The sequence below is a fragment of the Trichomycterus rosablanca genome, chromosome 7, assembly GCF_030014385.1.
Source record: "Trichomycterus rosablanca isolate fTriRos1 chromosome 7, fTriRos1.hap1, whole genome shotgun sequence".
In the NCBI taxonomy this organism is placed as follows: Eukaryota; Metazoa; Chordata; class Actinopteri; order Siluriformes; family Trichomycteridae; genus Trichomycterus; species Trichomycterus rosablanca.
The window spans coordinates 35,068,835-35,213,013 of record NC_085994.1 but is presented as its reverse complement, the minus strand read 5'-3'; the positions used below and the strand labels follow the sequence as shown (position 1 = coordinate 35,213,013).

General features: G+C 40.0%; 3 protein-coding genes across 7 annotated transcripts; all 3 read left to right on the top strand.

The window, feature by feature from the left end:
- The first annotated feature begins 64,496 nt into the window (after positions 1-64,496).
- On the top strand, positions 64,497-92,007 carry adrb3a (adrenoceptor beta 3a). Its single transcript, XM_062998635.1, has 3 exons — positions 64,497-65,768; positions 82,595-82,678; positions 91,240-92,007. The coding sequence occupies exons 1-2, from the start codon at positions 64,519-64,521 to the stop codon at positions 82,623-82,625; spliced, it is 1,281 nt and encodes a 426-aa protein (XP_062854705.1). The 5' UTR covers positions 64,497-64,518; the 3' UTR covers positions 82,626-82,678; positions 91,240-92,007.
- Positions 92,008-106,837: 14,830 nt separating this feature from the next.
- npm2a (nucleophosmin/nucleoplasmin, 2a) lies at positions 106,838-110,805 on the top strand. Of its 4 annotated transcripts, none has more exons than XM_062998631.1 (6): positions 106,838-106,917; positions 108,054-108,172; positions 108,278-108,360; positions 110,297-110,407; positions 110,508-110,601; positions 110,683-110,805. In XM_062998631.1, exons 2-6 carry the CDS (start codon positions 108,073-108,075, stop codon positions 110,748-110,750), a joined length of 456 nt encoding a protein of 151 aa, XP_062854701.1. In that variant the 5' UTR covers positions 106,838-106,917; positions 108,054-108,072; the 3' UTR covers positions 110,751-110,805. The 4 variants fall into 4 exon arrangements, with proteins under 4 accessions (XP_062854701.1, XP_062854703.1, XP_062854702.1 ...); XM_062998633.1 differs by having other exon boundaries at positions 106,850-106,869; XM_062998632.1 differs by having other exon boundaries at positions 106,860-106,932.
- Positions 110,806-114,684: 3,879 nt separating this feature from the next.
- got1l1 (glutamic-oxaloacetic transaminase 1 like 1) lies at positions 114,685-130,967 on the top strand. 2 transcript variants are annotated; one of them, XM_062998629.1, is made up of 9 exons: positions 114,685-114,891; positions 116,171-116,341; positions 117,031-117,212; positions 121,794-121,917; positions 122,534-122,751; positions 123,804-123,954; positions 124,895-125,060; positions 126,326-126,468; positions 129,712-130,967. In XM_062998629.1, the coding sequence occupies exons 3-9, from the start codon at positions 117,060-117,062 to the stop codon at positions 129,849-129,851; spliced, it is 1,095 nt and encodes a 364-aa protein (XP_062854699.1). In that variant the 5' UTR covers positions 114,685-114,891; positions 116,171-116,341; positions 117,031-117,059; the 3' UTR covers positions 129,852-130,967. The 2 variants fall into 2 exon arrangements, with proteins under 2 accessions (XP_062854699.1, XP_062854700.1); XM_062998630.1 differs by lacking the exon at positions 114,685-114,891 and adding an exon at positions 115,004-115,072.
- The last annotated feature ends 13,212 nt before the right edge of the window (positions 130,968-144,179 follow it).

Here is a 144,179-nt window from a genome sequence, read left to right as displayed (position 1 = left end):
CACAGCACTTCATTGGCTGATAAGTCACACTGAATAACTTTCGGTGATAAATCATGTTGGCATAATGAAACCCAGATCGCTGTGCGTCCACCGCGCCGACTTTCCTTATTCCTTCCTTCTCGGCTTCGTCCTCCTCTTTCCCATTGTCTTCTCCAGTAAAAACAAGCTGTCCCATCGCCCTGGCTACTGATAACTTAGCCGGACAAAATGCAGCCTTGTTTGTTCAGCCATTAGGAGAAAATATTTTTGAAGAAAAGCGCTCTCTAGGACATGATCTCAGCCCCATGCTTACTGGGTCTTTATGAGAAGGAGCGTAGAGTACATTGGAAAAAAAGACTGGCAGGCGACAATCTCATATCGTATTAATTAATCACTGAAGCCATTATTGTAGAGCGCTAGAAGGGAATTACGCATTCTGGCTGGCCTGGTGACATAACCATGTGGTGCCACTTACAGAAGGTCAGATGAGGGCCTGATCTCAAGGGTGTTGCTGTCATCTAGGACATCCAGGAAAATTACTGATCAAGTAGTAAGTCGGGCCCATATACATTAACCTCTTCACCTTTCTCAGAGAATTTACTCCTCGACGTAGTCATACCTCTAAATCAAGAATGGAATCTCTCTCTCGTGAGACATTTTTGGAAAGATATGACTGGCATCTGGCATGTCATGGATGAACCAGGATCAAATATTACCCTGAGAGAACGTCCAGTCCAGTCCAGTCCAGTCACACGCGTGTACACACAAACAGATACACAGATACACGCGTAGACACAACTGTGCATTGCTGTGCCTCAGTCACTGTCGCCTGGCTAGCATCTGATACTTGTCACTCCGACCACATCAAACCCCCGCGGCAACATCTGCGACTAAATAAAGCGCTGCACTTGTACATTTCCTATCAATATTTAGCCAAGCCATGGGAAACCACATACCTCTGGTGTCCAGTGTTATGTAACCGAGTGCAGGTAAATCCCGCTAATGGGAAACAGCACTGTCATGTGCGAGCCCGGGTGAACTCAGGTCCTATAAAAAGGACCATTAATTAACATTCATACAGATTGAACAGTAAAACCAGTATTAAAGCACTATACTGACACCTACACTATATATACCTATATATTGACACGACACATTGTTTTGAGTACCCATATACACATTTACATTTTCAGCATTTAGCAGACGCTTTTATCCAAAGTGACTTACACAATGAGCAATTGAGGGTTAAGGGCCTTGCTCAGGGACCCAACAGTGGCAACTTGGTGGTGGTGGGGCTTGAACCGGCAATCTTCTGTTTACTAGTCCAGTACCTTAACCACTGAGCTATCACTGCCCTTTTGTCATTTTTCAATGCCACTGGAGCCGAGAGGATTAACTGCATTACTCAAGGGCTCAGACGAGCCAGGAATCAAAGGGTATCAAGTAAAGTCGGCATGTTTTAGAAGCACAGGAAACAGCAGGTTTAGCTAATGAGTGAGCAATCTGTTCTTCTAGGGCAGGGGTGTCAAACTCATTTTCACCGAGGGCCACATCGGCATTATTGTGGCCCTCAAAGGGCCGATTGTAACGTATTCTGCTGTGATTCCAGTCTGTTGTTTTTCTTGGAGGCTAAATTCTGCATTTATATTGTCCTCCTTTACCACAGACACGGCCTCATAACACAAGAGACGCACCGTTTTCTCTTCCTGAAGCACAAACTTGTTTTCATTTTCATTAAATCCTTCTGCTTAATTTTCTTACTTATCTTCTTGTACATTTTGGGATTATGTGTAAATATTTCTTAACATCATCTACTGGCGGGATGTGTCACTTTGCAGGTCACAAAATCAGCATGCATTTTGAGAGATGCAGTTAATGTAGGATTTTACAGTGTATTTTAAGACAATTGTTCTGCCCTCACTAATAGTTTATCCCCCTTGCTCAGCTAGACAGACAGACAGCTCTCTTCAGAATACAGTCGGTTTATTTGCTTCCCAGCTGTGTGATACACTGTGTGCACCAGAATGAAGTAAAAATACAAACAATAAAGAACTTAATACAGTACAAGCACACAGCTGTAGTCAAGTGTTGCATCTGGTACAATATGAGATTTAACCAAACGTAAAATAGCGCTAACGAGTTAGCATTTTGTGTAAAGATACTAATTGCTATAGTAACGGTAACAATTGTATTTAATTACGGTAAATTTGTAACTAAAACGCTGTGATATACTCACTAAACATTTACAAACAACTGAGAATATAAACGCCACTACTTACAGACGATGCTTTGGTATTATACTGCAAGATAATTATTTATATTTATTATTATTGTTTACATTACTACCCGCGTTCTTTTGCCGTAAAAGTCACATGGCTTCTCAGCGAAGGTCAAAGTTAGTTGCCATGACTACGATGTCACCGGTTGCCGTTTACAGGTGCAGGACTCCCATTAAATTATAAGTGCGTCTCTGTAACGACTCAAACCATCACAACTATCGTACAGTCGTTTAAGCTCTCGCGGGCCACATGAAATGACGTGCCGGGCCGGATCTGGGCCGCGGGCCGTGAGTTTGACACCCCTGTTCTAGGGTGACTTAACCCATTGTCACATGATCTGAATACAGCTGATATCATATATCTTTTTATGGACAATTCATACTTACAGCTATAACTGAACACAATTTTGAGCAATTGAGGGTTAATGGGCTTGCTCAGTGGCCCAACAGTGGCAACTTGGCGATGGTGGGGCTTGAACCGGCAATCTTCTGATTACTAGTCCAGTACCTTAACCACTGAGCTATCACTGCCTGTATCTAAAATAACAGTTCCAAGCCTTTTTGGATAGGTCTCTACAAGCTCTGCACACCTGGAACTGCCATCTTCAGGTCTCTCCACAGATGTTTGATTGGCTTTACATACGGACTTTGGCTGGATCACTCAAGGACATTCAATGACTTGCTACTTAGCTGCTCTAGTGTTGTCTTGGCTGTATGCTTCGGGCCACTGTCACACTAAAAAGTGAACTTAAGCCTTAGTGTAAGTTTGTGTGTGCCCTTCCAGCATGTTCCTGTATTCATCCATCACTTAATTCTTCTTCTGAAAAGCACTCCAAAGCATGATGCTACCACCACTATATTTCCTCTATGTATGGCATTAGAAAACCCTTTATCTAAAACACTAGACACTGTAGAGCAGGGTTTTTCAGACTCTTTTTCAAGTGACCCACATTTTGTCCATGATTTTTACCTGACCCAGGCACCACAAACAATGCATTGAAATGAAACAAAATAAAATATAATTAATAAATAAAAATTGTGGCAATCTGGTCCCACTGTGGTTTACAAGGTGTAACGTAAAGCCTCCACAAAGGGGCGTTTGTATACAAGTTTATTTCCTGTTTATGTGCCATTTCTAGTCGTGTCCAATTACCCTGATTGCATCCTCCACTGATTCAACCCTCCACTGCTGACTGAGGACGCTTCTCAACTGACACCCCCCCCCTCTGACACATGCTCAGTACAGACTGCGAGTTCATATATACCGATCAGCACTGTGCACGGAGAGCCACACCCTAATCAACATTATTTCTCAGCCCTGTGCAAGCACCATCAATCAGCCGGGGTCGTAATTGCACCAGTTATGAGGACCCACGATCCGGCTTGCCCCTAACCCTATAAACAACAGCCAATCGTTCATGCAGCCGCCCAGCGCAGCCGGGTGGCAGAGCTGAGTTTCGATACAATGTTTTCGAAAACCCAGCTCTGGTGTGCTAGCATATTTTACCGCTGTACCACCTGAGTGGCATTAAAATTTCTTTCTTTAATGATTATTATTTTACTCTGTGACTTATTTTTTGGCTCGTGAATCACCCAAGGGTTCCGATGCTGCTGTAGAGGATACATTCCTAAAAGCAATATGGGGACTGAATTAAATGCAGGTATGTCCTTCAAGTTAAATCCCTCCAACTAGAGGAATATACAGTGTATCACAAAAGTGAGTACACCCCTCACATTTCTGCAGATATTTAAGTATATCTTTTCATGGGACAACACTGACAGAATGACACTTTGACACAATGAAAAGTAGTCTGTGTGCAGCTTATATAAAAGTGTAAATTTATTCTTCCCTCAAAATAACTCAATATACAGCCATTAATGTCTAAACCACCGGCAACAAAAGTGAGTACACCCCTAAGAGACTACATCCCTAAATGTCCAAATTGAGCACTGCTTGTCATTTTCCCTCCAAAATGTCATGTGATTTGTTAGTGTTACTAGGTCTCAGGTGTGCATAGGGAGCAGGTGTGTTCAATTTAGTAGTACAGCTCTCACACTCTCTCATACTGGTCACTGAAAGTTCCAACATGGCACCTCATGGCAAAGAACTCTCTGAGGATCTTAAAAGACGAATTGTTGCGCTACATGAAGATGGCCAAGGCTACAAGAAGATTGCCAACACCCTGAAACTGAGCTGCAGCACAGTGGCCAAGATCATCCAGCGTTTTAAAAGAGCAGGGTCCACTCAGAACAGACCTCGCGTTGGTCGTCCAAAGAAGCTGAGTGCACGTGCTCAGCGTCACATCCAGCTGCTGTCTTTAAAAGATAGGCGCAGGAGTGCTGTCAGCATTGCTGCAGAGATTGAAAAGGTGGGGGGTCAGCCTGTCAGTGCTCAGACCATACGCCGCACACTACATCAAATTGGTCTGCATTGCTGTCACCCCAGAAGGAAGCCTCTTCTGAAGTCTCTACACAAGAAAGCCCGCAAACAGTTTGCTGAAGACATGTCAACAAAGGACATGGATTACTGGAACCATGTCCTATGGTCTGATGAGACCAAGATTAATTTGTTTGGTTCAGATGGTCTCAAGCATGTGTGGCGGCAATCAGGTGAGGAGTACAAAGATAAGTGTGTCATGCCTACAGTCAAGCATGGTGGTGGGAATGCCATGGTCTGGGGCTGCATGGGTGCAGCAGGTGTTGGGGAGTTACATTTCATTGAGGGACACATGAACTCCAATATGTACTGTGAAATACTGAAGCAGAGCATGATCCCCTCCCTCCGGAAACTGGGTCGCAGGGCAGTGTTCCAGCATGATAATGACCCCAAACACACCTCTAAGACAACCACTGCTTTATTGAAGAGGCTGAGGGTAAAGGTGATGGACTGGCCAAGCATGTCTCCAGACCTAAACCCAATAGAACATCTTTGGGGCATCCTCAAGCGGAAGGTGGAGGAGCGCAAAGTCTCGAATATCCGCCAGCTCCGTGATGTCGTCATGGAGGAGTGGAAAAGCATTCCAGTGGCAACATATGAAGCTCTGGTAAACTCCATGCCCAGGAGAGTTAAGGCAGTTCTGGGAAATAATGGTGGCCACACAAAATATTGACACTTCAGGAACTTTCACTAAGGGGTGTACTCACTTTTGTTGCCGGTGGTTTAGACATTAATGGCTGTATATTGAGTTATTTTGAGGGAAGAATAAATTTACACTGTTATATAAGCTGCACACAGACTACTTTTCATTGTGTCAAAGTGTCATTTTGTCAGTGTTGTCCCATGAAAAGATATACTTCAATATCTGCAGAAATGTGAGGGGTGTACTCACTTTTGTGATACACTGTATATACTGTATATATACACTTACGTCAATAAATATAAATAAATAACCCCACAGGCAGCAATGTAAATTCATTTCTGTGCCGCTGTTTTATACAATCTTTACCCTTTCATAACAAATTAGTGGAACTCATGGTCTCAGTCAGCTGTGATCTGGAAGTTCTCACTCACACAGCGTTGGTGAGCAGGATTTGATCTGCCAGTTTCAGCAATGGCATCAAGACCAGGAAAGTTTCTGTACAGGAGCAGTGGAAGGTTAAGTTCAGTGGGTCTAAAGGCGATTTGATGACCATCAATGTTGCAGAGATGAGAACAAGATGTGCAGGCATGGTGCTAAAAAAACACATTAAACTACATTACATACATCAGATTAGATCTTAAAGTGTTTTATAGATTCATGTCCATTCAGGCTCTACCAAAACACGGCATAAATATCTCCCTCTCTGCTGCAGAAAATAATTTACTGATGCCGCAGTACTTTGTTTCTGATTTGTTCATTTGTAGGAAATTTATGTAGGAAATAAAAATTTATTTAATATTTTCTATTATTTTCTGTCCTCAGCTTCACTAGGGCACTTTGAAAAGTCTAATCTTCAAATATGAAGACTTTTTTCAAATATGTAGGTTTTTTAACACTGCATTTTAACATTTCTGATATAACATCATGGCTTTCTGGATATGCATTGCATTTTTAATCAAACATCATTGGAATTAAGGACACATCATATACCAAACAAACCTGATCACATATTACATTTGTGTATGAATAAATACACAAAAATGCAGAACTTAATAAATTTACACACTTGCACTCGTCAACGTGAAACCTGACTTTAGACTGAGAGAGGAAGGGTTGGACTGGGAGTCACTTTCCTCCTGCTGCAACAGCGACTCCTGGTTTCTGATGACACGAGTGGTGGAGGAATACATTATGTGTAGTGTGGTCCTATGTACATGTTTGGACATGTTTGTATGGGGAAATTAAGACAATGCTTATGTGGTCTTAGTTTATTTGTGCTTATAAGGAATTGGCCGCTCCATTTATACCCAGTTATAACTGCATCACCTTTTTGATAATAACATTTTACAGCAATCCCAGTTGTCCCAACAATCCCCGTTGTCCCAATGTCCCAATCCCAGTGTTACAATGCCCATGTTCCCACTTTTTGAGAATTTGTTGCAAGCATCAGTTACATAAGATTATAAATTTACAACAAAGGTTTAAGGTTAGTAAGTAAAACAGTATTTGTTTTTGCTTAAGATCATTTAAATACAGATGTAAGTGCATTAACCAACCCCTTTTTTCTTTTATTTTAAAATCCTGTCCCAACTTTTCTAAAATTGAAATTCAAAGTAATTTAAAATGGATTATGAAACACTATACCTAATCTACAGATGGACAAGTTAAAATCATGCCAGTTTGAGAAAGTCGGAGGGTAAAATTTTCACAGATCTATCTTTGGTTACACATTTGCATTGTTTGTTTGAGTTTGTGAACAAAAATAGCACACATTCCTGTACCACACATCTAACGACACCGTACATGAATCACCGTCAATCATCAACCTGAAAAAACTACATTTAAAAAATGTCCAAGTCACCAGACAGGTCCAGTCAAGGTGGTGGCTGATGGGTGCCTGATGTGTGTCTGTGTGAAGGTTAAGCAACCCCAGCTGAGTTATAACATCACTTCAGGAACAGAGCAGTTTGGTTTTACCTCTCAGAGACAGAACATCATTCATCAAAGACATTTTTAGCATCTGTAGGACAGAGGAGATGGACTGGTGTATTTTAGGAGGAGGGAGTAGCAGGTAGACACGTTCTTACTGGTTCTAAGGAATGCGTATAAGTTACAGGAGGGGATGGACAGGCTTTTAGTGACTTCCATATACTAAATACTGAAAGTACTTTATATGGCCTAAAAATGGACATGTTTTTAAAGGTTTCCATTCAGTACATGCTGAAAGTACACTATATAGCCAAAAGTATGAGGACATGTGACACATCCACTTTTGTATTTTAGTTAATGTGAGTTAATGTGTTGGACCAGTAATATGTTTACTAATCCATTTACCAATTTGCCAATTTCATGACACCTAATGCTCTTCTATTAGATTAGTTCCAACCAAACTTTTGTATTTGGGGTTAATGTGTTGGACCAGTAATATGTCTACTTATTTATTTTATAATTTGCTAATTTTATGAAACCTAATGCTCTTTCCATTAAATTAGTTCCATTCAAAGTGAATGTCCCAGTATTATTTGCACTTTAGCAGCAATATCTCATGATTTTCCCCAACTGCATACTTAACCGTCAAGGATTGTCTTTTTGAGATGAAACGCTTAACCTTTTTATTTTTTTCCAAAACGACATGAGCTGACTTAATGCCAAAGAGTTATAATTTCATCCGACTAATTATTTAATTTTTTCATTTTTCTGGATGCTTATGTGCAAATTTTAGACATGCATCTTGAGTTGGAGTTGGAGCTTGAGGTGTAGAAATAGAACTTAATGTGGCTGTCTGGGGAAGATTAATGGTTCCATTAACTTTCCACTTGCAGAAAAACTGTAATACGAAAGCAAATAATACATTTGACTAAAGAATGGTATTTTTACTGTACTGCAGTGGTACAGCTGATCGAGTGCCTGTCAGGACCCAGGTCAGGATGAATGAATTGATAGTTGATGTTGAATAATGAATAGTTGTTCTCATTTTAAAAATAACTTTGACAAACTTAAAAAATATACATAAAAATAGTAACAGAAGTTTCAATTGTCATTGTCAATGATCACATCCTTTGGTCAATATCACCATCACAAAGGCTTTTGACAGCTTTAAGTCTTTTTTGACTCGTTTTATGAAATTCCACCCACATTTCATTTTAAACACTACTAGTTCTGAGAAATTCTTGAACCGTCTTGCATGCGCGGCATACTTAAGATCTACCGAGAGATTTGTAGTGATGTTCAGGTTAAGAGACATTCCAAACACTTTAGTTTATCTTGAAAGAGGTAATGGTGGAATTTGAGAAATATTTTGGATTATTGTTGGACTACTGTTGTAGAAGGAAGACCCACACCTGCAGATACGAGGGTTCTTCAAAAAGTTTCCGCACTTTTTTAAACTCTATGTATTAAGAATTTTTTTAAAAATGACATAATTTCTCTACATAATCACCATCACCAGCATCGTACCATTTTAATGCCATCATCAAAAATGTTTTGGGTTGAGCGTGTAGCCACTGATGCATTGCTGCTTTCACATCATCATCACATGAAAATCTTCTTCCCATTAAAGCTTCTTTGAGCGTCTAAGAAGGTGGAAATCAGATGCCGCTAAATCCAGACTATAAGCATCTTTCATTCTCTCAGACATGGCCAACTACTACTCCTCCCACCCTCACCGTTTCCAACCAAAATATAAAAGTGCGGAAACTTTTTGAAGATTCCTTGTATTTACTCCATTATTGTATCTACTCTGGCAATGTTTCCTGTGCCACTGGCTGCCACACAAGCCCAAAGCATAATAGATTCACTACCCTCTTAACAGCTGGCAAGGTTATACTTTTATTATTCATGTTTGTGCAAGCATATACAATGTGCGATATAGCACGTCCTGATATTGCAGAGTGAGATGTGGCCCTGGGTCAACAGGGGAGGTGCTTAAATTGAAATTGTTCAACCAATCACAGACTAGCTGCTATGACATCATGGTGCCAGGAACATCATCTATGTGGTTCCCGGAACATCATCTATGTGGTCTCATCTATGTGGTCCCAGGAACATCATCTATGTGGTCCCAGGACCATCATCTATGTGGTCCCAGGAACATCATCTATGTGGTCTCATCTATGTGGTCCCAGGAACATAATCTATGTGGTCTCATCTACAGTATGTGGTCTTAGGAACATCATCTATGTGGTCCCAGGAACATCATCTATGTGGTCTCATCTATGTGGTCCCAGGAACATCATCTATGTGGTCCCAGGAACATCATCTATGTGGTCTTATCTATGTGGTCCTAGGAACATCATCTATGTGGTTCCAGGAACATCATCTATGTGGTCCCAAAAACATCATCTATGTGGTCCTAGGAACATCATCTATGTGGTCCCAGGAACATCATCTATGTGGTCCCAGGAACATCATCTATGTGGTCTCATCTATGTGGTCCCAAGAACATAATCTATGTGGTTCCAGGAACATCATCTATGTGGTCCCAGGAACATCATCTATGTGCTCCCAGGAACATCATCTATGTGGTTCTAGGAACATCATCTATGTGGTCCCAGGAACATCATTTATGTGGTCCCAGGAACATCATCTATGTGGTCTCATCTATGTGGTCCCAGGAACATCATCTATGTGGTCCCAGGAACATCATCTATGTGGTCCCCGGAACATCAACTATGTGGTCTCATCTATGTTGTCCCAGGAACATCATCTATGTGGTTCCAGGAACATCATCTATGTGGTCCCAGGAACATCATCTATGTGGTCCCAGGAACATCATCTACGTGGTCTCATCTATGTGGTCCCAGGAACATCATTTATGTGGTCCCAGGAACATCATCTATGTGGTCCCAGGAACATCATCTATGTGGTCCCAGGAACATCATCTATGTGGTCTCATCTATGTGGTCCCAGGAACATCATCTATGTGGTTCCAGGAACATCATCTATGTGGTGATGATGTTCCTTGGACCACATAGATGAGACCACATAGATGATGTTCCTGGGACCACATAGATGAGACCACATAGATGATGTTCCTGGGACCACATAGATGAGACCACATAAATGATATTTCTGGGACCACATAGATGAGACCACATAGATGATGTTCCTGGGACTGCATAATATGCTAATATAGCTTCTGTGTCATTAAAGCTAAACTGTCAGTTCCAGAACTTTGCTGCTAAGTTAATATAAAATGGACTGCTTCTGGGTTAACACAGCGATCCTATATGATGTCTTTAAGTAAATTTTAGGCATGATTTTCCTAAAACTGCATAGGTCGGCTATCTATGCTAGCTATCTAGCTAGGTAATGGGTATGCAAGCTAAAAGATCCAGCAACTGTGTTACTTTCAGTATTTAAAAGACTGTTGGAAATCATTGTTCCAAGCAACATTTTAACAGTGTGAAAGCATTAAATAGATTTCTCTGATTTACCATTATGTTAGCCAGCTAGCTTAACTAGCTAGCATAGCAAAAGCTATGAGAGATTAGCCAAGCCAAGGCTACAATATCTAAAATATTATTCTGTGTAAGCAAAACCAGTACTACTACATGTTAAAAGCATGTATAACAAGGAACTTCTAAAAGAAATATCTTACCTTCTGCAGGGGATTCAGTGCGTGGCACGGAGCTTCTCTGGTTGAGGTTAAAAAAAAAAAAATAGAAAGGCCCGGCAAATGTGGTGATGTCATAGGAGCTAGTTTGAAAGGCCGGCAGGCAAATGTGGTGATGTCATAGCAGCTAGTTTGTGATTGGTTGAACAATTTCAATTTAAGCACCTCCCCTGTTGACCCAGGGCCACATCTCACTCTGCAATATCAGGACGTGCATAAGATATACAAGGGTTCCACCTTATTTTTCTGGCTCGCATATGAGCAGTAAATAGTCTGATATTAAATAGATTTTTTGCTCTTAGTTTATCTGTGATTATAAGTAACTGTCCTTTCCTGGATGATCCGTTTATACCCAATTATAACTGCATCACCTTTTTGAGAATTACATTTTACTACAATCCCAGTTGCACCGTAATGGACTGGTGACCTGTCCAGGGTGTATCCTAGCTTTCGCCCAGTGAATTGCACCCACCGCAACCCTAACCGGGAAAAAGTGATAGTAAAACAGACAATAAATGAATGAACAATGCCAATGTTACAATGGTCATGTTCCCTCCCACTGTTAGGGATTGTGTTGCAAGCGTCAGTTCCAGAAGATCATAAATTTACAACAAAGGTTTAAGGTTGGTAAGGAAAATATCTTCTTTCTAAGAGCTTTTCTGGTCTCGTAATATTGCCTTGACTTCCACAGGTTCGCCTAACCACATTTGCATCAATGTTTTTGAATCAGTACCCTTCATTTAACATCCTTAGATGCTTACTGAAGCACATAGTTATTGAGTATTAGCACAAGGTTTAGAGAATCTGCTTTATAGGCAATAATGCTTCACAATTTATTATTAATTAACCATTCCCAGTGACTATTTTAGACTTAACTGGGGGTGTCCCAATGATTACATAACAATTACCATGTTATTTAGTTTTTAAATATATTACCAAATGATGTTACTTGTCCAGGTGAGTCCAAACATTTTAATACACCTGTAGGTCTCCAATTGGCTGATGGCTGATGTTTTGTCTGGCTGGATTTACTGTCCTCCCATCATAATAAATGAATGCACAGCCGTCAGCCAATGAGAAACAAGAATTTCCGAGGGGCCATGGTATAAGTATATAGTATACTGCATTAAAGAAAATAATATACTTCAGAAACAATACATAAACTGATGCTGGGGGGTATTACTGGAATGTCCTAATCTAAAATCGTATCAGTTGATGTTTACATGTTCTTTTGCGATTTACCTTTAAACATACTACCCAGTTATTCTGTTTTTATCTTCAAACATAGCAGGCAAGTCCCGGCAGGTTCTCAAGAGACATCCGACTCACAAAAAACACCTCCTCCTGAGTGAATTACAGCATGAGACAGAAGACAGGAATAGGAAATGACCAGCAATGTAAACATAAATTAGTGATGGAACACGCACCAAAAACATAGTGTACTTTAAAAAAACAAAACAAAGGCCAGTTTTATCAAGGGTACTTAAATTTAGACTGGATCTGTAAGATATACAGAAGATGGATGAAAGGGCAGAAAGGGCAAAAGCAATCTGCCTTGTTAGGCAAAAAAGGGGGGGCGATCAGTCATCAACACAGTGTATCACAGTGTATCAACAATCATATTATTCCTTCAGAGATTAACCTACATGTGACAAATTAAAGGAAAATATAAAACATAAAGCTTTCTGTTAATGTACAGTGTATCACAAAAGTGAGTACACCCCTCACATTTCTGCAAATATTTTATTATATCTTTTCATGGGACAACACTATAGACATGAAACTTGGATATAACTTAGAGTAGTCAGTGTACAGCTTGTATAGCAGTGTAGATTTACTGTCTTCTGAAAATAACTCAACACACAGCCATTAATGTCTAAATAGCTGGCAACATAAGTGAGTACACCCCACAGTGAACATGTCCAAATTGTGCCCAAATGTGTCGTTGTCCCTCCCTGGTGTCATGTGTCAAGTTCCCAGGTGTAAATGGGGAGCAGGGCTGTTAAATTTGGTGTTTTGGGTACAATTCTCTCATACTGGCCACTGGATATTCAACATGGCACCTCATGGCAAAGAACTCTCTGAGGATGTGAGAAATAGAATTGTTGCTCTCCACAAAGATGGCCTGGGCTATAAGAAGATTGCTAACACCCTGAAACTGAGCTACAGCATGGTGGCCAAGGTCATACAGCGGTTTTCCAGGACAGGTTCCACTCGGAACAGGCTTCGCCAGGGTCGACCAAAGAAGTTGAGTCCACGTGTTCGGCGTCATATCCAGAGGTTGGCTTTAAAAAATAGACACATGAGTGCTGCCAGCATTGCTGCAGAGGTTGAAGACGTGGGAGGTCAGCCTGTCAGTGCTCAGACCATACGCCGCACACTGCATCAACTCGGTCTGCATGGTCGTCATCCCAGAAGGAAGCTGACGCACAAGAAAGCCAGCAAACAGTTTGCTGAAGACAAGCAGTCCAAGAACATGGATTACTGGAATGCCCTGTGGTCTGACGAGACCAAGATAAACTTGTTTGGCTCAGATGGTGTCCAGCATGTGTGGCGGCGCCCTGGTGAGAAGTACCAAGACAACTGTATCTTGCCTACAGTCAAGCATGGTGGTGGTAGCATCATGGTCTTGGGCTGCATGAGTGTTGCTGGCACTGGGGAGCTGCAGTTCATTGAGGGAAACATGAATTCCAACATGTACTGTGACATTCTGAAACAGAGCATGATCCCCTCCCTTCGAAAACTGGGCCTCATGGCAGTTTTCCAACAGGATAACGACCCCAAACACAACCTCCAAGATGACAACTGCCTTGCTGAGGAAGCTGAAGGTAAAGGTGATGGACTAAACCCAATTGAGCACCTGTGGCGCATCCTCAAGTGGAAGGTGGAGGAGTTCAAGGTGTCTAACATCCACCAGCTCCGTGATGTCATCATGGAGGAGTGGAAGAGGATTCCAGTAGCACCTGTGCAGCTCTGGTGAATTCCATGCCCAGGAGGGTTAAGGAAGTGCTGGATAATAATGGTGGTCACACAAAATATTGACACTTTGGGCACAATTTGGACATGTTCACTGTGGGGTGTACTCACTTATGTTGCCAGCCATTTAGACATTAATGGCTGTGTGTTGAGTTATTTTCAGAAGACAGTAAATCTACACTGCTATACAAGTTGTACACTGACTACTCTAAGTTACATCCAAGTTTCATGTCTATAGTGTTGTCCCATGAAAAGATATAATAAAATATTTGCAGAAATGTGAGGGGTGTACTCACTTTTGTGATACACTGTAGCTGCCAGAACAGCTATAGTATGTCCTCCAGCTTGTGAAGGAAGGATGGAGACGCATCCCCCCATAATTGGTGTTTTGACTATGGTGGTGGAGAGTCAAAGAATGTCACTTTGTTAGGAGGCCTTTCAACCCCCCTCCTTCTCTTTTAATGTAATGTGTTGCACACATTTAAAGCCAGGTCTATACTGTAGGATTTTAGTGATCATTACTTATTAGACATGATTCAAGAATATAGTACCTGCTATTATATGACAGTGTCAGATTAGACAATAAGATTTTTTAATGACAGACCTGTGAATGCACACATAATGGACATAATGGTGGAAATTTGATGCCATAAAAAATATTGATACAAAAGACAAAGATGTTTGGAGCCGTCCATGATTAGCTCCAAATTTTAAAACCACCGTTTCTTACTTACGACCAAAGAAAATAACTGGCATCCTACAGTCCCGTCCCAAATATATTTTTGTTATTGTATCACTGTGAATTGGAGACACTGAATTGCCCTATAAGTGAACAGGGGTGTGTGTGTCTGCCCTGCGATGGACTTACTGGACTCCAGCACCCCCTCCCCCGCAACCCTAATTGGATAAGCAGATAAGAAAATAAATGAATGTTTCCTTGCTCACTCACATATAACTGTATCTGTAAAGTGCTTGGCCAGACTGCTGGAAGAAACCATTTTTAGCCTGTTTTAACACAGTGGAAACTGCTTTATATTAAGCTTTATATTTAAAATATGGATGAAAAATAGAAAAAGAAAGAAAACGTTCAGGGTCTGAATACTTTTTCAAGACAGAATGCCTTTTAGATCTGAGCTTTACTGAAATATGTGGCATGGAAGCACAGAACACATATCATATTTTCCATTACTGTGAAACTCTAGCTTTGTTCCTGCCACATCGTTACTTCACCCTGTACCCTCTGCTGACGGGCGCCCTCATAAAGTGAGGTGAATGCCCTCGAGCGATTTAAACAGGCGGGGACGCACGTAGTCAACGAAAAGACCTAAGTCAATTAGTGTCTCACTGATAAAGGCTCAATTAGCCGGAGTGATAAACGTCTCACTAACACTTAATCTCATTGTGAGCCTGTAGCTCTAGGTGTCCCACTCTTTAATGAATGCTGACTAATCCAAGTACCGCCATTATCGGCGGCCAATTCTTAGACCGAGTGCATCAGTGGTGGTTACATCACTCACGTCCCACAAGATGCGGGTAGAAGAATGACTTTGGTGAGATTGTATCGTCTTGTTTTAATACAGCAATGAAACAAAAATGAGGAAAAACATGAGATGAAATGTAGCGATAAAGGGATCATGGGAATCTGTCACACTAATTATGATGCTTGGATGTGGCCATTACTGAAACCAACTTGCAACTTGAAACCAAAAGGTTACAAAAGCTAGTAATCCATAGTCGTCCAAGGAAATGTGCGTATATGGATGGGTGGGTGAATTCTTTTGGCATAATGGGCATAACTGCCACACTCTCTACAATCTTCTGGTCATGAACTATAGATATTCTCCAGATTTTATTTAGATCTGGGACAAGGTAAATCCTAGGTTATCCCAGAAACAATGTGTACAATGACTGAGAGAAGACTTCATTCCATCCAACTCAAAGAAATCTATGTGAACACAAAATAAAGGACCAAAAATAAATAAGGCTTATGATTAAAGCTCAGACCCTTGAGCTGTGTGGCACCACCTGCTGTGGCAGTGACATTGAGGGTATTTTTAGTGTTTGTGAATGGGCAATTCGTTCATTATAACTGGTAACTGCTTTAAACTGTTCATAAGCATGGTCCAAAAAACAAGAGTCCAAAAATATTGAACATAAGGCTGGTACATATTTTCTTATATGAGTTGTTGCTAAACATCATACACTGATCAGCCATAACATTAAAACCACCTCCTTGTTTCTACACTCACTGTCCATTTTATCAGTCCACTTACCATATAGAAGCACTTTGTAGTTCTACAATTACTTTTTTAACCTGCTTTCACCCTGTTCTTCAATGGTCAGGACCCCCACAGGACCACTACAAAGCAGGTATTATTTAGGTGGTGGATTTTCTCAGCACTGCAGTGACACTGACATGGTGGTGGTGTGTTAGTGTGTGTTGTGCTGGTATGAGTGGATCAGACACAGCAGCGCTGCTGGTGTTTTTAAATACCGTGTCCACTCACTGTTCACTCTATTAGACACTCCTACCTAGTTGGTCCACCTTGTAGATGTAAAGTCAGAGACGATCGCTCATTTATTGCTGCTGTTTGAGTTGGTCATCTTCTAAATCTTCATTAGTGGTCACATGATGCTGCCCACGGGGCACTGTTGGCTGGATATTTTTGGTTGGTGGACTATTCTCAGTCCAGCAGTGACAGTGAGCTGGACAGCGCTGCTGTGTCTGATCCACTCATACCAGCACAACACACACTAACACACCACCACCATGTCAGTGTCACTGCAGTGCTGAGAATAATCCACCACCCAAATAATACCTGCTCTGTGGTGGTCCTGTGGGGGTCCTGATCATTGAGGAACAGCATGAAAGGGGGCTAACAAAGCATGCAGAGAAACAGATGGACTACAGTCAGTAATTGTAGATCTACAAAGTGCTTCTATATGGTAAGTGGAGCTGATAAAATGGACAATGTGTGTAGAAACCAGGAGGTGGTTTTAATGTTATGGCTGATTGGTGTATGTAGAACGGTGGTTTACTTTAATGGTGTAAAGGAGACATAAAGCATTAAGTTGTCCCAGATATTTTTATTTATTTATTTATTTATTCATTTTATATTTTGCTGTCCTTAAATTATGACAGTGTTCTTGAGCAAACTTTAAGGACTTCTTGGTCCTAATGGTGAAGTTCAAGACAAGTGAGATTTCTATTCTCTAGTACTGAGTGATATAAAATGTTCAATTTGCAAATCAGGAAAAATGAAGGACCTGCTTGATTAAAAAACCTAAAGGGCTTGTTTTTCTATTCACAAATGCAACACATTAAGGCAAAATATTTGTATGTAGTTTCATTAGTCTAATATGTCCTGTTTACAACATGAAATCAGTACGACAAATATGCAGCGAACAAGGCCTATCGGTAATGAAAACGAAATCAGTCCCGAGGAAACGGCGACACACAAGCAGCCACATTCATTCCACCGATGTTATCGTACCCTCCACTGGCCTGTTCATTCTAGCTTGTTTTCGTTTTTAGAAAACACTTTTACGTTCCTGTTTGCAGTTGTGCAGAGGCGTGCTGGCGCCAATGTCATAATGGTTCACTGAAACGAGACTGAGTTTATGCTGCAGCAAGATGCATGAGTAAGACCTCATTTACTCCCTGCAGGTAGGTGAATCAAGGGTTCTTAAATTGTCCTCATGACATTTCAATACTTTAAGCTTATTATTGATGTGCATTAATGCACTGGTGCAGGCCCTGAGCCCCTGGCTCATCTGTCAATAAAGTTGTCACTTATTTAGATTATTACTTATACTGGAGTAACTCTATTCACCTCAGAGTGGAAGCATATATGGCTAAAGTCAAAAGTTATAAACAAGTTATAAAACAACATGTACACCGTCCAGCCATAACATTAAAACCACCTCCTTGTTTCTACACTCACTGTCCATTTTATCAGCTTCACTTATCATATAGAAGCACTTTGTAGTTTTACAATTACTGACTGTAGTCCATCTGTTCCTCTGCATGCTTTGTTAGCCCCCTTTCATGCTGTTCCTCAATGGTCAGGACCCCCACAGGGCCACCACAGAGTAGGTATTATTTGGGTGGTGGATCATTTTCAGCACTGCAGTGACACTGACATGGTGGTGGTGTGTTAGTGTGTATTTTGCTGGTATGAGTGGATAAGACACAGCAGTGCTGATAAAGTTTTTTAAAAACACCTCACTGTCACTGCTGGACTGAGAATAGTCCCCCAACCAAAAACATCCAGCCAACAGCGCCCCGTGGGCAGCGTCCTGTGAGCACTGATGAAGGTCTAGAGGATGACCATCTCAAACAGCAGCAATAGATGAGCGATCGTCTCTGACTTTACATCTACAAGGTGAACCAACTAGGTAGGAGTGTCTAATAGAGTGGACAGTGAGTGGACACGGTATTTAAAAACTCCAGCAGTGCTGCTGTGTCTGATCCACTCATACCTGCACAACACACACTAACACACCACCACCATGTCAGTGTGACTGCAGTGCTGAGAATTACCCACCACCCAAGTAATACCTGCTCTGTGGTGGTCCTGGAAGAGTCCTGACCATTGAAAAACAGGGTGAAGGGAGCTAACAAGCATGCAGAGAAACAGATGGACTACAGTCAGTAATTGTAAAACTACAAAGTGCTTCTATATGGTAAAATGGACAGTGAGTGTAGAAAGAAGGAGGTGGTTTTAATGTTATGGCTGATCAGTGTATATATATAACATAATGCATATATACACAATAGCACTGAGGCCTAACAGTAGCTAGTTGGCATTGGTGGGACTTAACCTACTGTTCATCAGATTGTTCAGTACGTTAAACACTAAGCCACAACACCCTGACTTATTCAGTTTTATATGGGCTTCTTTCTGTTTGGAGTCTGCATGTTCTCCTTCTGTCCACGTGGGTTTCCTCTGGGCACTCTGATTTCCTCCCACAAGTCCAAAGACACACACTCATGTTAATTGGAACTACTAAAATGCTCTAAATTAGAATGTGTGTGTTTGTGTGTATGTGTTTGTGTGAGCCCTGTGATGGACTGGCGACTGGACTGTCTGGGATGTTTCCTGCCTTTCGCCCAATTAATCAGACCCACCGCGACCCTGATCAGGATAAAGCAGTGGTAAAACAGACAATGAATGAACAATTTACAGCATGAAAAACAAAATATATGTGGAGTTCATATTCAGTAGTTGAATAAATAATAAAATCCAGGGCGGCTGATGCACTTTAGCTTAGCGTGGCTTATTACCACCAATTTAAAATGTAACCAGGGCTTTTGATAAAAAAAATACATTTATTTGGCAGCCTGACGCAGAATGTAATTTTGACATAACTGTTCGAAATTACATCTGAAATTGCCTTTTCCTCTTTTACTGTCCATAAAAAATTGAAACCCTTTCCTAATGTTGTCAAACTTATTATATTTAGTCTGTTTACACATACATCATGTAAGAGAGTGAAACAGACTGCTATTCTATTTTAAAAATCTGAGTTATAACACAAGTAAACAGGTCCTTGCTTGCCAGGTTGTCTTAGCCTTTTATCTAACATGCAGTCATTGGTCCATAACAAACAGCCAGATGAGATGCTATCAGAATATACCCTCTCTATTTTTTTATTTTGTCCCTTATTTATACCTACTTTCTCTTGAAACCGCTGTGCTAGGCTTGATCGGTTCGGCTTTTCTGACGGTGCAGATGCTTACACCCTTTACTCTTTTTTTAGCTATTTTATTCATGCATTGTCTCTTTTTTTCTCCCAATTAAGTGTAGTCTTCCCTGCTGGGGACCCCAGTTGCGTCTGAGGAGGGCATATTTTTCTGATGTGTGTGCGCCACTTTGGTGGATTTGAGTGTGAGGCCAGTCTCACACATGGAGAGTCAACATTCCTCCACTTCTGTACAGGCACCTCTGGCTACTAACCAAAGTCCTTACACAGTGTCAAACACCCACCCCTTTTTAGTCTGCTCTTTTCCCACCCAGCAGACTAGTGGCCAATTTTGTCTCCTGCAGGCCCCGCCCAGCCAACCGGTAGCAGAGCTGAGAATTCTTTACTCTTTTACCTGGAACCCAGACAAGACTGTAGTGCTTTTCTGCCATCACATAGAACCAACCTGGATGAGCAAGTCGCCCCAGAGGTAGTGTGACAGCCCCACGTTTGCACCCCCACATTGAACATGGACTAATTATCACATCTATCTGTCTGTCTGTCTGTCTGTCTGTCTGTCTGTCTGTCTGTCTGTCTGTCTGTCTCAGCTTTCATAGGTCATAGATTACATCTGAAGTCAAAAGTTTACATGTCGTACATGTCGCTTTTACACGTGTATGTAAACGTTTGACTTCAAATCAGCAGTGGCAGTCAGATGCTGCAGCTTATTGCGTGAGAAGCCAAAGCAAAACTGAAGGGAAGGAATGCTCTTATCAGATCACTGCATGGTACGATGTGAACCAACCAACCACAGTCCTCAGCTAGGACAGTCACAGAGAAACATCTAATGAGTCGCTGCAGACTCGTGAACAATAGGAGCCAATAGTTACTGTAGCTAACATGTGAAACGACAATTTATATTGTACTGTAGTCAAAATATCCAGCCTGCATGTATGAGTTCTGTACAAGTCAGATAAACTACATGTAGGTGCGAATTCCAGAAGAAAATAGTTTCACATCAGCAACATTAAAATAATAATAAAAAAATGATTCAGAAAATGTGATCTGATACATGTCCAAAATTATGTATAAAATAAATTTTTCTTTTAATGCAGAATTTTGTTTAGAACTTAATTTCTTTTTATATTTTATTTATGCATTTTCTCCCCCTTTTCTCCCTTTTAGCGCGTCTAATTGCCCGATTGCGTCATGCTTCTTCTCCACCAATGCCGATCACTGCTCTGATTGAGGAGAACGAAGTTAAACCACGCCCCCTCCAACACGTGGGCAGCATGCCGTATGCATCTTATCACCTACACTTTGACGAGTGCAGTGCAGCTCAGCACTGTGTATGGAGAGACACACCCTGAGAGCACTCTTTTCTCATCTCTGTGAAGGCGCCATCAATCAGCAGAGGTTGTAATTGCATTAGTTATAAGAGAGTCCTTATCTGGCTTAATCCCACCCATATCTGAACAACGGGCCAATCGTTGTTCATGTGGGAGATGTATACGAGATCCCAGCTCTGATTCCAGCATGTGTTTTTACCACTGCGCCACCTGAGCAGCCCAGAACTTAATTTCTTGTCGAGATCTTTTTAAATAAACCAGCTTTAAGAGTTTTTTTTTATATGCATTCCTCTCCAGCATTTAAATAAATCATTTAAGTATCAGTATGACCTTAAAATCTTTTATCCTAAATATTAAAATATCTCTTACTTACTCACTTTCTTAACCACTTATCCAATCAGGGTCATGTGTGTGTCTGTGTGTGTGTGTGTGGGGGGGGTCTCCACACAGAAAGGACCCAGACTGCCCCACCTGAGGATTGAACCCAGGACCTTCTCGCTGTGAGGCGACAGTGCTGCCCACCGAGCCACTTTTTTTGTTTTATCCTAAATAAAAAATGTATTGTTATTGTTTTACTTGTTTCATTCATTCAGTCTTTTTTTACCACCTTTTTTATCCTGGTTACGGTTGTGGTGGGTCCAATTCATTGGACTTGTGGAAAGAAAGCCACATGAACACAGGAAGAACATGCAAATTCCACACATATAGAACCCCACCCGCCTGGCAGGGGAACCAAACCCAGGACCTTCTTGCTGTGAAAGGAAAATGCTTTCTTTCCTTTCCTTCCTTTCTTCTTTCTTCTGAGCATCCTTCTTTTTTTCCTTGACTCAGTTCTTCCTCCCTCTCTCCTCTAACTTTTTCCTAAACAGTTAATAGTATTAATTAATAAAACCATAATTGAAGTTTTTTGTTTAGAATGCTGTGTTAAGAAATCCTTAAATAACCAAAGATCTTATGATCAGTTAGATCAATAGATTAAGTAGTTTATTTAAAAAGGCTTTAGTAACTCATGTGAGAACTATAATGTTCTAACACACACTCTCACACAGATAAGCCCAGCTGAGTGTAAATGACTGTTGGCTCTTCTCTTCCAGGTCATTATCACAGTCAAACCACTGCTGCTGTTGTAGCTCACAGGGTTCAAACACCCAACTAATCACCCCACACACGGTCAGAGATAAAAGCCCAAACCTTCAGTTCATCAGGGCAGAAAACCACCAACAACCAGTTTAACAATCAACAGACACATCTAACCCAGTTTATACTGGATGTTTTGTACTGTGAGCTTTTTAAATCTACATGAATTGCTTTAATAAATACTGGTTATTAAATAGCATATCAAGCTTTGAATGAAAATAATTCCATTTATTTAAAACCATTTATGGGGTCTTTATGAACTGTGCATATTTAGTCAAAAGAACATATCTGATGATTTTCAGATGTCAGACTTATACTGGAAGAGAACTTGGCTCACAACTTTATTTATTCCTGACAGCACTGCTGCGACTCCAGTTTGGAAGCTCAAACATAGCTCTACAGTGGTAAGCTAGTATATTAGAATGTTGTGTCCTCCTAGCTTCGCTGTCTTTAGGAATTTTTAAGCATCATTCATGTCTTTTAGTTTTGCTGGGGTATAAAATGAGGTGACTAAAAATATATACATCAGGCACCCTCACCAATAAATAATAAAAAAATATATAATTTTTGAAATTATAATTATTTGTATTTATACATCTTTGTCACTTATTGATGTGTTTTATTATTTTATTAATTTACTTGTATTGATTGGTTCTTTAATAATAATAATAAATATTAATAATAATTTATTTTAGTAATAAAACTAATACATATTTATTTTATTTACTAAATTAAAAATAATAAAAAAAACATTTTAAATTATATTGATTTGCATTGATACGTTTATCTTTACCACTTATTGATGCGTTTCATTATTCTATGCCTTTTATTGATTGTTTCTTACTATTTCACTAGTAGTTACAACAATAATAAAAACAACAACAACAATAAGAAGAACCACAACAATAAAAATGAGAACAACAACAACAATAATAACAAGAACAACAACAATTATAATAATAATAATAACAATTATAATAACAATAACAACAACAATAATAACAAGAACAACAATTATAATAAGACCAATTATAATAACAATAACAACAACAATAATAACATGAACAACAACAACAATAATAAAAACAACAATTATAACAAGAACAACAACAATTATAATAAGAACAACAATTATAATAACAATAACAACAACAATTATAACAAGAACAACAACAATTATAATAAGAACAACAACAATTATAATAACAATAACAACAACAATAATAACAAGAACAACAATTATAATAAGAACAACAACAATTATAATAACAATAACAACAACAATAATAACAAGAACAACAATTATAATAAGAACAACAACAATTATAATAAGAATAACAACAACAATAATAACAAGAACAACAACAATAATAATAAAAACAACAACAATAATAATAAAAATAACAATAATAATGAAAACAACAATTATAACAACAACAATAAGCAGAACAACAATAATAATGAAAACAACAAAAACAATACTAATAACAACAATTATAACAACAACAATAATAATAACAACAACAACAATAAGAAGAACAACAATATAATGAGAACAACAACAACAGTTATAATAACAATAACACAACAATAATAATGAGAACAACAACAGTTATAATAATAATAATAAATACAACAACAATAATAATAATAATAATAATAATAATGAGAAAAACAACAACGATAATAACTACAACAACAACAATAATGATAATAATAATAATAATAATAATAATAATAATGAGAAAAACAACAACAATAATAACTACAACAACAACAACAATAATAACAATAATAATAATAATAATAATAATAATAATAATAATAATAATAATAATAATTAATTAATTAATTAATTCTTAAGGTTTTTGGAATGGGAGGTCCAACATGTATCTAAAGTGACTGTACATACTGGTGATCAACTCACATCACATGTTAACTTCACCGCTCTGTCTGTATATTTCTGTCCCTCAGTGACTAACAGCATCAGTCCATGCTTTATCTAACATCATCTCTCTGTGCTCGAGCTGCACTGAACTGTACAAGCTATTTGTAATTCATGCCAGTCTCATGGCGCCCTGTAAATGGTACAATTAATAATCAGCTACCAGTAAATTACCTCAACATCCCAATCTTTAGATCTGGATAGATCAGTGATACGTTTAAAAGAGAAAAAACATTCAAAGTAAATGAAGTGTAAAGATGTTGGTGTGAGTGCTGCTGTGTGTGTGTGTGTGTGTGTGTGTGTGTGGTTTTGCTACATGAAGTGTTAACTTCTCTGAATAAAAGGTAATTTACCTCAGTAGCAGCTTGTTACATTTACCAGCACACAGTTCACTCAGTTACTCAGTCCACCCAAAACAAACCTCACATCATCACGTATCAACAGTGCACATGGTTCATTCTGCCCTTGCCAGTCAAGGAGGCTTTTGTTAAACTATATAAAGACATGTTCTGTCTCCCTAACACAACAAACACTCTAAAAGCACTTTATCAATTACTTTGTGGACATGAGTATATGCACACTTGTCCACAAGCTTGTTGGGCAGCTCATTTCAAATCTTTATCCATTACTACAGAGTTTCTCTTTACTTTTCTAAGAAGGTTTTTGGAGTGTTACTGTGGACTTTTTTGACCATTCAGCCAAAAGAGGATCTGTGTGGTGGGAGAGTTTATTTGTCTTATACATAGTCATACACAGTACAACTGGCAGTAAAACGCTTTTGTGACTGCTTGGCTACATTAGTAATTATACAAAATTGGACAAAAATATGTATATTAAAAATAAAATTGTTTGGGTGCCCAGGTGGCGCAGCTTGATAATCCTCTAGCGCACCAGTGCCAAGATTCTGCGCTCCCAGGTTCAAATCTCGGCTCTGCTCCCTGTTGGCTGGGCGGTCTCTAGCGAACTAGGAGGTGGGGTTGCCCGGGGTGCCCATACAGAAATTGGGGGAGTGCAGAGATCGGAGCATGGCTCTCCTTACGCGAAGCCGACCTCACGCTCAAATCCACTGAAGTATGGGTGAATAAGAAGGGATTGGTAGGACTGTGCACACATCGGAGGGAGTGTATGTCAGGCAAATATACACCCTCCTTAGGCGCCGTCAGGGTCCCCAGCAGCGGATTGGCTACGCTAAATTGGGAGAAAAAGGGGGAAAAATGCATTAAAAAATTATAAAATAATAATAATATAATAAATAATAATAATATAATAAACAATAATAATAATAATAATAATATATAAACAATAATACCAATAATAATAATAATAAATAATAATAATAACAACAACAACAACAAAACACAATAAAAAAATATAATAATAATAAAACAATAATAATAATAATAATAATTAATAATAAAAACAGTAATAAAATAGTTTTTAAAATGTAAAAAGTGTGGAAAATTTAAAAATGAAAAATTAAAATAGAAACTTACATTATAATTAAAAACTAGAAGCTCACGGAAAATGGAACATTTATTTGTTACTCTTCTTTGTGGTGGGCCTCCACTAGGTTTACTTACACCAACACAATATTTACAAAATGTTATTCATAAATTATTATATTTTTACTGCAGAATTATCCTCAAGCCAGAGTGCATTTTGCCTGACCGTTACAGCCTTAGCAATATGTACTGTACTTTTTTACCTTTGTACATCTTGTCCTCAGGTCTTGTAGCTAAAATGAAATTAAAATGTGTTCCAGTGTGCCACACATGACTGGCAGGTCTGCTCAGGGCGCCAAGTTTACCTTTTCTGGGGTCGAGATTTTGACAGTAGATTGGAAAGCAAACAGCCCTTCCTCCTCCCTCCATCCATCCATCCCCACCGCTCTCTCTCGTTCCTTCGTTCTGAAAGGCCGTAATTACTGCGCTAGGTCATGTCTACAAACTGGAATATTAAACATGTTTGAAACAAAATGTACAGGCACAAGCTATTTGGTGAGGCCTGCAGAAAAACTTTCAGCATCGTTCCTGACAAGTCAGACTGTGAATAAACTTTTCGGGTGTTTATTTATGGGGGCAACGTCCAGTCAAATTGGCTTTTAGTTGATGGCAGATTTTACCACTGTTAAACAAGTAAATAATTATAAGAGGTTGAGCAAGGATACACTCACTCGCTAGCTCGCTGACCACTCACTCACTCACTCTCTAAGCCACTTAAGCTAAACAGGGTCGCGGGGGGTGCTGGAGCCTATCCCACCTCTCAATGGGTGCAAGACACACAAACACTCTGGACAGGGCGCCAGTCCATCGCAGGGAAGACACACAAACACATTCACACCTTAACACACACATATATATATATGTAATATATATACAGTGTATCACAAAAGTGAGTACACCCCTCACATTTCTGCAGATATTTAAGTATATATTTTCATGGGACAACACTGACAAAATGACACTTTGACACAATGAAAAGTAGTCTGTGTGCAGCTTATATAACAGTGTAAATTTATTCTTCCCTCAAAATAACTCAATATACAGCCATTAATGTCTAAACCACCGGCAACAAAAGTGAGTACACCCCTAAGAGACTACACCCCTAAATGTCCAAATTGAGCACTGCTTGTCATTTTCCCTCCAAAATGTCATGTGATTTGTTAGTGTTACTAGGTCTCAGGTGTGCATAGGGAGCAGGTGTGTTTAATTTAGTAGTACAGCTCTCACACTCTCTCATACTGGTCACTGAAAGTTCCAACATGGCACCTCATGGCAAAGAACTCTCTGAGGATCTTAAAAGACGAATTGTTGCGCTACATGAAGATGGCCAAGGCTACAAGAAGATTGCCAACACCCTGAAACTGAGCTGCAGCACAGTGGCCAAGATCATTCAGCGTTTTAAAAGAGCAGGGTCCACTCAGAACAGACCTCGCGTTGGTCGTCCAAAGAAGCTGAGTGCACGTGCTCAGCGTCACATCCAACTGCTGTCTTTGAAAGATAGGTGCAGGAGTGCTGTCAGCATTGCTGCAGAGATTGAAAAGGTGGGGGGTCAGCCTGTCAGTGCTCAGACCATACGCCGCACACTACATCAAATTGGTCTGCATGGCTGTCACCCCAGAAGGAAGCCTCTTCTGAAGTCTCTACACAAGAAAGCCCGCAAACAGTTTGCTGAAGACATGTCAACAAAGGACATGGATTACTGGAACCATGTCCTATGGTCTGATGAGACCAAGATTAATTTGTTTGGTTCAGATGGTCTCAAGCATGTGTGGCGGCAATCAGTTGAGGAGTACAAAGATAAGTGTGTCATGCCTACAGTCAAGCATGGTGGTGGGAATGCCATGGTCTGGGGCTGCATGAGTGCAGCAGGTGTTGGGGAGTTACATTTCATTGAGGGACACATGAACTCCAATATGTACTGTGAAATACTGAAGCAGAGCATGATCCCCTCCCTCCGGAAACTGGGTCGCAGGGCAGTGTTCCAGCATGATAATGACCCCAAACACACCTCTAAGACGACCACTGCTTTATTGAAGAGGCTGAGGGTAAAGGTGATGGACTGGCCAAGCATGTCTCCAGACCTAAACCCAATAGAACATCTTTGGGGCATCCTCAAGCGGAAGGTGGAGGAGCGCAAAGTCTCGAATATCCGCCAGCTCCGTGATGTCATCATGGAGGAGTGGAAAAGCATTCCAGTGGCAACCTGTGAAGCTCTGGTAAACTCCATGCCCAGGAGAGTTAAGGCAGTTCTGGGAAATAATGGTGGCCACACAAAATATTGACACTTCAGGAACTTTCACTAAGGGGTGTACTCACTTTTGTTGCCGGTTGTTTAGACATTAATGGCTGTACAGTGTATCACAAAAGTGAGTACACCCCTCACATTTCTGCAAATATTTCATTATATCTTTTCATGGGACAACACTATAGAAATAAAACTTGGATATAACTTAGAGTAGTCAGTGTACAGCTTGTATAGCAGTGTAGATTTACTGTCTTCTGAAAATAACTCAACACACAGCCATTAATGTCTAAATGGCTGGCAACATAAGTGAGTACACCCCACAGTGAACATGTCCAAATTGTGCCCAAAGTGTCAATATTTTGTGTGACCACCATTATTGTCCAGCACTGCCTTAACCCTCCTGGGCATGGAGTTCACCAGAGCTGCACAGGTTGCTACTGGAATCCTCTTCCACTCCTCCATGATGACATCACGGAGCTGGTGGATGTTAGACACCTTGAATTTCTCCACCTTCCACTTGAGGATGCGCCACAGGTGCTCAATTGGGTTTAGTCCATCACCTTTACCTTCAGCTTCCTCAGCAAGGCAGTTGTCATCTTGGAGGTTGTGTTTGGGGTCGTTATCCTGTTGGAAAACTGCCATGAGGCCCAGTTTTCGAAGGGAGGGGATCATGCTCTGTTTCAGAATGTCACAGTACATGTTGGAATTCATGTTTCCCTCAATGAACTGCAGCTCCCCAGTGCCAGCAACACTCATGCAGCCCAAGACCATGATGCTACCACCACCATGCTTGACTGTAGGCAAGATACAGTTGTCTTGGTACTTCTCACCAGGGCGCCGCCACACATGCTGGACACCATCTGAGCCAAACAAGTTTATCTTGCTCTCGTCAGACCACAGGGCATTCCAGTAATCCATGTTCTTGGACTGCTTGTCTTCAGCAAACTGTTTGCGGGCTTTCTTGTGCGTCAGCTTCCTTCTGGGATGACGACCATGCAGACTGAGTTGATGCAGTGTGCGGCGTATGGTCTGAGCACTGACAGGCTGACCTCCCACGTCTTCAACCTCTGCAGCAATGCTGGCAGCACTCATGTGTCTATTTTTTAAAGCCAACCTCTGGATATGACGCCGAACACGTGGACTCAACTTCTTTGGTCGACCCTGGCGAAGCCTGTTCCGAGTGGAACCTGTCCTGGAAAACCGCTGTATGACCTTGGCCACCGTGCTGTAGCTCAGTTTCAGGGTGTTAGCAATCTTCTTATAGCCCAGGCCATCTTTGTGGAGAGCAACAATTCTATTTCTCACATCCTCAGAGAGTTCTTTGCCATGAGGTGCCATGTTGAATATCCAGTGGCCAGTATGAGAGAATTGTACCCAAAACACCAAATTTAACAGCCCTGCTCCCCATTTACACCTGGGAGCTTGACACATGACACCAGGGAGGGACAACGACACATTTGGGCACAATTTGGACATGTTCACTGTGGGGTGTACTCACTTATGTTGCCAGCTATTTAGACATTAATGGCTGTGTGTTGAGTTATTTTCAGAAGACAGTAAATCTACACTGCTATACAAGCTGTACACTGACTACTCTAAGTTATATCCAAGTTTCATGTCTATAGTGTTGTCCCATGAAAAGATATAATGAAATATTTGCAGAAATGTGAGGGGTGTACTTACTTTTGTGATACACTGTATATTGAGTTATTTTGAGGGAAGAATAAATTTACACTGTTATATAAGCTGCACACAGACTACTTTTCATTGTGTCAAAGTGTCATTTTGTCAGTGTTGTCCCATGAAAAGATATACTTAAATATCTGCAGAAATGTGAGGGGTGTACTCACTTTTGTGATACACTGTATATTGCACAATTTTGTCCAAAATAAAATTGTAGTGTGGTGTTTTTTCCCCACACTGTTGCAAAAGTTCCACAAGACTGTTACGAAATGTGCTGCACTTGTCCAGTTTATTCCAAAACAGCTAGATGGGGTTTAGGTCTGGAGACTGTACTGGCCATTCAATGACTTGACATCTGTGAATAGTCTGAGAATTTTTCCACCAACCAAAAATATCCAGCCAACAGCACCCTGTGACCACTGATGAAGGTCTAGAAGATGACCAACTCAAACAGCAGCAATAGATGAGTGATTGTCTCTGACTTTACATCCACAAGGTGGACCAACTAGGTAGGAGTGTCTAATAGAGTGAACAGAGTGTGGACACGGTATTTAAAAAAACTCCAGCAGCGCTGCTGTGTCTGATCCACTCATACCATTGAAAAAGCAGGCTTAAAAGGTACTGTAGAGAAATCGACTACAGTCAGTAATTGTTGATCTATAAAGTGCTTCTATATGGTAAGTGGAGCTGATAAAATGGACAATGTGTGTAGAAACAAGGAGGTGGTTTTAATGTTATGGCTGATCGGTGTAGATTTACGTGTATATATATATATATATATATATATATATATATATAGTCCTGGTTGCTATTTTGGTTGAGGGTTGAATAGCTTACGGGACAAAACTCTTGGCCTTCAAGGAGTAAAAACGCTTCCCAGGACACAACAAAGAAAATAGTTTATTATTGGGATGAATGAATCTCCTGCAATCAATCAGCATCATGTCCTGACCCCAATCACTGAGAAATGCCCTTGTTAATATTAAGCCATATATCATATCATTATATGAAAAATAATGCATATCATTAGCAATATATGATTTTTTTTTTGTGGGGGGTTGTATTATCTGGCATGCACAGCGGGTTTCTATAGATCATAAACGTCACTAACAGGATGCTTGTTGCTGACTGACATTTTACAGCTGTTTTTTATGACGCTCTGTCTGCAATTGTGCTGTTTCCTGCACACTAACGTTTCTTCTCTCCAGGTGTTTTTTTACGTCCTGCTTCTAACAACCGTGATTTAGAAAATGGGATTCTGTACTGCAGCAAAAATAGGAACAGTTTTAGTTATTCAAATTCGGCAGGAATGCACCCGCTTTCATCTTTCAGGAAGATGCCAGTGGAGGGGAAGATTTCATGCAGTGAGTAGATCTCAGGAACTTAATTATCAAATGACACTTGAATGGAATAAAAAACCATAAAAACATCAAACAATGCTTGTGGCTGAACCACCTAAACTTAATTAATGTACACCGATTAGACATAACATTATGACCACCTTCCTAATATTGTGTTGGTCCAGCCCTGCAACTGCGATGCACTGTGTATTCTGAGACCTTTCTATCAGAACCAGCATTAACTTCCTCAGCAATTTGAGCTACAGTAGCTCATCTGTTGGATCGGACCACACGTGCATCAATGAGCCTTGGCCGCCCATGACCCTGTCGCCGGTTTACCACTGTTCCTTCCTTGGACCAACTTTTGATAGATACTGACCACTGCAGACCGGGAACACCGCACAAGAGCTGCAGTTTTGGAGATGCTCTGACCCAGTCGTCTAGCCATCACAATTTGGCTCTTGTCAAACTCGCTCAAATCCTCACGCTTGCCCATTTTTCCTGCTTCTAACACGTCAACTTTGAGGATAAAATGTTTACTTGCTGCCTAATATATCCCACCCACTAACAGGTGCCATGATGAAAAGATAATCAGTGTTATTGTTCACCTGTCAGTGGTCATAATGTTATGCTTGGTCGGTGTATGTCCACTACATGTACATGGCCTTATACATTTTACTGTAATATTTTCTTTCTACATATATTATTTAGACTAATCAGACTGATTTTTGTTTGCTCTCAGGACTCTGTCTCACTGACTTTTGGGAACTCTTAATGTTCATCAATAATATCTCTCAAATTTACCAATAAAAGTCTTGTTACCACTAATGTTTTCCATTTTTACTCCTCAGACTTAACATCCTAAGTCCAGTCTCCCCTGTTGACCCCTGACTAGGCAACACTGACATTATTATGCTTATGACGGAGTGTTATTAATCTCCTTACCTTGACTCAGACTGGCCGGCTGTAGGTCAGTGAGCTAATAAGAGAAGAATTGCTTTTACTGTGATGAATGTCTCCATCATGTCACCTTCTCAGCCCCCTTCACATTTCACTTCATTTTTTCTTTACAGTTACTGTTTCACTATATTTGTTCCTGCACAATTAAACCTTCTCTCATAATTTAGAGAGAGTTTTATTTAGACTTTATTTAATCAGGTTGGGATGGGACTGATTTAAAGCTGATCTGACCAAGATTTCAGGAAGATACACTGATCAGCCATAACATTAAAACCACCTCCTTGTTTCTACACTCATTGTCCATTTTACTAGCTTCACTTACCATATAGAAGCACTTTGTAGTTCTACAATTACTGACTGTAGTCCATCTAGTTCTCTGCTTGCTTTGTTAGCACTCTTTCATGCTGAGAATGATCCACCACCTAAATAATACCTGCTCTGTGGTGGTCCTGTGAGGGTCCTGAGCATTGAAGAACAGCATGAAAGGGGGCTAACAAAGCATGCAGAGAAACAGTAATTGTAGAACTACAAAGTGATTCTATATGGTAAGTGAAACTGGTAAAATGGACAATGAGTGTAGAAACAAGAAGGTGGTTTTAATGTTATGGCTGATCAGTGTATTCAGGTTAAGAAAAAAAAAGTTAATATTTCTTATGAAGAGGAGAATCTAATCCTTGAGTTCCAGTGGGCCAATCATCTCCAGAGCATTCATATGTTACATTTTTAGCATTTAGCAGATGTTTTTATCCAAAGTGACTCAAAATTGTGACCAAATACATTCCAAGCAATTGAAGGATTAAGGGCTTTGCTCAAAGGCCCATTCAGTGCAGACCTGGCTGTAGCAGGGTGTGAACCAGCAATCTTCTGATTACTAATACAGTACTTTAAGCACTGAGCGATTACAAGTCAATATAACACTGTATAAAAGCGCAACACTTGATCCAAAAAGTTCAAAATTCTTTGAATTTTATTCTCACTTTTGTTGACTTGTTTGATTAGTTCAGTCTGACACAATGACAGTCCACATTCTTTAAACTCTTTCTTTCCTGAGTGGACAGTTGTTAGCGACTGTTTAGACGAAGCACAGGAGGGGCATCACCTCCCCTGAGACATTATCCCACCCATAATGCCCTGGTGCAGTCTCAGTGCAGGATCTTGTCACGCAGATAAACGTACAGGTCATATTTTCACTTTTATGTTGGTACACAGTCTGCTTTCTTTTACTCTCAGTCATAGCCTAAAGCAAGTAAAAACAAACCCGACACTGTCAATACTCACAAAAACGTTCTGTTCCCCGGTTTCTGCTTTGCTGGGATTTAAACACGACCCTGATCTTTCAGCTGGTGGCTCAGTCAACGTACACTGGCCAGAAGGATGTTTACACCCCTATAAAATCACTTATATTAAATAACTAATAGGCCTTAAAATGTTTGAAAAAAGGCTCTTTATTTGTTAGAGTATGACTGTGCTTCTGTGCCAGGCAAGCAAGGTTCATAAAGACCTGGTTAATGAGTTTGTGAAGGAACTACAGTGGCCTGCACAAGCTCATATAATACTTTTGGGATAGCCAAACCCTTTCTTTCAACATTAGCGTATGACCTCACCAATGGGACTGCTTACCTAGAAGAGAGGAGCCTGTTGAACCCGCAAGTAGAGGTCTCTATATTAATAATTCTCATAGTTTTTGGATAGTCTTTATTTCTTTATTGTGTTCTGAGCAGCATACTGGTACAGCTGGTACAATGGGTGCTGGACAGCAACATATGTCCTGGGTTCAAGCATATTCTACTCTTGTTCTATAACCTTTTATCCTCCAGTGGGTCCAATACCCTTGGAAACACTGGGCACAGGGCCGAAATACAACCTTGACAGAGTGATTAGGCATCAGAGAAGATCACACACTCACCTATTCACTTAAACTGGCACCTAAGAGCAGGTTAAGGTGTCTAATAGAGTGGACAGTGAGTGGACACGGTATTTAAAAACTCCAGCAGCGCTGCTGTGTCTGATTCACTCATACCAGCACAACACACACTAACACACCACCACCATGTCAGTGTCACTGCAGGGCTGAGAATGATCCACCACCTAAATAATACCCGCTCTCTGGTCCTGTGGGGGGTCCTGACCATTGAAGAACAGGGTGAAAGCAGGTTAAAAAAGCATGTGGGTCCAATAAATACTGGGCACAGGGCAGAAATACAACCTTGACAAGGTGATTAGCCATCAGAGAAGATCACACACTCACCTATTCACTCAAGCTGGCACCAAAGGGCAGTTTAAAGCTTCCTCGGAAACGCCGGGCATAATGGAGTACCACATTGTGGCCATCCTATTATTAAATGGTGCAGTTTTTAGGCCCGGATGCCCTTCCTGATGCAACCCTCCTATTGTTATCCAGGCTTAAGACCCCCCCAACTGCTGGGTTTTTTGGCCAACCCTCTTTCAAATGAACTAACCATGGATCTCAGCGGTTGTGTTCTAGCCTACTTTACCACTGCACCCAACGCCCAACAGCATTCTAAATACTATTAATGTATTTTTTATTTGCAAACCACATTATCCTTGCCAGTGATGGTCAAAACAGTGACCACAAGGCAGAAATACACTCTGAAAGTGTGGGCATCCATTGCAGAGTGATGATACTTCTAGCTACAGGAATATAAACCATTTCTCACAGACATTGACCAGATGTGAGGATCAAACCCAGATCACAGGACCCATGCTGCTGTGCAACAGCTGCACCACCATGCTACCACTATTTTTTATTCCATTACTGCCTGACCCTGAAAGAATAATGATACACAATAATGGAGAAATTGTGTAAAGGTCATTTCAGACCAAGGAACTCTATCAATCCTTCCTCTGTGATGGACACTGAATGCCCAGTCTGGGCTAATAAACATTTCTAATAGACAGAGTGTATTTAAATAAACTTGTTTTATTATCTTGTTCTGCTTCAGGATCTTTAAGCACAATGGGAATGTAATAAATCTTAAGATGCTTCAAATCTCAAAAGATCCTCCACAGAAATACAGCTTGCTTTTATTATTTGTTCTGTTTCCTTCTTAGTCCCTGCAGACATTAACAAGATTTGGCTTTTTATGTTTTCTGTCCTGCTTGGCAAAGATCTAAAAGAAAAGCTTGGGAGGAAAATGTTTGTACAAATTTTTTAACAACCGAAAGAGCCGATGAAGGGGATGCACGAATATGACATATATAACATTAAAACCACCTCCCTGTTTCTACACACACTGTCTATTTTATCAGCTCCACTTACCATATACTGTAGTCCATCTGTTTCTCTAAATACCTTTTTAGCCTGCTTTCACCCTGTTCTTCAATTATCAGGACTCACAGGACCACCACAGAGCAGGTATTATTTAGGTGCTGGATCATTCTCAGCACTGCAGTGACACTGTGTCCACTCACTGTCCACTCTATTAGACACTTCTACCTAGTTGGTCCACTTTGTAGATGTAAAGTCAGAGACGATCGCTCATCCATTGCTGCTGTTTGAGTTGGTCATCTTCTAGACCTTCATCAGTGGTCACAGGACGCTGCCCACAGGGCGCTGTTGGATGGATATATTTTTGGTTGATGGACTATTTTCAGTCCAGCAATCTCAGTGAATTGTTTAAAAACTCCAGCAGCATTGCTGTGTCATCCACTCATACCAGCACAACACACACTAACACACCACCACCATGTCAGTGTCACTGCAGTGCTGAGAATGATCCACCACCCAAATAATACCTTCTCTGTAGTGGTCCTGTGGGGGTCCTGACCATTGAAGAACAGCATGAAAGGGGGCTAACAAAGCATGCAGAGAAACAGATGGACTACAGTCAGTAATTGTAGATTCACCTCTACTGCTACAACCATTTACTGCTGACTGAGGAACTTCGCAAATGACACACACCCCCTCCGATACGTGTGTAGTACCGACTGCATTTTTTCACCTGCATGAGGCGAGTTCATATGCGGATCAGCCTTGTGCATGGAGAGCCACACCCTGATCAGCATTATTCATCAACCAGCCAGCAGAGGTCGTAATTGCACCAGTTATGAGGAACCCTGGTCCGGCTCATCCCACCCTGTGAACAGCAGCCAATCGTTGTTCATGTAGCCGCCCGGCCCAGCCGGATGGCAGAGCTGAGATTCGACACGATGTATTCGAAATTCCAGCTCTGATGCACTAGCGTATTTTACCACTGCGCCACCTGAGCAGCAAAAGTGTTTATTTAAACATATTTCATACTTTGCACCTTTTATTTTCTCATCAATAATGACCACATTGGCAGTTCATGCTGCTGAACAAGACTCTTTACCATGATGTTACCGCCACCATATTTCACAGTGGGTATAGACTTCTAGACATTTTGCTTCATTTTGTGGACACTGTACCATATTACTACACCTTTTAAAAAGATGGGACATTTTTCTATATGAAGTTATAAACATGGGCCACATAGGCCTGGGTTTAAATGTTGCCTTTTTTACCAAGGTACTTAAATTTCCCCCTAAAATCATGAATAGGTTTAATTAGCTACTCTTAAATGTCTCCAGCATGAGTAAGAAAACGGGTATGTGTTGCCCTGCAGTAGACTGGCACCTTGAGTATTTTAGCCAAAATATTACTGGCTGTTAGTTGTTAGTGTAGCTGTGGTTTAATATTTTATGATTTTGACTGATTATAAAAGCTCCCTTTGGCATCAATTCATTCTTTGGACACTCTGTACCCTATTACTACACCTCTCAAGAAGATGATCTATTTTTCCTTATGAAGTGATAAAGCAAATCTGATCCATTTATTTCCTGCACAAGTAATGACTATCATTATTTCTAAATCAGAAATGACTTGGCTAGCAAGGTGATGCGCATGATAATAAATAAAAGTAGTTCTACAATTACTAGTTGAGGATTGACTAACAAACAGAATAATCAGGACAAGTCACAAGCAAATCTTGTGGTCAAGGAACAAAAGCAATAGTAAGCAAAGGCTCTAGGCAAAAAAAATGCTTGGCACAGGTTGTGGATACACACTGACACCTCACATTAATGCCAACACAAAAGGGCTTAAATACACAGCAAACAGGCAGCGTTAACACAAAACAGGTACCTGGAATCGGAGTAATCACAAGGACTGAAAACAGGTGTGAATAACAAGACTGAATCATCAAGGGCAGAAAATAAGTGGGAAACAAAATCAGGTACAAATGCTTAGTTTTTTAAATGTGAGTGTGTTTTTTAAAGTGGTTTTGGCCTTTGTGTACCCTGCTGAAAGTTCAATATACACCGATCAGCCATAACATTAAAACCACCTTCTTGTCTCTACCTTCACTGTCCATTTTATCAGCTCCACTTACCATATAGAAGCACTTTGTAGTTCTACAATTACTGACTGTAGTCCTTCTGTTTCTCTGCATGCTTTGTTAGCCCCCTTTCACCCTGTTCTTCAATGGTCAGGACCCCCACATGGCCACCACAGAGCAGGTATTATTTAGGTAGTGGATCATTCTCAGCACTGCAGTGAAACTGACATGGTGGTGGTGTGTTAGTGTGTATTGTGTTGGTATGAGTGGATCAGACACAGTAGCACTGCTGGCGTTTTTAAAAACAGTGTCCACTCACTGTCCACTCTATCAGACACTCTTACCTAGCTGGTCCACCTTGTAGATGTAAGGTCAGAGACGATCGCTCATCTATTGCTGCTGTTTGAGTTGGTCATCTTCTAGACCTTCATCAGTGGTCACAGGAGGCTGCCCATGGGGCGCTTGCTGTTGGCTGGATGTTTTTGGTTGGTGGACTATTCTCAGTCCAGCAGTGACAGTGAGGTGTTTAGAAACTCCATCAGTGCTGCTGTGTCTGATCCACGCATACCAGCACAACACACACTAACACACCACCACCACCATGTCAGTATCACTACAATGCTGAAAATGACCCACCACCCAAATAATACCTGCTCTGTGGTGGTCCTGGGTGAGTCCTGACCATTGAGGAACAGCATGAAAGGGGGCTAACAAAGCATGCAGAGAAACAGATGGACTACAGTCAGTAATTGTAGAACTACAAAGTGCTTCTATATGGTAAGTGGAGCTGATAAAATGAAGAGTGCGTGTAAAAACAAGGAGGTGGTTGTGGCTGATCATATATATATATATTTAGTATCTAAAATGTAAAATTTAATATGGAAAAATTAATTAAAAATAAATAAATACAAATTAAATCCCCATCATACACAAACAGTCAGATGCCAATCATATCTCCAGGCTGATCATGGTCTTGGCTCTTGGCTCCAGAGGAAACGTGTTATCTGCGACTAATGCAACACAAGATACTTTCGATACCAGGCGTCTCCGCCACACTGTGGGTGACTCACGACCGAAAGTTGTCGAGCAACTGTTGCATAATTCATTCTGTCTCCTTCTGGACACACTACTTTCTGAAAATACACACACGGGAGGCCACGTTGTGGGCGCACACATACTTTTTTCCACTTAAAGCCCTGAATGGGCGCATTTAAATCCTCCACTTAGAAAAAGTCCTAGTTCCATTTCCGTAAGTCCCTTGATAAGACTCAGGTGTTCGGCAGAGCCTTAACACCACTTCACGCCTGTTTAACATGCAGGCAGGAACCATCTGCAACTGTTTAAGCATTTAGCATTGCCAGTCTGATAATATTCGTTAATAATGTTGCCTTCTGACTTGGCATGCTCCCTTTTCCACATGGGACGTGGATATAATTTGTACGGGGTAGCAATAGACAACCTAGGTTTACATCAGTACACCTTTCCACTGGATGAAACACCATGTGGTTCCACTTCAGAAAATTACCGTGATTTCCTCATGCCCATTGCGCTTCAATACTGCCCTGTTTGGGTTAAATGTAGTGATCTCATGCCCTCTCTGACTAAAGCGTATTTAATTTTCCCCAGACGTGTTTGATCCACTGGTCTTCTGGTCATCTTTCAGGCTCCAGAGCTTCTAAAAGGTCCGTCGTGGCCTGAGATTAATGTAACTAATATTTAATCGTTCATTCTTCCCATCACAAGACATGCGAAGTTAGAATATATATGCAACAAGTGTGCCATCAAAGCATGGCCAGGGGGGAGTAAACAACAACGGAAGGGGTTTTTAATATCCCGTGGAGACTGTGGTCTTCCCAGTGGCTCGTGGTCTTCTCATGCCCTGCTGGAAGACATATGGAGCGACAGTGCCAGGATTAGACTTTCTGCCTTCCTTTAGTTCCTTCACATGGCTGGATTACTGACCGGGCCAGTGGGGCCAGCGCCCAGGGGCTCTTGGACCAAAACATTTTGCGATGCCTATCAACATTTATGATACAATGTATTTTTATTTCCGAGGGCCCTCCATGCTTTTGGGGCCCCTAGCCATGCTTTTGGGGGCCCTAGCCATGCTTTTGGGCCCTAGCCATGCTTTTGGGCCCCTTATGAAAATGGATGAGGCGTTGTGGCACTGCTCTGACTTCGACTTCTGGCTATTAGGGGTCCTAGGAAAGAGGGGGGCATATTTTTAGAGGGCCCTGGTTATGAGAGCCCCTACCAGGGGGCCCTAGAGAAGAGCAGGGCATACCATTAGAGGGCCCTTGATCACGAGGGCCCCTGCTATGGGGCCCTTGACTTCCATAGAAGTCGTTTACCATGGCTCCTTGACTTTCTAGGGACCTACAAATTGCCAGGCAAGCTACCATATTTCATAACAGACGTTTTGTTGCAAATATGCGATTCAGGCCCTTACTTAATGTTTCTGAATTTGTATTGTTTCAAAATTATTATGTTCAATTTCTCTTAAGCGCAGAGACACAAATTAGTTTAGCGGCCCAGACTATCCTTAATCCGTCCTTGTTCCTTCAGTCTGTTGTTTTCTGACTTTCAGGGAAAAAAACAAGCTGCATGAAGCTAGCTTTCTCAAATTCATCCATCATGCCAGTTTCTTCATGCTAGCTTTTGGTTGTGTCAGCAAATTCACCTTAAATGAACAACGGTTTCCTACCATGTGTTGATTCATGTATACACTAAGTATCGGTGTTATGAACTGGAGATTTTAAGGGCGTAGTAGCCCAACCAATCAGACTGGAAGTTGTCGCTTGTACTGTATTAAAACAGGTTGTTTCCAGTTACAACTCCCTCTAACAAGTACTAGATCACCTTCAGAAGAACTACAACTGTTGGTTGGAAACATCATGAATTGGATTTCAATGCAGAACAGCTTTACACTAATGTAAGATTATTACGCGCATTCCAAGCATTGATCGTAGTGGTGTAAAGCACACATACACTGATCAGCCATAACATTAAAACCATATAGAAGCACTTTGTAGTTCTACAATTACTGACTGTAGTCCATCTGTTTCTTTACATACTTTTTAACCTCCTTTTACTCTGGTCTTCAATAGTCAGGACCCCCACAGGACCAGTATTATTTAGGTGGTGGATCATTCTCAGCACTGCAGTGACACTGACATGGTGGTGGTGTGTTAGTGTGTGTTGTGCTGGTATGAGTGGATAAGACACATTACTGCTGATGGAGTTTTTAAGCACCTTACTGTCACTGCTGGACTGAGAATAGTCCACCAACCAAAGCGCTGCTGTGTCTGATTCACTCATACCAGCACAACACACACTAACACACCACCACCATGTCAGGGTCACTGCAGTGCTGAGAATGATCCACTACCTAAATAATACCTGCTCTGTGGTGGTCCTGTAGGGGTTCTGACCATTAAAGAACAGGGTAAAAGCAGGCTGAAAAAGTATGTAGAGAAACAGATGGACTACAGTCAGTAATTGTAGAACTACAAAGTGCTTATATATGGTAAGTGGAGCTAATAAAATGGACAGTAAGTGTAGAAACAAGGAGGTGGTTTTAATTTTATGGCTGATCGATGTACGTATGTATATCTGACAAATAAAGGCATTCTATTGTAATCTAATAATAATAACAGTGCTCTTCTGACTAAATGGAATTCAATCCCTGTATCCATGATCTAAAGTCTGGGGAACAGTCACTAAGACACCAGCTCCACATTATTACTCATGATGTAATGTTAGCCAAGTACATGTGGATGTGATTTAGGTGTCCACATTTGAAATCCACATTTCCTTTAATTTTAACCAACTGCTTTCTCCTGCTCAGGGTTCCAACACAGGGCAACACACGCTCATGTTCAGCCCAATCACATGTCACAATTATTCAAATAAACCAGTCATTCAAGAGTTCCTGTTTCACCGGGGTATAAATATGAGCAGCCAGGGCACCTGAAAATGCAATGCCCATATTCACTGTTATTTCAATTAAGTGTTAAAACAACTGGTCGGTAATGGACATGTCTGGATGAGGACACCCATGTGTTTAGCCTTCATGCTCGGCGAGGAGGACAAACATTTCTACTACGGATGTGAAACTTCGGTAATGTTTTGTGGCTGTTTTTGCTCCGGAGGCCTTCAGGAACCTTGATATGATGTATGACATCATGAAATAAAGTGCCAGGAGAGTTTAAATTAAATTAGCAGCATGATGCAAAACACATGTACTCATCCGCATTAAACTGGGTTATTAACTGCAGGATCAAGCTTTTGCCGTGACCCTTTGAGTCTCTTACTTAAATCTTATTAAATACCTGTGTGATGAGCTAAAAAAAGTCTAAATCAGGGGTCAGATTGTGTATAAGGTATCCTCAAGACTCAAAGCTGGTGAGCTAGCAAAAAGGCAGCCAACAGTCTACAAAATGCAGGTATGCTAATCATTGAGACGTGTGATTTTTAAAAAAAGAATTATTTTCATTATTATTATTAATCATTTGCTGTTTCGGTTGTTGCTAAATGCATGTATTTCTCTCATATATTAAGACCTGGAAGGGCATCCTTCCAGGTGTCATGGAGGGAATCTACCTCCCCTCCATGCACTCTCTCAACTGGTGTACCCCAGGGCTCTCTACTTGGCCCTCTTCTATTCTCTACTCCCACACTCTTGGTAGGGTCATATCCTCCAATGGCTTTTTTACCACTCCTATGCAGATGCTACTCAGCTCATTCTTTCCTCCTTCAGACACACAAGTGTCAGCTCGCATCTCAGCATGTCTCCGAGATCTCGCTATGGATGTCGGATCATCACCTAAAACTTAACCTCAGCAAGACAGAGCTGATACTTATTTCTGGAGATCAATCTCCAACCCAAGACCTAGTCATCTCTCTTGATGACTTTCAGATCAAACCATGTGACAAGGCATGAAACCTTGGTAACCAGCTGTCCTTCTTCCCTCATGTAGCCAACATGACAAGATTGTGCTGGTTCTTCCTCTACAACATCAAGAAAATTCTGCCATTTCTCTCCATGGAAGCCACTCAGATTCTTGTTCAGTCACTTGTAATCTCACGGTTGGACCACTGCAACTCACTTCCCATGTTCACTATTAAACCCTAACCTAAACCCCAACCTAAACACTGCCACATCACCCCACTGCTGCATTCTTTTCACTGGCATCCTGTAGCTGCCCGTATTAAAAAGGACCCGCCCCAAGCTACCTCAGAGAACTCATCACATCGGGCTCTGTACTGCGCAACCTCCGAGCCACTAGTCTTGCTTGACTGGATCCTACAGCCAGAATTTAGGGAAGACATCAAGGCTCTTCTCTGTACTTGCACCCAAGTGGTGGAACAAACTTCCTTTGTCTGTCCGAACATCTCTCACCATCTTCAAAAGACAATTTAAGACCCACCTCTTTACTAAGCACTTAAGCTGAGAACTAACATGTACTTACTAACGCTCTTATACATTTCTTATTTAAAAAAAATGTTCTAACAGGGTTTCAGCAGATTCGTGTTCTTGGACTGTTGTCTACTTAAACTAGAGTAGGGAAATGTTTACTGTGGAAGCTTTTCTGTAAGTCGCTCTGGATAAGAGAATCTGTGAGAGAATCTCACACATATTCAGTGTGTTAAGTATTCTGTACATTTGTCTTCCTTGACAAATACAGTGATTGGCACTAAACTTTCCCTTCTCCTGATTCTAAACCGATTCCCCAAATATCTGACATTTGGGCTTGAGTTGGTCTCAGAACAATTACAGCATGTACACGCCATTATCACAGTGATCACTTACTTACTTGCTTTGGCTCTAGAAAGTACATTAGGCTAAGGAGGGACAGGCTCAGCGCTCTGTGCTAAGTTTGGCATAGTGCCAAGCTTCAGTGGTCAGTTTTCCCTCAAGACATGACCAGAAGATCTTAATCTCAGCAGTACAGAAGAAAAAACATCTAACCACTAGACACTGTAGCTTCTAATTTACATTAAACCTCCAGCTACAAAACAGCGTGCAGTGCTGTAAAAAAAGCTAGTAAAATTGTGGATGCTGAAAAGGGTCAAAAGTGGTAAAAGGTTTAAGCAGTGCCAGTCAGTTTGTGTGTGTGTGTTTTTTTTTTTCTTAGGAGGGTAATTTTTGGCAGGGGTATTTATTAGACTGAAGGGCATCTTCAGGTGACCTCTGGGTAAATATAAATTCAACAAGCTTAAAATAATCGTTTAATTAATTAATTAAAGCTATTATGTAAACATTGTGCCTGTGCTTTACAGGCTTTGAAAATGACATATCTACAAAGCTAGACTAAGGAATACTTTGAGTCTAGTGGGAGGGGAAGAGTGTTCTTCTCTGACCATTTCCTATTTCCTTCCAGCACTCTTGATCAACCCCCTTATGCTAATGGACAATTTCCGGTGTTCAGAAAGAGCGCCACAAACAAACCCAGGCTAAATTACACATAAACAGCCCTGTCACGACAACCCTGCTGTAGAGACAGAAAGAAACATGAAAATACTGTTCATTCATTCATCGTCTGTTTTATTAACAATTTATCCTATTCAGGGTCACGGTGGGTACGATTCACTGGGCGAAAGGTAGGAAACACCCTGGACAGGTTGCCAGTCCATCACAGGATAACCACAAATACACAAATTCACACACTCACTTATACCTAGGGGGAGTTTAGTATCTGCAAATAACCTGCCTACATGTCTGGACTGTGGGAGGTTTCCTCTGGGGAGCACCTAGAGGAAACCCACACTAACATGGGGAGAACATGCAAACTCCACACAGAAAGGACCCACCAAGCCACAGTGCCACTCCACTGTACAGCATGTACATACACTGATCAGCCATAAGATTAAAACCACCTACTTGTTTCTACACACATTGTCCATTATATCAGCTTCACTTCCCATATAGGAGCACTTTGTAGTTCTACAATTACTGACTGTAGTCCATCTGTTTCTCTGCATGCTCTGTTAGCCCCCTTTCATGCTGTTCTTCAATAGTCAGGACCACTACAGAGTAGGTATTATTTGGGTGGTAGATCATTCTCAGCACTGCAGTGATACTGACATGGTGGTGGTGTGTTAGTGCGTGTTGTGCTGGTATAAGTGGATAAGACACAGCAGTGTTGCTGGAGTTTTTAAACACCTCACTGAGACTGCTGTACTGAGAATAGTCCACCAACCAAAAATATCCAGCCAACAGCGCCCTGTGGGCAGCGTCCTGTGACCACTGATGATGGTCTAGAAGATGACCAACTAAAACAGCAGCAATAGATGAGCGATCGTCTCTGACTTTACATCTACAAGGTGGACCAACTAGGTAGGAGTGTCTAATTTGAGTTGACAGTGAGTGGACACGATATTTAAAAACTCCAGCAGCGCTGCTGTGTCTGATCCACTCATACCAGCACAACACACAGTAACACACCACCACCATGTCATTGTCACTGCAGTGCTGAGATGATACTTAAATAATACCTGCTCTGTCGTGGTCCTGTGCGGGTCCTGATCACTGAAGAACAGGGTGAAAGCAGGTTAAAAACGTATATAGAGAAACAGATGGATTACAGTCAGTAATTGTGGATCTACAAAGTGCTCCTAGATGATAAGTGGAGCTGATAAAATGGACAGTGTGTGTAGAAACCAGGATGTGGTTTTAATGTTATGGCTGATCAGTGTAATTCCAAAGCCAAACAGCATCTAGCTAATTCCATCCAATTCAAGAAACCTACTGTGTACAATCGAGTTTCCTTCTTTGAAAGGACGGATGGACAGGCTTCTAAACATCTTGCCGTTTTAAAGATTTACCAAAAGCAGCATTGCGACTGGATCCCATTTGGAAACAACTCAGTGTGAGAAAAAAAAACACTGTTTATGAGACAGTGAGACAATGCAGTCTGACACCTCTGCTGAGGAGTTTTTCCATCAGGGTTGTTTAGCCGGTGTGAATTCACTGAAACGATGTTTCCCATCCGAGCCGACTCGTCAACACACCATCACATTGTGCATTAGGGGTGTTAATAATTCATTAAACTAAAGAGACACATCAGCTGTGTTTTATCAGAGAGTGATCTGTAAAAGAACCGGCCTGTGTTAATTGTTTATGCACTTCACAAATGGGTGCAAATGACAGTAACAGGACTCGCATCTGTAATTCTGATCAGTCAGGGAAATATTAAACTGCAAATCGAATGCAACAAGGCTGTCACTTCTTATTGCACAAATGTGATGATTATCATTTTAGTTCACAAAAGGGTCCCAGTGGGACCAGAACATGCGCAAGAAGCTCAGTACTTAGCCAAATGATTACTAAATACTTACGACTCTTGGGTGGTGAAAGCAGATGTGTTACTTGAATGGTTTGACACTTTTTACATATCCAGCTTAGCTTAGTTTAAAACATAGTTTACATAAAATAGATGACCAATCCCAGATGGCAAAAAGTATGTAGACACCCCTTTAAACTGTTGTATTTAGATACAGTGGAAGAGGCTTGGGAAAGTAATCAGCCCCTCTAAAGAAATTTTTTTACATAAATATTTTGCTGTCACAAATTCCAGATTACTTTATTGTAGCAACAAATGTTCTGGTAATTATAGAAACAGTGGCATTGTGGTAAATCAAACCGTCGAATGTAATGTAAAAAGTAAGACTAACTTACTGTATCAAAACAAAAAAAATTAGACACTTGTGTAAAGAATAAGAGTTGCTCTCTCTGTAAGGTCTATCAGCATGGTAGAGACTGTCCAAAGAAAAAATAAAGTCAAAGAACATAAGAAGCAGGTCAGGTGTCCACTCAAAAAGCCATCCTAAAGGCACTAAACATACATCAGTGCCCAATATGGTACAAGTTAAAAAATATACTGTAAAATCACAACCACACTGCATAGGTAAGTCTACCCTTCACAACTTGGTCAATGAACTTGGTCAATGAACTCTCAAAAAGAGCTCTTCCACTAATTGAGTTGTAAACATCAGTGCCCACATCTGAAGATGAAGGTTACTGTAGTTGGGTAACAACATCCCATTTACGATATTTAGGAGACACCTTTACCCAAAGTGGCTTACAATCTAAGCAGTTGGAGGTTAATGAGCCTTGCTCGAGGGCCCAACAATGGATTCTGGCTGGATTGGGCCTTGAACCAGCAACCTTGTGATTACTAATCCAGTACTCTAATCATTGAGATACACTTTACATCTCACTGTAAAATATGGCAGTATGACAGTAACAGATGTGTTACTCGAATAGTTTAACACTTTTTACATATCCATCTTAGCTTAGTTTAAAACATAGTTTAAATAAAATAGATCCCTTTTTCCCAAAGTGACTTACAATCTAAGTAGTTGAAGGTTAAAGGGCCTTGCTCAAGGGCCCAACAATGAGAACTGGCTGGGGTGGGGCATGAACCAGCAACCTTGTCTAATACTCAAATCATTAAGCTATACCGTCCATCCAACTGTAAAATATGGTGCTATTATTTTGAGCAGCAGGGGTACTGTTCCAGTCAGCAACACCTCAGCGGATTTAAATGAGTTTTTGTGCTCCATCATATAGTGCAGAATTAATTAAGACTGTTGGTGGTTCATGAAACATGAAACAAGGGGGTAAAAATGTAAGAATTTTCTGGTAGACGTCACTTAACCCTTTAATGGTCTGCTTAACAATTTGGTTGAGCTTACTTTGGGTCTAAATATTTGGGTAAAAGCTGTATTAAAGCTCTATTTAAATAATCAAAAATATTAGTATATGGTTTTAATAAAGCAGACTTTCTATATGTCAACTTGAAGCTAGCAGCAGAAAAATCATCCATGAAAGTTGCAGCAATAAATAAATATTAATTGTTTGTTGTTGGTACAGTCCTAAGAAAATAGGAAATGGAAAGAAACATTTTTAAACCTATTTTCTTGGTAAGACCATTAAAGGGTTAAGATCAAGAAAATGGGTGCTCAAAAAATCCAGTCCCACTTATACAAGATGCAGGTTGAGCCAATTTGTTATTTTAAAAATAAAAGCTGGTAGATAAAAACAATGTATGTTGCTGCAATTTTTTAAAGTTTAAATGTTTTTGCTTGTCTCTTGTTCTGGAACTGATGAACTCCACTGAAATAAAGCTCAGCCAACTGTTACGAACCTTAATAAAAGCCTTATGTTATTAAATGACCATTATATTTCATGACATTTTATTTTCATTTCATTCATCCAAGACTTTTCATCATAAAAAACAATTCTTCATGGTCACATGGTTCTCCAGAGTCACTGTCAGCAATTGTCATTGTTCCATATTTATTAGTGTTAAATATTACCTTAGACCTCTGAGCTTAAAAACCTAGAGGCTCTATTGCTGGAGGACACAACATGTCATGAAGTAAAGCTTGTAGCTAAATGCTTGAATTCTTCTGAGGTTACTTGGATGAAAAAGTTCTTTCTGTTATGCATTTTTAACTTTTCTGGAAGCCCAAAGCCACAAAACTAGAACCAAAGATCAATACACATTAAATGTGTTTTGTTAGTTTAAACCAATATTTAAATGAATACCAGCTTCACTCATTGTTAAATTAAAAAAAAAATCTTAAATCTAGAGTTTTTTCCCCATAAACTCTTTAAACACCATATGACCAAAAGTGAAGAGACAGCTGATGATTTGAAATCCGGAAATTCGTCCCAGAAAAATAAAGGCTATTATTAAAGCCACAAGGTGTGAGGAGAGACTTATATTAATGCCAATGGTTTGGTAATAGGATGTCCAACAGGCTTAGGATTAGTCAGGACTTCTAGCCATTTATTGTAGCTCATGAGTGAATTGTCAAGACATCATAGTTGAAGACTAGTTGAAAAGTAGTTGAGTGGTTTTAGGTGTGTCCTGGTCCACAAGACTTAAAAAATTGGTTTAAGACCAATTCACTTTCCATAAAGCACTTCAAAATTAGTGGAACATTTGGCTCCCTAACTTACCCTTTCATTAATAGGTTTGGAACGTTTCTCTTGGTGCTCTGATTTTGAAAAGGTAGCATCAAATAACAACACAGTATTCAATCTCAAAGCTCTCTGGTTTGACCAATTCTACTGCCAATATTTGTCTATGTTTACTGCATAGCTGTATGCTTGACCTGTTAACAATAGGCGTGGCTTAAGGGCTGAGCAATGACAAAATCTGATATAAAATAGACCAGCCAATAATATAAGGGAGTGTCAGTAATCAATCCACCCACTGTCATGCTCATCCTCCTCCAATGTGTTATTTAGTTATTTACTGAGCCATACACAATGCTGAAAATATTCACCAGCCGTTCCATGTGAAGCTCAGGTGGGAGGAATTAGATATCAAAAAGTAACATAAACCAGATGATCTATAAATTCTATTCAGCGTTTGTTTACTTTAGTATCAGGGCAACTTATTTTGTTAGTAATTAAAATAACCCATTAACAATAATATTATCATTAGAATTAATCTGAATATTATTTACTAAATTAATACTTACCGTTTCTTTAAAATGTTTTTTTGTTTGTTTTTTAACATATTCAACCATATTTCTGTTCTTTAAGCTCCTGTCCTCCAGAATGCCATCCAGAGTGGCGATTTCTACAAAAGAAATCTTCCTTCTGATCCCTTTTCCGTGTGGATTTACTATATGATGAAAGACACTCAACCTTAAGCTTTTTGGACTTATCATTCCAAAACCCTTTCCAGTGATTAGAGAGACATTGGCATTTATGTATAATAGCATTTTAAACAAAACCAGGTCACATGCTGCATTATAAATGTGGGGTTCACATACACTTGTAGATATACAGTATGTCATGGCATGTTCTCCAACTAAATAATTACAACTCAAACAAGTATTGCTGGTTTTCCTAAAAATATATACACAGCATTGTAAAACAATATATAGATAGATAGACAGAGATGGACGGATGGATAGACAGATAGACAGATAGATAGATAGCTAGATAGACAGACAGACAGACAGACAGACAGACAGACAGACAGACAGACAGATAGATAGATAGATAGATAGATAGATGGATGGATGGATGGATGGATGGATGGATGGATGGATGGATGGACGGACGGATGGACGGATAGACGGACAGACGGACAGACAGGCAGACAGACAGACAGACAGACAGATAGACAGATAGATAGATAGATAGATAGATAGATAGATAGATAGATAGATAGATAGATAGATAGATAGACAGGGATGGACGAACGGATAGACAGACAGATAGAAAAATAGACAGCGAGACATAAATAGATAGATAGATATACAGATATATAGACAGACCAATAAACAGAGACAGACAGGTAGACAGACAGACAGACAAATATACAGATAGACAGACAGATAGCTAGATAGACAGACAAACATATAAATAAACAGACAAAGACAGCTAGGTAGACAGACAGATATATAAATAAATAGACAGGCAGACAGACAGATCACTGGATTAATCCCAAAGGGAAAATGAGGTATTACAGCTTAAGGTACACTATAATAAAAATGTATGTAAAGGGAATAGAATTACAGTATATTAGTATGCAGGTGTATAAATAGAATATTTGTAATAATTACTACTATGTTATATGTACTACATACTATACTATAAGTAGTATACTTTACTTTAAAGTACTATAATTTACTGAAAGTGTCATGTAGGCTACATAAACAACAGAGTGACAGATCATGCTCAATGAGTCCATCCTGTTAGTCCTGATTGTGGCTCAGTGTGCCATGATGTCCCGACACAGTGAAGAAGTGTTGTACAGTTCAATCACTGATGGTATAAACAATCTCCTGTACTGTTCTTTGTTACAGTGGAGCTGGATGATTCTGTTACTGAAAGTGCTTCACTGTTTGACCAACAAGTGTGTGTGATGTGTTGTTCAAGATAGAAGGGAAATTGTTAAGGGACCTTCCTTCAATCACTGAAACTGTCTAGTGTGGAGCCCAAGACCGAGCCAGTCTTCTAGATTTCTATAATGAAGGAATCTAAGTATGTGGTAAGTTGTGGTATTTTTGTGAGTGGAAGTAAACCATTGTTGTTACATTTCTCATGTTGAATTGGACATTCTCAAACTCTCAATTCTTTTAAATCAGGAAAATAAAACAAACTCCATTAGCTAATTGTGTCAGTATATATACAGGGATAAAGACCATCTTGTACGCATTGCTGAAATTAATTCTGGAGTTGTGTTACACGTGCAGGGCTTTGGATTTGATACTGTAAACACAAGTCATATTCAGCTGAGCTGAATTTATCACATAGGAATCTTTTGTAGAAGAGTCTGTGACTTCACTTGAATCATTTTAGGTTTCGCCATAGCATCGCTATCAGATTTAAATCAGAATTTTAACTACACCAAACTTTTTTTTCTGATCAGGGTCACACTGGTCTGAAGCCAACCTCACACTGGGTAGTGTGGCTGCTAATACGAGCACCCTGATTTTTATCAGCACCTTTGACCAATGTCAAAAATAGAAATGTCGACACTATGTGACTAAGCCCCTGTGTGTAAGTGTCTAAGTACATGTGTATGTGTTAGTCTGGAAGGATTGGCGCCCTGCTCAGGATTAATTTTTACCCTGTGTGGTATTTTGGGTGGCAGCAGATCTACTATAATGAAGTGGTTATGGAAAATAAATCCATAAATAAGTGAATTAATAATTTACTCAAACCTGGGGTCATTTAATAGCAGGTATTTAATGTACTATGACTGTTGAGGGTAGATGAAAACCAGAGTATTAAAAGGTGGAGTATTAAAAGGTGGACTAAAAACTGAACCAACACAGTCCAACAATTATAAATTCTTTATTTTATATTTTTTTAGGAGTTAGGCAACTTTTAATACAGTTTACCCAACCTTTTATCTATCCAGATGATTTTGATTACTCTACCTGGTCTCTTTCCAGTGTTCCTGCACCGTTGTCACTCCTCGGCTTCCAGTCACATCAGTGAAGCCGTGATTAGGGCTTTAAAGAGGGCGAAACCACATTCTACATTACAGCCCGGCTTGAGCGATGAAGACTTGAGCCTAATTCAATGCCAGACCCATTCTCCTTTTTCACTCCTCAAGAGTGACCTTCACTGGCAAGCTACCCACCCCTTTTTTCCCATGTGAAAACAGGGGGGTCGCTCTGTGAACCCGGCCTGGGAAAAAGAGGCTCAGTTGGGAATGAAATGAAAGCTTGTTAATTCACTCACCCCCAAAAAATGTCCTCGGCTCATCAACACCTCCCAGTGTGCCAGTGTTCTCGTATCCTCTGGACTGGCATGAAAGCTATGCCACCTTCTCACGCACGTCAACAAATAACCACCTGCCTATCCTGTCAACTCCTAATGGATGTACAGGCAGCAATGATACAGGCCTGGCACAGAAGAAAATAAACAAACCTGCACAAACACATTAGACATTTAGATGGTACATTGAAAAAAAGCCATACGGTCAAAAGAATGTGGACGACTGTCCATATGTCTATCTGTGCTTTAGTATTAAGGCCCTACCTAATTCACAGCCATAAAAATTGCATCATGGATAATGTAATATTCAGTTCGCTGTTTAAGTGCCTCACGTTTACTGGTTGATTTGCACTATGAGGCAGTCCTAGCGATCCTACGGCAATTCAGTTAGCAATCGCTTCATCAAAATGTCCAGGATGTCGAAGTTTAAAGCAGTTTAAAACACGACTCAGGTGACCAATTTTGTGGACGCAAAGAGGGGTGTGTTAAAACACAGAGGAGAGCCGCTCAGGTGGCGCAGCGGTAAAAACACACGCTGGAACCAGAGCTGGGATCTCGAATACATCATATCATATCATATTCCAGCTCTGCCTGCCGGCTAGGCTGAGCAGCCACATGAACAACAATTGGCCTGTTGTTCAGATATGGGTGGGATTAAGCCGGCTAGGGTCCCTCTCTCATAACTAATGCAATTACGACCTCTGCTGGCTGATTGATGGCGCTGCTGGCTGATAGATGAAAAGAGAGTGCTCTCAGGGTGTGTCTCTTCGTACACAGTGCTGAGCTGCACCGCAATCGTCAAAGTGTAGGTGATAAGATGCATACGGCTGCTGCCCACGTGTCGGAGGGGGCGTGGGTTAGCTTCGTTCTCCTCAATCAGAGCAGTGATGGGCATTGGTGGAGAGGAAGCGTGACGCAATCGGGCAATTGGACGAGCTAAAAAAGGGAGAAAAAAGGGGAGAAAATGCATTTTCGTATTTGAGACGAAGCCTTGCACCATTGCTGGATGTTCTAGGTTTATATTCAACCATTAAGGTAGCTGTACTGTGTATTGTAGCTTGTTCTATCATTTAATTTATGAGTGTTATTTAATGACTGCTGTGAAATCTGGCACTTTTCTTTAAAAATCGGTGAAATTGTGAGTTCAACTGTGTAGTTAGAGGAGCATTTGTGAGGTCAAGTATTCATGCTGGCTTGCGGTTGACATTCCAATGTATCCTGTTAGTGTTCAGTGGTGATGAGTTTAGGGCTTCGTGCAGACCTCTGATATTCCTCCACACTCAGCTAGCACAAACAAACTTCCCAAACTGTTGCCAAAATAAGTGTGGCTGAAAAAACCGAGCATAATAATTACACGGGGTGTTTACATTGTTTTGGATATACATTATTCATTACATGGTGAGCAGTTCAACACTGACAGCCTTACCAAAACGTTTTACACACTTTGGTTACATTCATGACAGGACAGGTTATTACCGATTACACAAGATTCATCAGTTCAAGTTTAATATCAAACACAGTCATGGACAATTTTGTATCTCCAGTTCACCTCACTTGGGAGGAAACCAGAACTCCTGGAGAAAACCCACACAGACATGGGAAGAACATGCAAACTCCACACAGAAAGGACCCAGATGGCTCCACCCAGGACCTTTTTGCTGCGAGACGACAGTGCTACCCACCGATCCACCACACCGCCCGAAAGGAAAAACATGGAATTCATAGCACTGAAAAACCATTATCTGTAGTCACTGATACTTTAGTTGAGGATGCTTTAGAAATTTGATATATTACCTGAGGCCAAGATTAAAAATGCCAAGCAGGCATTAAGATGTTGCACTACCAGAATTGTTTAATCTCGTATCATGTTGCTTATGCAGTCTGCTACAAGCCAATTCCAAAGCAGCAATTAGTTTTACACTGGACATTGACTCCACCCACAATATCCAGAAACTCACTTTATACCACTACTGACTGGAAGGACGAATAACAAAGTATTGTTGCGTTCGTTATGCTTCTAATTTCTAATAAGTTTTTATTTTGCATATATTGTCCTTGTAGCCTAGGCGCCTACTACTGCTGAGATCTGGCGATCCAGGGTTGGCCGAAACAGCCTAGCCATTGGGAGGTGCTCTCAGTGCTGGTCCCAAGCCCGAATAGAAATAGTCGGGTTGCATCAAGGCAGGTCCGAAGAAGTAAGGAGCTTAAAAGGTACAACAAATGAGTAGAGTGGATTATAAGCTGGTCACCCAGAACTCCATAATGTACTGTATTTCACTGGTAGTCAATGGCACCTGACCAGTCTTTGCTTTTGACGAGTCTTTTACTTTTGTATCAGTATGGAGTAGTGGTCTGTGCTCAAGGACCTTGGTTGCTTAAGCTTCAGCATCTATTTCTCTACAAACTTTTTTTAGCCTGTTTTCACCCTAATCTTTAATGGTCAGGACCACCACAGAGCAGGTATTATTTGGGTGGTGGATCATTCTCAGCACTGCAGTGACACTGACATGGCGGTGGTGTGTTAGTGTGTGTTGTGCTGGTATGAGTGATAAGACATTTATAATCCTTAGAAAGAAAGAAAATCGGAATTGGCCACAATTGGAATGAGCCAATTATATTGGACCCTGATCAGCACTATGATTTAGCTCATAGCAAAGTCCAACCTTTAAACACAATTTATTTTCAGCTTGTGAACCATATAATCACAAACACCACTGATCCTCATCATTAGGCTAAAAACCTACCATTAATAATTAAAGTCCTGAAGCTTGGATTAATCCCATAAACCCTCTGTGATCGCACGTTCAGATCCTGTCATTTTTATGGATTACAGCATGGAGTACAGCAAGCCTGCAATGAACGTACCGCCGTACCTACACTGCCATTAATTCTGTAATGAAGGCAATTAAACATGAATTCAGCAGGTGTGAAATTGTCATCGGCCCTCCTTAAAACAATTATGAGGATGATAACAGATTATAGTTGACTGAGAAACTGATTTGGACCAGATTTCACCCCAAGAATGGAATTATACAGGAATGCTTTATTGTTTTATATGCAATCCATTTTTTGCCATCCCAGCTTGTTTGAAAGCTGGGGTTAGAGCACAGGGTTAAACGTTATACAGAACCCCTGGACCCAGCAGTGGCTGCTTGGTAGAGCCAGGATTCAAACCCATAATTTTCAGTCCAGAGTTCTAACCTGAGTTTTTATAGCCTTGATGAAGCTGGCACAGAAGAACAAAAGATGGTCAATTAAAAAGGTTTGGATACATCACCACTGGAGGGCCCTTGGCCAGCTCCCGCTGGAGCTTAAACAGCCAAGGTCTATGAGCACAGACCACTACTCTATACTGGTACCATACAAAGGTAAAAGACTCACCTGTACTGGGCAGTGATAGCTCAGTGGTTAAGGTACTGGACTAGTAAACAGAAGGTTGCCGGTTCAAGCCCCACCACCACCAAGTTGCCACTGTTGGGTCCCTGAGCAAGGCCCTTAACCCTCGATTGCTCATCGTGTTCAGCTCATTGTGTAAGTCGCTTTGGATAAAAGCGTCTGCTAAATGCTGAAAATGTAAATGTACTAGTCAGATGGCCAGTAAAATACAAAATAGAGTTCAGGGTCTCTACTTTGTCTTTGTTGTACCTTTTGAGCTCCTTACTTCTTCTGACTTGCCTTTATGCAACCCTACTATTTCTATCTGAGCTTAGGACCAGCACTGAGAGTGCACTGACAAGTGTGCCTTCCAATGGCTAGGCTGTTTTGGCCAACCCACATTGGAAATTCGCCAACAGTGACCCTGGATCCCCAGATCTCAGCAGTGGTAGGCTACCGTAACTTACCATTGTGCCACCAGAGCGCCTAAATAAATGTACATTTCTGTCATTTAGCAGATGCTTTTATCCAAAGACACTTACAGTTGTGACAGTATATTGTATAAGCAATTGAGGGTTAAGGGCCTAGCTCAAGGTTTCAACACTGGCAGTGGTGCGGATTAAACCAGTGACCTTCGGATTACTAATCCAGTACCTTAACCAGTAGTAGTATAAGTGAGTTTCTGGATATTGTGGGTGCAGTCACTGCAGATGTACATGGCGCAGTCCGGAATGGCTTTGGCTTTGATGACATGGCGGCCTCAAACCCACAGGATTCTGCCTCAGGTAGGTGGTATTTAACATGTGAGGAGCATCTCAGGGGTAAGAAAAACTCCAGAAGATTAAATTATATCTATATAAATATGAAAACAATGCCTAATTATAACAGCATAACTGAAAGGGAGAACCTAAAGGTACCAGCCTGGAGACCTGCACATCTGTATGACCTTCAAACTCAAGAAATGCACCTTTCCTAAAACAGGGGTGGACAATTTCAGCCTCAGAGGGCCAAAACTTGTCCGAAATTGTCAGAAGGCTTAACATTGTGAATTAGTACCAGGCAAACCAGTGGGACATATTAGCATTATATTACTCAGCATTATTGCTGTATTAGGCCACAGACCCACCAGAACCACATGGTCATATCTAGTTACTTCAAAGCCTGAGCCTAAAAAAAGCCTAAATAAATGTTTTTGTTCTGGATTTAAGATTGAATCTGTGGCCTTTGCTTGAAAGGTGGTCTATAAATAAAGACTGAATTGAAACTACATGGATAAACTACATTAAAACATCAAGCATTTATGAGACTTTATCAAATTACGAACAAAATCCTTATAAATCCATGAACTAGCCTGAAGTACTGCATGAAAGCACATAAATCAAACACATTTATAGTTTTTTGTCCCACAAAATCATGTGCATTTGCAGACCGTAACGTTTTCGGCTTGTAATGTGTCCCTGGATGTGCACTTTTCCTCAAAGGTCCAAGCTTAGCACATAAGAAAGAGATGATGTCATGTAGTCAATGATGCAAAATGTGCTTCTATGACCCGGGTGCTACAATAAAACCTCAGTGCTCTTAATCTGATTGATTTCATGCCTACTTTAAAAACAAATTATTTGCTTCTCAGAGCTGTCAGTTTTTCATTTATTTTCCACAAGACCATGACGACTTCATCCACAGCTAGCAAACACGCCAACAAGGACGATAAAATCAAATGCTCACAAGATTTAACCTCCAAAACTTTTTTTTTCCCTATCTATCTTCTGAAAACATGCCAGTAGGTATTCCCTTCCAGAAGACTGGAACACTGGCACTGATGAGCTTCACGTAGCAACCAGGCTTTCTGGTATAGACTATAAATCCACCAAAGGTTTGACCAGTATAAAGCGGTTACTAAAAGCAGACAGTTTTTGCACTAATTAAACATATTTATGCTTCACTACCACTTTATTCTGGTCAGTGTCATGATGGGTCCAGATTCCCTAGAATCACTGGGCTCATTGCGGTAACACATCATGGATAGGACTCCACTTCATCACAGGACCTTGGGCCATCCCTCTCCCTCAGACATAGCCAATTATTCTGTATGTCTGTTTGTAGATTCCCAACTGGCTGACAGCACCTCTGGGGATTCAAACCCTAGATGATATTCAATGATATTCAACTAGCATCATTTAAAGCTGGTGCTCGCAATTACAATTTTTAATCTAGAGTTTTGTTTAATGAATGCATTTCTTGGCACAGATGGTAGTGTGGGTGCCACTCTGTAATGTAAGTCCTGGGAGCCTTGGTTTGGTCACTGTTTCCCTCCAAAAATATGCAGAATATTGTCATATGCAAATTGTCCCTGTGCATAAGAGTAATTAGATGAATGTGTAGTGCCTTGCTATAATTTCGCCCCTGTCTAGGGTGAATTGCTGTCTTGTCGAAATGGTTAATGAAAATAAATGAATGTAAGTGTTGCAGGGCATCTTGTAGTGTAAGTCCTGGGGGGCGAGGACTCCAATTACTCTGATCAGCCATAACATTAAAACCATCTCCTTGTTTCTACATTCACTGTTCATTTTATCAGCTCCACTTACCATACAGGAGCCCTTTGTAGTTTTACGATTACTGACTGTAGTCCATCTGTTTCTCTGCATGCTTTGTTATCCCCTTTCATGCTGTTCTTCAATGGTCAGGAACCCCACAGCACCACTACAGAAGAGATATTATTTAGGTGGTGGATCATTCTCAGCACTGCAGTGACACTGACATGGTGGTGGTGTGTCACCTCACTGTCACTGCTGGACTGAGAGTAGTCCACCAACCAAAAACATCCAGCCAACAGCGCCCCGTGGGCAGCGTCCTTTGACCACTGATGAAGGTCTAGAACAGTGGTTCTCAAACTTTTTAGACCAAGTACCACCCATTATCAAACCAAAACTTCCAAGTACCACCTATGTTTCTCATCTCAGAACCACATATGGCACACATTAATTAGGTGTGTGTGTGTATATATTAGTGATGGGAATTATGGCTTCTTGAAGGGAGTCGGATCTTTTGGCTCGGTTCCTTTTAAAGAGCCGTTCAAAAAAATGGCTCTTCGTTCTTCGGGAGGCGCTACTGGGTAAACTATAAGACACCCCCGATATTAATATAAAATTGAGCTACTTTGCCTTAAATGTAGGCATAATTCAAATAACACTTACATGAGAAAAAAAGATTTATTTTAAAAGGAATAAAACTACAGAGAAGAGACAGACTGTGGTTACATTGCATTAAGTTTCAGAAAAATCCTCTCTTGTATTTAACACAATTAAACAAGTTTATAGTTTATTTCTCAATTATTTGTCATTATACTACTAGCTCTCTTTGTGTGTGTGTGTGTCTCGCTTGCTCTCCGCGATACTGAAAGTGATTTCGGATTAGAATTTCGACAATAAACAGCTCTTATTACGAGTTATGATTAATTCCCTCTACTGATGCGAAGCAGAATGGGTGGATTACAGTCGATAAGAACTGCTCAGAAATAAAAGACTCGGTTCCTTTCGTTCATTTCAAAGATCCGTTCAATAGAATCGGATCGTTCGCGAACGACTCATCACTAGTATATATGCAGTTACCACTGACCATTTCAGTGAGTGCGCCTGTTTAGCGGAGTAGCCTTGTGATGTCAGGAACGAGATCAGTGAGCTTCAAATGCAGATCTGTCTCTGATAAAAGTGAGAGACCTACTGATAACTTTACTGATAACGTTTCGGAAATTCCGAGATGGAAACCGCGAACGTGAAGTATAGACGTAATGAAGTACGGTGGCTGCGTAGCCCAGAATATTTTTAAAAACACATTAGTTTTAATACAATTTGTTTTCATTAAACTGATTTTATTAAAACAGAATTATAAAAACTTTGAAACAGATTTTATTAGTAATTTACACAATTTGTTTCATATGACTTTTTTTTATTCATAATTATTAGATTATTTATTTTTTCGGTGCATGTAATTACTTTTCCGAGATTATCTGGCGTACCACCTCGTGCTGCTTCACGTACCACCAGTGGTACGCGTACCACAGTTTGAGAACCACTGGTCTAGAAGATGACCAACTCAAACAGCAGCAATAGATGAGCGATCGTCTCTGACTATACACCTACAAGGTGAACCAACTAGGTAGGAGTGTCTAATGGACAGTGAATGGACACGGTATTTAAAAACCACACCAACAGTGACCTTAAATTGGATGAAATGGTCGAATCAACAAAAAGCATTTATGTCTTCATAAGATTAGAAATGCTAGTCAGTTTTACCGATGTCTGGATTGACACCCTTTCACATGCTAATCATGCCTGAAGAGTGAAGTCTGTGTTTTCTGCTTGAATGATTCCAGCTGTTTGGTCTTGGCAGGAACTCCTTAACTGTATTTTGGGCAGAGTAACAGGATTAGAGCCTGACACAGCTGGCATGAGTGTTCATAAATGTCAAATACGGTAGATCATTAGATTAGTTTCATTTTACTCAGCAAGAACTGTAACTTATTACAAACAAAAATACGAGTTACAGAACAAACTTGTTTAGTGACAAAACACCTGATTAAAAATACTAATGTGGAATATTTCATCAAAACAGAAGTACAGTTCTAGTCACATGCACTGAACAGACTACACCATGTTTCTGCTGTTTATTTGTATATGGGTGGGTTGGTTTAAAAGGAAGGAACTACTTCAGGCTTTCTTTCAGACACCGCTCAACTACATGCCAACCATTTGCCTTGATTGGCCTTCCTGGTTGTGGCTTAGTTGGCGTGAGCTGCGGGTCAGATAAGTATCTATTATTTTTAGTGCCGAGAGTGAGGGGCAGGGAAGTGGCTGGCATTGTGTTGCAATACTAGTAAGAGAGGAATGTCATGTTATAGAACCTTCACATCAGGGCTACCACCATAATCCTGTATCAGAATTGGCATAGACAAAGCTAAGTATAGCAATAAATGAGCTCCAACAGGCAAAACATTTTATTACTTGAACGTCTGGGATGATTTGAACATTTTTTTCGTCTGAACTTGCGTACGTAAACAAACGTAGAGGCTTTTAGTTAGACAGGAAATAAAGCAGAAGAAAGTCAGTAATGGAATGTTCTAGAGAACACTGTAATTGCAATGAAAAAAATCAAGGACCTTGAAAATAATAATTAAAATCTGGACATCTGGGTGTGGTGTGATAGACTGGCACTCTGTCCAGGGTAGTCTTTTTTATTTATTTTCTATTTATTTATGCATTTTCTCCCAATTTTCTCCTGATTTAGCGTAGTCAGTTTGTCTTCCACTGCTGGGGATCCCTGATTGCATTCGAGGAGGGTATATTGCTGCTCACGCCTCCTCCGACCTGTGCACAGTCCATAGCGGACCCCTTCTTCTGCTCATGCATTCTGCACAGGTGCCTCTATCTGCTAATCAGGGTCCTTGCACAGCATTTGAAGACCCCACCCACATAGTCACAGTGGACAATTAGTGTCTGCTGCAGGCACTGGCAATTATGCTCGTAGATGGCGCCAATTCGACCGGTGGCAATGCCACGTTTCGAACTGAGGAGTTCAGAATCTCGATGCTGGTATGCTAGTGGAATTTCCTGCTGTACAGGGTAGTGCTTCTTTGCACCCAGTGTTTCTTGATGGAACTGCACCTGCCGCAACACTGACCAGGATTAAAGAAGTTGATGAAAATGAATAAATTGAATTAATTAAATTAAAAATATATACATATATACAAACACCAATCAGGCATAACATTATGACCACCTTCCTAATATTGTGTTGGTCCCCCTTTTGCTGCCAAAACAGCCCTGACCCGTCGAGGCATGAAGTCTGACACCTTTCTATCAGAACCAGCATTAACTTTTTCATCAATTTGAGCTACAGTAGCTCGTCTGTTGGATCGGACCACAAGGCCAGCTTTCGCCCCCCATGTGGATCAATGAGCCTTGGCTGCCCATGACCCTGTTGCCGGTTTATCCCTGTTCCTTCCTTGGACCACTTTTGATAGATACTGACCACTGCAGACCGTTTTGGAAATGCTCTGACCCAGCTCTAACCAGTCGTCTAGCCATCACAATTTGGTCCTTGTCAAACTCACTCAAATCCTTATGCTTGCCCATTTTTCCTGCTTCTAACACATCAACTTTGAGGATAAAATGTTCACTTGCTGCCTGTTATGTCCCACCCACTAACAGGTGCCATGATGAAGAGATAATCAGTGTTATTCACTTCACCTGTCAGTGGTCATAATGTTATGCCTGGTCGATGTATGTATATATGTTTGTATTTATTTGAGATTTATTTATTGGCTATTGGTTTCAGAGTGTAATGAATTACATACTACTCGTAATCCTAAAAGTCAGCTAATCTAATATCCAAACAGATATTAGTAGCGACAGTAAAAGAATGATCATTTTGATAATTGATCAACCTTTTAATTATTTCTTCAGTTAATCGATTAGTTTATTTTTCTTTTTATGTTATATAATAAATAAAAAAACATGATTTTAAAAACACTTTAAAATGTAAGCATTTCATTTTTAAGTAAAGTGTCTTCCCAGCTGAAACATATAACTACTAATCAGCAGTGTCACATGACCATCTAATCCATCTGATCTTTGGTAATCCAAGATCCAGTTTGCCCAGTTTCCCTAGAGCAAGTTATTAAAGCGCATCTTGCTTTGATTTTTGGAAGTTACATGACATGATGTCTAGCTTTGCTCAGGGCACCTGACTGGCTCAGTCTGGCCCCGCCCATAGTGAATAGCAAAGAAGAGACATTCTTAAGCTTTAGAACTGATTCTTTAGGCTTAAATTTATTTATAAATAGTTCTAACAAAATCATCATTATTGTAAAATAAATTAAACACATTTGGACAGTTGAAGTTACTATGAAGAGCTGTCTCAGGCAATATTCAAATAGACGAAGAAAACAAAACAGAAACAGACTTAAATGTTTCCTCAGAAAAGAAAGACTGAAATAAATACAGCATCATGTGACTGGAGTACATTTTAGGATCATTTGAACAGCTGCTGTGGGTAGAGTGATGTTTATATTCCAGCTGTTCACTGAATATCTGCTTTTTACCATATAGAACCATTTCCAATAAAATAAAAATGCAGCGAGATATTTCATGTTTTGTCTGCTCAAATTCAACACTTAATCGCTTGGTATCCTTGATGCCAAAAGTGTGGTGAAAAGGAATGGCAACATTACAAAGGGGTAAATGCTTTACTGTCCCAACTTTTTTTGGAAAATGTGTTGCAGGCCTGAAATGCAGGAATGGATGTTTATTAATAAATGAGGTTCATACTGTCTGCAATAAAGTAAAAGTCAAATTAAACGTAAGAAACTCATTTACATTTTCAGTTTGCATAAAAGGAGAGGACGGTAAACCACTGTAAGTGTAGAAAACAACAAGTATGTTTTTTTAAGTAGCTACTTAAAACACTTGAGTATTTTTTTACCTGAGTATAGTATTTATTTACTTAAGTATAGTATTTATTTTTTTTGAAAATATAATTAAAATATATACTTTCTACTGACTATATTTTTAGAAATCGTATTTATTTATGGTACTTTTTTTTTTATTAAGGAATGTCGTTGATTAATATTTGGTTAACCACTTTTGGTTTGGTTAGTAGGTCAAAGAATAGATTTAAGGATTCCAGTTATTGAGAACTAAGTCGACGTTAAGGCTGGAGAACAGTGAGTTATTGTACAGTCAGTGCAGGAGCGTTTCTCTGTTTCTCTACCAGTGATTGTTAGCAGAGACTGATTGTTGTTATTCTGGAAAGCTGAGACCAGTAGAAACCAGTGGAAAATGAACTCTGTACTTTGTGTAAGACTCGCTAAGTGAAAAGAAAATATTTGTTAGTTCTTTTGCATTTGTGTCATATAAATAGTTTCTAACAATTTATTGTAATTAAAATGCTCAATACAAGGTTTTCCACAGATATAGATTACAGAAGGTGCTCAGGTGGCGCAGCGGTTAATCAAGCTGGGGATTTAGGGTTTTAATCCCTAGTGGTGCTTTTGGCTGGTTGGGCTTCTACAAACAGTCATGATTGGCATCACCATTGGATTGGTGGCCTGTCCTGGCTGTGTTACTGCATTGCACCCAGTGATTCTGGTGAAAACCGATCCACCACGACCCATTATTATTCTGAAGAATCAGACTTCATATTTGATGGCTCTTATCTGACCACACATGATTACTGGACCAAAAGATTTCTACCAGATTAATTACTGTGGAATTGTTTTGCCACAGATATAGATTACAGAAGGTGCTTATGTTGTGTAGTGGTTAATTATGCTAGCCCACTACCGCTGTGATCTAGGGTTCGAATCTCTAGTGTTGCTGTCGCCCGGTTGGGTGTCTATATATTGGCATCATAATTGACTATCTGAGAAGGGGTGGTTGATGCCCTGCGATGGATTAGTGTACTGTCCTGGATGTGTTACTGCATTGCGCCCAGTGATTCCGGGGAACACGTATCCACCACGACCCTGATCAAGACAAAGCAGTAGTAAAACGTGAATATTAAATGCCAGGTTGCCACTGTTGGGTCCTTGAGCAAGGCCCTTAACCCTTAATTGCTGTAAGTACTGTAAAAAAAAGTACTGTAAGTCGCTTTGGATAATCAGCATCTGCTAAATGGCAAAAATGTAAATGTAAAACACAAAATTCATTTACAGTTTTAAGCTTTAGGTTTTTGGGTCCCAGCAGACCAATAATATCCCTCTTAATTTAAATAAATGAATGGCCAGACCTAGGAAAATTCACTTCACGTAATGGACAGAACTCAACTGTGGGGGAATGTTTAGTGGTATTCAGTATGTTTAGGGCAAGGAATGGGCAAGAGAGTTAAAAAAAACACTGGGCTAAACAAAATCATACCAATAGATCCTTCAAAGAGATGATCATATCTGTCAAAACTTACAACATATGACAATGTAATATGTTGAAAACAAGAAGTAGTTAAATGCTAGTTATTATGCAATGGTGCAATTCAATATGAATCTAAATTAGTAAAGGGGTACAAACACACTTCACAGCTCTAATCACCTCCCAGTACAGCTACTTCCCCAAGCAAAATATTGCGCTCTTTATGTGGGAGGTGGGGGAACAGACGAGTAGGAGGGAATAACAGAGTGAGAGAGGGCGAGAGTGAGAGAGAGGGTGAGAGAGAGAGAGAGAGAGAGAGAGAGAGAGAGAGAGAGAGAGAGAGAGAGAGAGAGAGAGAGAGAGAGAGCAGTTTACTAGTACGGTCGGTGCAGAAGTGTCACTGCTTTTTGAGCTTTAGCATTAGAAACACCTACAATTTACTACACCTAAATTTACCAGTCAAACTGACAACACCAAGAAGACGAATCCATAGAGAAAGGAACTTTTTCATGCCTTTGTACTGGACTGTTTTGCAAGGAATAATTACACCAAGGAATTCTTCAACAAGTTATTTTTTATAGCGAGACATGAGTCGAGACCTGAGCATTTTTTAAGGAAACTCTACATCTGGTGTAGGATTTATTTAAACTCTGTGCAAGTGTTTTCTTCAGGGTGAATGCTGGAGTGATGGGACTCATTTGTCATTCAAGGTTTGAAGACGATCTGGAAGTAAACCTGTGCTTTAATGTGTTTGAACCACTTCAGGACTCAACTCATGAAAGTTTTTGAGCCTGCGATGCATATCAGGACTGCTATGGTACTCTTCGTCAGCACTTACTCGCTTTAGGAGTCGCCTTTCAAACTATAGGATCTTCAGGGACCTGTTTTTGCAAACATGAACAGCACGTTTAACCTTGGGATCTTGATCCTCGTGGTCATCATTATTTTGATCATCATCCTGGGAAACCTGCTGGTCATCATCGCAATAGCACGGACTTCCCAGCTGCAGACTGTAACCAACATCTTCATCATGTCATTGGCAAGCGCAGATCTTATTATGGGGGTCATGGTGGTGCCGCTCGGCGCCACCATTGTTGTAACAGGTGATTGGAAGCTCGATAAGACTTGGTGCAATATCTGGACATCCGTGGACATTCTTTGCGTGACAGCGAGCATTGAGACGCTTTGTGCAATCGCAGTGGACCGGTACATAGCCATCACGAAGCCTCTGCGGCACAAGGTGCTGCTAAACAAGTGGAGGGTTCGAATGATCGTCTGTGTAGTGTGGATCGTGTCCGCTCTCACGTCTTTTCCCCCGATTATGACCAATATGTGGCAGGCCAATGATACAAAAGCACGGGAGTGCTACAATAACGCTAGTTGCTGTGATTTTGTGGCCACCAAGTCCTTTGCGATTGGGTCTTCGGTAATATCATTCTACATTCCTCTATTCATCATGATCTTCGTCTACACCAAGGTGTTTGTAATCGCTACCAAGCAGGTTCAACTCATAGACAAGAATCGGCAGCGGTTTCAGAACGAGAGTCTCGCCAGTCACGGCAATAACAACCTCCCATCAACAATTAGCATTGGCGTAACTTCAAATGGTAAACGAAAAAACTCACGCAGACGGCCTTCCAAATTAAGTGTAGTAAAGGAGCACAAGGCCTTAAAGACCCTGGGGATCATCATGGGCTGCTTTACACTCTGCTGGCTGCCCTTCTTCGTAGCCAACATCATCAGCGCCATCAATCGGGACCTGGTAAAACAGTGGGTTTTCCGCTCACTGAACTGGCTCGGCTACATCAATTCTGGCCTGAACCCCATCATTTACTGCAGGAGCCAGGAATTTCGCACAGCCTTCAAGAGCCTTCTAGGCTGCCCCTGGTTGCAGCTTCCAAGCTTGAACTCCCTTTATAAGGAACTTAGGACATGGTGTCCCTGCTTTCATGGCTCGACAAATGCAAGCGCATCTGGACCATTCCAGAAGCAGGCAAGCTCACAGGGGACGAGGCCGGAGCCGGTGCCACAGGAGGACGGTGAGGAAAGTCTGGGAAGCAGTCATTCAAATGGCAGCATGCAATATCCACAACATTCAAATGGCAGCACACACTTCAGCTACTTCTCAGAAACGGAGACTGAATTGTAAGTACCAATGAGTTTTTGGGGGTTTAACTTTCATGTCCAAGCCAATGAACATAACTGTAATCCTGTAAAATGGTCTTTAAAGTTTAACCATGTGTAGGTCATTATGAATGATGGCATGTTAGAACATATGACTTTCATAAATGGCACTACAAATAATTACAAACCTTTATATATGTATATTTTACATAGAAGAGTAAGCAAGAGTAAGGGTGTCATAAAAAACCCAAAGAGACCTATGTGGAGAAGTCAGTCAATAGAACTAACACAAACAACTAAAATTTGGTCCAACTGTGAGTTGTCATCCCCCAAAAACTGTTAGTATTTCTATGAAATATAAGTAAAGAGAAAAGGAAATATACAAATGAATAAAATGTAATACAGAGAGCGTTATAGCAACTGTTGTTTTGTCCTGACAACCCATAAGAAGAGCTATTATTAATATTATTACTAAATTTAAGAAGCTACAAATAAAATGTGATTAATCTGACCTTTAGCAAGCCATCACGTCATCACGTCATAATGTCACTTTTTAACTTGACAATTTAAATAACATGTTGTTGCTTTGCTGATTCCACATTTCTGTGAGTAACAGAGGATGTTTTTCAAAAGAATAAATATAAAATCCAAAAAAACAACCATTTTTCAATTCATAGTGATTAAAAATTTTTGACCAAATATACCAACAATCAAATGGTTCATACAAGCTAATTAGTACTCATTTATTTATTTATTATTTATTTTTATTTTCAATAAATTGGTTAAACACATTTATTAAATTAATAGCCTTTTGAATTTAACTAAAATAAAATGTGAAAATAATTAAAATATTAATTTTAAAAGCCCTAAAGAAATCTAAAAATGTAAAATATGGACCACAGCATACCTTTAGTCTTTATTTATAGTAATAATAATAATAATAATAATAATAATAATAATAATAATGATAAATGTGGGTGGTGGAAACGGTTCTGTCCATTGATGTCATAAAAAATGTTTTTTAAAAAAGAAATATATTTTTTGTAGCTGCAAATAAAATAAAAAATCCATTATGGTGGTGAATCATTTTCATTTCACTGACACTAAAAATTGGAACAGCTTTTAAAAAGTGATTCTTCTATAGCATCACTCTGAAGAACCTTTCTTCTGAGATCGTGTGCAATCTTTGCTCTTTAGTCAGATGCTCTGCTATAAAGCCATTATAAAAGAGACTATTAGAGTAGTCCTAGATTTTAACTTATTACATAACATTGCTGTATGACATGTTTTAAATAGAGTGGGTATGTACACTATATGGCCGAAAGTATGTGGACACCTGACCATGAGTTTGAGAGACATCCTGTTCCAAAACCATAATCATTAATATGTTGAGTTGTTTGTGGCTATATCAACCTTCTCTTTTGAAGGTGGACATTTTCTATGGAAATTTGTGGCCCTACATTTTTGTTTTAAAATACTGTGTCCACTCACTGTACACTCTATTAGACAGTCTTACCTAGTTAGTCCACCTTGTAGATGTAAAGTCAGACACGATCGCTCATCTATTGCTGCTGTTTGAGTTGGTCATCTTGTAAACCTTCATCAGTGGTCACAGGACGCTGCCCACGGTGCGCTATTAGCTGGATGTTTTTAGTTGGTGGACTCAGTCCAGCAGTGACAGTGAGGTGTTTAAAAACTCCATCAGCATTGCTGTGTATAATCCACTCATACCAGCACAACACACACTAACACACCACCAACATGTCAGTGTCACTCCAGTGCTGAGAATGATCCACCACCTAAATAATATCTACTCTGTAGTGGTCTTGTGGGGGTCCTGACCACTGAAGAACAGGATGAAAGCAGGGTAAAAAAACATGCAGAGAAACAGATGGACTACATTCAGTAATTGTAGAACTACAAAGTGATTCTATATGGTAAGTGGAGCTGATAAAATGTACAGTGAGTGTAGAAACAAGGAGGTGGTTTTAATGTTATGGCTGATCAGTGTATATACATATATACGATTTTATACACCTGTTAGCAATGGGTGTGGCTAAAATATCTGAACTTAATATTTAGGAGCGGTGTTCACATACTTTTGGCAAATAGTTCTCCATCACCTGAAGTGATAAATGTGTTCTCTAAGGGTAAAGATTAGTAAGAAGAGCACTCTAAGTGGAAGTAGGAAATGGTTTCAGGCTGCTGTTGCAGACCGTTTCACCTACGGTATGGTACGGTGTGGCTCATAGTGGAATGCTCGCTAAATTTTACACAGGAAAAACAACTACAGATGGTCGGCTCATAAGCACCAGCACTTGTGGTCATGTAAGCAGTAAATTCTGGTTTCAGACGTGGTTTTGGAGAGATCACTCGCTACCCCCTGCAATTTTTCTTTCTTCAAAAGTCACCATGAATTAGTCTGACTGGCAAATTTTGGTTTCCTCTTAGCAGTTAGGAGTTTTACAGAAGTCATTTAAGTACACAAGCAAGTGTAGTGTCTACTCAAAGTGCTTAACCTGATACTGCGTGTTTTAGCTCAATATTTATTATAATTGTTTATTTTTATTTATTAATATTAGGATGTCAATGGAAGTCTATTACTTCTATTTAAATGTACTATACATAATATAAATATATATAAATAAATAAATAAATAAATACATTGCACCCACTTAAAATAAATAAATAAATAAAATGTCAAGTGGTGTGACCATCCGGTTTATGCAGATACAATAAAAAGGTAATATAGTTAATATAATATATAATACAATACAGTATAATATAATTAAAAATATAATTATATAAATATAATTAAAATAATATATTAAAATATAAAATAACATAATATAATATAAAATAAATAAAATAAAATAATATAATAGAGTTCAAGCAACCTCAGAAAAACCATGTGTATATTTTGTTGAACCAAAAATGGACAATCTTTTGAACGGTCCCATTAAAAAACTATGGGCATTGATATTAACCTCCCTTGCAGCTATAACAGTGTCCACTCTTCTGCAGAAGAGCATTTGTCAGGTCAGAAACTTGCCTTTCTTGCAGCTGATGTTCCATATGGTCTTAAATGTAATGTGGGGTTGAGGTCAGGGATCTCTACAGGCCACTGGAGTCTCTTCATGCCAAATTCGACATGCCGTGTCTTAATGGGCCTTGCTTCATGCACAGTGGGTCAGTCATGCTGACACTGGTAGGGGCCACAAACTTGGAAGCTTATATGTTTTATATAAGCTATAAAAAGTGCCAACACACTGAATGAGATGTTGAGAGCGTACTAACACAGTAGGAAGTGTACAGCACATCTGTATGTGTATGGAGTTTGGCATGTTCTTACTATGTCTCTATGGATTTCATGTAAGGTTTACAAGCCACAATCATCCATGGATGTAAGTAAAAACATGCCAAACACTTCACAGACCCAAGATGACCAGAGGTGAAATTCAAACCCATGTCATAAAACCCCTGGAGCTGTGCAGCACCCATACTTAACAAAGACACCCACCCATACATAAAGGCAATATGGCAGAAAGATTACAGACAGTAACCAAGGGTGAGGTTTAAACCCATGTTGTCAGGACCCTGGAGCTAAAGAGACCCACACAGACACAGTGACAGCCTACCACTCACATGCAGTGACCAGAGCTGAGATACAAAGCCAAGTCATCGGCATTCTCATGCAGTGCCTTTGTGTTTTAGATGTTAGCTTTGTGCTAATGTCAAATACACCGTGACTGTAATTCTGACAGGTGACGGGTTAGTGGGACTTCGGCAACCTCTGCTGGTTGCAGGACCCCACACGGTTTGAGTAGAGCAGGCTGGCATGCGCTTCAGTCAACACTTGCACTGTTTTCCACAGAGAGCACATACTGAGGGCCAGATTTCATCCTCTGTATTATTTTACCTTTGTGTTGGCACTGTTACCAGGCAGCAGGTGTTTGTTTTGCAGCAGCAAGGTGGTGATTCCTCATCTTGGTGACAGTGCTGAGACTCAGGCTTTAGTGGTGGTGGGCAAAGTGCAGTAGACCATTGCGCCACCTAAAAGAGCACCTTGGGCTTTAGTGCAATGGACTGTTGTGCCACCCAAAAGAGCACCTTGGGCTTTAGTGCAGTAGACCATTGTGCCACCTAAAAGAGCACCTTGGGCTTTAGTGCAGTAGACCATTGTGCCACCTAAAAGAGCACCTTGGGCTTTAGTGGTGGTGGGCAAAGTGCAGTAGACCATTGTGCCACCTAAAAGAGCACCTTGGGCTTTAGTGCAATGGACTGTTGTGCCACCCAAAAGAGCGCCTTGGGCTTTAGTGCAGTAGACCATTGTGCCACCTAAAAGAGCACCTTGGGCTTTAGTGCAGTAGACCATTGTGCCACCTAAAAGAGCACCTTGGGCTTTAGTGGTGGTGGGCAAAGTGCAGTAGACCATTGTGCCACCTAAAAGAGCACCTTGGGCTTTAGTGCAATGGACTGTTGTGCCACCTAAAAGAGCACCTTGGGCTTTAGTGGTGTTGGGCTAAGTGCAGTAGAATGTTGTGCCACCTAAAAGAGCGCCTTGGGCTTTAGTGCAGTAAACTGTTGTGCCATCTACAAGAGCGTCTTGGGTTTTAATGCAGTAGACTTGTGCCACCTAAAAGACCACCTCGTTATTCCCAAAAGGCATAACAAGGTACTCGTAGTGACCCACTGGGGTGATAAATGCAGTCTTCCACTCTTCCCTCTGCCTAATCTGATTAAGATTGTACATGCTGCGCAGGTCCAATTTAGTTAAAATGGTAGCCCGCTGAAACGCTTCAAACGCTGTTGTGCAGTAGACTGTTGTGCCACCTAAAAGAGCATCTTGGGCTTTAGTGGTGTAGACTATAGTGCCACCTAAAAGAGCGCCTTGGGCTTTAGTTGTGGTGGGCACTTTTAAGGTTCAGTACACCCACTTCCAAAAAGTAAAAACACCTTTACCACCTGGGTATTGTGCAGTACTAAAGGGGTTAACAGAAAAAGAGGTTCCTAGAAAGGGGATTTAACACAGATGTTAAATAAGGGTGGGCGTGCGAAACCTCAGACAGACAAAAAATACAGAATATATATTGTGCACAAGAATTTGAAGCAAGCGCTCGTAGCAACACATCTGGTTTACACCGGGTTTACTTGTTTTTGCATGTGTATGAAGAAAAGAGGCATATTTTTGCATTTTGGCACAAACATGCCACATAAACTGTGGTTAAGGTACTGGACTAGTAATCAAAAGATTGCTGGTTCAAACCCCACCACTGCCAGTTCACCACTGTTAGGCCCTTGAGCAAGGCCCTTAACATTCAATTGCTTAAACAACACACTGTCACAGTTCTGTAGGTCGTTTTGGATAAAAGCGTCTGCTAAATGCTAAAAATGTAAATGTGTGTTCAATGTACACCGATCAGGCATAACATTATGCATCGCTGCTGGAGTTTTTAAATACTGTGTCCACTCACTGTCCACTCTATTAGACACTCCTACCTAGTTGGTCCACCTTGTAGATGTAAAGTCAGAGACGATCACTCATCTATTGCTGCTGTTTGAGTTGGTCATCTTCTAGACCTTCATTAGTGGTCAAAGGACGCTGCCCATGTGGTGCTGTTGGCTGGATAGTTTTGGTTGGTGGACTATTCTCAGTCCAGCAGTGACAGTGAGGTGTTTAAAAACTCCATCAGCATTGTTGTGTCTGATCCACTCATACCAGCACAACACACACTAACACACCACCACCATGTCAGTGTTACTGCAGTGCTGAGAATGATCCACCACCCAAATAATACCTACTCTGTGGTGGTCCTGTGGGGGTCCTGACCATTGAAGAACAGCATGAAAGGGGGCTAACAAAGCATGCAGAGAAACAGATGGGCTACAGTCAGTAATTGTAGAACTACGAAGTGCTTCTATATGGTAAGTGGAGCTGATAAAATGGTCATAATGTTATGCCTGATCGGTGTATATTAGAATGCTACTTATGCTGAAAAAAACAGTAAATTGATAGTGTTACAAAAAATACAGATGGGGAGTGTTGGGTTCATGGGCAAATCCCCTAAAAAGTTCAATATTCCCAGTTCCAGCAGCAAAAAGAAGACTAACACTGTCAGGAATGCATGAGCCTCTCCAGGTGTGGCTAAGCTGTGCTATGTGAAATTAAATCAGTGCTAAGAACAGTGCGAGGCCCTTCATATAAACCACATTGAAACTGTCTGCACACTGACGTGCTTTCTATTTCGTTAGCATGTCTGGTGTGAATGCTGATGCTAGCAGGTTCCTCCATGTGTGTAGAAATCCACCACTGACTGGTGAAAGAAATAGCTTTTTAGCTTTTTGCTTATTTTTTAAACGAACCTGTGTTAGTCTGTAGTTCTCCTTAGCCAGCATGAATGCTGTGCATGTCTAAATTAGATTTGTAATTTTAGAAAGCATAGGGCAGATTTGTATATTTCTATTTTAATAAAATGAGTTATTACCGTGTCGGCGACATAGACAACAATACATCTGATATGACTAAATTACCACTTGATTTTATTATTATTTTTTAATCAGCATAAATAGGGTTGGGTTGTTGTTACACTGAATGGTTGATACAAAAATGCCATCTTATTCATCTAAAGAGGGCAGCATATAATTACATGATACAGTTAATCTATTAAACCCATTATGAATTAAGTGCTAGACATTTTAAAACATCTAATAATTTGAATACTTAATACATCTAAATAAACAAGTCACTCACCAACAGGTTCATGGTAGTCCAGCTTATTGACTCTCTGAGGATTGAGGACTCAGGATGGGTGTTTTGGAAAATTAAATCCTTTAAAAACACCAATTACTAGGGTGGAGAACACATGCATCGTTAGCAATTGCTTGAAAAACATTCTGATTAACAGTGCCCTGCAAAGTGAAGAAGTAATGATTAGAACTCAGCCACAACAAATAAAGTGTTTAGGCATAAAGTGAAGAAAAAAGACTGTGGGTGTCTGTGTTTACTGCTGTTACACTGAAGATGTGTGAAATATATCTACTAGTACTAGCATATTTCTTCTAGCACTGAAGAAAAGTGGAAATGACAAGCTATCATATCCACAGTCTTAGCACCCCTGCTAATTAACTGTGCATGTCACACAATTAGACACTTGTCATTTCAGTATGAGTCCAGATTTTACTTATCAGATTTAAAGGGATTAACAGCAGTTAAACCAAAGCAGCTGTCTATAGCAAACTTCATACTGATGTACTAAACAGTTTGTAAAATGATATTTTCAATCAAGTCTTCATTATTCTGACACTACGTAGTACACAGTCTGCACACAATTTAGCAATAGCCACTTTAGCATATCTAATTTGATAAAAATTTTATTCGTTTAACTGAGTTATTTATTAGCAGCTATTTAGCAGGCTAGCACGCTAGGTAACTAGCTAGCTGTGGAAAATATTTTATCATGCTTTTGTTTACTACTGGCTAATAGTCCAGGTATTTAACAGAGTTATAAAAATAAGTTACACAGTTCTTGGATATATTATAATCTAATAAATTAAATAAGTAATAATAGTAATAATAATAGTAAATAATAATAATAATAAGTAAATAATACATTATACTCTATTTAATAACAGTATTTAATAATACTCTTTTCACTCAAATGCAGAGTTAACATTATTTTTAATTAAGTACATATTTAAAATTTAATATGTATGTAATTTTATTATGTATTAATTTATTTATTTTTATTAATTAATTAATTAATTAATTTTTTTGTGAACACTTTCTCTACACGGTGGCTCAGTGCAAGAAGGTCCTGGGTTAAATCCCCAGGTAGGACGGTCCGAGTCCTTTCTGTGTGGAGTTCTCCCTGTGTCTGCGTGGGTTTCCTCCGGGCGCTTTGGTTACCTCCCACAGTCCAAAGACCTGCACAAGAGGTGAATTGGAGATACAAAATTGTCCATGACTGTGTTTGACATTAAACTTGTGAACTGATGAACCTTGTGTTAATATAATACAAATTACTGATCACAGCAGATAGAAAACACTGGCAATACTGAGTCAAATTCTAAAGAAATCCAGTTTCTAGTTTCCTAGAGAAATGAATGGGGCTTGAGCTCACATTGGTCTTAGTAAAGAGGTACAGAGGCCCCTCTCTCACGGACAACCACGTGGCTCCTTTCAAGAAGCTGATTCGATGTGCCAGCTCCTGTCTATCTAATCCACGCTCTCAGGCGAATGTTTAGTAGCGTGAGTAACGCATGGCCGCTGTAGTCGTTTTGAAATTGGCAGTGCCTCTCGGCCGCCACACCAACACACACAACCACTGATAAACTTTATCACTCAGCAGCAACGTTTCCACTTCCCTAAAGAGGCTGTTTACCAGCTAAAGACTAAAGATCCAGGGTACATGGTGTATTTATATTGGTTGACACCAGTGAACAATTCTCAGCAATGAAGTGACACTAATGTGGTAATGACATGGTAGTTTGTGTTATTCTGGTGCAGGAGTGTCGTTGGGATTTTCAAATGTAAATTAAAGTTATTGGCCTCTTTCTTAGGAACACATACCCACATGTGGTAATCTTACTCTAATCTATTATCACTGGACACTTTCTGATCACAGGATGCTGTTGCCTTTTTTTTTTGTTGGAGCACTAGTTTAAAAATCCCAACAACACTGCTGCACCTGCTACACTTGTATGTGTTTGACACATTACACACTACTATGTTATTGCAGTGGCATTAGTGTCATCACAGTGCTGTGAATGGTCCATTGAAAAATTCTTTACATTACTTAAAACTCCCTATCACACCATTTTCCACTGGTTTATTTGTACATACGTGATCTATCTGTCCATACAGAATGTCACATGATCTTTTTAACACGAACCAGGCGTCAGAATTACAGTTTAAAGAATACAACATTATCTTATCACATTGAGCTTACATTCAGCCTTATGTGCACCGTTCACAGAACATTCTCGTAAATTCTCTTCCCATGCTGTGGACATATACAGTACATACTGGCGTTTATATTACCTTGAGAACGTCAGCTTGTCCTCTGCTGATGATTTTATTGCCAAACTCAATAAACTTTCCACCTACACATAGAAATGCATACAGCAGATTTGAGTTTCTCTCTCTTTCTCTTTTGTGAGGCTCTTAGTAGTTTGTAGATACTTCGTTTCCTTTCACAAAACATAGGCTGTGTCCGACGTGCAGTAGGTCATCCAGGTACTTTTCAAGTACTGTTTAATGAATACTACAGTACGTATTCGGACACGCTACCCGCTCTCGCGTACTGCTTTCGCATACTGTTCAGTATGGAAGTATGTGATTTCCAAAACATGCCAGTGTGTCCATGATGGACAAATTACTGTTAATTGCCCCTGCATGTAAATTATCATGTGAGTTTAGCATGTGATGGCTAAACCTACGCTTGTCCATTTTTCCTGCTTCTAACACATCAACTTTGAGGATAAAATGTTCACTTGCTGCCTAATATATCCCCCCCACTAACAGGTGCTGTGATGAAGAGATAATCAGTGTTATTCACTTCACCTGTCAGTGGTCATAATGTTATGCCTTGGCGGTGTAGTAACCCCTGATGGCTGGTATCACAGCTTGAATGGTTTTTTTTTATTGTTATTCCTAGCTAGGACAAATTTTCATCCACTCTATCCTGCAAAACTCTAGCTATTGCAGGACCGTACTGCATGCCCAGCATGTTTAAAAACCACCCACAGATTTTCAAGTTAGGTAGCTATAGGGGCCAATTCAAAGGCTCAGAAAACATCTAAATTTTATGTAAGCAATAATAATAGATGGATGAAGGAATCTAAAAAGCATAAAAGCACTTCTTCGTACACTGTGTAAATATTTGCATATGTTTATTGTTGCTATTTGTTTAAATAAATGTGTTTGGTTTACCAGACCATAACGGATCCTTATCTACAGTTTGCTTACATTTGGTGCTTTTGATGGTGGGCCGTATTTTCATACAGATCAGACACGTTTGCTACTGGTATTGATCTGCTATGATACCATGTGGGACATGACATGGGAAAAAAAACGGAACATACTGTACATGAGGGATAAGTATGACCCTTTGTGGCTATTTTGTTTACCAGTTTCTCCTCTGGTGCTACTGGATTTTGTCAAATAATTTACTGTAAACATTTATCTTGGCACACTTATTCAAATTAAAATGACATGAGATAATCTTAACATCAGATTAGATGTGGGGTACCAGCTGACCGTTTTAGTTATTTTAGACAATATTTCTGTTCCTGCTTTAATCAGAAGAGAAGAAAAGGAGGAAGGAATCAGTGATGCTTGAAACACTTTTTCCGTTTCTTCAGAACCTGTGCGCTGAACCATATGTGGTGTGTTAGCAAACACATGTCGGCCGCTGATTACTACACCCTGCTCTGGGCTGTTAATGAAAGACCAAAGGAGGAGTACAGGAAAGAGGAAGATAGAGTAAGCAATGAGGTAATATATGAAGATATTACCACAGTATGTAGATCAAATACGTCTCAAATATTGTTACACCTTCCATATGCATTAATTCTGAGGGGCATTTATTACTCTTTTCTTCAGATTTGACAAAGCTAAAATAGTGAGTGTTAAAATTTATTTTACTCTGCATAAAAGAGTGTCTAAATACCACAACTGCAAAACCATTAGGCCACAAATGATGACTGTTTTATAAATGATTGAGAATATAATGTAAACTAAGACTTTGGTAGTGAAATCCTGCTTATGTCGAGCTGTGACAAATGAACAGATGTAACTATTGGCATTCTGAGCAAACTTAATTTGGCCGAAGAAAATTTTAAGCAATTATTGTAAATGATTTAAAATCACCTGTTTAGTGGTACTTTCCTTCGCTGTATTTCTTGGCCTGAGAATTGCTTTCACGCCATTTCAACACATACTCGGTCACTTGGCATAAGCACGGCGGGAGTTTCAAAACCAGCCAAACAAGCATTTACTGAAACTACACAGAGCCGCCTTCACATGTCCATCCTTCTGGTGCCAAGGCACGACTGTTTTTTTCAGCCCAACCTCCGCTCTCCTCCTATTACACAGCAGACCGTTCCTGCAGGCACCACTAAGGAGATTCCAAAATCTCTTTTATTTATTTATTTTTTTAAATAAGTGCCAGTGGTTTTATAATCTCTTCTCCCACTTTTCCAATTATGTCTGTCAGCTACTGTGACCGGAGCCGAGTTCAAGGCTGATGTCAGAGTGTGTGTTTAACGTCTAAGCCCAAATCCATCAGAGGTGCACGCAACCCACTGTGGCGCGCTGTTGATGTAATCAATCATTATGCTTTTTTTATATTCACCATTCACGATTCAGTAGCACATTGGCAGGTCTAAACTGGCCTGTTCGGCTTCTTTTCAAACTCAGATGGGTATCAGGATTTTGGAGTTAGCTGGTCAAACAGCCTCCAGTCATCTGGAAAGATTTTAACAGGTGTTGGTAAATGACCATAGGCATGGAATGAAGTGGGGGGTGCTGGGGTTCAGCGAGTAGAGAGTAAAAATAGCTGAAAATGGGAAAATAAAATTAATTCAATGAATAAATGGGAAATAGGGACTAGTCAAAAATAAATCGATAATAGGGACTAGTCATTTTTGACTAGTCTTTATTTCCTATTTATATTTGACTAGTCCTTATTTCCCATTTATTTTTACTAGTCTTTATTTGTCATTTATTTTAATAATAATTAATAATATTTAAATTATTCATATTTAATAATGAATAATAATATTTTCCATTTATTATTAAATGTTTAATTCTTGGTGATTTGTAACAGGGTGGCTTGGTCGGGTCGCCTCACAGCAAGAATGTCCCGGGTTTGATCCCTAGGTAGAGCGGTCAGGGTCCTTTCTGTGTTGAGTCTGCATGTTCCCCTTTTGTTTGTGTGGGGTTTCTCTGCGAACTCCGGTTTCCTCCCGCAGTCCATCGTGTGCTCACAGTGCCCATGAATTGGATAAAGCAGTGGTAAAACAGACAATGCATAAATTAATGGATTGTATGGATTAACATTGATTTTATGTGGTTATGAACATGTGGGATTTCAGTATCAAAGTCTGGAATAATTAAAGCCAATGCAAAATACAGTATTTATAAATATATGCTATAATATGCCAGGTATGCCATAATTACCCCCAAGAGAATGTAATATGCATTCATTTATTGTTATTGTGATATTATTTCAAATATTATTCTGCACTGAATGTTGTGACTGGTTTAGAAACACTGGGCAAAGATAGACTCAGTCAGGATGGCATCTGTTACCCAGCCACTGCTAATGTAAAAGTTTGGTAGCGTAAATAAAGAAATCCTGACGGTTGATTAGACCTGTTTTCGAGGTGGCGGGGCTCAGATGAGGATAGATTTAGTTTATCCTCTGGTCGACTGAGCAGATGTTTTGCCTGCAAGTCGAGCAGATAAAGACCTGTGGCTTTACGTGTAAGCAGGGAGCCTGATGTCAACACAGAGATTTTTGTTTTCCTTTTACAATACCCATATCAACACACAAGGGAATTGCTGCATTTGCCACGTACACCCTTACTTTTGAGTAATGTTTAACAGAGACGTGGAGTAATGTTTAACAAAGACATTTAAAAGCATAGCATTTAAACAATTTATCAATTCTAGCCCTCGTAGGGAGCGCGTACAGTATGTATACCAGTAGGTACTTTTCACAGGTGTCTGATTGTTCATGAAAAGGAGTGGATGATTTTTTTGTGTCCATCACAAAGCTTTTTTTTTTTTTTAATGGAGCAATTAGTACTCCTGGGACTGAACTGGTACAAACTGACCAGTGAAAATATTTTTACGGTTTTCTGCTAGACGGCCCGGGCTTTCAGCCGACAGATGCCGCTGCCGCTGATGAAATCACTTCCAAATGTGAAGTCTTGCATCTGTCTTGCATCTCAAGAGACACACAAGGGTTCAGGAAGTACAAAAGGAGTAACTTTAGTCAGAGTATCCTTTGTCAGATTGCATGCTTTTGCAAATGTATGATTTCATACCATCATGCTCAAGCCATCACTGGTTTCATTCAGGTCTTTCATGAGTTTTGGCTAGCAGCATATAAAACCTGTCACAGTGTCAGACAAGTCAAATCCTGTCACTGCTCTCACTGGTGCTGATTCCAAAGAAAATTGTTAATGGCTGTTTTAGGACAGAAGAAGTAATCAGCAGGTATGTTATGATGAAATCGAAACCAAACTGGTTACTGGTTGTTTGCTGTAGGACTGGCTGGAGTTAGAAAACACTCTCAGAATGGATTGATTGTGCAGGGATGTGTATGTATGTTCAACCATTCCGAGACTGACGCTCAACGTTAGCTAAGTGCACTTCGCAGCAACTTCACCGCGATCACCAGAAGGTACTAAGCAAACATTTATGTTAAGCAGCCCAGAGCAAATTAAGCAAAATTAATCCCCAACCTCCAGAGTAGCATAATATGATCAGTTTCAGTCTGGTTGACGGGGAAGGAAGATTCACACCCAAAAATCATCTCTCATGGTTGAACATACATACACATCCCTGCACAATCAATCCATTCTGAGAGTGTTTTCTAACTCCAGCCAGTCCTACAGCAAACAACCAGTAACCAGTTTGGTTTCGATTTCATCCATTCCTGGAGATCTGTCTCCAACCCAGGACCTAGTCATTTCTCTGGATGACTTCCTGATTAGACCATCTGATAAGGTAAGAAGTCTTGGTGTTGTCCTGGATAACCAGCTGACCTTCTCTCCTTATATAGCCAACATGACGAGATCGTGCCGGTTCCTCCTGTACAACATCAGGAAGATTCGGCCATTTCTCTCCAGAGAAGCTACCCAGATTCTGGTGCAATCACTTGTAATCTCTCGGTTGGACTACTGCAACTCCCTCCTGGCAGGAGCTCCCATGGCCACTATTAAACCCTTACAGCTCATTCAAAATGCAGCTGCCCGTCTGGTCTTTAACCAACCTAAACACTGCCACATCACCCCACTGCTGCGTTCTCTTCACTGGCTTCCTGTAGCTGCACGCATTCAGTTTAAAACACTGACGCTCGCCTACAAAGCCAAAAATGGACCAGCCCCAAGCTACCTTCGGGGTCTAATCAAACCCCGCTCTGTACCACGCAACCTCCGAGCCTCTAGTCTAGCTCGACTTGAGCCTCCATCCAGGACTAAAGGAAGACAAGCATCAAGGCTGTTCTCTGTTCTAGCGCCCAAATGGTGGAACGAACTTCCTCTGTCTGTCCGAACAGCTGAGTCTCTTGCTGTCTTTAAAAAACGATTAAAAACACACCTTTTTACTAAACACTTAGGCTGATTTGTACTTATTTACTAACACTTTATTCCAATCTTTTCCATTAAAAAAAAAAAAAAAAAAAAAAAAAAAGGCACTTTGGTTCTAACAGGTTTTAGCAGAGTTGTGTTCTTCGACTGTTGTCTATCTAAACTTAAGGAATGAAATGTTCACTATGGAAGCACTTCTGTAAGTCGCTCTGGATAAGAGCGTCTGCTAAATGCTGAAAATGAAAATGTAAATGTCATGGACTCCTTGCCACAGATATGGGTACAAAATCCAAACAAGAGGACAAAACCTTGATTGAAGGATAATTTGGGCCATAAAAAGTACAGTATATGGGCAAAAGTATGTGAACACCCCTCCAGTTATGTTGTTTAGGTGTTTCAGCCACATAAAAAACATTTATGTTAAGCAGGTCGGTGCAAATAAAGAAAAATGCGTCCCAACCTACTCACACAGACAGTTGATAAAACCTGAGATTTGGATTAATTTAACTACCTGTAGTCTTTTTTGTATAAACGACAAATTACACCAATCAGCCATAACATTAAAACCACCTCCTTGTTTCTACGCTTACTGTCCATTTTATCAGCTCCACTTACCATGTAGAAGCACTTTGTAGTTCTACAATTACTGACTGTAGTCCATCTGTTTCTCTGCATGCTTTGTTAGCCCCCTTTCATGCTGTTCTTCAATGGTCAGGACTCTCCCAGGACCACCACAGAGCAGGTATTATTTGGGTGGTGGATCATTCTCAGCCCTGCAGTGACACTGACATGGTGGTGGTGTGTTAGTGTGTGTTGTGCTGGTATGAGTGGATCAGACACAGCAGTGCTGCTGGAGTTTTTAAACACCTCACTGTCACTGCTAGACTGAGAATAGTCCACCAACCAAAAATATCCAGCCAACAGTGCCCTGTGGGCAGTGTCCTGTAACAACTGATGAAGGTCTAGAAGATGACCAACTCAAACAGCAGCAATAGATGAGTGATCGTCTCTGACTTTACGTCAGTGAGTGGAAACGGTGTTTAAAAACTCCATCAGTGCTGCTGTGTCTGATCCACTCATACAAGCACAACACACACTAACACACCACCACCATGTTTTTGTTGGTTGAGTAAGTTTAGAATGGCAGTCTGACCTAGGCAGTGTGGCTGTAGTTTATATCTTCACTTCTTCACGCTGTACCAAACTGAGCTCTTTTATGCCCTTTTTGATTTATTTTGTGGACAGTAATGATAGACATCATAAAGAGATTGATTGTTTACTCTTGCAGGTATCTGCTCCAGCTGTTGATTGATGTTTTGACTGTTAAAATATTCAGTCTTGCCTGAAATGGAAGCTTCTCAATGTTTTCTTTAAAGATTTTAGTAAATTAGTAAAAGACTGGCATTTTGATTGGCGGAAACCACTGTTCTATAGATTATTCAGAAAAAAACTGACAAATAAGCTAAAAAACATGGCTGAAGTCCTAAGAGCGATCAAAAAAAGCAGACAGTGCCGGGAAAGATGATGATGTACGACATTTTCCAATGGAAATTGAAAAGGCAAAGACTCGCCTCCAAACCACCCACACCTTCAATCCATCTTCAGGCATTAAGTCATTTTCCAGTTTGAAATGTCGCAACCAAACAGTGATGTACTGTTTTACTCATTGCAAATTCCCACATACTAGTTCCCTGTAACACATGATGGCTATCAACTAGTAGGACAAGGGCTAACATGTGCTTCCTCCAAGACATGTGCAAAAGTAACAAAGCCACTGGGTAGTAAACGTGACTGAAGGATAAAATGAAATGTACTAGATTGTATAAATAAACTCGCAGTTGCACATTATGATCAGTTTCAGTCTGGTTGACGGGGAAGGAAGATTCCCACCCAAAAATCTACTAGCACCCCAAAAACAGGGTCTCATATGGACTCCTTGCCACAGATATGGGTATGAACTCCAAACAAGAGGACAAAACCTTGACTGGTGGATGAATTAGGGGCATAAAAAAGTATAATATTAGGGCAAAAGTATGTGGACACCCCTTCAGTTATAGAGTTTGGGTGTTTCAGCCACACAAAAAAATTAACATCATTACGTTAAATAAACTATACGCTTTAATTTTTGTGACAAGTTTTGGGAAGCCTTTTCTGTTTTAGCATGACCCTTTTGCCTAAAGCAAGGTCCATAAACACATAGTCTGACAAGTTTTTGGTATGGAAGAAATCCAGTTAAATTGGAACATTGGTTGCAAGCCAAACCTGACCTCATGAATCCTCTTTCAACTAAGAGCACAAATTCACACAGACACCATACAAAGTTTGTGGAAAATGCTTCCCAAAGATGTGAAGGCTGATCAAACTGTGAATGGGTGATTTGTAATGGTTGGTTTACAGTGTACCCACACCCACTTGCCAATTTGCATGGTACACATAGCTGACATGGACTTACTGACCAATAATTTGGTGAACCTGTAGTACAGTAGGTATAGAATTACTGACTGTAGCCTATCTGTTCATATCCACAGTTTGTCAGCTCCAATCTACTCCATCCATTAGCAGAAAGAGAGCACCATGGGATGGCTGATGATCTGTAAGGCTGTACATACAAGGTAGGTGTACCTAATAAACTGGTAAACAAGTATTTTGGGGCTTTTTTATGGCTGTAATTATGGGGCATTTAGGCAATCAATGCAGTTCATACATGTTTTTTTTTTGTTTGTTTGTTTTCTTTTTTCCCCCCATTTTTCTCCCACTTTAGTGCATCCAATTTCTGCCCGTCAATCATCCTCTCACTAATGCCGGTCCCTGCTCCTGATTGGGGAGGACGAGGCTGCTCCACGCCCCCTCCGACACGTGCACAGCAATCGAACATCTTATCACCTACACTTGACGGGTGCAGTGCAGTACAGCGCTGTGTACGGAGAGCCACACCCTCTACCTCACTCCTTTCCCATCTCTGTGCAGGCGCCACCAACCAGTCAGCAGAGGTCGTAATCGCACTAGTCCCCATCCGGCTTAATCCCGCCCCTATCTGAACAACAGGCCAATCGTTGTTCATGTGGCCGCTCAGCCTCAGCCGGCAGGCAGAGCCGAGATTCGATACGATGTATTCGAGATCTCAGCTCTGGTGAACAGCATGTGTTTTTACCCCTGCGCTACCTGAGCGGCAGTTCCTGCATGTTTAAAATTTGCTGCTTTTATATAATTGTATGATTATATAAGTGTGTAATCAGAAACATAAGACACCAAACCCTTATTGAATACATATACCATTCAGTTACATCTACATTTGAACGAAAAACGAATGTTGCTCTCTGTTATGACTATTTGCAGAATAAAATGTAGTTTTTGCAAGGAGGGTATTACTAGATTTAAATACAATGTGTAGTTGCATTTGCGCTGGTTGGTATGACCACTTCTCTAAAGCATGGACTGGAAATGAAAGAGGACCTTCTCTCAGTGTGTGGAAAATAATGCATAAACACGTTCTTCCATAAACAATTACAGTCCAATTTACTCATGTTTGCAGTCCAGGAAAAAGTACCTGAATGTCTGGATTATTGACTTCTATAAAAAACAGACTTTCTAATTACAGTTTGCAATGCTAAATATAATGAAAAGGAACCAGAATTTTAGTTTAATTTTGTAGTGTGTCTGTCTATTATTATGACTTTAATGAAAAGAATAAACCACATTTTAGAAGGAACTAATCTAGGTACTTGGGTAGGTACTTGAAAAGAGGCACACAAACCTTTTCTTGTAACTGCAGGTGGAATAACCATAACATATCAAGCCTCGGGTACAAAATTAAACAGGAAAGGTTTGCGCCTGCCAGTCTACGTGCAGAAGCTATTATGCAATGTTTGCCCACATTTTACCATGCCGAATACCACCACCCTCCCGCCTCGGTTCCACTACATGACAGTTATTGTACTGGAATATATATGATAATGTGAGACCAGGCTGAAGCAGGCAGCACAGCAAGACTAGGATCGATATATCTCAGAGAGTTTAAACTCTAATGCCGACACGGAAGCTGGCAAGCCAGTGTTTTTATTTCAGTGGCATTAGATGCGCTCATGGTGTTTGGCTGTAAAAGCAGCTGGTCTGTTGGGACTCCGGCATGTCCAGTCAACTATGCTAAAGTTTAGATGTAAGGCTGACAAAGTGATTGAAGCAGAAAGAAAGAGCATAGGGGTGAATGATGGGTATGGAGTGTTGGTTTAAAAAAAAAAAAAACAATAATAATCACATAGTTTTTCACAGCTCAGTGGTTGCATTTCTGTGGAATTACTCAAACGGTTGTAGGTACAAACCTCAGGACTGTCAGAAATCTGGGTCTGTTTGATCAGGACATGCTTTGTACTTCTAGAAATCAAACTTTTGGTAGTCCTGTAATCTGGGTTTGAATTGAAATATAAAATAAATTCGGCACTTCCTTCAAGATAAATGAACATTAACCAACTACTCAGATTGCCAACAACAGTTTTGCAACAACATAAAATATAAATGATGTACTTACATAATAAATGATGTACTTACATAAATTACACAAGTGATGTTTTGAATAGTGGTGCTGGTTCTGCTCTAACACCCTCCACTTCTTTTGAAAGACTTCTACTAGACTGCAGGGATTTCATTCCATTTAGTCACAAGAACCCAAGTCAGAGGTCCGTTATGTTATTGTGTGTTATACTTGCTCCCAACGGGCAATTCATCTTTTGTCTAAGTGACTTAAAAACTGTAAACACAATTGTAGCAATTGAGGTGCACCACTAACTAGATTAATCACTAATGTTGTAGAATTGTTTTTTAGACTACCAAACAAGCGCAGCGGTAGCTCATTGGTTAAGGTACTGGACTAACAGAAGGTTGCCAGTTCATGCCCCACCACTGCCAAAGTAGCTACTGTTGGGCCTCTTGAGCAAGACTTTTAACCCCCAATTGCTTAAATTGCATTTAGTCATAATTGTTAGTCACTTAAAAATAAAAGTATAAAAGTGTCTGCTAAATGCTGCAAATGAACAATGAAAAATGAACAAACAAGTGTTTCCACTGATTCTTAGTCCAACAGTGGAGTGCTGTGTACCACATTGGGATGCTTTTATATTGCTGCTTAGTCATAAAACCCCAATTCATTCAGCTCTTAATGAACAGTTACTGTGCCAAAGAGGCTTTTAGAGGCAGAAACATTCTGGAGGGTCTCACTCTTTTGACCTTTAATAATCACTTTATCCAGAGTCTGTAAGCTCTAAATCTATGTTTAAAAATGTATAAGGTGGCACGGTGGCTCAGTGAGTAGCACTGTTGCCTCACAACAAGAAAGTCCTGGGTTTAATCCCCAGGTGGGGCGGCCTGAGTCCTTTCTGTGTGGAGTTTGTATGTTCTCCCTGTGTCTGTGTGGGTTTCCTCTGGGAGCTCCAGTTTCCTCACACAGACAGTCCAAGTCCAAGATGTGCAAGTGAGGTGAATTGAAGATACCATGCCTGTGTTTGACATTAAATTACCGTTTCTGTCATGAATGGACCCAAAGTGTGTAAAACATGACGTTAAAAGTTTAATACATAAATAAATAAATATGTATGTCATTATTATGAATTCAAATGAATGACTGTGAATTGTTTAATTAAAATACTGTATTATTATTATACTGTATAATTATTTAAATAATTATATGCATATGTAAAATACTTTATGCAACAGGGCTTGGAATACAATGCGATACAAATATAGATTAATATTAAGCAATATATTTGTTCAGAAAGGGCATTTCATTTTGTCTAAGTCTCTAGAGGTACCTTAGTTGAAAGAAAAAACCTTTACAAAATCATAGATAAAGTAATAACACAAAACCCAGTCATCAATCTGTGTCTTCTGTTATTGTTTTAAACCCTAAATCAGAAGAAAAATCTAAAACAAGATCAGAAGGGAACCTTAAGGAAATTCAGAAAAGCAGCAGCAAACGATTTATTTAAAATTCACATTAACAGCATTCAATTATGTTAGGTCCAGGACCTACTCTAATCCTGTATTTAGTGATACTACACTAAAAGAAAGCATTATTTCTAATTAAATGAAAGCTTAAAGTAAGCCTGACATGTCAAACACAGTGGAAAATTCACAAGGCCAAAACAAACGGGAACCGAAACCCATAAAAATCAGTTTAAACGCTTTGTTCTTCCTATTTATCACAATCAGCAGTAGCTGAGCAGTGTATCTGCTGAAAGGATCAAGCGATTAAACCCGAGGTTACAAACATCTGCCTCCTGCTTTTTTTGATGCCTCATGATCGTTTTTTTATTTTCAGAGCCGGTTCTAAACACACATGAATGAAACACTGATTGCAGTGTTTTACACAGCCAGGCTGATCTGATAAGAACGTATAAATAGCCAACTGGAAATAAACACTTTTCTGGTTACGAGAATCATGCAGGTCGAAAACAAAACTGAACATGTTAGTGTCCCTGAGTTAGAATGTTTAAACCAGTTAAAATAATCTATGTAGAATAATAACTAGATTAGTATTTTATTTTATATATCTATTAAACCAGATTATATTCTGCAGATTATAAGTAAATAATACCAATATATAAATACACCAACTAGGCATAACATTATGACCACTGACAGGTGAAGTGAATAACACTGATTATCTCTTCATCACGGCACCTGTTAGTGGGTGGGATATATTAGGCAGCAAGTAAACATTTTATCATCAAAGTTGATGTTAGAAGCATGAAAAATGGACAAGCGTAAGGATTTGAGTGAGTTTGACAAGGGCCAAATTGTGATGGCTAGACGACTGGGTCAGAGCATTTCCAAAACTGCAGCTCTTGTGGGGTCAGTATCTATCAAAAGTGGTCCAAAGAAGGAACAGTGGTAAACCGGTGACAGGGTCATGGGCGGCCAAGGCTCATTGATGCACGTAGGAAGGCAAAGGCTGGCCCGTGTGGTCCGATCCAACAGATTGCTGAAGATGTTAATGCTGGTTCTGACCATGTACACCCTTTCATGGAAACGGTATTCCCTGATGGCTGTGGCCACTTTCAGCAGGATAATGCATCCTGCCACAAAGCAGAAATGGTTCAGGAATGGTTTGAGGAGCACAACAACGAGTTTAAGGTGTTGACTTGGCCTCCAAATTCCCCAGATCTCAATCCAAACGAGCATTTGTGGGATGTGTTGGACAAATAAGTCCGATCCATGGAGGCCCCACCTTGTAACTTATAGGAATTAAAGGATCTGCTGCTAACATCTTGGTGCCAGGGGTCTAGTGGAGTCAATGCCTCAACGGGTCAGGGCTGTTTTGGCAGCAAAAGGGGGACCAAGGCAATATTAGGAAGGTGGTCATAATGTTATGCCTAATCGGTGTATATACAAATATGCAAATCATAAATCAGCCACTGTTGGGCCCTTGAGCAAGGCCCTTAACCCTCTCGGCTTCAGTGGTGCCGGACAATCGCTGACCCTTCGCTCAAGCTTACAATTTGAGTCTCAGCTGTGCTAACAGGCACTCAACAGACAAAAGGTGCCATGTCTGAGGAAGTGATAGAAAGATAGAGCTTATCCTTATTGCCACTGCAACATAAAATTGTGATTATTGAGAGAATTGTATTGATTTATATGTTACATGTACCGTGCTGAAGATATAATAATATCAGATATATTGTTATACTGTGGTGCCATTGTTACATACAAACCCCTTCAATCTCGGACTGATGAAGTGTTTATATGATGTTTTATATTTCACATCAGGTTACCGGGTTTACCCGTGTTTATTACAGTACAGTCATGAAGGGGGGAAAAATCTGTCAGAATCAGAGAAGAGAAAGAGAAAAAAAAAACAAAGAGAAACGTTTAGAACGAGATTGTTAATATGAAGAAACATTAGAAGCGTGCCAGGTGGACGTTCTGGGCGCTGTTGCAAGAAAGACTTGATTCGAATATTTTTAAACCATTAATCATTGAAATCAGCAGTGTGCTGGGTCTGACACCTCGCTGGACCGTTTTACCAAATACAGCAGTAAATCACGGAAGAAAAGAAAATCATTTATTTATGCAAGGAATTAGCAGTGTGATAAGTACACTGCTTTAGAATGAAGTATTAATCTGTGTTTTATAGTAGGACTTTTATACAGGGTGAAATTATTACTTAATCTAAGAGACAGTGGTAAGGACTGTACAGTCCATCTGCTTTGACTTGAATTAAGTGGTGATCCGGTGTGTGAGGTTACTTTGGTCAAGGTCTGGACTCTGTATTGTTTCATTTTAAATATGACCAACCACAATTTATAGATTAAATTAGCTTAAGAAAAAGGTACTTTAAAACAAAAGTTAGTTGAATTTAAGTACAAATTTAATCACAGTAAATACAAATTTAATTACAGTAAATTTAGCCCAGCTACAATAAAACTATTCTTTATTTTTGGGAAAACAGGCAAATGTTTAATGTTCTATTATTATTATTATTATTATTATTATTATTATTATTATCATTCTTATTAGTAGTAGTAGTAGTAGTAGTAGTAGTAGTAGTATTGTGCTCAGGTGGAGCAGTGATGTATCACCACTGAGATCCATGTTTGAATTTTATCTGTGCTACCAGCCAGACAGGTGTCTACACAGACATGACTGGCTATGTCTAAGAACAAAGGATGGCCAAAGATCTGTGATGCACTGGTACCCTGTATATGTTATTCCTGCCTTGTGCCTAGGAATGGACTGGGCCCACTGTGCACTGTGACCATGACCAGGATAAAGCAGTTGATAATAACAGTTCATAATCTCAGTTCTGCCCTAGTAACGGAGGGGGCAAGGGTTAGCTTTGTTCTCCTCAAATCAGAGCGGGGATCAGCATTAGTGGAGAGGAAGCGTGACGCAATTGGGCAATTGGATGCACTAAAAAGGTTGGGAGAAAAAGCATAAATAAAATAAAAAATATATATAAAGTTAAAATAAATAAAATAATGTACTTTAAAAAAATTTAATTCATTTACTATAAAAATAACTAAATCATAAAATAAAATGTAATAATAATACCTATATCTATCATTATTATTATTATTATTAGTAGTAGTAGTAGTAATAGTAGTAGTAATAGTAGTAGTAATAGTAGTAGTATTATTAGTATTAGTAGTAATGGGGTAGTAATGGTATTGCTTTTTGTGTAATATGCATCTGAATGTTTTTAAATGGACTTACAGGGCTTGTATTCCTGGAATCCTTTGAGATTAGGTTCAATATGAGAAAATTGTAATTCCTTAGGATTACCTGACCTGCGTGCATCAGCTGACCTAAAGCCTCAGGGTGGGTTACACTATTTAAGGATGTCCAACTGGAAACGCTGGAGGCAAACCATTAAAGGTTTAAAGGTAAGGCAGGGCAAGATACAGTAGGTAGGACAATTATAACTGATTAAGACTTGTCTAAACTTTAGCAAGCAAAATGTACGACACAACATCAATCAAACAATTGAGCTTGAGACTCAAGGGTTAAAGGTCTTGCTTTGGTATTTAAGAGGATTTGGCTGTCAAAGGATTTTAACTTTCTGCTCGCAAGTGCAAAACTTGAAGCACTTGACCTTCCACTGCCCCAAAGGAAGGAACACACATGAAAACTGACAAACATAAAAAAATTTTATGTTGTTGATGCACTCAAAACTAGCCTGCCAAATGCAACTACATTATATTCATATTAACTAACCAACACTGTGACCTTAGTATCCCAAAGAAGGCATTGTAAATCATGATTACATCTTCAGTCTGACACCCCTGAGGGTTGACCCTAAGGTCTTGGCCTCTTGGAACATTTTTTCAGTTTGTGTTTTCCCCTTTTCCTTCAGATAGGATATAAGCGCTTATCGTTGTTTATCCTTTCCTGTAGAGACATGTACAGTAGTTGAGATAGGATCGGAATCCGGGGCATTCAGAAGTGATGGACATCAGACGTTTAGGCAGAGATTGGCATAAGGGAAAAAAGATGAGCAGAGGGGAAATAAAGAGAGAAAAACGAGGGACAAGATGTTCTCCAGGGTCACTGGTGCTGATCGTTCTAGACATTTAATGTAACAGATTTAGAGCATCAGATTGCAGTTTCATCAGCTTTTAAGGGATAATCTTGGAAGAATGATTTTTAAACCTTCTTATTTGTGATTTTGTAATTGCTTTATATAGTAAAATACAAATAGGCTAAATACTACAACCCCAAATCAGAAAAAGTTGGGACAGCATGGAAAATGCTCCCTTCCTTTAATGCATTTTATATACAATTCTCTCAGATCTTATTGAATTTTCTTGCCATTTGTGATTCTTTAAAGATTTTGAGTTTATTAATACGCTTCAAGATGAATGAGTCTTATTCTACAAGGCTACATGATCTTCCCACCTCCCAAACCATGCAGTAGGCAGATTGGCTACTCTAAAGCTTGGCTGGGCTGAAGATTTTGTTGCGGTTGCAGCTTCTAACCCAAAGCCAATGTAAAGCTTGTTGAGAAATTTCATGAGTGAATGAATGAATTTGGGCCCATTCAGTCAAAGGTGAACATTAGATGAGAAATCAATGTTTCAATTCAACACAAAGGGTTTCCAATGGGGTTGAAGTCAGGGCTCAGTGCAGGTAAAGCCATGTCTCTATGGACCTTGCTTAATGCACAGTCAAGCTTACATTTTTGCCATTTAACAGATGCTTTATCCAAAGCGACTTGAGAGTTAAGGGCCTTGCTCAAGGGCCCAACAGTGGCAACCTGGCAGTGGTGGGGTTTGAACCAGCTACAACTGCCCTGAAGGTTGAAGTAGAAAGGGCTTTACTCAAAGTATTAACAGAAATCTGGAAGCATATCATTTGTTTTTAACAATATGTGTGGCTGAAACATCTAGAACTCAATAATTAGGATGGATGTTTAAATTTTTAAAATTGCTTTGTTTGTAGTTTGAGATTAAATAACTAGTTATTCTATATTCTAAAGACATAAAGTACTTACGGATGCTTAAATGAAGAGCATCTGGAGTCATGCTGTTTATGATTGTTCCATTAATTTTGGTAATTTCTTTCAAAAGTCACAAGGTTCGTGAAAACCAAAACTATTGCACTATTCAGCATGCAAAATACTAACCATAAGATCCTTCAAGTGTCTGGCAATGCTTCTAACAAAATCTCTATTTGTCATCTCTAGTTCCACCTTACACGAGCTGGAATATTAAGAACTGCGGAACCACAGCCTGGCTGGACGGCAGACGTTAAGACGGACCGACGGAAACAGACAGAGAAAGAGAAACTCATTTCAGCCAAGAATGGATATTGTTTCCAGCCCAGCGGAGAGCAGAGCCACAAAGGGAAGCTCATGAAATGACTGTGATGAAATACACAAACAAGATAAAGCAAATGGGAAAGGCTAATCCCACTGTAGCACGCACAGAGAGAGGACTCGCACAAACACACAAGAGCAGATGGACAGAGGAGACCGGGTCCTAGTCCTACACCCATGATCTTTTGAGAATGAAAAAAAAACGGACCTAACTTTCAGTGAAAGTTAAATCTGTGGAAGTGGATAAACAAATAAATAGTGAAATTTCTCAAACGTTGACCCCGTCTCTGCACTGAAAATCTGCAAAACCGTGTATGACAAGCAAGGACTTGAAACAAATTGCGCACACACATACCTAAAAGACTTTTTTTTAAAGCACAATGGATGTACTCTTTTACTTTACAAGAAAATATAGGCTGAAACCAAATTTTGTACCTATGTTAAATTATTTTCTATTTATTATTATTCTTCGCCAGTTTTACCTGTGAATGTGCAACAAGCTTATGGTTTTCACATCGTACAGCTTCACGTCTGTATAGCTCTATAATGCTATGGTAGCTGATGTGTTTTGTTTTATGTAAAGTCCTTTGCGAACTGACAAAACCATTTCTTTGTCTTTTGTGCACAAAAATTACATTTATTCATCCCATTCAGTGCTGCTATTTTCTTTCTATTTTTTTTGGTAAATAAAATAAGAATGAACTCTAGGCCTAGTGGGTGTGAAATGTTAAAACGTCTTTCTCTGGGTGCATTCTGGTCACGGCATCAGGGAAGTCAAAGAAACATTGTACAACAATAACTGGGACATTGAGATGTGATGTGAAGTTCCATTGATTGGGTATGTTCAGTATGAGATGGTGTATTGGATGGTGTCAGTAAAACGAATGTTTTTTTTTTGCTTTCATACAGAAAACATATTTTAAAATGTAACAGATGTACTTGCCGAATGTAAGTGTAACTAGCCACGTACAACTTAAATTGTTTAATTAGATATTTTACACATAATCATAAATACACTGCTCAAAAAATTAAGGGAACACTTAACCATCACAGTATAACACAAAGTCAGGGATATCAATCTGCCCAGTTTGGAAGCTTAAGCAATTGTGAGCAATTGTCAAGTTCACCTGCTTTGGTGCAAATGGAGACGCCGTGGTGAACGTTATGCTGCTTGCAACATCATCCAGCATGACCGGTTTGGTGGTGGGTCAGTGATGGCTTGGGGAGGCATATCCTTGGAGGGTTGCACAAACCTCCATGTGATAGCCAAAGGTACCCTGAATGCTGTTAGGTCGCTGTCAGACCTTATGCTGGTGCAGTGGGCCCTGGGTTCCTCCTGGTGCAGGACAATGCTCAGTCTCATGTGGCCAGTGTGTAGGCTGTTCCTGGACGATGAAGGCATTGATGCCATTGACTGGCCCTCACGTTCCCCAGACCTGAATCCAATTGAGAACTTCTGGGACTTCATGTATCAGTGCATCTGCCGCCGCCAAGTCGCGCCACAGACTGTCCAGGAGCTCACTGATGCCCTGATCCAGGTCTGGGAGGACATCCCCCAGGACACCATCCGTCGTCTCATCAGGAGCATGCCCAGACGTTACTGGCACATGGGGGCCATACACACTACTGAGTCACATTATTAGTTGCCATGATGAAATTCACAGAAATTGGATGAGCCTATTCAATGTTTTACTTTAATTTTCAGTCCAGCCCTCCATGGGTTGATGATTTTGGTTTCCATTGACTGTTATGTCATTCTGTTTTTAACTAATTACACAATTTATATCAGTAAAGATTTTCAACTTGGATCTTTCGTTTATCGAGATCCAAAGAGTGATTTAAGTGTTTCCTTAATTTTTTTTGAGCAGTGTAATTCACGTCATGTGTTTTCACATGAAAAGTGAAATCACATATTTGAAAAAAATATTTAAAAGTTTGTACAACCGAGGTCAAAAGTTTAAATACTATTTAATTACTATGTCCACATCTTAAAAAAATTCCTGTCAGGCTTTTTTGAAAATATACATATAGCAATTTACATTATTATTATTTTGGTGGGGTATGTAAACTTTTGACCTAGGTTTTATGCAATCATTCCTTATAAGACATGTCAAATTTGGCTAAACTAGCATCACACTGAATTCAACCCCAATCTGATGATCAGATGTTATTAGAAAAGATGTTTTAACATGCCTGTACCCACTGGGAATCTTCTATAATATAAAATATAAAGCATTACGCACATCCTACAGTCAGTAGAAAAGTTGTAACCTGGATTTCTGCATTTACATTTATTTAAAATGTGGTCTGATCTTCATCCAATAGACATCAAAAAAATCTGCATAAACCTCACAAACAATCATAGTTTTAATTTCTATATTTATAATAATGATTCATTCATCACAAAATGTGAACCCTGGTAACTTTTCCTTTAGTTGCAGTTAAACATTGGGTAGAAATTTCAGACAACTGGGCTGCAGACCACAAGTGAACCACAACCCTCTAGTGACCCCCAAAACCTACAGGAAGGAGAAAACATGTTCTTCACAAATAAAATACACATATAAAATAGTGTGAAAAAGTATGAACAGAATAAGCATGTTTTTCTACCAAAGACTTTTTTTTTTTCAAATTAACACCAAGATTTTGGTTTCAGTCCATTTTTACCTACAAACAAACTGCTCGCAAACTATGCTACATGGTTCACTTTATTTATGTATTTATTTTAAGACTTTTTATATAGTACTTATATGGCACTTTAACCCCAAACTTTCATTTGCATTAACTGAAATACTTTTAAACCTTTAAAAGGTTCAGAGGTTCATGTTATTCAAATCAGTTTGTATGGTATCAGTTAAGGCAGATTTTATGTTGATTATTATGACTTGTTTGAAGATTAGATGATATAAATAATGTTAAAGGGTTCTTTAACTAATGCAGCTGCAGTTCTGCATCACACTTAAGTTCATAATCTAACTAAAATGCCAATGTTAAAATGTAGCAATTAATATGGGTCATAAAAGTAAAATCTCTGGTATATGTTAGGCTCTGTGGCATCAGGGGAATGTACCATCTCTCCCTGATGCCACAGGCCTTACAGAGCAGAAACGAGCTGTGCCTTTAAATACCTGGCCAGCTCGTTAGGGCGAAGTGGCTACACCTGTGCCTTCCCTTATTTAAGGGATAGGTGCAGAGCTGTAGCCGTCGCACCTTCTGCTCATATTGGCTGATTCTTTTTTCTTTCTTTGAGTTTGTTTGACACTGCGGTGTCCTTTTATGTTTATTGTTTTTTTATTATCTTTAGGTTGTGCCGCCGCACTGTGCCGCCGCCGCCGTGCCGCTGCCGCCGGGCCACCGCTAGTGGGCGCCACCACGCCGCCGCCGCCGCCAAGCTGCCGCCAGAGTGCCGCAGCTGTCGTGCCGCCGCCGCCGCCTGGTGGTTGCTTTCAGGTCGCTGTCGGGCCGCTGCCGCCGAGCCGTCGAGCCGCCGTGCCGCCGCCACCTAGAGACCCCATGACTGCGCCCAGAGGAACGTGACCCCCTCCCAGCTACCGCTGGTGACAGCGTCACGTACCGCCCTCTGGAGCGCAGGAGCAAACGGCCACTTCCCAGCCACCCTGGCTGGTGACAGCGCCTTTGCTTTTAACTTTATAAATCCGCAAGTAAATCACACCCGGTGGATGGCATGGCGCTGACCAGCATTAACTGCTGGTGAGCGCCGTGCCATTTATCTACCGGCGGTGTCATCCCCCCTTCTTCGGCCAACAGCGCGAGGTTTCCCACCTCGCGAACCCGGTCGCTTCGCCTCTTTAGTGCTGGGAGCGGTTTTGCTTTCAGCGTTGCTGTGGCAGCGTGCTTAAGCTCCCAGCCTGGAGGTGAGCGACCAGGGTTCGTGCCTCGCGCTTTCCCTTTTTCCCTTTTATGTTTTTTCCCTTGTTTCTTTCAGTCTGGCGTCACCGGCTGCCTTCGGGATTCCCCGAAGTGTTTTTTGTTACTGTTATTCCTTTATTTTATTGTATATTACGTTTATGATTTTGTAAATAAAACCCTTTTTAGTTATACCTCCGCATCCCTGGGTCCTTCCTCCCCACATCATAACAGCAAGGTGCGACCATTACTGGACCCAGCGGAGGACCCCGTCCTCTCCCAAAGATTTTTTTGGGGGGGCACTCCCCCAGTGGCTTTTAGCCACTGGTGGGGACGGGACCGCCGGCTGGAGACCTCAGGAGAGGTCTCCTTAAGAAGGGGGTACTGTTAGGCTCTGTGGCATCAGGGGAATGTACCATCTCTCCCTGATGCCACAGGCCTTACAGAGCAGAAACGAGCTGTGCCTTTAAATACCTGGCCAGCTCGTTAGGGCGAAGTGGCTACACCTGTGCCTTCCCTTATTTAAGGGATAGGTGCAGAGCTGTAGCCGTCGCACCTTCTGCTCATATTGGCTGATTCTTTTTTCTTTCTTTGAGTTTGTTTGACACTGCGGTGTCCTTTTATGTTTATTGTTTTTTTATTATCTTTAGGTTGTGCCGCCGCACTGTGCCGCCGCCGCCGTGCCGCTGCCGCCGGGCCACCGCTAGTGGGCGCCACCACGCCGCCGCCGCCGCCAAGCTGCCGCCAGAGTGCCGCAGCTGTCGTGCCGCCGCCGCCGCCTGGTGGTTGCTTTCAGGTCGCTGTCGGGCCGCTGCCGCCGAGCCGTCGAGCCGCCGTGCCGCCGCCACCTAGAGACCCCATGACTGCGCCCAGAGGAACGTGACCCCCTCCCAGCTACCGCTGGTGACAGCGTCACGTACCGCCCTCTGGAGCGCAGGAGCAAACGGCCACTTCCCAGCCACCCTGGCTGGTGACAGCGCCTTTGCTTTTAACTTTATAAATCCGCAAGTAAATCACACCCGGTGGATGGCATGGCGCTGACCAGCATTAACTGCTGGTGAGCGCCGTGCCATTTATCTACCGGCGGTGTCATCCCCCCTTCTTCGGCCAACAGCGCGAGGTTTCCCACCTCGCGAACCCGGTCGCTTCGCCTCTTTAGTGCTGGGAGCGGTTTTGCTTTCAGCGTTGCTGTGGCAGCGTGCTTAAGCTCCCAGCCTAGAGGTGAGCGACCAGGGTTCGCGCCTCGCGCTTTCCCTTTTTCCCTTTTATGTTTTTTCCCTTGTTTCTTTCAGTCTGGCGTCACCGGCTGCCTTCGGGATTCCCCGAAGTGTTTTTTGTTACTGTTATTCCTTTATTTTATTGTATATTACGTTTATGATTTTGTAAATAAAACCCTTTTTAGTTATACCTCCGCATCCCTGGGTCCTTCCTCCCCACATCATAACAGCAAGGTGCGACCATTACTGGACCCAGCGGAGGACCCCGTCCTCTCCCAAAGATTTTTTTGGGGGGGCACTCCCCCAGTGGCTTTTAGCCACTGGTGGGGACGGGACCGCCGGCTGGAGACCTCAGGAGAGGTCTCCTTAAGAAGGGGGTACTGTTAGGCTCTGTGGCATCAGGGGAATGTACCATCTCTCCCTGATGCCACAGGCCTTACAGAGCAGAAACGAGCTGTGCCTTTAAATACCTGGCCAGCTCGTTAGGGCGAAGTGGCTACACCTGTGCCTTCCCTTATTTAAGGGATAGGTGCAGAGCTGTAGCCGTCGCACCTTCTGCTCATATTGGCTGATTCTTTTTTCTTTCTTTGAGTTTGTTTGACACTGCGGTGTCCTTTTATGTTTATTGTTTTTTTTATTATCTTTAGGTTGTGCCGCCGCACTGTGCCGCCGCCGCCGTGCCGCTGCCGCCGGGCCACCGCTAGTGGGCGCCACCACGCCGCCGCCGCCGCCAAGCTGCCGCCAGAGTGCCGCAGCTGTCGTGCCGCCGCCGCCGCCTGGTGGTTGCTCTCAGGTCGCTGTCGGGCCGCTGCCGCCGAGCCGTCGAGCCGCCGTGCCGCCGCCACCTAGAGACCCCATGACTGCGCCCAGAGGAACGTGACCCCCTCCCAGCTACCGCTGGTGACAGCGTCACGTTCCGCCCTCTGGAGCGCAGGAGCAAACGGCCACTTCCCAGCCACCCTGGCTGGTGACAGCGCCTTTGCTTTTAACTTTAAATCCGCAAGTAAATCACACCCGGTGGATGGCATGGCGCTGACCAGCATTAACTGCTGGTGAGCGCCGTGCCATTTATCTACCGGCGGTGTTATCCCCCCTTCTTCGGCCAACAGCGCGAGGTTTCCCACCTCGCGAACCCGGTCGCTTCGCCTCTTTAGCGCTGGGAGCGGTTTTGCTTTCAGCGTTGCTGTGGCAGCGTGCTTAAGCTCCCAGCCTGGAGGTGAGCGACCAGGGTTCGCGCCTCGCGCTTTCCCTTTTTCCCCTTTATGTTTTTTCCCTTGTTTCTTTCAGTCTGGCGTCTCCGGCTGCCTTCGGGATTCCCCGAAGTGTTTTTTGTTGGTGTTATTCCTTTTATTTTATTGTATATTATGTTTATTATTTTGTAAATAAACCCGTTAATCCAACTTCCTCTGCATCCTTGGGTCCTTCCTCCCCGAATCATAACAGTATATTCCAGATACTCAGGATTTGTAGTGTTTTCTTATACTGTTGTTTATTTTACAGATGAATGAATTGATAGCATCCTCCCTGCTTCTTAAGCTGTGTACAAAATTCCTTGTTCAATCTGTTTTTCTAACATTTCCTGCATATGGAGCGAAAAGCATCTAAAATTACATGTAAACACGCAGGGCTGTAAAATATTAAAATGATGATAAGAAGATCATTCATTTTGCTATTTTATGTTAAGTGCTGCTTTGAAACCAACAATGCCTTATTAGAATCCAGCATGTGTACTACTTACTAAATAAACATCACTGACTGTGACTGTTGGTGCAGAAGAGTCTGTTATGATGTCGTTCTTTCAGCAGCCCTGTAACATCTGTCCAAAATACCTCTAAACTACAGACAGAGATTTCTTAAAGGAGAAAGGATAGAATGAAGGAGAGAAAAAAAAAAAAATGACAAGAAAAAGAAAAAAAAAAGACAATAAATAAATATATAAAGAAATGACAATTTATAAATAAAGACAGAAAGAAATGACAATAAATAAAGAAAATACAAAAAAATAAATAAAGAAAGAAAGAAAGAAAGAAGTGACAATAAATAAATAAACAAAGAAATTAAGAAAAAAATAAATGACAATAAATAAATAAAGAAATGACAATTAATAAATAAAGACAGAAAGAAAGAAAGAAATTACAAGAAAGAAATTACAAAAAAGAAAAAAAGAAATGACAATAAATCAATAAAAAAAGAAAGTAAATGAAACTAAATGACAAGAAAGAAAGAAAGAAAGAAAGAAAGAAAGAACATATAACTGCAAAAAGAAATAAGAAAAATTTAAGGATAAAATATAAGAAATAAAGAAATGACAAAAAGACTGCAGAAGTCAGAACCAAAGAGAAACTTTGAGATAAGCAGACAGAAAAAATAAGAACATGCGAGGACAAAAAGAGATGAAAGGACAGTTTAAACAAGCAGTAAGGAATTAAAAAATAACAGAATATACACTGTAACTACAAAATTAAAGGAAAGAAAAATTAAGGATCTGAGAGAAAGAAAAAAAATTTGAGAGAAGTAAAGAGAAAATCTGAGTAATAAAGAAATGACATAAAGAACGAAGAAGAAGTCAAAATCAAAGAGAAACTGTTAGATGAATTATAAGAAAAAGAGTGACAGAACAAAATGAGAGTCGGACAAACAAAGAAAAACAAAGAAAGAATGTGGGAGGAAAAGTCAAAACAAAGAAGGTTTAAGGGTGAATGACAATAAAAATAAAGAACAAAAGAAATAAAAAAAGAAAAAGACATTCCAGTGACTGACTTGGTTCACACTGGTCCCCACCAGTCTCTAGTCTGGAGAAAGTGGGGTTTGTTTGGCTAGTTGTAGAGATTAAACTTCTTGATTTTATGAATATATGCACCAATCAATGTACCAATCACTTGTAAGGTTGCAGAATTAAACTGTTAGAACTTGAACAGAAACGGCAAAGTATTGTGATCTGTATGGACTACATGACATTCCTGTAATAGGACCTTTAGACACATGGATACAATACATGGTTATTTATTTGTATTTTTGCTAGTAGTCAAGTAAAAAAAACCATTCATTTTGCTAATAATCAGTGTTAAGTCCTGGTGAATCTGTGCAACAACAGCCCAAGTTTCCGCCACAAAGCAGCTTTCCCACTGCAAAAAAACAAATATTTAATTTATCTAATCTAAACAGTCTATTAAACCTTTCCGACATTTCATTAAAATGTAGGAAAAAGTTGAATGGGCTGTTTAGATTAGATAAATATTTGTTCTGAGCAGTGGGAACGCTGCCTCGTGTCAAAAAGCTGTTGCTGCGATGCTCGACACACTGATTCAATATGCAGAGCATTCTAGTGCTAATCCAGTTAAATGATCAAACCATTTCATCAAAACCAGGATCCACAGAAGGACATTAGCCAAACTTTTAACAGTAACAAGCAGTACTGGTGACAAAGATCATGTTAAACAGAACCAAAGAAAAAAGGATCAAAGAAATACAAATAGGAATAACAACCATTAATTAGTTAATTAATTAATTAAGAATAAGAAAATAATTAAAAATAAGAAGAAAATAAAGACAAAGAAAAAAAGAATATAACACAATATAAAAAGAACCAGCAAAAATGAAATAATGCATTGACAAGAAAGAAAGACTACTTCACTACTTGGCACTTTTAACAGTTCTTTTTTCCTCAGACTTTTTTGTCTGCGTTCTTTTGATCTTTTTGCCTTTAAAGGTTTTGCCTTACTCCATTTTTAACATCCACCAGTTATACTGAGTTTCCTGCCATTGTTCTTTTCAGAGAACTTGGGTTGTCACTCACTGGTGGATTGAGCAGCTGTCAGTGGCAACCAAGTTTGCATTCTTTCTTCTTCTTATATATAAAGGAATAAAGAAAAACAAATAAGACTAACAACCACAAATTCATTAAATAATTAATTGAGAACCAGAGAAACCAAAAAGACAAAAAAGAAAGATAATAGAGAAGAAAGAAAGAAGACAATACAAAATATTACAAAATATAAAAAGAAAATAAAAGAAACATTGACAAGAAAGAAGTACTGCTTTACTTCCTGCTTTCTTTTATGAGAATGCTGGGTTTATCTCTGTCAGTTATTTTTATCTGCAGGCTCTATTGCCTGCATTCTCTTTGAATTTTGCTTTATTTTCTTTTTAACATCCACCAGTTATACTGAGTTTCCTGCCATTGTTCCCTTACCGAGAACTTGGGTTGTCACTCACTGGTGGATTGAGTAGCTGGCAGTTTGCATTCTTTCTCCCTCTTATCTATTTCTTTCCTCTTTTTCTGTGTGGTCTTTCGTTTCACTGAGGTCTTATCAATGTGCATGGACACCTGCATTTTCGGATTTGTTGGGGGCAGCTAATGCTTATGTCCTTGGGGCAGTCATGTGGAGGCTGGTGGTCTCTTCTTTGGCAAATGCACCTACCTGCCTGTTTTATCTTGTCTCTGATTCAGGTTTGGATTTTCATTTGGTTGTTTTTGTCTTTACTATTTATTTCTTCTTATTATTTTTTTTTTTAGAAAGAAAAAAAGGTTTTGGGTTGTGGTGGGTCTGAAGACAGGCTGGATGTCACCTCATCAATATGGGAAGAAACAGTTGTAGCCTAGAGGTTTAGGTACTGGACTAGTAATCAGAAGGTCACTGGATCAAGCCCCACTACTGCCAGGTTGCTGCTGTGAGGCCCTTGAGCAAGGCCTTTAACCCTCAATTGCTCAGACTGTATACTGTCCCAATAGTGTAAGTCACTTTGGATAAAGGCATGCCGAAAATGTAATAGTGAAAACATTTCTAGCCACACACAGAAACTGGAGGTGGAGATTGAGCCCGGTGACTGAAACTGTGCTGCACCAACATTACCAGGTAGGACACTGTCAACATTAAATTATTAAGAAGACTCTGGACTTCTAAAGAACAGCAAAAGGAACCAACAGGCTGATCTGCACCATGGTATTTTATGTTAAATTATTTACATAAGCTATTTACACAAGCCAGAACAAAACCGCTCACAGTCTGATAAACAGCCTACCAACAAGCACACCGGACAACATATTTCACATTCTGTCTTCAAAGCCTCATGAGGGGTGCTTTTTGTCCCCTTCAAATGAACTGTTGCTCTCGGGAGGGTGTTGAGAAGCAGATAACCAGACACACGGGCGAGATAACGGGGGATAGCGTGAGTCGCGTATGCCTTAAAACTCACCGAAGATGAAACAGGGCGGGAATTCCGGTTGAAAAGTCAAGATAAAAAAGCCATACAGCTGGCTGGACAAGTCCATGCTGCAGACAGTCGGACTCCAAAACAAAATTTACAAGAATGTTACCCTGCAACTAAAAGGCATTGTCTAACTACACTGATCAGCCATAACATGAAAACCACCTCCTTGTTTCTACACTCACTTTCTAGCCCCTTTCATGTTGTTCTTCAATGGTCAGGACTCTCCCAGGACCACCACAGAGCAGGTATTATTTGGGTGGTGGATCATTCTCAGCACTGCAGTGACACTGACATGGTGGTGGTGTGTTAGTGTGTGTTGTGTTGGTATGAGCGGATAAGACACAGCAGCGCTGATGGAATTTCTAAACACCTCACTGTCACTGCTGGACTGAGAATAGTCCACCAACCAAAAATATCCAGCAACAGCGCCCCGTGGGCAGCGTCCTGTGACCACTGATGAAGGTCTAGAACAGGGGTCCTCAAAACTTTTTAACCGAAGATCCAGATTACTGTTCTTCAGTGTTTCGGGGGGCCGGACCGCGGGTGAAATAGTAAACACACCCAAAAAAGCTATTTATTATGTATACTGGATGTATTGTCTGTGCTTTGTATAATTGTAGTTCATAATGATAATGCAGAAATTTTATTTATTTTAATAATTTCCATTATCCTACCTCATACAGTGTTTCCTTAAAAAATCAGTGTGAACTGTGAGCCTGCTTTTGCCTGACGAGAGTAAGCGTCAGGTTCCATATTTGTTACTGCCAGTCATAATAGCTAATAAATGTTGATTAGTGAGTCTGGATCTGGTTGGAGATTTAAGGTGTTTCAACTTCGAAAAAGTCTGCTCACAGAAGTAGATGCTCCCGAAAACGGTAGTTACTTTGAGTGCATGTTTTATTGAGATCGGGGAGCAATGGAAAGAGAAGCATAAAAATTAAACAATGCGCTTGAGTTTTGATTTTGGATGCATAAATGTGTTGATCTCCGGGAGCAGGTCGTTAAAACATTTCAAAACTCGCCCCGACTCAGCCAGCGGATCTCAGTAAAGCACATCTTCATCTCAGACAAGAATTCCTGAAACTGCCTGTAGTTAAGAGCATTAGCTTTAATGAAATTAACACAGGACACGAGGATTTTCATAACGAAATCCCACTTAACTGCTTTGCAACACAGTTCAGTGGCTGCGGTCACTCATCTCTCTATTGATGCGCCAATCACTCCCCTCATGCTTGGAGGGCCACCTGTTGGATCGCTGCCGTATAATCTACTGAGACTCCGGGTGGCCAATTTTTGTTTCCTCTGTTATTTTCTTCCCCGTTATAATACTGTGAGTTCGAAGATGAACAGCGGCCAGACAACATGTATTGCTGCTGTGGTTAAAGGGGCCGGTCAAATTAAAGCATCGGGCCGTAGTTTGATGACCCCTGGTCTAGAAGATGACCAACTCAAACAGCAGCAATAGATGAGCGATCGTCTCTGACTTTACATCTACAAGGTGGACCAACTAGATTGTCTAATAGACAATCTAATTTAATTAATAATTAAATTAATTAATTTATTAATTAAATAATTAATTACATTAATAAATAATTTAATTAATTTAACTCTAATGAGTGGACAAGGTATTTAAAAACTCCAGCAGCATTGCCGTGTCTGATCCACTCATACCAGCACAACACACACTAACACACCACCTAAATGATCCACCACCTAAATAATACCTGCTCTGTGGTGGTCCTGTGAGGGTCCTGACCATGTATGTAGATAAACAGATGGACTACAGTCAGTAATTGTAGAACTACAAAGTGCTCCTATATGGTAAGTGGAGCTGATAAAATGGACAGTGAGTGTAGAAACAAGGAGGTGGTTTTAATGTTATGGCTGATCGGTGTACGCACCGAGAGGACGCCAGAAGATTAAAAATCCAAGCATTTCGATGGACGTTGAGGCTTTAGGTCCTAACCAAGTATTGTTATGGTCACATGTGACTTCTTGGCTCAAATTCGATTCCCAGGAAGTAATGCCACATACATTGAAAAGTAAAAACGTAAACTTGCCAACCTCATACTCGGAAAAATAGATTTAAAAGTCATCAGTCATTTAGTACTTTTTGTTGTTGCCTTTTGACTTAAGCTGTAAGCTGTTATACAGTAAAACGATTCATTTTGGACCTGTTAAATCAAAGAGATTAAAAAAATACTGTCCCTTTTAAATAAATCCTTAAATAAAACCAAAACAAATAATCACTTCCTCATAGTTATTTTTGTTCTGTACTGTTCTCCATCACACTATCCTGAACCTAGAACCAAACCAGCTGGAGATTTTGAGCAGGACGTGTGTTTATCATCAAATCTAAACCTCTCCTGATCAAATTACTAAAGTCAAACATTTCTAAATAAAATGGCCAATTGATGCAAAATGTATCCTAATGCTTTTACTGGCAACCCAGCGAGTGAATACTGCTACAAAACAAAGCTTTTAGAATGTAAAACTAATTCTAATTATTTATCAGTATTAGTCCATGTATGGGATCTGACGGGTTCAAGTCCACACTATTAAATATTAACAAACAAAAACATGGCAACCTGAAAGAATGAAATAGCCTTTGGATTAAAAACATATTGCTCCCTTACTGAACTGAGAATTGTGGGAAATTTCATACCCCTTGGAATGTAAGACTAGACCAGCCAGCACCTGTGTAAGAATTTCATGGATCGGCTATTTTCATTTACTTCACAAGGATAAACATTCCTTCGCTCTTTAGTCTAATCAAATCAGTTTAATGGATGTTCAAAATAAGTCAGGGCACTTCTCATTAAGGGTAGAACTAGCTTAGTGGTTAAAGTAATGGACTGTAATTAGAAGGTCACTGGTTCAAGCCCCACCACTGCCAAAGTACTTAAACTGTATTTAATTGCACTTGTAAGTTGATTGGATAAAAGGCCAAAATGTAAATAGTGAAGGGTACTTGACCATCTCAATTGAATTACATAGTTTCATTTAGTGCATCTTAAAGAAGTACAGAAAGGGTAAAATTACAGTTTACACTACATACTGTTGTAGTCGTCATGGACAACAGCTCACACCCCGTCATGCCACCGTGGCTAAGCAAAGTAGTTCATTTTACAGCAGACTAAAACATGAGCACGGTGCCAAAAAGCAGCATTTCTACCCACTTCTATAAGACTCTACATTGAGACTTCATATGGTAGTGTTCAACGATCTCCTGCTGCTGGACTATTAAAGCTATTATCTCTAATAAGGTGGAACCACTTTATACTATGCTCAATGTATTTATTTTTTGCTTCTAGGTTCAGTTTGCACTAAATATGTATAACTGCTGCCCTACAATTTAAGTAAATATGTTCTTGCACTCTTGCACCCATAATTAAATAACTAAAAGTATTTTTATATTAATGTATAACCCAAATCTGTTATGTCTCTTTCTAATACTTATAAATATCTTGCAACATGTTTTGTGTGAAACAGTGTAAGAAAATCTGAAGAGACCAAGAAGGAAATTTTGGCTTCTAACAGCAGCAGTTAATCAAATAATCTGGTCAGAAGTGATAAACTAATGAAATATGCGTAGTATATTCTATACTGAGATCCTAAATGCAAACCTGGAAACACATGAAAAAGCTTAAACTGGTAAGGATTTGTCTTTCATTAGGAGAGCGACCAAGATCACACTAACAAATCAACACTGGTGAGGTTTAAATATTAAAGAATCATTTGAGTCTATTAGTCAGAGTCATTTACTGTGAAAACAAGTTCATGATTCACACACTCAAATTAAATGATCATTAAATCAATACTAACTTCATGTTGTGATGTGACTTAGTCTTATGCAAAAGTTTGATGACATGATATTTTATGTTTTTACACAGAAAACAAACTTAAACTCAGTATTTCCCTGACCAATTTTGGTGCATATTTTAATTAATTTACCAAGTTGGATGAAAAATTTTAAACATAAAAACATATTTATTTATTAGGATTTTAACGTCATGTTTTACACACTTTGGTTACATTCATGACAGAAACGGTAGTTACTGGATACACAAGATTCATCAGTTCACAAGTTCAATGTCAAACACATGGACAATTTCGTATCTCCAATTCACCTGTGGGAGGAAACCGGAGCTCCCGCAGGAAATCCATGCAGACACGGGAAGAACATGCAAATTCCACACAGAAAAAACCCAGACCGCCTCACCTGGGGATCGAACCCAGGACCTTCTTGCTGTGAGGCGACAGTGCTACCCACTGAGCCACCCATAAAAAGATGAAATAATTTTAAACAGTAATTGTATGTAAAAACGTTTATGAACTGGTTCCATGTACAGGATGTGTTAACTATTTCTTATGGCACTCTAAACATTGTGGTTTGAATTTGTTTTAATTTAAAGCTTAACGTAGGTGATAATAATAAAACATTTATCAGAATAAATGTTATAAACGACTAATCTGTATTAATGCAGAGTATTGTAACAGGTGGACTCCAGCTAAGCTAACACAACCCAAGGATAATTAACATACAGAATGTTTGTGACCTCAATTTGCTGTTAGAGTGTCACAGCAAATGGTCTGAATACTTTTGTAAAAAGAGGTTTCAGTTTTTGATTTTTGACTGTACAGTGGCAGTTAAAACCATTCATAATCAAATCCATGACTTGATAGTGTGCAACAAGGGGTCTGAATCTATTTAAAACCCACTGTATAGTAGTAGGTCACAATCCAAAGATTCCAAAGGCTTTTTATGTGTAATAAAGATGCTAATAAGATGCGGTTAGCTCAGTTCTGTACAAACATTATATGCTTGGAGCAATGTCTCTGATAAATAGGTACCTTAGTGGCACATTAGAAATCTTTTTGTTTTTTTAAAGAATTAAGTAATTTAACACAGATTACGACTAAAATGGGCCACCCAGAAACTCTGGCCACAAGATATGAATGCAACCTAGACAGAATAAAAATTTCTTTACAGCAAAAATAGAAACTTTATTTCTATTACTAGAAATTCTGTCTACATACTTTTGACCATTTTAATGGTTTCAATGGGGAATTAAAATATCCTAATGGTCACAAACTTCCAGAATTCACGTAGTGTTTGTTTAGTGTTAGTTAATCTCACACTGCCCTCTAGCGGTCATTATAACGAATCACAGGTCTGTCACCTGACGGTCATTACTGAACGGTTTGTTTTCACTCAGCGTCTCACAGTTTGATTTCACCTCGTCTGTTCGTAAGTTAAAACACGGTAAAGTTAAAATGAGAGAACCAGTAACCAAGTTGGTTATTTTAGAAGCACAGGGTGAGAGTGTAACTGGTTGTTTAGAATAATCTAGAAAATGATTTGAACAATGCTTGCATTGTAGTAGGGTTGGAGCTACGTCACATGAACTTACATTTATGGGTCAAATAATTTACTGTATAGATCTGTTTTATATTATATTCTACAAATTTACAGTTTGCAAGACTAAACTGGTTTAATGTTGGTTCCACAGGGTAACATTTGTCAATATAACACAGCAGATTCAAATTTGGGACCACACATAGGGTCGCCCAACATGCAGACTTTACACCAGTTGTTTTAAAAAGCTATTATTATTGAATTTTAGATGGGTACATCCACCTTATAACTGTTAAATTCCAAAATGTCATGGGTTTGAGCTGTTTATAGCTATTTAATGAGGTGTTCATTTGCACTGTCCTAGCCAATAATTGGAGGAACATGCACTTAATTACAGTACTGCACTTGAAAAAAACAGGCATACAAATGTGAGCCTTTAAATGGGGTAATTGGCCAAAAAAAGGTTAGGAACCCCTGCTGTAACATTTCAAGCTAGTTGGTTGATACAGCAGTAAAATAGTTGACTGGTTGTGGTGGTGATTAGCATTTGCTGTGTTGGAACCATTTTACCCAACCTTAGACTTACCATTATCCCACTGCTATTGTTTTTTCCAGTTACTCTTTAGCACACAAACTAATTTTACAATTGGGCAGCACAGTGGCTCAGTGGGGTGGGGCGGGGTGGGGTGGGGCGGGTCGGGTCCTTTCTGTATGGAGTTTGCATGTTCTCACTGTGTCCATGTGTGGGTTTTCTCCGGGAGCTCCGGTTTCCTCCCACAGTCCAAAAACATGCAAGTGAGATGAATTGGAGACACAAAATTGTCCATGACTGTGTTGACATTAAAGACTTGAACTAATGAATCTTGTGTATCTCGAGTAACTACCGTTTTAACATGACGTTAAAATCCAAATAAATAAATACATTTTACAATCATGGTAAACAACTTTACTACCTCTTCTGTGCCTTAAGGTATTAAAAAACCTGTTTACTTCAGTAAATCAACCCTATTTATCCTTTGTGTGTGTAGCCTGTGAGGCCTGGCTGAAATGACCACCTGCATCACTGAGGATGTCTCCATAACGTCAGCTGGACTGTCGGATGTAACCAGTTCATCTTCCATTTCTGATAGAGTCTGTGTACACTGGGGTAGGACCTGATTGTTTCTCTGTTGATGATTTACAAAATGTTTGTCACATTAATGATAGGGAAAGAATGATGCATTCATTGGCACATCTACACATCTTTTTCCAGGATGTGAGCTCAGTTCTGCTCAGACTACAGTTGTATTTAAGGCTGAGGATGATCTACTGGAGAATCAATTCTTTATCAAAACGGTAAGATCATTGTTCCATCAGCAATCATTGGCAGTGCCATCGAATTTGGGCTTGTACATGTTGCATAAATAATATCAGGTATTTCAGTTTATGTTCAGTGAATAAACAGCCTTGCTGGCACCTGATTAGTGATGCATGAATTGAATCACAATAATCACAGACTGGTAAACAATAGCTGTGTAGCCTTAAAAAGCTCTCTAGCATCATTTATGGTAAAAACTGCTGTAGGGAAATTTCTCTGAGAACACAAAGTGTCTCTTCATCCATCACAAAAAGATGATTAAAGGCACATCAGTTAAGCTGTTAATTCTAGAATTTATTTATTCTAGATGTTGATTAATCGGTACAAAATCTGATTTCCACACTTATGCACTTGGGATCTGACAGTAAGAACACCTGAATTGACTTTTTTGTTAGTTTCTGGTGTAGTGATTGTTAAACTACACTTTTCAGTAGTAAGGTGGCAGCATTGCTACTTTTTAAATCACACAGCGACTGGGTAATTTGCTCTAAACTGTTTTTAAATGATAACAGTACAAAAACAAATATACACCAATGCTAAACTTGGGTATAGCACTTTTTAACATCTCAAAAAGAAATTATTTTGGGTATACAAGAAGCATCAAGAACATAACATTTAAGAACATTTATTTAAAAGTCACGGCAAGGATTTTAGGTATTTCACTTCCCACAGTGCATAAAAAATTCAGAAAATCTACAATAATCTCTGAAGGACAGGGTGAAAAAACTACAACTAAAGGCCTTGAATATTTCAGACAGCCCTGCAGCAAGGACCATCATGCTTCTGTGATAGACACGTGGGCTAAACATGGCAATAAACACTGCTGGTTACTGCATCCATGTGTACTATGCGACTGTACTTTGCACAGCTGAAACTTTGTCAACAACGTCCAGAAATGCCACCAACTGATCTGGGATCAAGCCCACTTGAAATTTCTCATTTTTATATTTTGGATTCCAGTGCAGCTACATTAACAATTGATCCAGTTTTAAAAGTATTTTTTGCCATTGTTTTATTGTGCACATCTAGTACAGGGCCTCAGTGATATATTTTGCACTTTATAGTGTGGCACCTTTTAAAAGGAAACCAGTTCTAGACTGCAGGCAGGCAAACTCTGATAGCCCAGCCATGCTGTTGTTGGGAGATGGTAGCTTGTCTTTGTACTGTTTTCATTCACATACTGACCAAAAAAATAACTCCTTTGTTTTTACATACTGTCAGCTTCTCTGGATTTGAAGTCTGGGTCTGACTGAATTTTACTTTGGCAAGGAGTTACCAAACTATAGTTATTTTTAAAGAGTCCACTGCGTGGAGTTTGCATGTTCAACAAAATTGTCCATGACTGTGTTTGACATTAAACTGACATTAATTAAACTGACATTAGACTGTCCTGATATGTCCACTTTTAAGTCACTTCTCAAAACCCACCTGTTTAAAGCTGCATGTAACTTGTAACAATGTAATTGTTTTTATTTATACATATTCTATTCTTTTTGATATGTTTTAGTGTATGTTTTACTGCTGTTTGTTTTTCTACCCTCCCCCACTTCTCTCTATACCTCTCATATTCTAACTTATATGTTTTAATGAAATGTCTTAATGCTGTTTTTTCTTCTTCCTCCTATTATGTTTTAATTATTATCTTGATGCTGATTAATGTGGTGTGTGAATTTTGTATTACGATTTGTATGGTTTGTGTTGTTTTTATGATTATTAGCTTTTTTATGTAAAATGTAAAGCATCTTTGAGTATCTTGGAAAGCGCTATATAAATAAAATGTATTATTATTAATAATTATAATAATAATATTATTTTTTCACTTTTGGTTTAGGGTTTTGTGATAACTAGTACATTAGCTTTGTTCAACAATAAGGAAGAAAGTAAGTCTGATCATTTCTTTTTGGTGTGGGGCAGATATGCCTTAGTGCAGAGGCAGGCAAAGAAATGCATGTAGTCGCTGTATCTGATGGTGTTGGAGACTCCAAGCCTGTCCCGATTGCTACCTTAAGTCACTGTATGCCCATGGTAAGTCAAACAAATGAAAACTTTCTAAATAAGTTACAGGTAAAATCATATGACACATCTACCTTATTCAATGGATCATTTGTTTTGTGTTGTGTTACAGGTCAGTTTCCCAGCCTTGGAGCTTATTCCACCTGTTACCTTCAGTCTGTGTGCAGGAAAAGGGCCGATATTCATCTCAGGTCAACATATCACATGTGAGCATTGAATGTGTTGTACGTGTAATTTCCAGAGATACACTCAAGACAAAATTACATGTGGCACTCTTGTCTTTTCAGTAAATCCCACTGAAATAACTGAGGATGAGGATGGAGAAGGCTTGGAGGATGAAGATTTAGCAGACTGAATTAAATGTGGATAAATCCGACAGGTTCCAAGATGATAAATGCTGTATCTGCTTAGCCTTGTTCTCCTAACTGATTGACTGTGTGGGTTTAAAACCTTATGTAAGATAAATGCAGTAAAATGTATAATGTGAATATAAATCCAGATGACAGCAGAATTAAGAAAGCCAAAAGTGATGTTTTGAGCCTAAAGCAGAATCTCAGATATTAAGAAAATATTAATGAAAGGAAAGATCCAGCACTGGCTATTTAAATGCATTTCTTTTTTTAATTGACTGATCAGATTCAGATGATGAATCCATGGGCTTTTGCTGCAATCAATGTGTATGTGAATGTGCTGCAGATGAAACCAAACAAGGCTGATGTCTGATTATGTAAAAGGAATTACTTTACCATCTGTCTTAAACTCAGCCTAAGAATAATAATTGGGTATTGTGTATTGTTTGTGCTACAATTAAACTGCATTTCAATGTCATGGTTTTATTACTGATGCAAATGAGCCTTTTTGTGAAATAAAATAATAGAATCAACAATCAACTAAACCTTTACAAGAGGCTTGTTAACTTAAAATGACATCAAGTACTTTAGTCATCAGTATTGTGGAACTTAAGGATGATAAAATGAGCTGATGTGACTGATATAATGCATCAATATACACCGATCAACCATAACATTAAAACCACCTCCTTGTTTCTACACTCACTGTCCATTTTATCAGCTCCACTTACTATATAGAAACACTGTAGTTTAACAATTACTGACTGTAGTCTATCTGTTTCTCTGCATGCTTTGTTAGCCCCCTTTCATGCTGTTCTTTAATGGTCAGGACTCTCCAAGGACCACTTGAGCAGGTATTATTTGGGTGGTGGATCACTCTCAGCACTGCAGTGACACTGACATGGTGGTGGTGTGTTAGTGTGTGTTGTACTGATATAAGTGGATAAGACACAGCAGTGCTGCTGGAGTTTTTAAACACCTCACTGTCCCTGCTGGACTGAGAATAGTCCACCAACCAAAAACATATCCAGCCAACAGTGCCCCGTGGGCAACGTCCTGTGACCCCTGATGAAGGTCTAGAAGATGACCAACTCAAACAGCAGCAATAGATGAGCGATCGTCTCTGACTTTACATCTACAAGCTGGACCAGCTAGGTAGGAGTGTCTAATAGAGTGGACAGTGAGTGGACACAGTATTTAAAAACTCCAGCAGTGCTGCTGTGTCTGATCCACTCATACCAGCACCATGTCAGTGTCACTGCAGTGCTGAGAATGATCCACCACCTAAATAATACCTGCTCTGTGGTGGTCCTGACCATTGAAGAACAGCATGAAAGGGGGCTAACAAAGCATGCAGAGAAACAGATGGACTACAGTAAGTAATTGTAGAACTACAAAGTGCTTCTATATGGTAAGTGGAGCTGATAAAATGGACAGTAAGTGTAGAAATAAGGAGGTGGTTTTAATGTTATGGCTGATTGGTGTATACAGTAAAGGTTAAATACTTGAGTTAACAATTTTGACATCCAACCAAATATGGAAGTCATCTTTTTGTAAGCTATTGGTGTACAGAAACTTTTTATTTATAATACTCATATAATAATTAATATATCATTAATTAATAATATGAGTTGGGTAGTCCGAAATTACGGCCATGATTTTTTTTTCTTCATATTTTTCCATTGACATGAATGACTGAATTCAGACCTGTTTATGTTATTCTGGAATTACATCGGACTATCCAGACATTTATTTTTGACAATGTGACAGTTATGTTAACAAGGAGACCACCCTTTTATTTGCTTTGCAATCATAGGCAATTGGTTGAACAGATGATCTTTAGATGGGTTTCTTAGAAATGGCTCAAATTGACACTTTGACTATATCATTTGCTTTCTGACAGTTGTACAGAGTTCCATGGGTAATGATTGTGACTCAGTCTAAGAGGTACAGCTAAACCAGCTGAAATAATAGAGCTAAGCGAACTGTGCCAGAAGCTTATTCATATTTAAGGAAATTTACTGTGACAACTAGAAATGAAAACCATGACGTTCAACAACATTCCTACAATGTTACATAGTATACCAGGGTGACACGGTGGCCAAGTGGGTAGCACTGTCACCTCACAGCAAGAAGGTCCTGGATTCGATCCCCAGGTGGGGCGGTCCGGGTCCTTTCTGTGTGGAGTTTGCATGTTCTCCCCGGTCTTCCGGTTTCCTCCCACAGTCCAATGACATGCAAGTGAGGTGAATTGGAGATACAAAATCTTCTGTGACTGGGAACTGATGAACCTTGTGTAATGAATAACTACCGTTTCTGTCATGAATGTAACCAATGAGTGTAAAACATGACGTTAAAATCCTAATAAAACAAACAAACATAGTATACCACTACCTGACAACTGGTCTGGTAATTTTATGACCATGAAATGTGCCAAATTATATTTATCATTTAATCAAGTACCAGTTATTTATTGAAATGCACTTGAGGAAGCAGCTATGACCTGCATACGGTGCCAACTCATCAAAGCGCAAGACATTTCTGGACTCTGGAGCTGTAAGGTACCAGGAATTAAGAAAATAGTTCCTCAAGAAAATTTTAAAACAAACTAGTTAATCATGCTTGACATTAGATAGCTGATTTTTCCATCAGCCTAAGTACATTAAATTGTTGGCTGCTGACATTTATGGTGTAAACCAACTTGGCATTTTTGTCTGTGTAATTAACTGGTGACAAACATTGAGCCAGCAAAAAATAAGTAAAAGCTGTCCAAGTGAAGTCCATGTCTGCACGTTGAAAATGTTTTAACTGCTTATTATGGGTTTGGGATATATGGGTGGCTCTGCCAAAAAAGTTTGAATAGCACAAATGTGTGTTTCATGTGTTGTACAAAGGATTATTTTTGGGTGTTTTTTGTTTGTTTTTTGCTCTGCTGCTTATACTTATAACACTCACTCACTCACTTTCTTAACCGCTTATCCAATCAGGGTCGTGGGCTTTGCTGGAGCCTATCCCAGCTTTTCAATGGGCGCAAGGCATACAGTAACACCCTGGAAAGGGTGCCAGTCCATCGTAGGGCAGACACACATACACACACCAATTCACCTATACAGTGGCGTAACTACAGGGGGTGCAGGTGCACTGGGGCCCATGGCGGGGGGGGTCGGTGGCCCTCCACGACATGCACTCAAGCACCCACCTCACTGCCCCCGTTGGCTGCACGTATTGTGCATGTATTATGGCAAGCCACAAAGGAAATATATAGCAACCAGTGATATATATATGAAATAAAACTGATATATACAGTATAAAAAAAATTTTTTTTGCACTGGGGCCCATGAGCTCCTAGTTATGCCACTGCACCTATAGGGCAATTCAGTGTCTCTAATTAACCTGACTGCATGTTTTTGGACTGTGGGAGGAAACCCACGCAGACATGGGGAGAACATGCAAACTTTGCACAGAAAGGACCCGGACCGCCCCACCTGGAGATCGAACCCTGGACCTCACTGCTGTAAGGTGACAGTGCTACCCGCTTTGCCACCGTGCCGCCCTAAATAAAAACGCTTTTGTTATAAATAAGGATTTTAAGTATTAAATATATATAAAAATGAATTCTAATACTTACTGTGGGTGAAAACACTAAACTAAAGCTAAATGTGAAAGTGAATGAATATGTTAGTGACTGGTTGACTGTGTGGTGCCCTGTCCAGGACCCAAAGTGACCCTCCTCAGAAAAGAGCATATATTGAAACTTAATTAATTAATAATTAATTCATCCCCATTTCCCCCTAGAGTCCAATTTTCTCCACTCAATGCTAAGTCAACAACCCCTTGATTGGTATGGGTTCGAATATCACAGGTGTTGCTGAGAAACGTCACGTCACGTCCGATAGCAACCTAGCAACACTTCGTAAACAAAAGTCGGTACGACGCACCTGTAGTGACGGGGTTGTTAAAATACACCCAGTTTCGTATTTCAGCTTCTTTATAAGAAGAAAAACAAACAATACTCCCCACACACGGTAATGTCTTCCCTCTCCGCGTTCACCGACACCCCTGTGGCAGCGTTAAACACACAGGAGAAGCTGCTGACTGACTTTCAGAGAGACTCTCATCAGGACAAGGTTTACCTCGCGAGCAACGGTGAGTGGCGCAACAGCGCGAGCCTTCTGAGCGCGAGCTGGCTAATCACAGCGTTCAACATGAAGTAACACAGCAGTACATCGTTTATTTTTAATAACCGTTTTATCATGGCGTCTTTTTTACTCAATATTTACATACAACTTAAAATTAACATACAAGTTAAGGAGAGGCTGAGAACAAGGTAAACAAGTGACACCTCAGAAGTGTTTAGTATTTAGGCTGTGGCGTCACCAGTGTGTTATCAATGTGTTTAGCTGGAACTTCAATACTGTTGTCAAACTGACTGGATTAACGAGCAATTAAATAGCACATATCAGTCATATCAGGTGTCCACATATTTTTGACATGTAGAGTGTACACCGGGGTGTCCATAAAGTCTGGACACATAGGCAGAATGCATATTTTCAATACATTTTATTTCATTACAATATTAATCAATAACATCTTACATTTTCAGCATTTAGCAGACGATTTTATCCAAAGCGACTTACAGTAGTGTGGCAGTATACAGTCTAAGCAATTGAGGGTTAAGGGCCTTGCTCAAGGGCCCAACAGCAGCAACCTGGCAGTGGTGGGGCTTGAACCAGCGACATTTGGATTACTAGTCCAGTACCTTAACCATTAAACTGCCCACAGGATCTTAAATGTGTTTTCCACTATTTGTGATCTAATATGTATGTGTGTGTATTTTAGTAAACATATACTCCGACTAGGCCTAACATTATGAGCACTGACAGGTGAAGTGAATAACACTGATTATCTCTTCATCACATCACCTGTTAGTGGCTGGGATATTTTAGGCAGCAAGAAGTGAACATTTTATCCTCAAAGTTGACGTGGTAGAAGCAGGAAAAATGGACGAGTGTAAGGATTTGAGTGAGTTTGACAAGGGCCAAATTGTGATGGCTAGACGACTGCGTCAGAGCACCTCCAAAACTGCAGCTCTTGTGGGGTGTTCCCGGTCTGCAGTGGTCAGTATCTATCAAAGGTGGTCAAAGGAAGGAACAGTGGTAAACCGGCGACAGGGTCATGGGCAGCCAAGGCTCATTGATGCACGTGTGGAGTGAAGGCTTGCCCATATGGTCCGATCCAACAGATGAGCTACTGTAGCTGAAACTGCTGTTCTGTTAATTCGGTAATGCTGGTTCTGATAGAAAGGTGTCAGAATACACAGTGCATCACAGTTGCAGGGCTGTTTTAGCATCAAAAGGGGGACCAACATGTTATGCCTGATCTGTGTAGTTAGTTCTAGTTATAGTTCTATTTCCTATGTGTCCAGACTTTAGGGACACCCTGTATACTGGGCAAGTGTGGAGAAGAGATGTGTAACATCAAGGACATAGCCATGAACTTAACATTAGAGGGACCTGGATTGGAGGCATTCTAGAACATTCCTGCCATATTAATAACTCATTGGAACACTGACAGATCCTAACAATACAACAAGTTAGTGAGTGGAATATGTTTATTTATAACAATTTCATTATTATTATATTATATAATCACAATAGTGATATTGTGATTACAGCATTGTGTGACGAGATGGGTAAAAAAAATCAACATCAAAATCTGCAGGGTAAAAATAACCTGTTATGTTTTTAATGAGGGAAAACACAACATGCATTCAGTTACATACTTATTTTCAATCTTCTGAATATAAATTTTTTAATTTAAATGCATAAAAACATTCAAGTTTTATCAGTTCTTAAATATTATGCATTACTTTTATTATATCAAAATCTCTTTTCTACCTTTTTGACAAAAGTTTAATATTTTAATATAAAAAAGCCGTCTAAATATTTAATATGGTAATTTCATGCAGTAAGTGAGGATGGGGATTTTAAAGTATTATTTTTTTTCTGTTGCTTTTCTTTCTCCAACCATTCCTTTGCACCCCTCACAGTAATGAAGAATGCATTTGTAAGCCTTTCAGTAGTTGAATTATCATTTATAGGTGAATTTGACATGCATATGTGCACATTTCCAATGTCCCAAAGTTCTGATTTGTAATAAAAAAAACAGGTGTGTCATTTTTACTTAAATCTGTCGTGTACACATCAGTAACATTTAGATTCATAGCCCCAAATGCATCAGAACAACGTTGCCTTCTAACATATGTGCACTTTTATCTCTATTCAGAATACGTGGGTGAGGAAGGTCAGTCCACGATGCTCCCTCTCATCCTGAAGATCAAGCAGCAGCTTGAAACTGACCCAACCCTTAACCCGGAGTACCCGCCTCCACTTGGCATCCCGGAATTCAGCAGGAGAGCAGTGGAGCTGGCCTTAGGCAAAGAGAGTCGTGCCATCGTGGAGAATAGGGTGATGTCATTGTTTGTTTGCATGAGATGTGACCATGTGCTATTTAATCGCTCGTTAATCCACAGTCTTTTCGTCAACAGGAATGACTTTCCAGCTGAACACACTGATAACACACTGGTGACGCAGTATATACAGCTTTAAGTATGTTTACACCAGCAGACATAATAGCATGACCTTTGGGATTGCGTCAGGTTGATCTGTAAACGTACTCATGGCACCATGTTAGAAAAAAGGCAGAATAACTAGAACAAGAATGACAAATGCTTAACAGTAGGCTTTGCCACGTGTCTTCTCCATCCCACAATTGGTACGAAACATAGCTTTTTAAAAATGCTAAGCAGATATCTTCTTGCTTGCATTCTATTGTGGTCTTGTATTTAGAAATCTATTTGCTATTCATACTGTAATAGCTGGGAGGCCAGAGGGCCCCAAAGCACACCAAAGGCTAAACACTGTTTTATCACCTGTGTTTTTATGTATGCCAGTCTAGAAAGGGGATTAAAGGATAGTGGAAAGTAGAGTAAGTTAGGACTTGTCTAAAAATGTGTCTCTCTTTTCATTCTAGAATGAAGGAAAACATACACTATAAGGTTTAAGGTTTAAAGTATATAGTCACCCCTTCTAATTATTAAGTTTAAGTGTTTCAGCCACACCCATTGCTAACAGGTGTGAAAAATCTTTATATAAAATAAATGCTACGCTTCCAGCTTTGTAACAACACTTCGGAAATGTGCTTCTATCCACAAAGAAAGTGCCTTAAAGACACGGTTTGACCAGGTCAGTGTGCACAATCTCCAGTGACCTGCACACAACCCTGACCTTGACCCTACTAAACACTTTTAAGCTTAATTGAAACCACAAAAGGGCCTTTATGACTAGATGGGCACAAAATTCCACAAACACTCTATCTTCAATCTTGTGGAAAATACAGCCACAAAGAGGAGGTTTTGAAATGGAATGTTTGGCCAGCTCATGGTCAGATTGGTCACCGATCAGCCATAACATTAAAACCACCTCCTTGTTTCTACACTCACTGTCCATTTTATCAGCTCCACTTACCATATTAAAGCACTTTGTAGTTTTACTGACTAGTTTTACTGAATGGTGGGTCATTCTCAGCACTGCAGTGACACTGACATGGTGGTGGTGTGTTAGTGTCTGTTGTGCTGGTAAAAGTGGATCAGACACAGCAGCACTGCTGGAGTTTTTAAATACCATGTCCACTCACTGCCCACTCTATTAGACACTCCGACCTAGTTGGTCCACTTTGTAAATGTAAAGTCAGAGACGATTGCTCATCTATTGCTGCTGTTTGAGTTGGTCATCTTCTAGACCTTCATCAGTGGTCACAGAACGCTACCCACGGGGCGCTGTTGGCTGGATATTTTTGGTTGGTGGACTATTCTCAGTCCAGCAGGGACAATGAGGTGTTTGAAAACTCCAGCAGCGCTGCTGTGTCTGATCCACTCATACCAGCACAACACACACTAACACACCACCACCATGTCAGTGTCACTGCAGTGCTGAGAACGATCCACCACCCAAATAATACCTGCTCTGTGGTGGTCCTGTGGTGGTCCTGACCATTGAAGAACAGCATGAAAGGGGGCTAACAAAGCATGCAGAGAAACAGATGGACTACAGTCAGTAATTGTATAAGTACAAAGTGCTTCTATATGGCAAGTGGAGCTGATAAAATGAACAGTGAGTGTAAAAACAAAGAGGTGGTTTTAATGTTATGGTTGATCGGTGTACATCACGTATAGTACTGATTAATGCAAGTAATGTCTCTATTAAAGTTTTTGGGATTAATGAATTAATGAAAGTAAATACATTTAGACTAACATACACTTGCAAGAAATACTTGAAGCTTCAAGCTTTTGTGATCACCCGAATTTTTAGAGAAATGTGACATTTCTAGAGGACTGTTCTAGAAGAATTGCTGTCAAATAGACACACGCCATGCTTTTTTCTCCACCATACTTTACAGCTATTTTCTTCGGCTTTATCTCCCTCTCCTTCAGCATTGCATGCTGTTTTTTTGAAAGGAACTTTTTGAATGGATGCCCACTCCTGGGGAAAGTAGCAATAAATAACAAAATTTGCTCCAATTGTAGTTTGATTGGCCTATTGTGAACTGTATAACCTTTTACTACGTCATGCGTCTCTACAATTACTCTTGTAGGGTCTTTTGAACTGTTTCTTGAAATGGACTGAGATTTTATGGGCATTTATTTAGTCCAGGGCTCTCAACAGCATGCTACAAGTTTTACTTGCTTTTGTTCATAGGATTACTGCAGAGTGACGCAATTGGTAAAGGTGGTACCTGGTTTTGGTGCTCGCCTTTGATTTCCATTTGTGATAGGTTTTGCATGTTCTTTTCATTTCCAAATTGGTTTCCTTTCACCTTCCAAAACATGCAAAAAGAATTGGATATTCTACATTGCCTCTAGTTGTAAGTCAATAAGTAACTGTGTGAGTTTGTGTACAGTATTTCCAGGCAGTACCTACTGCACCATGACCAAAATAATGCACCTAGTTATAATAAATAAATGGCTGAATATAATACTTATAATGATGACCAAAGTGATTACTGCAACATAAAATTTAATTATAAAAGATCACAACATTTCTTTTGCAACTTTAACTTAATACTTTCTGTAGAACATGAAAGTAGTTTTGCAAATATTTGTTGTTACCAGCAAGAGAGCCCATAGTAGGTACTCAAGTTGATGAATGCAGAGTGCTTTCTACAGGCATACAGGGGGCAAAAAGCCTAGCAATGCAAAATTCTGAGTCATCATGTATAATATGCTCCAAAAGTCTGCAACAACATACAAACAAACTGGGGAAAAAACATCCAGAAATTAAAGTACTAAAACCTTTCTTGTTGCTGGGTTGGTACTTTGAATAATAGATGCGCTATATAAAAGTATATGCGCACCTTTCTTAATTATTAAGTTCTGGTGTTTAAGCCACACCCATTCCTGGCACAAGTACAAAATCAATTATCTAAATAAGATAATAAATATGTAGCTTTCAAATGTGGCATCAGTTTAGACAAAGCTATGGCATAACCTTAAGCTAACCATAACTAGGGTGACCATATTTTGGTTTTTTGAAAAAAAGAGGATGCCTGGTTTAGGGAAGGGGGGGACGGGGGTATTTCATGTCGTTGGTGACACCATGGCAATGTGTATGGGGTAGAGGTTTAAATAGTTGACAACTGAGTCAATAAGTTTATACAGAAAACTATTTTGAGTATTCCCAGACCCCCCAAAAACCTACCAAATAACACATACACCTAACATACAGTAAAAAAAAAATACACTTCTAGTATAGAGTACAAATAAGGTATGTACTGTGTTTACACAGTGCCTCGGAATCAGTGCCTCTTTAATGACTGACTACTAAACACACAAAATGCTAATTTCATTAAAATGCAAATCCTCTTTGGTTTGCAAAACATGTACCAATGTAGGTATTTTATAATGGTGCATTTTCTGCCTTTAGTGCCTATATTTTTAATGTACAAAAAAGCAGTGTATTGTACAGCTGTGTATAATTTCCCATAAGTGCTTTTACAGTAGAATAATGTATTTATTTGTTTATTTTTTTTAGAATCGCACAATAAAGGAAAAAAATGGTTGTATCTCTACATTAGCCTTTAGAATAAGCTAAAATAATACCATCGAGGTAAATATTCCTGAGTGTATATCATGGTAGGGTTAGGTTACTTAGTTAGGTGAGGTATTACTTAGTTAGGAATTAGGTATGGTTGAATTAGCTTGGTTTAGAGTAGTCTAGGCTTTAATAAAATAAGATTGGGTTGGATATGGTTTGTTGTGGTATGTCCAAATATTGTTTAGGCTGTTTCAGGGACGGTTGTGTGTGATTGTTGACCTGTTATTGTAATAAAAAAAGGTACAGGAGTACCATCACTATATAATTATAAATGGTCAAGTGTGTCCTGAACTTGTCTTGTCTCTATGTCAGACTGATAAAATTCATTTGTAATGAGTAAGAATTTGGGCCTTTTTGCTGAATCTGTGCCATTTCCGTCCCTAGAACATTATACGTATAAATGTATATGAAAATTTACTTAATTGAGCAAAGTGTCCCGCACATTGATCTAATTGCAAATTTTGGATATATAATTTAAAATGTTAATAATAACTCCCTGTTGTATTGAATCTAATTAGTACAATCTTAAAAACATAGTTCTGTTACTCATATACAACCATCTTTCACTTATAAACCTTATAAAAATTAAACAAGGTGCCTGAGATTGACCAAAACACATTCTGAGTAGTTTAATTTCACCGAGTTACTACAGGCAAATGGCACTCATTTGGTGGAATGGCACATTTACGCAGAGTAGGAGTAGGTGTGTGCTGGTTTGCAATTCCCCTTGAACAGCGAGGGTGTTGTTCAAGCGGCAAGGGGTGCTAAAGTATATACAGACTGGGAGGACAAAAACGATTAAACAACAGATGTCATTAGTGTTGATCAAGATGTGGGGTGTTTGTAATGAAATGAATGGCAGGTAGGATCTCAACATTGTTGCTTTATTTTCTGAAGGTTTTGGGAGTGCAGACAGTGGGCATCTCAGGAGCACTTCGTCTTGGAGCAGAGTTGATAAGGAACTGCTACTGCCTCAATTCCTCCTGGCCTGGCAGTGTTTTCCTACCCTCGCCATGTGATGGTATGTGTCAAGATAACATTAAGAAAAGTGTTGGGTTCCTCTTAGTCTAAAAAAAGTGATCTAAACCAGTGAATGTCAACCCTCCTGCTGGAGATCTACCACCTCAGTTTTGTTCCAGCCTGCTTCAAACATAATGATCCAGCAGATGAGGCTCATATTAAAATATGATCAGCTGGATCAGACATTTGAGATTGGTAATAAAGCTAAATGGAGGATGGTGGCTCTTCAGGTCTTTGGTGGCTTGGTGACTATTCATGTTAATCATCCCAAAAGGAATCCCAAGAACTAATTCAAATTCTACTCCAAATAATGCAGTAATACAATATAATCACATATAAGCATCACATAAAACTGCTAACATAGTTATTTTGATTTTAATCCAGGCTCTGCTATGCAGCCACTGTTGGGTCCTTGAGCAAGGCCGTTAACCCTGTCTGCTCTAGAAGTGCCATACAATGGCTGGCCCTGCACTCTGACCCCAGCTTCTAAACAAGCTGGGATATGTGGCAAAAGGATTTCATTGTACTTGTATGTGTATATGTATATATGACAAAGGCATTCTTCGTTTTCTTCTCTTTTTTTAACCCATAAAATTAGTTTACACTTTTTTTTTAAGAGTCCCTACCAGCTATCTTTAAAGCAGCGGGCATTGGGGATGTGCAGCATTATCGTTACTGGAACAACATAAATCGCTGCGTTTGTATAAAGGAAATGGAGGAGGACCTGGACAAGGCTCCAGATCAAAGTTTGGTGGTCCTGTCCGCTTCAGGACACTTTCCCACCGGAGCCGATCTTTTACAAGAAGAATGGAAACGTGTGACTGAAGTTATGGTGGTACGTTGTCCATACCAAATCACCTTCACACAGTAAGGGTTTGTGACACCTCTTCTAATTACTGAGTTTAGGTGTTTTAGACACAGATGTTTAAAAGTTAAATCATTATTATTATAATCAAATAATTTGTCTACTTCCAGTTTTCTGGTAAAGTATGACTGTTCCCCTGTTGACAAAGTGAGGTCTATAAACTTCAGTGGCCTCTACACTTCAGTCTTGACCTTAGCCCAGTTAAGCACCTTTAAAATTGAGGCTCTTATAGCTGCAAAAACAGAAGGGGATGTGTCTGTATTACTAAAAGCTCACTGTCAGGTGCCCACATGCATTTGCAAAATTACTGTAGAAAAATAGTTCAATCATTGCAGGTTCTCTGCTCAATCACGCTTTATTCATTTCATAAAGCTTTGATCAATTAGATCAATCCAGCACACCTACTCTTTGTGATTATAAGTCCCTAAGCGCTTTTTTTGCTTTCATCTGTCACTTTTGGCCTATCTTTTCATCTAAAACACCCCATTTATGTTCAAGGTGACCTTCTCTTTTCATAATTCTATCAGTTTTCTGCAGTGCATCAGTTCCCTAATGCTACCATCACCAGTGTTGTTGAGTTTAAATCCCCCCTTTATACTTTTGATCCCGGTGACTAAATAACTTAATCTTTGTTTTATCTGATCACAAAACTCTCCAGCAGCAACTATTTTGTCCATGTGATTAGCAACATACTTTGGTCAGCTTTAGAGTTTTGATTTTGAAGCATGGTTTTGTTTACTTGTACCTTAGACTGCAGACAGGAACGTGTCCAGCAGCTTCTAATTTATTGCAGACCTTTTTGGGAAGCTTGGGTCAATGAGATAAATCCTGATAAGATAATTCAGGTGTTCAGAGCAGAGAAAGCATACATTTTTATCAAATAATGGAACTGAATCTGAGAATGAATGACTTGTTGGAAGTTTGTCTTTCATATATGAGAGTTTTATCATGAATTATTTCAGAGCACAACTTGCTTTTATCATTATTGTTTCATCCATCACATTTCTTTATTTGTCTTATAGAGGCGTCGGCTTCTGCCCTTCTTCCTGCTGCCGGCTCAGGGTTTGTGTAGCCGAGACATGGAGCAGGATTCCTGGATTCTGAGATACTGCGTGTCACTGGGGATGGAACTACTGTGTGCTCAGTCTTTCTCTCACAATTTCAGCCTATATGGTAAAAGCAAACATGGCTTCATACATTCATAAATGACCGATGACTTTATATTACAGCAAATACCATAACCATGCTAGTCGGGCCCTATAGATTCCATTTCATTCCCTGCCAAATTCAACAAGCTCTGTTTAAAAAAGTGACCAAGTTCAAAATTTGTAAAAGTTAAAGCTTAGTAGGTTTTGGATAGTATGGCCCTTAGTTGTTAGTAATTGCGATTTACTTTAGTGTGACTTCTCCATGCTCATACAAAGAGCAAGTTTAAACTGCACAGAATAAACTGTACATGAAACAGGGGTTTCTTACCAAGGCTGGAAAGGAATCATAAGCTGTCACGTTATTGTGAGAGAAAATTAGTCCATATGGTCAGATCTGCCATGAGGTCAGAAAAGAATCCTCTGCTCCTACTTTTTCTTTGCCTGCATGATCAGCATAAAACTATTATCACAACACTGTACCTTTTTAAAGCTCACGTGTTTCAGCAGCTTCTAATTTATGGCAGATCGTATAAGGAAATTCTTGGATTTTATCAGACCATCCAGACATCTTTCAGCATTGTAAGACGTTTTGGGTTTTTATCCCAACCTTAGCAGAAATACCACTGTTCCATGTACAGTGACGCCAAGTGACATTATTGACTTTATATGTGAAAATCATAAGCATTTTATTATCTGTACAGAACTCCCAGAACTTTCTCATTGTAATGTTTTTGGCTCATTCTAATGGTTCAGTTAAACCAGCCTTAATTATATAGACACAGAAAAGACCATTCGAGTATTATGATAATTACATTTCCCTCACAAGTGAATGATAACGTTTGACTGTGTAAACTGGTACTGACAGAATGAACATTCACATTGTCCGAGTTACAACCACACTCAATACTTCAGGTAAGATAAAATAATGTTTTGATAATGGATTTTGTCCAATTATACATTCTCAGGAGAGAGAGTGGCTCACCTGCTGTTTGTTCTGAAGGAAAATGGTTCTCTGCTGGCTGTCCAATCCCAGGCAGAGAAGATCGTCCGAACTCTCTGGTCCCGCCCACCATCGGGAGGTGCTAGACTGGTTGCGACAGTGCTCAGCAATCCCGCACATCTGGTTGAATGGTAAGCCAATTTAAATATTAACAATGTTAATACAATTACATCAGGCCATAAGAGCCACGCTGGAGTCATGACCTTCTGCAATGTCAATTTTGCACGGCAGAGGGGGCACGGAGGGCGCAGATGATTGACATGCCGTTCATTTTAATTGACAGTCATCTGCACCTCATAAGCAGTAGTTCTCTTTAGATGGGAGTCCTTCTATATATCAGTTGCTAGTTCTTCTGTCTGGTAAACCTGTCCAGGTTTCTGCTGCCGTATGAGGCCAGCACACGTTACCTATTTACAGAAAACTCAGCCGGCGTCATGGCCATTTGGGAGTGTCATGTTTGGAACAGTCCTCGTTGAGCAAGCCTCCCCAGAGGCAGTGTGGTGACCCATTCTCCAGAGTTGTCCACATGTAGTGGATCCATGCTGGGTATTGTCTGTGATATATAGATAGAGAGAGAGGGAGAGAGAGAGAGAGAGAGAAAGATAGGAAGGTAGAGAGATAGATAGCTAGATAGACAGACAGACAGACCAATAGATAGATAGATAGATAGATAGACAGACAGACAGACAGACAGACAGACAGACAGACAGAGGGATAGATCCATTTCTATTGTTTTGGGAAGCCTTTCCTCAAGATTTTGGAGTGTGTCTGTGGAAATCTGTGCCCCATTAGCAAAAATGTCAGGCATGTTAAATAAAAGGTGTGTTAAAGTGTGAGTGTTCAGTGTGAATGAGGTCAGAGCTCTGGTCACTGGAGTTCCTCTACATTAAACGTGTTAAATCATGTCTTTATGAACCTCGCTTTGTGCACAGTAGAACAGAAAAGGGTCTTTCTCAAACAGTTTTTTTTTCTTAAGCCTATAGTTTATTTTTATAAAAGAGTTAATACATGTGTGCAAAAGATGTGGCTGAAAGGCCTGAACTTGTGGCTAGATCGTGAACAAAAGACAAAAGAATGTAATTAGCTCCATGAAAAAATGTAAGGTAATGCTTAGTATACAACACTATTTAAGATCTTTGAAGAAAAACAGCTGGCTTGCTAGTTCTGTGCCATTTTACCATTGATGTTTTCCACCCATGCAATTTCGATTCATCATGCACTATTATACCCCGATTTGAGGCAGGACTAAAAGATTAATACTGCATAACAGTGCACATATAATGGTTGTGCCGCTGAATAGCAGCGTATAAATCTCAGGCACTTGAGGCATAAAGCACTTTGCTGTGGATGAGGCTTTTTACATTGTTAAGTGACTGATGTGAGGCTTCTCTCTCAGGCAAGGGGCTCTGAGGGGTGCAGGTGAGAGGTGCATGCTGATGAGGGAACGTCTCAGAGACAAACTGCGACTGCTTGGGAGTCCAGGCCCCTGGGATCACCTGATTAAGTCGGGAGGACTATACTGCTGTATCGGACTGACTGGTGAGAGATGTGCACTCTATTAAGTTGATATAAAAGGAAATAATTGAGTTATATGTTATTTGTATACAAGGTATTGTGTTCTTTGCTCTGCTGGATCATATATATTAATGTTATAAATGTATTAATTTGGTGGTGTAGAAATGTCCTTTACGTCTGTATCAAGTCCCTGTTAGTGATTATTAAATTATAAAAATAGGGCTAGTTTGAATGCACATATTAAGGAGTACATGGAACAGTGGGCTCGTGACAACATTATACTTTTCCAGATGGTTAGACACATACAGTATATCTCAATTGTTCACTTACAGAAAAACAACAGGTGTGGAAACCAATGAAATGCTGTGCTATACACGCCATTTACAAGTGTATCCAAACTTTTCTGGACACTAAGGGCACATTCACATGAGAAGCAGCAAAACCGCTTTTGCACCTGCTGTGCCATTGTTTCCTATGGAGTGTGGCACTCTTGCTGCATTGGGCTCTTGATTCACCTGATTGAACTTTGACCCAGTTTGCCAGTTACCTTTTTTAAAGCGCCTCCAATGAGACTAACTGTTTGATATGATGCAGTAAATGCGAGCCAGGCAGTACGAACAACGCTTAACGGGAAAAGAACTTGATGCTTAATGTGACTTATTGTATTAAAACAACGACCTATTAATGGAGAGAACTTATGAGCAGTAATAAATAAGAGAGGGTTAGTGTTCCTGTGTCGTTCTTTTAGTACATTAAACCATGTTAAGCTTGCTGAATGATAAATGTTTAAGACTCTCGGAAAATCTGATTCTCGCTATTTCTCAGCACCTCACGCTATAACAGTTTAAGTTTAAAAGTGAAAGAGTGAAATCTGCGTTTTGCGCTGAGGTTGGCAGTTTTGCCGCTTCTCATGTGAATGCACCTGAAGTCCTTGTCAGACATCTTATTCCAAAACAATGGGCATTACTATGGATTTGCACCACTTTGTGGTCACAGCAGCCTCCACTCTTCTGGGAAGGCTTTCCACAAAATTTAGTTAAGAGAGTATTTGTAAAGTCAGGCCTGGCTCACAATTATTGTGTCTTCTCATGTGTCTCCTTTGTTCATTGTCAGCACCTCTTTCCCATCAACCCTTGATTAGTTTGTGTATTACGTCCCTTGTATTCCTTTTTTGTCACAAGTATTTTGTCACATCTATGGGTCACTGAAGTACCAAGACATGTTTGAGTAGGATCAGCAATAGATTTATTGGGACAAACCCAAAAATTATGGTCATAGTCCAGTCCATAGCACATTTAATGAGTAGGGCCCTGCTAAATTCATGGGAAAATGTGCTTAATTTCAAGGACCTTGTTTTCAAAAATGACAGATTTCACAGATATTTGAAGAAAAGTGACACATTTAACAGCAATCCTTAAATAACACTCATAAATTGTTTTGACCCCCCTGCGTCCACATAATCGGTTGGGAGATTTCCAAACTCGTGTTTTTAGCTGCTTTACACTTCGACATCTTGGCCATTTTGACTAACCGATTGCTAATGTAACTGAGCGTCTTTAGAGTTTGCTGAGTTTATTAAGTAAGACATAAACTGTACATAGATGAACTATCGGGAGCTTAATACTTTTCTGGCTTATTCTTTCTTTCTACTTCTACAGAGAGATGATCACATGTGTAAAGAAGCACACTTTTCCATTGATTAATGGAAAACTCTAATGCCTAATTACATACATCAGACATGGTCAGCACACTACACTACAGAAAAGTCTGTTACACTAACTTCATTGCCGTAGACTTTCTAGAACCTCCACATATTTTATATGCTAAGCGAATTAAAAATGTTAAATCACTAAAAACAACCCTTACATTTTGAATTTCACAGCAAATTGTAAATTTCACAGTCCATGATTCGATTTTCACAGTCGCGAATTAGGTAGGGACTAACTAATGAGGGTACTCTGAAGGTCATCAAAGGCAACACTGATAGGAAGACCATGGATGATAATAGTCCATGTTTTATTAGTCCATGTTTTATTGGCCTCCAATTGATTTTATACACGTGTTAGCAAAAACACCTGAATATAAACTAACATAAAAAGGTCACATTACTACGTACATGTTATTCTGTAGTGAATGATTCATCTGGCAAAATGTGCAGAATGTACAGCAAAAATTGACAGCTGTTTTTTTTAAATACCACTCTAAATACCACTGACAACTTATATTTACTGAGAGCATTTTGTGCTCTTTTTAAATATTTTTAGCATTTGGTACGAGATGTTCCACCCTTTAAAAATATGACATTCAGTGATTACAGACATACATGACTCGTAATGTCTCTCACCGTCTACCTTGGTCCTGCACTAATGAAAAAATGGAATAAATAAGCAAAATTAGTCCTGCTGTGTGTTATAAAGGCTGCACATTTGTGTGGGACTTTGGGATCAGAGCATAATTGAGCTGAAATCATTTGCACTTTCTACACTATGTAGCCAAAAGTATTTGGACACTTAACCATGAGCTTGTTGGACATCCCATTTCAAAAACAAATTGTATTAAAATAGAGTGTTCTGTTCTGCTATAACAACAGCCACTCTTTTGAAAAGGCTTCTCACAAAACTTTGAAATGTCTGGGAATTTGTACCCATTCAGTCCAAAGAGTTATTGTATAGCTGAATGCTGCTGTTGGTCAAGAAAACCTCAATTGATGTTCCAGTTCATTCCAAAGCTGTTCAGTTGGACTAAGGTCAGGGCTCTGTGTAGGCCATGGGAGTTTTCTTCCTGTCTTGATAGGCCTTGCTTGGTGTGCAGGAAAGGGCCTTCCCTAAACTGTTGCTGGAAGCATATAATTGATTTATTACACCTGTTAGCAATTGTTGTGGTTGAAACACGTAAATTCAGTAGTTTTGGCCATATAGAGTCTGTCTGAAAACCTAGTGAGCTGCCTTGATACAAATTAAAAATTAATAAGAATTTATTTACATTTGAAAATAACTCTGTTCTGTGTAAAGTATCTAAGAATTTAGACATGCCTTGTTCTCGGGAGCGTGCATATGATGACGTAAAATGCGTTTTTGTAGAGAGCTCACTAGGTTTTCAAACAGACCCATAGTGTATCTGTATTACTGTTGCGTACTCGAGGGGGTGTCCACAAATTATGGACAAGAGTTTTAACATAAGTGACTCGTCTAACACGAGTGTGGTAATTTTACAGGGTCAAGGGACAGCTGGCTGTTACTTAGCATTTCATTTATTTTGTCTTATCAGTTGAACAGGTGAATTTTCTGCTGAAGAGGATGCACATTTATCTGCTGCCCGAGGGCTGTTTGAACGTAAGTGCCATCAACAGCGACAATCTCGACTATGTGGCAGAATCCATTCATCTGGCTCTGACATCTCAACAATGACGTAACACAGTTACCATGGTTTATTTTGTGTTGTTTTTTTTTTTCTGTTTCCTGTGGCAGCTCATAAACAACAATGTATTCGCGATCCAGCGTGTGTTTTTACCGCTGCGCCACCTGAGCGGCTCGGAATTTTATTTTAAGTTTAAACACATAAAGTTAAATAAAAATGCAAATACATAAATTATATTGAGACACGGTCAGAAAACTGTCAGGCTCCATCCTAAATCATCATAAATCTTACTAAAATGCACACTCACACTGAGCATAGCAAAATTCACTCAAATACACACTTTGGTCACATTAGTTACTGGTTATACAAGATTTATCAGTTCACAAGTCTTTAATATCAAACACAGTCATGGACAATTTTGTATCTCCAATTCACCTCACTTGCACATCTTTGAACTGTGGGAGGAAACCGGAGCTCCTGGAGGAAACCCACACAGACTCGGGGAGAACATGCAAACGTCACAAAGGACCCAGACCGCTCCACCTGGAAATCGAATCCAGGACCTTCTTGCTGTAAGGTGACAGTGCTACTCACTAAACCACCGTGCCACCCGCAGATACTTGTAAAATATCTTCCACAGAGTGTAGCTATTTCGATTTATTTATTTATTAGGATTTTATTGTCATATTTTACACACTTTGGTTACATTTATGACAGGACAGGTAATTACCGTAGACCGCTTCACCTGGGAATCAAACCCAGGACCTTCTTGCTGTAAGGCAGCTGAGCCACCGTGCCGCCCTGACAGTTGTCAATAACACATCTTAAATAACAAAGCTTAATATGAACACATGTGGCACTGTCTGTGCTCCAAAGATAAAGTTTGTCCCATTGCATTGGCACTAAGTCTCCTGACATTTCTTATTTTTGTAATATTTACATGCAGCTTTGAATGTGTTCTGAGTGCTGTAATCCTCTAAATCTGGTTCCTGGAGGGAAAAGGTGGTAGAACTGTCACTGTGTTGTATAAATGTATTTTTAAATGTTAGTTGAGAATGGTGTGCGGATCAATATTTAATGTTTGATGATTTTTCTTGTTATTGCTAGAAGGGTATGCAGATTTTCAAAGCATTTATGTATTTCAAATGTAAGAATAAAATGTATCGTATGTCAAAGTACATTCCAATGTGTTTTATGTACCCAAAAATGAACCAGCCCCAAGCTACCTTAGAGGACTACTAAAACCCCTCTTTGTACCACACAACCTCCGAGCCACTAGTCTCTCTCACCTTGATCCACCACCTGGAACTCAGGGAAGATGCGCTTATCAACTAGTACTATGTAAGTCGCTTTGGATAAGAGTGTCTGCAAAATCCTGAAAATGTAAATGTCAAACTCTGCTAACGGCAGATCAGGCGCCTATACGGACAACGATTGGCTCGTCCATCGGGTAGGGATTGTAGGATTGTAGTTGTTCTCAAAACTTCTGACTGCTGTCATAAGGCAGGACATAGGCCAGTTGTAGCCTAGCAGTTACTGGACTAGTAATCAGAAGGTCACTGGTTCAAGCCCCACCACTGCCAGGTTGCTGCTGTTTGGCCCTTGAGTAAGGTCCTTAACCCTAAATTGCTCACTGTATACTGTCACTGTACTGTAAGTCGCCTTGGATAAAGGTGTCTGCTAAATGCCGAAAATGTCAATGTAAATGTACCATCTCTGCTGCGGTTGAACGATGGCGCCTGCATAGAGACGGGTGACTCTGTGCGTGATACGGATCTCCATATAAACCCACAGCATGCAGGTGAAAAAGAGGCTAGTGCACATGCATTGATCATGGCATGTGTTACTCACGGCTTTCCTCAGTCAAAAGTGAAGGCAGCAGTAGATGAAGCACAATGCGATGGGTAACTGGATATGACTAAATTAAGGGAAAGCATAAAAAACACATTTGCTTAGTCAATAAGTTAGTCTGTCAATTAGTTGCATCACATACATTGCATGCATCACCTTTCCATTTACTTACTCATACCTAGAGAAGCCAGTCCACCCATTGGCATGTTTTGTTGACCAAAGTCGAGGTTCAAACCTAGGCTCCCCACACGATCTGCTACACCACCATCCCATGCAGAATATTTTACTATATCTGCTATTTTACTCACCACCCGTATACCTACAGGTTTCTTTTCTAAAGGGCTCTAGGGGATAAAAGAAAGCAATACTGAGGTAGATAAACAAACATGTGGGTTGCAGCCAACATTCAAAAGTAGACATCTTAATTAGATGGGATGAAGGAGAATTTAATAAAGATCCGTGTCCCTGGGGAACACTGCGTAGCTTTAAAAAATCATCCTTTCATTTAACCTAAATTACAGCAGAGCGCTCCTGCGATCAGACACGTCCCTCTCATTAGAGACCACCTGAAGGCATTTTTATACTGCAGAGACATCATACTTAACATCACAGAGCTTCCTTCATTTGCATTTCCTTAGGATCAATTTAAGCAAACTCCACACAGAAAGGACCCGACTGCTCCACCTGGAAATCAAACCCAGGACCTTCTTGCTTTGAGGCGACAGTGCCACGTGCATAACGGTAGGTCCATAAAGACATGCTTTGATTGGTTTGAGTGCAAGAACTCCTGGCCAGCACAGAGCCTACACATTAGCCCAATTAAACACTTTAGAGATGAACTGGACAGTTGATTGTGAGACGGTCAGTCTTGTTTAACATCAGTGCCTGACCTCTCAAATGCTCTTTTGACTAAATGACCATACAGCCCAAAATTTGTGACAGGCCTTTGCAGAAGAATGGAGACTTATTTAGCTGCAGTGGGATGTTCAACAAGCCAATGGCCAAGTGTCCACATACTTGGTATTGTATTTTTTTTTAACTGGCTTATCCATTTGTTTCTTTTGGCTGCTCCTGTAAATACATTAGGGGTCACCAAAGCAGATCTGGTTTGCATACCCGACCTCTTACGCTTTTCCTGACATCACACTGGACAGTGGTAGCCTAGTAAGTAGAGCTTTGGGCTATCTGAAAAGGTTGAGAGTTTGAATCCCAGCTTTGCCCTTAACTCTCTCTTCTCCAGGGGCACTGTACAATGGCTGACTCTGACCCCAGCTTCCAAACAAGCTGGGTTCATTCATTCAACCCTTCTATGTCTATCTGGGCTTGGAACCGGCACTGAGAGCGCACTGACAAGTCAATCATGTCCATGCAGACACACGATTCAAACCTCTGAAGTCCCTATTTGTACATTTAGCTCTCCAGGTATGCTCTTATCAAAAATATATCACATTTGTATGCACTGACACAATCTTTACACAAATTTATCAATATTTCTGCAAAGATCATTCATTAGGCAAAAGTTGGTATCCAATTATAACTGCATCATCTATTGACAATTTTATAAAATCCCAAACCATGCTGGCATCGTGCATCAAATCAAAGCGGTTCTGAATTGCATGGTAATAAATTATTGGCTCCTTCAAATGTATTTTTCATAGACAGAATCTTTGATCACAGATCGAGATGCACATCACACATCATATCAATACACACTTTGTAGAACTTGTTATTAAAAGAACACTCTTAAGATAAACATAAGGTAAACTGCCTTTTCTTATATGGTATAAGACCTTGGACATTCAGACAATATACAGTTCTACATCTGGAAATGTACTGCTAGGATGAAATGTCTTTCCATCTTCCAAAGGATTGTCCCTCAACTGATGTTTTAATGATGATGTCTGAGAGATCTGTATCAGATCAATCAGAAAACAACTGGGTTGAGATCTTGTATTTGTGGGGACTCAGCATAGAATTGACATCATTTTCATACTTCTTATACTATTTGATGATCCCTAATGCCTTGTTAATGTGGGAATTGTCATCCTGATATGTGGGACATGTGGAGGTGTATTATTTATACATACAGAGGGGGAACAAGCACTTGATTTTCGTTAGTATATCAACCACTTGATTTTTCGTTAGTATATCTCTATTAGAGCGTTTGGGTGGCTTAGCTGTAAATTACGCTAGCCCACCACAGCTGGGATCCAGGGTTCAACTCTACAGAGGAGTTATCGGTTGGGCGTCTACATACACACATGATTGGCTGTTTCTAAGGAGGGGGGATATCCAAGGCCCTAAGATGGATTGGCATCCTATTCAGGGTGATGTCCTGGGTTCAATTCCCAGGTGGACACGTCCGGGTCCTTTCTTTGTGGAGTTTGTTCGTCCCGTGTCTGCATGGGTTTCCTCTCACAGTCCAAAGACGTGCAAATGTGAATTGAATTGAAGATACAAAATTGGCCCTGAACTTGAACTGATGTGTAACCTAGAATTACCTGACGTCAAAATGACGTCAAAATCCTAGTAAACAAACAATAGGTGTAGCTGAAGCACTTAGCAGGGTGTCTACACACTGTCAGCCGTAAAGAGTCTTGTATTGATTCTAACAGGTAAAACAGTGTGAAATGCATCAGTATCCCTGGGTTATTTCTGTATGTCTGTATATTGATGGATAAACATACATAATTCTGCTATGTATTAAAACATATTAGGTTTCGATTCTGTTCATTCCCTATTTACACATACTCAGGAACCATGGCAGCATATTAGCGGCTACAGCAAACCGCCCACACGCAGCTTCTTTTTTCTTCAATCTAACGCAGCCCTGACAACAAGACCACAAGGCCACCAAATGCTCACGTTTCTGATAAATTACTTTTCCTAATCAATCACTCTTTTTTCAGAAAGGGTATACATGCTGCAAAGAGTCTATTATTTATACCAAATAGATTTTGTCAACAACAGAGAACATTTATAAGTGATTGCAGGGCTTTGGTTCAGAACCAGCTTTCAAAAGCAACAACCATCCACTTGCATCAGTTGAGATAATCAGCCGTCCTGCAATCAGTTGATGAGACAGTTACTGGCGAACAGAATGATGCTCTTCTATTGAATAATACAGCAGCAAAGCAGTGCCAGACATCAAGGAGCAGAGCAAAGCTGTGGCTCTCCAAATGTATTTGGAGGGGTTGGTGGAGGGGCATGAGGCAAGCAAAATGACCATCCTCGGACACGACCGGAGTCTCCAGCAGTTGTAGACGAATTGAAAAAATGCGTGAATGAAATAGCAAAAAACAAAAACTTAGGGTTGTGCATTAAATAGCCAAAAATATGTGGTCACCACACCATAAGCTTCTTGGACATCTCATTTCAAACCCGTTGGCAATATGAAGTTGCACCCCATTTTATTACTATGAATACAGCCTATACTGTTCTGGGAAGACTTTAGAATATATCCGTGGAAATACACCGATCAGCCATAACATTAAAACCACCTCCTTGTTTCTCTGCATGCTTTGTTAGCCTGCTTTTACCCTGTTCTTCAATGGTCAGGACTCTCCCAGGACCACTACAGAGCAGGTATTATTTAGGTGGTGGATCATTCTCAGCACTGCAGTGACACTGACATGGTGGTGGTGTGTTAGTGTGTGTTGTGCTGGTATGAGTGGATCAGACACAGCAGCGCTGATGGAGTTTTTAAACACCTCACTGTCCCTGCTGGACTGAGAATAGTCCACCAACCAAAAATATTCAGCCAACAGCTCCCCGTGGGCAGTGTCCTGTGACTACTGATGAAGGTCTAGAAGATGACCAACTCAAACAGCAGCAATAGATGAGCGATCGTCTCTGACTTTACATCTACAAGGTGGACCAACTAGGTAGGAGTGTCTAATAGAGTGGACAGTAAGTGGACACGGTATTTAAAAAGTCCAGCAGCGCTGCTGTGTCTGATCTACTCATACCAGCACAACGCACACTAACACACCACCACCATGTCAGTGTCACTGCAGTGCTGAGAATGATCCACCACCCAAATAATACCTACTCTGTGGTGGTCCTGTGGGGGTCCTGACCATTGAAGAACAGGGTGAAAGCAGGTTAAAAAGGTATGTAGAGAAACAGATGGACTACAGTCAGTAATTGTAGAACTTCAAAGGTTCTATATGGTAAGTGGAGCTGATAAAATGGACAGTGAGTGTAGAAAGAAGTAGGTGGTTTTAATGTTATGGCTGATTAATGTATGTGTCTATCCAGTCTGATGATCATTTGTGAGGTCAGATGTGACATTTAATGTAAGACAAAAATCCTGGCTTGTAATCAACATCTAAATTTATTTCTGTTATAATCCTGTCCTACCCCCTGTTCTTCGTCTACCAATCACACTTCTGCGAGAACATATACATGCTGTGACAAGTCTATAATTTACACAAAATATATTTCATCAACAACACAGAACATTTATTCATTTTTGCATTATTCCAATCTGGATATGTTTAATTTAACTCTGCATTTTGGCAGCAGGGATCCATTGAGAGCCGCAGGCTGGCACTTGCCTTCACTGACAGGTGTGAAGCCTCTGGCAGCACGTTTACGCCGGCACATCTGTCTCAGCACGTCCGGAACGTACCGTATGCTTGCATTGTTTGTGTCAGCACCTCCAAGAGACATCAGGTTTCTGCCATGAGCGGTTAGCACATTCAGACTAGACAGTCAGGCCTTGGTGATGATGGGCTAGAATATTAGGCAGCTGTGCCACCCAACATGAGCGTTTTGGTTACAAAAAGACCAGGAGGTTTTAGGATCAAAAAGCTGCATATGTTTACTTATGTCAGTTGAGCATCAGACATGCTTTGTAATCAGTTGATTAGACAGAAGTTACTGTTTCTATTGATTAATAATTTAATATTCTTAGCAGAACAGCAATAGCAAAGCTAGTAAGTAAAATGTACATGGCACCACTACAAATGTCTGCTTGTTTGATGTCATTGTTGTCACACTTGTTGACTTTCTCAATTTTTTCCGATCTCCAGAAAACAAAATCTCAAGAGGTGATCGGCTACTCTACATTTACATTTTCGGCGACTTACATCACAGTGTACAGCTTGAGCAATTGAAGGTTAAGGGCCTTGCTCAAGGGCCCAACAGCAGCAACCTGGCGGTGGTGGGGCTTGAACCAGCGACCCTCTGGTTACTAGTCCAGTGCCTTAACCACTAGGCTACTTCTTGCATCTAAAATGTCCCTAGGTGTTACATTTTATTAGCCTGTGATTAATTGGTGCCCTGTCCAGGATGTATTCCTGATTTGCACCCATGGACCTTTTTATTGACCTTGCCTCATCTTTTTGGAACATAAAGAAGCCTTGCTTGGCTCGGTGGGTAGCAAGAAGGTCCTGGGTTCGATTCCCAGGTGGAGCGGTCTGGGTCCTTTCTGTGTGGAGTTTGTTCTTCCCATGTCTGCATGGGTTTCCTCCAGGAGCTCCAATTTCCTCTCACCATCCAAAGACAAGACAGTGAGGTGAACTGGAGACGGTGTTTGACATTGAACTTGTACTGATGAATCATGTGTAACCTAGAAATACCTGCCGTCAAGATGACATCAGAATCCTAATAAACAAACAATAGACACAACACACACTTACACACCACCACCATGTCAGTGTCACTGCAGTGCTGAGAATGAGCCAGCACCCAAATAATACCTGCTCTGTGGTGGTCCTGTGGGGGTCCTGACCATTGAAGAACAGCATGAAAGGGGGCTAACAAAGCATGCAGAGAAACAGATGGACTACAGTCAGTAATTGTAGAACTACAAAGTGCTTCTATATGGTAAGTGGAGATGACAAAATGAACAGTGAGTGTAGAAACAAGGAGTTGGTTTTAATGTTATGGCTGATCGGTGTATATAATATATATATTAAATAACAAGGACAAAGGTGGCTGTATTTAGTCCCCCCCCCCAGCCACACACACCGTAATTTATTATTTTAAATACTTCTGTTACAATCCAAACTCCTCTTCTGTATTCTGGTTTCATCCACATGTTAGAAAGCGTGCTCTCAAAGACTCATGGGAGAAATTAACTCGAGAGGCTGGTTATCCACAGTGATGGAGGGCAGAAGTAACCATGGGAGGCTGGCTCGTCAGGCGCCAAGCGTGCTTAACAAGCCAATTAGTGTCCTTAGCATATCCCAGCATTACTTTAAGGACTCGGGAGTGGTGCTTCGAGAAAGCAGCTGCATGAGAAGTTCTAGCTTATCCTCTGTGTAGATGTGAAATTTCCCCATTATGTAGTTAGAAAGAAAGTACTGGCCACTCAGGCACATCCCAGGCACATTGTTTTGGCTTGGTTTTGGGGTTTTTGGCACTTTGCAAAATAAAACAAGCTTATACACTGATCAGGCATAACATTAAAACCACCTCCTTGTTTCTACACTCACTGTCCATTTTACCAGCTCCACTTACCATATAAAAGCACTTTGAAATACAATTACTGACTGTAGTCCACCTATTTCTCTACATATCTTTTTAATCCGCTTTCACCCTGTTCTTCAATGGTCAGGACACCCACAGGTCCACCACAGAGCAGGTATTATTTAGGTGGTGGATCATTCTCAGCACTGCAATGACAATGACATGGTGGTGGTGTGTTAATGTGTGTTGTGCTGGTATGAGTGAATCAGACACAGCAGCGCTGCTGGAGTTTTTAAATACCGTGTCCACTCACTGTCCACTCTATTAGACACTCCTACCTAGTTGGTCCACCTTGTAGATGTAAAGTCAGAGATGGTCGCTCATCTGTTGCTGCTGTTTGAGTTGGTCATCTTCTAGACCTACATCAGTGGTCACAGGACGCTGCCCACGGGGCGCTGTTGGCTGGATATATTTTTGGTCGGTGGACTATTCTCAGTCCAGCATTGACAGTGAGTTGTTTAGAAACTCCATCAGCATTGCTCTCTTATCCACTCATACCAGCAACACATACACTAACACACCATCACCATGTCAGTGTCACTGCAGTGCTGAGAATGATCCACCTACTCTGTGGTGGACCTGTGGGGCATTGAAGAACAGGGTTAAACAGGCTAAAAAAGTATGTAGAGAAACTACAAAGTGCTTCTATATGGTTAATAAATATAGTCATAAAATGGACAGTGAGTGTAGAAACAAGGAGGTGGTCATAATGTTATGCCTCATCGGTGTACATTGAGAACACCTGACAGTATGTTTCATATTTAGTTTTTAGCTGAAATGTTTCTTCTATTCTATATTTATTGTAAATCTGGGTCAGGGAAATGCTTGTAGATCCTTTAACAAGCTAAAGCCCACACATGGCAATGTTAGGTTCAGAGTAGGGTGGTAATACACTACATTTATTTTACCTATAAAAGTTATTATATATAAAAGTGACCACTTTTTCCTTTTAATTAGATTAAAATTACAGTACAAAAACATACAGTATGTTGACTTATTTACATAAAGCCACATGCTTTTGTAAAACTACACTTTAAACCTATGACTATGTGAACATCCCTACTAATTAGGTTCAGGTGTTTCATCCACACTCATTAAACTCCCTAATTGGACATAGATTATGAGCCAGGCCAAGGCCAAGTCCAACACGGCCTGTGTTATACTGGCTTGTGTTTGTACACCAGTAACTCGGAGACTGAGCGAGTTAGCTGGCAGATGGCAACCTAACAGCAAAAATGCACTACATGAATACAAACAAGTAAGATTTTAATATAAAAAAATAGCAGAGATACACACAATGTACACAGATCTGTGTCTTGTAGCATGTAGATAACCAGCTGGATAATTAGCATGAGCAATGCAGCATGCAGATAACCAGCTGGATGATTAGCATAAGATTTGTAGCATGTAGATAACCAGTGGGATAATTAGCCTAAGCTTTTTCTATGGGTGGAAAGATGCCGAGTTTCCCGGAGTCTCATTGTTTTAATAATCTACATATTAAATGTTGTTTAAAGCTCTGGATTTTAGATAGTGTTAAGAATAAAATTTAGATGTCAGGTCAGAATATGCCATAAGATAGAATAACAGAGGACAAACTAGTTTCAGTGGAAGATTTATAGAGTCCATGTTCCTGGTAATCCATTAATTTGTATGTCACTTATCAACTCTTAAGCTTAGCCTCAATCTTATTAGCACTGTTGCCATGTTGGAGTCAATCAAACCAGGCGCCAAGCAACTACAGTCATGCTGCAGGGACTTCATCTCTGATAATGAATGGTTCCTAGGACTTCTCCATTTAAGAGAGGGTTTTGCCTTAAATATGTATGTGGTCAAGACTTTTGTATTGTATTTTATAATCCAGTCTATACATACTGAAAACAAACCTTAAAGAAACAGCATGGGTTTCTAATTTCTTACTAAGTGGTGTGTCTTTACTAAGCACTTAAGCTGACTTGTACTTACTCACTTACTTACTAACGCTCTTACTAATGATCTACCATAATTTACATTGTGTTACTGAACACAATAAAAGCCATTTAGGATTAACAGCCTTGTTAAAGGAGTTGTCGAGCTTCAATTAGTGATCTACTAGTCCAGTACCTTAACCACTAAGTCAAGTCAGATTTATTTGTATAGCACTTTTTACAATAGACATTGTCTCAAAGCAACTTTACAGAATCCAGGACTGACAGACCAAACCCCCCTGAGCTACTACTGCTTTAGTGCAGCATTTGATTCAATCTTTCTCCTTTTAGCAAACTATCTTAATTTCCCAAGGTTCTAAAGTTTTTTTGATGAACTTGCAATTCTAAAACCCTAATAAATCTTACAAGGTTTTTTTTGTCATTTCAGCTGTATACAAGTACATATTGAAATGAAACAACGTTCCTCCAGGACCAACACAGAGCACAAATGCAAACAATACAACATACACAGTGCAGTTTAGAAACAGTGCTAACCTTAAAAAGTGATGGGAGTGGAACCAAAAGACAAGTGTGGGTTAGTCAGTACACATTTAAAGGAACTTTAAAGGGACTAGTAATCTGAAGATCCACTTTTACCAGGTTGCAATTGTTGGACCCTTGAGCAAGTCTTTTAATCCTCAATTGCTTGGCTTGTATACAGTCACTATGTGGCTATGTGGTATTTAGTCACTAAAAGACAAGTGTGGGTTAGTCAGTACACAATTTAAAGGAATTTTAAAGAGACTCAAGTCAGGAGATTGACTAGACCATGCAAGCACCATTATATTCATTTTTTTAAATGTTCCTTGTTAAAATGTCCAGTTTCTTCAATTTCCTTTATAAAACATCCTTTGTATCCTATATTATTCATGGTTTTAATGACGTATTATGTCCATTTGTGGATAAGTAGCTTCATTTCATTATGCTCCATCCTCCATACTTGACTGTGGGTGTGGTGTTCTTGGAATCACGGCGCAATCTTTTTTTCCACCGAAACCCGATAAGATGAATCATTGTCATTTATGAACAGCTCTGTGCTTCTTTGTGCTTCTAGCAGAGGAGTTTTGCATCGGTTGTAGGAACAGAGATGACTGAGCTACAGTTTTATTGCTTATTGTTTTCTTTGTGTGTGGGCAGAACTGTTGTTCCAGCTGTTTTCAGGTCATTTTGCAACTGTTGTAGAGTGACCCCTGGTTTCCATCTTACCTTGTTTATTTATCATTCGTCTGATAGCAGTTTGTAAAATCTTGTGAGATCATTTGGGTTTCCATTTGTGACTTGGTAAAAAATTTATATTACATTTGAAATAACTTTTACAAGCATTGTTTGATTATTTTGGTGGCTTATTTCAACCATGATTGCTACTTGTTTTATAAAAACATCCTGCTGCTCAGGTGGCACTGCAGTAAAACACGCTAGCACACCAGAGCTTGTCCGTTTGAAACCCAACTCTGCCATCCGGCAGGCTGGGCGGCTACATGAACAACGATTGGCTTGTTATTCATACAGGATGAGAGCCAGAGCTGGGACCTCAAAACTAATGCAATTATGACCTGTGCTGGCTGGTTGATGGTGCCTGCACAGAGTTGAGGAATAATGCATTAATCAGGGTGTGGCTCTCCATACACAAAGCTGGTCCGCATATAAACTCGCCTCGTGCAGGTGATGCAGTCGGCTACGGCGCACCTGTCGGGGGGGGGGGGGGGGGTGTCAGTCTCGCTCTCCTCAATGAGGAGTAGAGATCAGCATCGGTAGAGAGGAAGCATAATGCAAATCGGGTAATTGAATACGACTAGATTGGGAGGACAATTGTGAAAAATGCAAAGTAGTAAAATAAATAAAAAACATCCCAACCACTGGAACCCTTTGTTTAATAATGAAACCTTAAGCACAGGAAAGCTTTATTCGACGGTTCTTCAATAAGTTTCCACACTTTTTTAACTCTAAAAAACGAAAATTTATTAAGAATTTCGAAAACAAATGACTTCACTTTTGTACACTGTTACCTTCCGATGCATTTTTTTCCCAGCATTGTACCAACTTTTTAATGTCATTAGCGTAGCCACTGAAGCATCGCTGCTTTCACATCATCACATGAAAATCTTCTTCACCTTAAAGCTTCTTTAAGTGGTCCAAAAAAGTGGAAATCAGATGGCGCTAAATCCGGACTATAAGCTCTCTATCAGTCTCTCAGACACGACCGATTACTACTCCTGCACCCTCATCGTTTACAACCAAAATATAAAAGTGCGGAAACTTTTTGAAGATCCCTCGTATATGGCATACATAGATTTTAATACAGTGACTAAATAGCTTGTAAACTTGTTTGTTTATGCTTGTTTGGAAGCTTGTTGCTAAGGTTTTGGCTACAATCATGAAACAGCACATTTGCATTAAAGCCGATCAGTTACCTGTGAAATGAAGCGAAAACACACAGGTGCACTGAAAACACCTCAGAGAACATCAGTCTGTTCACCAAAATTGGACAGTTTTACTCAGTAACCAGATTTAGCACATGTCTACATGTCGGGTAATAACCTTCTAAGGATTTCTTTCACTTCACTTACATTCTTCTTGCACTAAATAACATCAGTGTTTGCACATCTGCTAGACCAAATAAACCAGTCATTGATTTTTCTTTTTCATTTCCCTCTCGCTGAGTCTAATTCATTCTTCCATCATCAATGCCAAAACACAGATGTTTTATCCATTCAGAACATTTTGTACCCCTTTCCTGCCGTGTAATTAGACGTATGTTTCTTAACAAGCTAAAAGGGGACGTAAAGTGCTCTGCCAGTGGATGTAGACAATATGGGTAATTACACACTATCACAGATGAGAGCCATTAGTGGCGTGGATTTGGGGCTCTCTCATGTCCAACCTTTCACCTATAGTGTGCTTCAGTGACTACAGATGCACACACACTGGAGGCACATGCTGCTTTCAGTGCACCTTTAGTACACTTCATAATGTGTTCTGTGATGGCTGGGATTATACACAACAACCTTCAGAGGAAGCTCACCAAATACACAACAACCCTCAGAGGAACCTAACCAAATACACAACAACCCTCAGAGGAACCTAACCAAATACACAACAACCCTCAGAGGAACCTAACCAAATACACAACAACCCTCAGAGGAACCTAACCAAATACACAACAACCCTCAGAGGAACCTAACCAAAATACACAACAACCCTCAGAGGAAGCTCACCAAATACACAACAACCCTCAGAGGAAGCTCACCAAATACACAACAACCCTCAGAGGAACCTAACCAAATACACAACAACCCTCAGAGGAACCTAACCAAATACACAACAACCCTCAGAGGAACCTAACCAAATACACAACAACCCTCAGAGGAACCTAACCAAAATACACAACAACCCTCAGAGGAAGCTCACCAAATACACAACAACCCTCAGAGGAAGCTCACCAAATACACAACAACCCTCAGAGGAAGCTCACCAAATACACAACAACCCTCAGAGGAAGCTCACCAAATACACAACAACCCTCAGAGGAAGCTCACCAAATACACAACAACCCTCAGAGGAAGCTCACCAAATACACAACAACCCTCAGAGGAAGCTCACCAAATACACAACAACCCTCAGAGGAAGCTCACCAAATACACAACAACCCTCAGAGGAAGCTCACCAAATACACAACAACCCTCAGAGGAAGCTCACCAAATACACAACAACCCTCAGAGGAAGCTCACCAAATACACAACAACCCTCAGAGGAAGCTCACCAAATACACAACAACCCTCAGAGGAAGCTCACCAAATACACAACAACCCTCAGAGGAACCTAACCAAATACACAACAACCCTCAGAGGAAGCTCACCAAATACACAACAACCCTCAGAGGAACCTAACCAAATACACAACAACCCTCAGAGGAAGCTCACCAAATACACAACAACCCTCAGAGGAAGCTCACCAAATACACAACAACCCTCAGAGGAACCTAACCAAATACACAACAACCCTCAGAGGAACCTAACCAAATACACAACAACCCCCAGAGGAAGCTCACCAAATACACAACAACCCTCAGAGGAACCTAACCAA

Excerpts from the sequence above, each read along its gene's own strand:
- adrb3a (XM_062998635.1), top strand. The coding sequence starts at position 64,519 with ATGAACAGCACGTTTAACCTTGGGATCTTGATCCTCGTGGTCATCATT. Across the intron at positions 65,769-82,594 it reads TCAGAAACGGAGACTGAATT|TTTGTCAGCTCCAATCTACT; the intron begins GTAAGTACCAAT and ends TCATATCCACAG.
- got1l1 (XM_062998629.1), top strand. The coding sequence starts at position 117,060 with ATGCTCCCTCTCATCCTGAAGATCAAGCAGCAGCTTGAAACTGACCCA. Across the intron at positions 122,752-123,803 it reads GTGTGACTGAAGTTATGGTG|AGGCGTCGGCTTCTGCCCTT; the intron begins GTACGTTGTCCA and ends TTTGTCTTATAG. Across the intron at positions 126,469-129,711 it reads CTGCTGTATCGGACTGACTG|TTGAACAGGTGAATTTTCTG; the intron begins GTGAGAGATGTG and ends TTGTCTTATCAG.
- npm2a (XM_062998631.1), top strand. The coding sequence starts at position 108,073 with ATGACCACCTGCATCACTGAGGATGTCTCCATAACGTCAGCTGGACTG. Across the intron at positions 108,173-108,277 it reads TAGAGTCTGTGTACACTGGG|GATGTGAGCTCAGTTCTGCT; the intron begins GTAGGACCTGAT and ends ATCTTTTTCCAG. Across the intron at positions 108,361-110,296 it reads ATCAATTCTTTATCAAAACG|ATATGCCTTAGTGCAGAGGC; the intron begins GTAAGATCATTG and ends GGTGTGGGGCAG.